The 103,358-nt window shown below is 52.5% G+C and overlaps 4 protein-coding genes across 12 annotated transcripts; 2 read left to right on the top strand and 2 right to left on the bottom strand.

Annotated features, from left to right (window-relative positions):
• Positions 1 to 8,403: 8,403 nt before the first annotated feature.
• Positions 8,404 to 16,797, top strand: CABP7 (calcium binding protein 7). The gene is made up of 5 exons (XM_028124706.2): positions 8,404 to 8,512; positions 14,852 to 14,995; positions 15,857 to 15,969; positions 16,284 to 16,437; positions 16,667 to 16,797. The coding sequence occupies exons 1-5, from the start codon at positions 8,404 to 8,406 to the stop codon at positions 16,792 to 16,794; spliced, it is 648 nt and encodes a 215-aa protein (XP_027980507.1). The 3' UTR covers positions 16,795 to 16,797.
• Positions 16,798 to 18,143: 1,346 nt separating this feature from the next.
• ZMAT5 (zinc finger matrin-type 5) lies at positions 18,144 to 46,373 on the bottom strand. 2 transcript variants are annotated; one of them, XM_028124708.2, is made up of 6 exons: positions 46,274 to 46,373; positions 32,782 to 32,936; positions 28,109 to 28,171; positions 26,650 to 26,730; positions 24,158 to 24,269; positions 18,144 to 18,562 (listed from the first exon to the last, which is right to left on the bottom strand). In XM_028124708.2, exons 2-6 carry the CDS (start codon positions 32,906 to 32,908, stop codon positions 18,433 to 18,435), a joined length of 513 nt encoding a protein of 170 aa, XP_027980509.1. In that variant the 5' UTR covers positions 32,909 to 32,936; positions 46,274 to 46,373; the 3' UTR covers positions 18,144 to 18,432. The 2 variants fall into 2 exon arrangements, with proteins under 2 accessions (XP_027980509.1, XP_087875498.1); XM_088019372.1 differs by lacking the exon at positions 46,274 to 46,373 and adding an exon at positions 45,590 to 45,675.
• Positions 46,374 to 46,557: 184 nt separating this feature from the next.
• On the top strand, positions 46,558 to 61,705 carry UQCR10 (ubiquinol-cytochrome c reductase, complex III subunit X). 2 transcript variants are annotated; one of them, XM_028124791.2, is made up of 3 exons: positions 46,558 to 46,867; positions 56,672 to 56,939; positions 61,329 to 61,705. In XM_028124791.2, the coding sequence occupies exons 1-3, from the start codon at positions 46,718 to 46,720 to the stop codon at positions 61,397 to 61,399; spliced, it is 489 nt and encodes a 162-aa protein (XP_027980592.1). In that variant the 5' UTR covers positions 46,558 to 46,717; the 3' UTR covers positions 61,400 to 61,705. The 2 variants fall into 2 exon arrangements, with proteins under 2 accessions (XP_027980592.1, XP_027980593.1); XM_028124792.2 differs by lacking the exons at positions 56,672 to 56,939; positions 61,329 to 61,705 and adding an exon at positions 48,455 to 48,894 and having other exon boundaries at positions 46,678 to 46,867.
• Positions 61,706 to 64,513: 2,808 nt separating this feature from the next.
• On the bottom strand, positions 64,514 to 103,073 carry ASCC2 (activating signal cointegrator 1 complex subunit 2). Of its 7 annotated transcripts, none has more exons than XM_028124641.2 (20): positions 102,984 to 103,073; positions 98,762 to 98,859; positions 93,436 to 93,594; positions 92,896 to 93,066; positions 91,221 to 91,350; positions 87,040 to 87,107; positions 85,866 to 85,976; positions 84,717 to 84,829; positions 79,750 to 79,824; positions 79,008 to 79,115; positions 78,704 to 78,772; positions 78,468 to 78,545; positions 76,946 to 77,126; positions 75,114 to 75,328; positions 74,112 to 74,231; positions 68,055 to 68,148; positions 67,836 to 67,966; positions 67,163 to 67,265; positions 65,569 to 65,648; positions 64,514 to 65,092 (listed from the first exon to the last, which is right to left on the bottom strand). In XM_028124641.2, the coding sequence occupies exons 2-20, from the start codon at positions 98,840 to 98,842 to the stop codon at positions 64,921 to 64,923; spliced, it is 2,259 nt and encodes a 752-aa protein (XP_027980442.1). In that variant the 5' UTR covers positions 98,843 to 98,859; positions 102,984 to 103,073; the 3' UTR covers positions 64,514 to 64,920. The 7 variants fall into 7 exon arrangements, with proteins under 7 accessions (XP_027980442.1, XP_027980443.1, XP_027980444.1 ...); XM_028124642.2 differs by having other exon boundaries at positions 78,468 to 78,542; XM_028124643.2 differs by lacking the exon at positions 93,436 to 93,594.
• Positions 103,074 to 103,358: the final 285 nt, after the last annotated feature.

Below are 103,358 nucleotides of genomic sequence, written 5' to 3'. Positions count from 1 at the left end.
GCAGGGCTGTGAGGGGACCATGTCTGAGTTTAGAAGGACAACCACTGGTAGGTTAGGGACCAAGGAGAGGGGCATGTGACAGAGGCCCTTGGCCCATGATCTCCCTGTCCTCCCTCCATCCCTCCCTCTCTTTTCTGTCTTTCTTTCTTTTCTTTATTAATTAACACAGCAAATATTTGTGGAGTGCCAGGCATGGTTCGAGCCTTTTGTGAATTCAATCCAAAGGATGCTCCACCCTGCCTCCCCTACACACTTCACCATGTCTGCCGCAGGTGCCTGGGGTGGGGGCTGGGCCCGCGTGTCAGCCCACGTGCCCCCTCACCCAGGTGCAGAACGGCAGCTGCACGTGTGCAGAAAACCTACAAAACACTGGTGTTCAGGGCTGGTAAGCCTCACACGAGCAGATGAGACTAGCACGGAACACACTCCCTGGGCCTCAGTTTCCCCATATGAGAAAAGAGCAGGGTGGGAGGACCTAAGACCTTTTCCTATTTTAAATGAGGACACTTTGTGTTTACCCAGAGCCCTGGGGACCAGACCTCGAGGACACAGGGCTGAGGCTCTACTTGTGCGGACAGGGACATCAGTGCATACAGTAAACACACGGGTAAGGCTGCCCCAGAGCTGTGGGAGCCCACATGAGCCCAGGGGACACGCATATGAGGATACGGGGAAGGACTGGGCTTGTGGGAACCCCTCCACCCTGTTCTATGGGGAGCTGAGTGTGAGTTTTTGGGTCTTTTTGTGGAGTGGTCTCCAAGGCCTCCTCCTCCTGACATGTTGGGACTCTAGGTCTGGGAGGGGCGCAAGTCCCCCACACTGGGACTGCACTCACTCAGTTGCCCCAGGGGCCCTGCTGGGAAGGAGCAGTAGATGAGTAGGAGGTCCCAGTGGGGACACAGCCCCAGCTTGGGGAGGGGCCCTGCCTGATGCTCCCTGCTCCTGGCCCCACATGGCCCCCCAGTTCACCCTGGCCCCCCACAGCTCCTCTAATTACACAGCCATAAAGCACAAATCTCTAACGATCCAATTAGTAACGCCATTACTGCTCTGTCCAGGATTAAAATTACCAATTAAACTGCTGTCGATTTTATCATCACTTAGGCTCGACACGACCAGGGCACTGTGGGCCGCAGAGGCCCATTAGCGGGCCTTTGGATTGGGGGCTGGCTGGGGCCGGGGCAGGAGGCTTAGTTCAGCCTTGGAGGACAGAGACTCAAGAAAGTCTTCCATCCACCACCCCTGGCATTCTGGGACCCTGCCCCACCCCATCTCTCAACATCAGGGACTCCAAAGGATCATAGCCTGGTTCCCTCTAGAACTAGTGATGGCCAGGGCAAAATGGGCTCCCACAAGGTGTTCATCTGAAAGCCTGGCCCCCACTCCCCTTGTCCCTTCTCTGCTACCATAGAGCCCTCTCCTTGGCCCACAGGCTTACTCCATGTCCCCACTGTGGGGGGGGGGCGCCACTCTGATAAGCTGCTCAGAGGTATTATCTCCCAGATGACATGCATGGGCCCCTTTTGGGGGCCCTGAGTGCCTTGTCTCAGAACAAGGGAGATCTTGGAGGACAAAGAGCCCAGGGAATAGGCAAGTGTTGGCTTTGCCCTAGAGAGCGGGGTGTGAGCTTCCCATCCTTGGAGGTGTGCAAACACATGGCAACAGGTGGAGACAGCAGCTCACACATGGGGAAGGGTAAGCCTTGGGCTAGATCACCGAAACCAGGTAAATAACTTGGTCCTTCTGAGAAAGAATTGGAGATGTCAGGGTCTGAGAATCCCCAGAGGGTTTAGTCCTCTGCTCTCCACATTTTGCCCTGGAGGTGCTTCCACAGAATGAGAAGGCCAGGGGCCAGGGGAGGGGGTAGGGGTGGGGTCCTGGCAACCAGAGAGAGAGGCAGGCACGGACCTGAAAACTCAGTCCAAGGGGGTGTGCCTAAGGCTGCCAGTCTGCAGCATCTCAAGGACCCCTCTGCAACACTGATGGGACAGTGATGCTGAGCCCGGGGCCCTGGGCTCAGCACCTTCCGTGCCTTCCTCTGTCCATGCTCATCCTCAGACACAAACACACCAAGACCAAGACTCCAAGTTCCAATGACTTGCCTGAGGTCACACAGTTCTTCACACAAAGGCCCAAAGGGGACGAGGGACAGGAATCTGTCATTTCCTGGATGGGACATCCCCAAGTTCCTCTCACCCCTGCTCAGGCTGTTTCCCCCTCCAGGCCTTCTTCCCCTGGAGCAGTGGCTCTAACCATGGCTATACCTTAGAAGCTCCCGGGGAGCATTTTCCAAATACCCTTGCCCAGAGGACATGCTCCGGCCCCCTGGAGGGGGCAGGGTATGCCAGGTGAGGCCGCAGAGCCCACCCACAGGGTCTGCACATCTCAGCACCTGTGTAGCTGCTTGTTCAAAGGGAAATTTACACACAGCTCTTTATGTCACACAGAGAGATGCAGAGAGGAGGGGGCAGGCCCGTGGGGGATTGCAGTGTCCCAGCCTCACCCTGCTCCGGAGGCGGCACGACCTTGCAAGGAGAGGTAATTTCCCCCACCCATCCCCATGATGCCAGGGCCAGCCGGAAACGGGGCCTCTTCTGGGCGAAGCAGCCGCCCTGGGCAGGTCAGTCGAGTGTCTCATCAGAGGCAACAGACTGAGGCAGGGATCTGGGAGCCCAGAGCAATTAGGAGCTGGCTCGCGCCTTGTCTCCTGCCGGCTGCCACGGCTGTCACTCAGGAAGTAGGGCTGGAGCAGGGGCTGGGCTAGAGGCGCCCACGATCCCACTCCCAGCCAGCAGCCTAGCCATACCCTGTGCATAGACTTCCACTTCCCAGAAGGGGAGACAAAGGCCCAAAGGGAACGAGGGACAGGAATCTCTGTCATTTCCTGGATGGGACATCCCCAAGTTCCTCTCACCCCTGCTCAGGCTGTTTCCCCCTCCAGGCCTTCTTCCCCTGGAGCAGTGGCTCTAACCATGGCTATACCTTAGAAGCTCCCGGGGAGCATTTTCCAAATACCCTTGCCCAGGCCCAAGCCCAGCCCAGTGGGAGCTGACTCTCTGGGGTAGGGGGCGCCTGGGTGAGTGCATGTGCGCGTCTCTCCTGGGCTAGGTTTTTGCACTTATAGACAGCAAACCCTGCCCTGAGGACTAGAAGCTTCTCTACTTGTGTGGCCATGCCTCTCTCTGCCTTCTAGACCACTCCTGGGCTCAGGAGAGTCTGGAGGCCAGAGAAAGAGGCTCTAAAGGTCCAGCCTTTCTGCAACAGGTCGCAGCACTGTGTGTGCCAGGGACAGAGGCACCAGGTACTGTTACCTTCTTCACTTCATCAGATCTCAGCAACCCTAGTTGTGTGGTGGCTGCATCAACCCCATTTCATGGGGGAGAAAACTGAGGCAGAACTGTCATACTCAGGACATAGAACTGGTAACAGCAGTTAGGATTCATCCCAGCCACACCGGACTCTTGAGTCCAGTGCTCTTTTTTTCCATCACCAAGTTTCTTCTCAAGGAGCAACAAATTCAAGGACCTGTCCCCTTTGCTCTGTGTCCTTCTGGTGGGCGCTGTCTCCTGCTCTGTCGTGTCTACCCCTGTCACCTACGGGAGCTGGACATCTGAAGGCTTAGACGGGGTGCCCATGGCAGGGCGGGATCAGAGCCGACAGGGGCCTCTAGATTCCGGCCCACACACCCTCCCAGCTGGGTCGGCCTCTGCAAGTCTATAAATTCCATTATTCATCAAGTGACTGTGTGAGTTTGCCTAGACGATGAATATTTTATTCACCTCCAGACACTGTCCCTAGAGGGTTCTTGGAACAATATTGTTCCCTAGCCAAGGAGCAGAGGCCAGAGCCTCTGCCCTCCCTGGACACCCCCTTTCCCTCAGCAGCCCCCTGCGTCCCCCAGCAGGCCCCCCAGCTTGGACAGGGCTGTGGTTAGCGGTTCTGGATTGACCTTGAGCTTGGCACTTGCCCTCCCTGCACTTTGATATCCTCTTCTGGACAGTGGGCTCATTTATTGCCTTGTCAGCCTCTCCATCCCTCCACAACTGCACCCTGTGTGGCTGGGCCCAGGGCTGTGCCAGGAGCTCTCCCTGGTGCTGAATGTGGGTGGCACGAGAATGCCGGCCTTGGAGGAGGGGTTTCCAGCCTGCAAGGGCGTGGCAAGCCTGCTAGTTTTGAGAGGAGAGGGCCCCAGTCTCTGGGAGGGAGGCACCCAGCCTCTGGACAGGGTGGTCTCCATTCCTCTCCCCTTCCTCCCTGCCACTTGGTGGATTCTCCCTGGGTCACAGGTGGCTCACCTCTCCCAGTGTCTCTAGCACCGAGTCTAAGACGAGTGGGCAAAGTCTGTGGAGACCCCTCTCCGGAGGGGCCCACGAGTTGAGTCTCCCGACGGCACCCCAGGGGGTGTAGTGTGATGGCAGCAGCACCTTCCCCAGATGGGGGAGCGACAGACATAATTCACACCCTGCAATCACGCCATCTGCTCCCCGGTGACGTACAGAAGAGAGGACTGGGCTGCAATGCCGAAGGGCTGGTGGGTTGGTGGGTGATCATTCATTCATTCATTCTCTCACTCATTCATCCAGCAGAAGTTCATCCAGCCCCTGCCAATTTCCCAAGCTCAGCCCAGCCCTGTGCCAGGCGGCAGATCTGGGGCATACAGATTCAGAGCCCGCCCTCCAGGGCTAAGGGTGGTCCTCTCACACTTCTGAGTTTTGCTTACCCTGGTTTTTCCTCCCAGAGTTCCCTTGACTCATAGTAAGAACTATCATGTCCAGCGCACTGAACACTTCACATGCAGGATCTAAGCATTCATTCTGGGAGCTAGATCTGTTCCTATTTAACAGGTGAGTAAGCCGAGGTTCAGAGAGGTGAGTGTAGCCACCCAAAGGCATATGCCCAGCTCTAGGTTCTCCCTGCAGAGCTCTTGGCACTGCCTCACCCACCCCACGTCCAAGACTTTTCAAGCTGGTTTCATGACCTTCCTCTATAAAAGCTGCCCGCACCCCCCGCCCTTCACCAGACAGTGAGCTGCCACCTCAACCGTGCTGCTCAGCCTTCTGATGCTTGTTCTGTGAGCCCCAGGTACAAGCAGCTCCCTCTCATCCTCTGACTCCTGGCCTGACTTGCTTGTAGGACCTAGCACCCAGGGGCTGCCCCATGACCTGAGGTGCACAGTGCTGGAGGGCTGAGGAGGTCTATGATGGTTCCCGGAGGAGGCAGCATTCCTCTGAGCCTGGAAGGATGAGATCAGAATGGCCCAGAGTCTGGCTCCTGAAGCCCCCGCCCCCCATCCCAACCCAGCTCCTGCCTTGGGCTCGAACCTCAGCCCTGCCTTACAGTGATACATGACCCAACCTAGTCCCTAAGCAGGGGTGCCCTCAACCACGAATGGAGGCAAGGACAAACTGCTTTCAGAAGTTCGGGGAATGCCGTTCGGTTACATGCACAGCCCAAGTAACCATGGGCAGATCAAGAAGGGGGAACAGGTGAGGCTGGTGACACGTGGAAGTCCCCTAGGCCCACAGTCAGCTCTGTGGGTCATGGCTTTGCATCAGGGGAGAGACAGGGACTGGCCTGAGTCTCCAGAGGCAGGGGTGTCAGGGATGGCCCAAGCAGTGGGGTGTACTGTGACCTTGGGGCTATAAACCCCAACAGGTCCTGTCCGTCTGGCCCGGTGGGAGCCTGTCCCAGGGAGCAGCCTGGTCACAAGATGTAGAATCTGACCCCTTGACCACAGACTGGAGGGAGGCCTGTGTCTCCACGGACACTCATGCCCTCCCTCAGCACAGACCCTCAGGGCCTGGCTGTGTGGAGTAGGCCCATTTACTTGATTTTAGCTTAAATTACCCATGGACTGTTTCTGCCTTGTCCTTTGAAAATTCTCCACTGCCCAGGCTGGGAGCTACAGAGGATATAGAAGGAGCTGCCCCTCTGTCAGGCGAGCGGCAACACACTCTGTAGCAGCCTCTCTAGACGCCACTGGGAGCCCGGTTTCCCATCAGACCCTTAGCAAGCTCCAGCCCAGCCTCCCTTGGCGAAGGGGTCCTGATTTAGAACTGGTTGGCCTGGGCTGGTGCAGCCTGGTCACTCAGTAGACAGCGAAAGAGAGCTGCTGTAGCTCAAGCTCTCAATCAATACACAGCAGCTATAATTATTATTAATTCATATTCCTTGGGGGAATTTTCATGCTAATAGGAAACTCCCAAGAGATACAGGGATACACTGCTGGGCACCTCTCCCACTTTACATCCCTCCATCCTCACCACTGCCTGGGATGTGGCATTGCCCTCACTTCACAAGGGGGAAACCAAGGCCCCAGGAGGTTAGGGGAGGCGACTAAAGTCCTATGGCAGCAAGGAGGTGGTAGATGTGGGAGCCCCAGGTCTGCCTGGCTCCAAGTTCTGGGTTCTTTCCTCCCCACTCCTCTGCTGCACCAGAAGACCCGAAGGAGCTCAAAACACTCCACTCTGATGGTATATCGTCAGACCAGGAGACAGGTGGATGAGGAGGGCTTTGGGGTAGGGCTTTTCGGGGGCCTCTCCCACCCCTGGCCCTTGGTTCTAATGGGCACCCAGCTGATCCCTAGAGGCTGGGGAGACAAATAGCTGGGGTCTTTCCTGGCTTCTCTGCAGGTTGTGGATGCTGCTGGGATGCCCCTCCCGAGCCATGCCTGAGAAGCACTGGGGCCCAGGCCTGGCCCAGCCGAGCTCGGCCAGGGCTGGAGTTCTCCCTGAGCCCCCTCTCCCCAGGCCCCAAGATCGGGCTGTGATTAATCAAAGACAAAGCAGAAACAAACAGAAAAACTGTAATCAGCTTGGGAAGGGCAGGGCCAGGCAGGGCCGTGGCAATCAGCTTTCCCGCTGGGGCTGTTGGCTAATTGAAGGTGGTTCGGGTAGGGCCTCCAGGGACAGGTCTAGCAGCTGGGGCCATGGAGAGGCCAGGGGGTCAACCCCTTCCCCCATATATATGCACACACATCTGTGCACCCATGCCCATGCCACTCCTAGCCCATGGGCCTGCACACCGTCCCCCGCCCACCCATGGGCTCCTGCCCAGAAGCTCCTGCCCTCCCCTCCCCTGCCAGCTCACAACCTTGGCACACACAGGTTCCCATACACACTCCCAACATGCATCCATCTGCGTGTGGACTCAAAAACACATGACACACCCTCCTGGGTAACAGATATATGCACACACATGCTGCTCCCACAAACACCAGCCCCCTCACTCTGATGTGCACACATGCCTTGGGGCCTGGGTGAGCCTCGCACACACATTAGGTCTAACCAGCCATGTGAACTGACAGGCTCTCACACCAGTCTCTACAGGCACCCAGCCACCTCTCTGTTCTTCAGTGCCCTGAGTTGGGGGTGGGGAGAGGCATGAGACGGACCCTTGGCAGCTCCCCAGGCAGAGTGGTGGGGGCTTGGAAAGGAGCCAGGACTGGGGCTCTACTGTGCGGGGCAAGGTCAGCTGCCAGGTCTCAGCCACGGGCAGGGGAGCCTGCCCCAGATTTGTCCCAAGCTCCTGCCTGCCGCCGGCGCCTTATGACCTTGGTCAACGCCCTTCTTTCTCAGCCTCAGTTTCCCCACCTTGGAGCCCCTCCTGGCACCAATACTGTATGATTCTCCTCCAGGACCCAGGCGCCTGGGGCCCATCTCACCTCGCTGCCAGGTCTCTGGTCCTCAGTTCCCTGCTCTGTTCGTGCGGGGGGTGGGGGCGGGCCAAGGGGCAGGAAGGAAGGGCCCCACCCCCACCTTGGTCCCGGTGGCTGCGGACTTGGGGCGAGAAATAAGTGATTCTCCGCTGGGGGAAAGGGGAACCTGGGGCGAAGGGGAGAAGGAGCCTGGGGCGGGCTAGGGGCGACCGCGCAGGGGCTGGCGGCGGGAAGGGACGGGCGGGGGGGGGGGAAGCGCAGAGGGGGCGGGCGGGCGGGCGGACGGGGGAGGCGGGGAGCGCAGCCAGCGCGGCACAGAGCGAACGAGCTAGCGAGCGAGCAGGGGAGGCGGCGAGAGCGGGAGCGGCGGGCCGGGCGGCCGCGCCTGCGAGCGAACTAGCGGGCGGCGAGCAGCGCCGAGCGCGCGGAGCACCGAGGAGCGGGCGCTGCGGGCGCAGCGCGCGGCGGCGGGAGCGGAGAGGCCCGAGCGGCGCCGCCCCCGCCGCCCCTGCGGGTCCCCGGCCGGCAGCCCGACGAGGGAGGGGGGGGCGGCATGGACCGGCGGCCCGGGGCGCGGGGGCGCTAGGGCCCCAGAGGGGCGCCCCCCGTCTCGCCACCGCTGCTGCCGCCGGGCCGCCCTCCGCAGCCGCGCGCCCTGCCCGCTCCAGCCGCCCCCGGGGCCGCCGCCGGCCCATGAGCCCCGACCTCAAAGTTTGCGGCGGGCGGGCGGGCGCGGAGCCTCCAAGATGCCGTTCCACCCGGTGACGGCGGCGTTGATGTACCGGGGCATCTACACCGTGCCCAACCTGCTGTCGGAGCAGCGCCCCGTGGACATCCCTGAGGACGAACTGGAGGGTGAGTGCCCCGCCGGGACCCCTGCCGCCGGCCCTCCTACCTGTGCGCCCAGGTGAAGCGCGGACTAGGGGCGCAGGGGGCGGGGGGGGGCCGTCCGCAGGTGCCGGCTGCCAGGTGGGCGCTCCAGAAAGCAGCTACGCGGGGAGTCAGGACTAACTCGCACCTCTGGGTGCCGCGGTGGGGGTAGCCAAGGCGGAGGGGCGGCCCAGCCCCTGCCCGCATGGTCCCCCGCGCTGCGGAAACTTGCCGAGCCCCGCAGCGGGGTCACGGGGCCGCTCAGTCCGCGGTGACGGTGCGGCAAGGCGACGGTCTGGGTGGGGGTCCGAGCTGCGCCCCCCGCGCGGGCCCGGCCGGAGCACCCGCATCCTGATCCCCTCCGCGGCGCCCGCCCGCGGCTCTGCGCTCGAATTGACATTCCGCTCGTGTTGCTTTTTTAAAATCCAATCTGCTCGGGCAGCCGGAGAAGGGGAGAGGGCGACTGCCCTGCTCTTGCCGCCTGCAGGGCTGTCCCCAGTCCCTCCTGCGGCCTTAGCCCCTTCCCCACAGCCTTGCGGGGACCCCCAGCTCAGAGCGCTGGGAGGGCCGCCCAGGAGGTAGTGGCGACAACAAGTGGCCAGATTGGGCGGTTTGGTCGCGATAACCAAGCCTGGAAGGGAAAGGCAGAGGCTGGGACCCAAATCTGTTTCCCCTGGAGTCCCTCTGCCGCTCAGCATGAATGGGGACCTTAGGCAAGGGGCTAGACGAGATCAGAGCAGAGGTCAGGGTCTGGGGTCCCTGGACGGAAGATTCTGCGGAGCAGTGAGACCCCTGGGGCCTACAAGCTCTTTTCCTCCTGGGCTGGGGTCAGGTTCTCGGGCCTTCCATCCCCCAGACCTCCTAGGGCCCCATTTGGAGTGGAGTGGGGGTTCTGGGCTGATAGGAGTCTTGGACCCCTGGGATCTACTTATCTGCTGTTGGGTGAGCAGCTGAGATTGCCCAGAGGCTGGGCCTCTCTTCAATTATCTTGGGTCCGAGGGTCTCTGAGATCTGGGGCTCATTAGGCTTAGGGGGCTGCAGCTGAGACACCAGTGCAATCAGGGATGATGATGATGGGAGTACAGGGGAAGGCATGGTGAGAGGTCTTCCCTCATCCCCAAGCCCTGGAGAAGGTAGATCTTGGTGAAGTCAGACTGGGTGAGGGGAAGATCAAGAGGGAGAAAGTAGCTACCCCGCCCCCTCAACACACACCCTGCACCATAGACTATGAACCACCTGCTCCTCTCAAGTCCCCTGAAAGCCCCCAGAGGCTGGCAGAGCCAAGAAGACAGGGTCTGGTGTCTGATGCAGGCAGAACAGAGAGATGAGTGCTGCTACTGGATCTCTGGCCTTGAACCTCAAAGCCCAAGTGTCTGCCCTGTCTGTCCAGGGCCTGGGAAAAGGAGGAGGTACGCGAAGACCAAGAGGGCAGGGGATGGGGCATGGGCCATCTCTTCCCCACAATTTTCTCCTCCTGCCCTGGGCCACCCTGAACTGAACCTCCTGCCAGTATCTCCCTCCATGGGCCCCCCTCTTTCCCTTCCTTCTGGCCACTTGGACAGGGGACAGCATTGTCCCCCCAAAACCCATGCAGCTTCCACCTCATTCCCTACCCTTGCTTCCAGCACCCCACCATGACGCTGGCAGCCCTGCTATGGGCCTGGCTGGGTCTCTCCTCTCTTGAAAACCCAGCCCTGGGGTGCAGACCCTGAGAAGCTGAGAAGAGGCTGGGACGCAGGGGTGAGCGGGCACAGGGAGGGCAGTGCAGGGGTGAGGAGGCCACAGGCTCCCCTCGGGCCGCCTGGCGGACACACTGGCAGGAACCCAGCAGCGTTAGTCACCAGCCACACCAAACGCATTCCCTGCTTCTCTCCTGTCCCCTTCTCCTGGGCCCTGAGGAGCAGAGGGACCCTGGCACAGGGGGCATCTGAAGGGTAGAGCCCTCCTTGGGGTGACCAGGTGGGGGTCGTGGAGCAAGCAGTTGCCTGGGTGACCCCAGCCTATCTTCTAGCCTGTGGGCAGCTGTAGATGAGGGCAAGAATTCATCCACAGCTGACCCCCTTCTTGCCTGTAGGCACTCTAAAGCCTTCCTGGGGGACCAAGTCTCTGCAGGCCCTGGTGGTCCTTGAGTGCCGGGGCTGGATGGAGAAGGTGATGCCCCCTGCCCACTGCTCTGCATTCATGCTCCTGCCCCAGGGCAGTCTGGGTAAGATCCAGGCCCTTTGCTGAGAGGACACCCACTGGTGGGGGATCCACATGTGCAGAGAAGAGGAAGCCCGGCAGCTTGGGATGAGATGCTGCAGACATTATGTGCCTGCCACAGAAATGGGTTAGGTTAATCTAGGGTCAGGTTAATCTGAGGGGGAAAGGGACCAGTAAGGGAGGTGGGGAGAGCACAGGGTGTTGAGGGCTTCCCAGCCAGGCAGCACTGGGTTCCAATCTCTACATCCTCCTCTCACAGAGTGACCTTGGACAATCACTTGCCTTTCTTGCCTCGGGTGTCTCCATCTGTAGAAGGGGCTTGGCATTGCCCCTCCCCAGGGCTGCTGGTGACAGAGGACGCAATGGAGGCGCTCATCGAGGGGACTGGCACGCAGAGGGAGCTTGCGGACCCAGATGCTGCAGCAGGGGAGGCTCAGGAGGGGGGTCTTGCAGGAGTCAGAGCCTGGAGTGTGGGGAGATTGGTGAAGCTCTGGAGTTAGGGACCCAGGATGTGCAGGGGCGGGGGCGGGCCAGGAGGGCAGCCTCCGCGAAAGGCTGGGTAGAAGAGTCCTTGAAGGTCTGGCAAAGGCACCTGGGGACCTGTGGCCCCGGGGAGCCGTGGGTGGCAGTTGGCAGGGTAGATGTGGCCAGGCAAAGCTAGCCTGGAGCCTGTCTGACTCCGGAGGAGAAGCACAAACAGGCTTTCCAGCTTCTCCCTGTATCCTCCCTCACCCCTGCCACGACACACACACCCAGCAAAGCCCCCCAGGGTCTGCAGGAGCACAAAGTCTGGCCCCAAGGTCATCAACAGGCTGGGAGCACCTGAGGGTAGGAGTGCGGTGGCTGCAAGCCCTAGCCCAGCCCTTTTTGGCCAGAGAGAAGAGGAAGGAGACAGACAGACGGACCGGCAGACAGCCACCAGGGCAGGGTTCTGGGGTTGGCACTTGGCCTGCTCAGTCAGACAGTGGAGCCCGCACTGAGAGTGACCAAATAGGGCATTCAGAGTACGGGGGGGTTGAAGAGTCCCCTGTCCTGCCCCTTTCCCTGCAAGCAGCCGCCTCTGCGCAGACCAGAAACTCAGGGCCGCCAAATTGGTGGGGCGTGGGGCCAATGCCGCGGAGAATGGCAACTGCTGCAGAGGACAGACGCTGCCCCCTCCTTCACAAGTGACCTCCAGCATGTGCACCCCGTCTCTGGACTCCAGCTTCCTGACGGAGTGTTGATGCCCCTCGAGGCCTGTTGGGCTGCCTCAGGGTCTGTCACCTGCCCACATAATCCAAGATTCACCTGCCCTCCACTGTCTCCTGTCCAGCCTGGTGCGTCCAGCTCAAGGCTTCCAGAAGAGGATGAGGGGCTCCAGCTGAAGCAGCCATGGGCTCTGGGGGCCACACCCGGCCCCTGCCAGGGTGGGAGGGACAGCCTGGACCCCAGCTCCTTGCAAGGGAGGGGGCCGGCATCCACTGCAGTCCCACTGTGGGTCGAGGGTTTTGCCATCCCAACTCCAGATTTCCCAGTGGGCCTCTACAGAGGAGGAAACTGAGGGACCCAGAAAGATGGGGTGTTGACCCTGTGTTACTCCTTCCAAAACCAGCCCCTCACCCAGAAATCTGGGGATGGTTACTCTCAACCCTGCCCTCAGCTTGATTCCCCTCTTCTGTGGGTGGCCCATAGGGTGGGTTAGGGTGGGGTCCTTGGGGGGTTGGAGAGGGGTCAAGTAGCATCCTCAACCTCCCCTCATGCTTCTCGCCTACTTGGGGAGTGGAAAGCAAACGCTTTCTCTTACTAGGATTGTTTGTAAACTAGAAGTAAATAGACTCAGAATGGTGGCCTCACACCAAGTGGTACATGAACTTCTGCTCAGCTCTTTCCTCTGTGTGCTCCAGAAGGGTAGGCTCCCCAAATCAGTCATTCATTCATTTAATCACTAGTTCGGCAGATGTTTATGCTTGACAGACAGCACTGTTCCAGGTCACGGGGCCCCAGCAGTGGCCCCTGGCCTCATGGCACTCATAGTTCATTCACAGTCCAGTGTGGTCAGTGCAAGGGCAGAGCAGGGCGTGTGGGGCCCAGAAGAAGACCAGAGTCAGCTGGGGGGCAGGGAGGACTCCAGGGAGGTGATGCTGTCTATGCTGAGAACCTGAGAGGCATCAGAGTTTGCCATGGTGAGTGGAAGAACTTCCAGGCGAAAGGAGCCCTGTGTTCAAAGGCCTGGACATGGAGCACTCCTGGTGCTCACCAGGGCTAACAGGGCCCCTCGGGCTGGAGTTCAGGACACCTGAGGTGGGCAGAGCTTGGGGCTGGGTCAGGAGGGCAACAGTGCTGGCCAGAAACCTAAGTGTGTGTGGTGGCGAGAGTGGCAGACGGCGTGCCTGGTTGCATGGTTGGTGCCTTAATCTCTACCTAGAGACTCCATAGCCACAGGACCCCGTTAGCCGCCTCCATGACTGCCAGGCCCCCACTCATATACCTCTGGTGGTGGGGAGCTTACCACCTTGTCAGTGGTCCGGGAGAATGCTAGGTGGGAGTTGGCCTGGAGTTCCAAGTCTAAGGTTTATAGAAACCCCTGGGCCTGGTCCAGGTCTCCCATTCCAGCTGCTTTCTGGCCTCGGGGACCCTGGTTAGACCAGATTCTCAGGCCCAACCTAGCATGGGTAGAGAAAGTCCAGAGTCAGAGGGTCTGGGGGCCCAAGCCACTCGGCTGCAGCCCACTGTCTCTGTTTTGACCTATGTGTCATCTGGTCTAACATCTGGGCCTTGGGTGCAGACACCAGCTAGGAAGAGCCTGATGAAATTTGGGCCCTTGACCCAAGCTACCTTGCCATGGCCCCTAGTCTGTGATGGGGCCAGTGGGATCAGGGAATAACCCCGTGGCACAGGATTCCACAGTTTTAGGGGTTCACAGCCCCTTAAGGCCAGGCCTGGGCCAGCCAGGTTCCTGCTCTCACCAGAAATAGCCTTGACCCCAAACTGACCCTGGGCTGGCTGTTTTGCCTCTCCATGCCTCAGTTTCCAGTCATGCAGTCTGGAGCATTTTCATCTGTCTCGGCTTCCAAATACACCCACACTCACACTCAGGGGGAGGATTCTGCCTGCTGAAGTCCCAGCCAGGGGGACAGCTTAGGCAAAGGCCGAGAGGCTGGCAGGTGAATAAGGATGCTGGAGCAGAGAGGGTGTGAGTGGAGTGAGGCTCCTGTCTCCGCCAAAGGAAAATGCTCTTCAGGGCTCTTCCTGGGCTGAGTGAGCATACAGGGACAACAGGTAGAGCGAAGTTGAGTGGGGAGAGGTTAGGACCTCTCAACAGCTCCTGGACATGTTTGGTAAAACCCTTGTCGTACCCGCAGCACTACTGGGCATTCTTCTGTGGGTGGGACTGAGTCTGGCCCGAGGTCACTCGCTGCTCCCAGCCCAGTCAGTGCCTTGCTCTCCACCTGTCACCCAGGTCCTCAGGCCTCCGTCTCCCCTTCTGTAAAATGCAGGGGACAATCTCCACATCTGAGCAGGCCTGGGCTTGCTGGGGCCCCTCCATCCAGCCTTCTGCCTTCCCCCAAACTTGGACTGGGGAGGCAGTCTCTGCACGGAGCTGTGGGCCCGTTAGCCCTGAGCCGGAGCTGGCGGCTGCCTCATGGGGTCCCGTTAAGGAGTGCTGGCTGGAGTTTCCAAGCCGAGCCCAGGCGAGGAAGCATGTGATGGGGATGGGGGTGCAGGGGATGGCAGGAGTAAGGGGTGGACAGGGAAGCCTTCGGCAGCTCAGAGGCCGCCGCTGCCAGGCCCCGGGAGCCGACACAGTGGGACTCACGCTTACCCACCACACGGGGTCGTCGTGAGCACGCCCTGAGAGGCTGTGGGAGCCTGGCTCAGAGGAGACCCCCGAGGGTGATCTGGGCCATGCTTCAGGCGTGGGTGTACCTTTGCTGCCTGGCTTGGCCGGCCCTGAGCTCCCGGAAGGCAGCGCTAGGGTGGACACTTGGGCCACCTGCCACGTGTCTCTGACCAGACCTGCAGGCTCCATAGTGGATTCTCAATGCTGGGCTCAAGCTGCAGGTTTGGGGATCCTGGGAGCCTAGGGAGGGGGGTGCTGGGGACAGAGGCGAGGTCCCAACCTGCTCTGCTGCCCCCCCACAGAGATCCGTGAGGCCTTCAAAGTCTTTGACCGCGATGGCAATGGCTTCATTTCCAAGCAGGAGCTGGGTGCGGCCATGCGCTCCCTGGGCTACATGCCCAATGAGGTGGAGCTAGAAGTTATCATCCAGCGGCTGGACATGGATGGTGAGCACCAACCCCTGCCTCAGTTTCCTCACCCCTCACCTGGGCCTCTGAGGTTGAGCCCACCCTCCAGGCACCCCCAAGCCCATGGCAGTAGGCAGTCGGGTCTGGCCCCATTTCTCAGCCTGGAGAATAGAGGCTAGAGTGTGACGGCCCCAGCCACACCCACACATGGAGGTTAGAGGCTCTGCCTCTCTCGCTCTGCATCATTCTGAGCAACAGTTTTTTAAAGATTTTATTTTTAAGTCATCTCTTCCCCCAACGTGGAGCTCAAACTTACAACCTCGAGATCAGGAGTTGCCTGTTCTACCGACTGAGCCAGCCAGGTGCCTCTCGAGCAATTTTTAAAGCACAGAAAAGTAGGAAGGATGTACTAAATACCCCAGGTCCCCTCACCCCCAAATAAAAAATCATTTAGTTGTATTTGCCACCTGGTAACTTATTAAGGAAAACTTAGTAAAAAAGACCCATAATGTCCAGTCAGTCCCCTCTTCCCATCACCCCACCCCCCACCCCGGGGCCTCCAACCCTGCCTCCTTCTCACCCAGAGAGCAGGTAGCCGTCTGGGCAGATTGTGTCCTGAACTTCATTTCCTGTGTGGTGAGGATGTCGGGCCCCACACCTGCTGGGAAGCCACGTTTCTTGGTAAAATGTGAGGCTCTCCCACGTGCTCGGGCTCACCTGCTGCACTCCATCTCCACTTTGCCAGGTGGGGCCTCATTATATTTGGTGGTTTTCGTCCCTGAACCTAACGCAAGGCTCGGAGAAGGTGGGACCTGCCCAAGGTACCACAGTGGCCCAAGGTGGCCCGGGACTCAGCCCAGTTGTAGGCTGGCCCACTGATTGGACCTGTGCCTACCCTAGGCGATGGCCAAGTGGACTTTGAGGAGTTTGTGACCCTCCTGGGACCCAAGCTTTCCACCTCGGGGATCCCAGAGAAGTTCCACGGCACTGACTTTGACACTGTCTTCTGGAAGGTATGTACTGGCAGGTTGGGACTTAGGGTTGTGTGCCCCGTGGAGGGCTGCGTGGGGCCTGTGAATGGCCAGGGCCACACTGTAAAGGGGGATGACTATCCCAGGTGTCTGTTCCCTGGATGTCTTATCTCCCAGAGGGCCAGGGGCCCCCTGGGGGAGGCTGGTATGGTCAAGGACTCAAGGAATGGAGCCAGTGGTTTCCAGTCCTCCAGAATCTGAAGGCGTGTCCCTGGGCACGTGTGGCTGCGGGGTGCTGGGTGGTAGCCGTGGGGGTGGCAAGTGGCCAGAGCACTGTGTCTCCTCCCCTCCCCAAGTGTGACATGCAGAAGCTGACTGTGGACGAGCTGAAGCGGCTGCTGTATGACACCTTCTGTGAGCACCTGTCCATGAAGGACATCGAGAACATCATCATGACAGAGGAGGAAAGCCACCTGGGCACCGCCGAGGAGTGCCCCGTGGACGTGGAGAGTGAGTGACCGGCCCCCGCTCCCCCCATGGGCAGGCCAACGGCTGGGGCAGGGGGAGGAGGAACGAGGGTCTGCAGGGGACGGCTGGGGGCCTCCTTGCCCGCCCCACGCCTTGTGTCCCCGCGTGTCCCGAGGGACGAGCCCACGTGCGGAAGTGCAGGCGGCTCTTGATTCCATGCTTCGCTGTCCCCGTCTGTCTCTCTCTGGTGCTCCCTGGCGGGCGGCCACAGCCTGCTCCAACCAGCAGATCCGCCAGACGTGCGTGCGCAAGAGCCTGATCTGCGCCTTCGCCATCGCCTTCATCATCAGCGTCATGCTCATCGCAGCCAACCAGGTGCTGCGCAGCGGCATGAAGTAGGCACACACGGTGTGTGGGGCCCTCTCCACGTCCCCCACCACCCGCAGTCCTCTCCCACACTCGGCTCCCGGGGCCACTGCCGCGTGTCCTTCGATGCCAGGACGTCTGGCAACCCCACCCTACCTGCCCCTGCGGGCCCTTGCATGGGGCCGAGGCCCGGCTGCGGAGGGCCTGACGGGGGCTCTGAGGACAGCCCCCGGCCCCGCCTGCACCCTGCCCACCCTGGCCTGTATGTAGCACTAACTCTTCCCTCCCACTGTCCAGAGGCTCCTGGGAAATTTAGGAAGCATTTGTACAGGGTCCAGTAGCGGATGTGGTCACTTAGGCGGGAAGGAGGCACCCTGTGCCCAGGGCCACACAGCCAACCTGACCCTGGTCCCTGAGATTTGCCCAGGGCTGTGTGCAGGGTGGAGATGGGGGCAGGAGGCTTCCTCCTGGAGAGGGGGTGAGGCTGGGGTCTCCCGGGCGCTATTCGCTGGCCAAGCCTGAGGAGGCCCCTGGCCCTCTGTGGGTCCCTTTCTCTGACCCTCCTTAGACTCAAGCCCAGCCTTCCTCTATGCACCCACTGGGGCCGGAGAATTTGCCCATTTCACAATTGAGGAGCCTGAGGCTCAGAGGGCCTCTGGATTCAGTACCCCCTTCAACAGGGATTTTTAGGAAGGGCAAAAGCTCACAGCAGATGGGGCATCTGAGGTGGCCCTGCAGTCTCTGTGCCCTTTGAGCCCCCCGGTCGAGGACCGCACTGGCCACCACCCAGCACAGAATCTAGAACTGGAGTGCAGTGAGGAGGGAAGCAGACCAGGGGCCTGGAGCCTCCACATCGCCTGAGCAGCCTGTGTGATCTCCCCATCAGTCCGGGGCGCTCCTCCCGGGCACAAGCCTTGGGAGGGGCCCTGTGTCATGCTGGGCCGAGGGGCTGGTGTAGCCCCGCACTGCCGGTGCCAGGAAGCTCAGTCAGGCCGCTCCCCCAAGTCCAGGGCCTGTCTTCCCGGGGCCCCCAACTTCCCTATACTGTCCAGGCCAGAGACACAGCTCCCACCGTGCCCCCGTTGTGCCATCTCTCGTTCGGGCACCAGCTCGGCTTGGGCAGATGCGGGGACTGGGACAGCAGACTGAGTCCTCGAGCTCCTCTCCCAGGTCTGGAGCCCCCTTTCACCGGGGTGACCATCCCAGCCACACTGGTGCACCCTCTGCCCAGCCGTGCTGAGCCTCTGCCGGCCCTACTGGGAGAAGGGCAACAGCACTCCTCACCCAGCAGAGGGCCTCATCTCAACGCCAGTCCCGCCCGTCCTCTGACCAGGGGCGGAGGTGTGAAGCTGAGGGCGCCGGGCGAGCAGGAAGCCAGACCATCACGGTGACAGACTTTCTTTATGAACATCCAGAAGGAAGTTTTCTCACCCGTCTTCTCAGGATGTCCCATGAGAGTGGGAGGGAGGAGCTGCCTAGAGTAGAGCTCAGATCGGGGCTGTACCTGGTAGGGCGACTCTGGGGCCTCTGTCCAGCCAGTCTGAGCCGATGGCTTCAGAAGCTCTACGGGAGGCAGCAGGCGAGGGCCTCAGCATCCCCAGTAGGAGCCCTTATCTTTATTGTGACTGACACGAAGGCTGCCCAGATGGGGGTCAGGTGGGGATGAGGGGCTCAGCCCCACTGGACACTGGGCTGCAGGGGCCACCCCCCGGGTGGGGGTGCCCGCAGGGATGGAGGCAGCTCCTGGACTGGTGGCCAGCCTATGGGGTACTGGAAGATGGTGGTTCTCATGGGTTCAGCCCTGGAGAGAAGGAGAAAGAGAATTAGAATGGGGCCCAGCACAGGCCCAGGCTGGGGCACCTCCCCCCCAGCTCCCCCTCTCCCCACCGCCCCAGCTACGGGAAAGGTCAGCTGCTCGCATGACCTTTCTGGAAGGCAGAGCCTCAAAAACATGCAGACCCTTTGAGCCAGCAACCTCACCTCTAGGAAGGAGCCCAAGTGAAATAGCAGGGTTGTGGGCAGAGACTGAGCTACAAGAAGCAGAAATAACCTGTGTCCACCTGTGGGGGGCTGATTAAATACATATGCACGTCCACAGCAGAGAATGCTATGCAGCCTGCATAAAAGTAAAGGCAGACTTGTATGCACTGATAAGGAAAGGTGTCATGATGTACTGTGTGAGTAGAGAGAAAAAGCAGCTTATAAAATAATGTATATAGCATGATACTATTTTTGTTTAAAGATATATAACATATATAAATGCATAAAAAAAAACCCTGGAAGACACAGCAAAATGTTAACAGTGGTTCTATCTGCGTGGTGTAGTTATGGGTGATTTTTTTACTTCTTTATACTTTTCAAGAAAAGTTTTACAGGCATGCAAGCCTTGGAAATCAGAAAAAAAATATTGTCTAAAATTTTTTTAAAAGCCTCATTTCTCATGCTACTCACTCTCCTTCCCCTGGAGGTCCAACCCCCCTGGAGCTGCCACCCTGGGAACCCAGGGCCTATTTGGAGCATCCACCCTGGGTGCCCAGCCAGGGGCCACCCTGTCCTCAGGGAGCCAACTGAGGTGCAGAGGCAGTGCTCCCCGCCCCCCTGCCCCCCAGCTGCTCCATATTCCAATGCTTCTGGACTTAATCCCCACTCAGTCCCCTGCTGCAGGGCTGCGTTGCCCCTCACAGGCTATGGAGCACTTTGAACTCACCCGAGAGCTCGCATCTCCCCTGTGGGACTGGAGCTCTCACATGGAAGAGACCAGGGGGTAGGGGTGATGTCCATCTGTCCCCCAGGAGCCAGAGCCAGGCCTGGCGCAGGGAGGCCACTCAGTGAATGTCTGCTGGCGACAAGTAGCAACACTGAGTACTCTTACTGACTAGGCACTGCTCTGGGCCAGGCATCAAGGTCCAGAGAAACGTCAAGCATCTTCATGTGAACCCCATTTTATAGATGAGGCAACTGAGGTGCACAGAGTCAGTCATATGCCCAAGTGACAGAGTCTGGGACTGGGGATTAGGGGCTAACAGGCAATGTATACGTGGGCTCCAGACATTGCCCCCCAATCCACAGGCCTAGCTTTTAGTGGAGGTGATACCCTGGCAGCTCCAGGCAGGCTGGGATCCAGTGGCCAGCCCTCTGCCGAGAGGTAAAGTCCTGGGCCCTCTGAAAGGTTTGGAGAGGCCTCAGGCCTCCGAGGTGGAGGTGGTGGCTGGGGTCAGGAGCCCTGGGAGTTTGCCTCACTGCCGCCCCCCAGCCTCCTCCTCCTGGGGCCTGACCTGCTGGGGACAGCCCACTCGAGGGCTTCAGGCGGCCTCCTGTTACAAGAGGCCAGGGCAACCCCCTGCCTAGCTGCTTGCCATCTGCTGGAGAGTGCACAAAGTAAGCTCCCAACGTGATCTATGGCACTGGGGAGACTTCATCAACTCCACCAGCCGCAGAGAAGGGTGGGAGTGGGGGAGGCCCCACAGTTGCTGGAAGGGAGAGCCCCAGATGCCAGCCAGCCCCGGGCTTCCCGCAGGGTTAAGGTGACCACAATTCTCTGCAGAGAGAGGGTGTGATCCTGGTGAGACCCTTCCCGTGAGCCTCAGACCCTTCTCTAGAAGATGGAGCAGATTCCTCGGCAGCTGAGGCCTCCCCCCAGGATAAGCGTACCCCCTCCATGGGCTCAGACACGGACATATTCCCCAGGCCCCTGAGCTCATGAAGCACATCCCTCCCGCCTGCGCAGAGCACACGGGGACACTGAGGTGCACAAGACCGCTCCATGGCCTCCCCTGTGGCCTGTTGCCCACCGCCCCTGGTGCAAGGACGGGAGCTGCTCTCTTTTGCATTTCCCCAGCCGTGGTTCTGATCCGAAGAAAAGAGTCCTAGGGAAGCGCCTGGGCTGGAACAGTAGCGCCAGTCCAGAGAGGGGTGCAAAAGGGGAGATTAAGGGGGATAAAGTCACAATCTGAAGAGCCAACAATGGAAAACAGGGACAAGCACTGGCCTTGCCGGGGGATTAGTCTGTGTGTCTGAGCTCTTGCCCCTGTCTGCTCTGGGCAGATCCCTCAGGGTCAGTCGGCCGAGGAGGATGGCACAGTGTGCCAGGCTGGGGCCTCACAGGGCCTCCATTTCCCCCCTCTATAAGGAGGGTTGGCCTGGTTCACCTCGAAGGCGCGGCTCAGCCCTTGGGGTTGGAGCCCTCGGGTCTGGGTGGCCCCAGGTGGACTGGGCAGCCATCTGCCCCCTGTACCTCAGGGGAGGAAACAGACACCCACAGAAGAGCAGCCACCACACTGGTCCCCACAACGGGTCCACAGCACCAACACCTAGGGAATAGTCTTCCAGGCCAGGGACCCTGCTCCCCCAAGTGCTCCCATGCAGTCAACATGGCCCGAGCCCGCGCCAAGCCCGAGTGACAACAATGTGAGCTCAGCGCCGTGAGGGGGGGCGTCCGAGCTAAAGCTTGAAGAATGAGTCTGCCTTTGCCAGGCAGAGGTGGGGAGGCGGTTCCCGGCAGACAAAGTAGTATATACGTGGTGCACAGAAATCACAAATGGCACCACATCCAAGAAGCCGCCAGAGTCCAGTGGGACTAACAGAAGCCAGATGGGAGAGGTGAGAAGGGGACTGCACGGGCTGGGGAGGTGGCAGGGCAGTTCCCTGGGGTCTGTCGAGCTGGGCTGCAGGGCCCAGAGTCCCTGGGGTAGAGGAAGCCCAGAAGGGTTGATGCAGGGGTCGGGGCCGGACCAAGGCCAGGGAGTATTTTAGAAGCTGGCTGGGGCTGTTCTGTGGGGGAGGGCCAGGAGGAGCAGAGGGGAAGTGGGAGGCCAGGAGGGGCTGCTGTGGCCGTGGGGGAAACCGGGTGGGTAAAGGGCACAGAGGGAACGGTCTCTGCAGGGCTGCCTCCAGGGTAAGAGACTCAGGGAATTGGACAAAGGAGCCCGGGGGCTTGAATGCACCTCCCCTGACCCAGCAGTGGTGCGGCCACAGGTGGAGGGGCGGAGCCCATCACCCATGGGCTGCAGGATAAAGGGGTTATTTTTCATGAGACCAGCCTATAGGAGAGCGCTGAGGAAGACCGAAGCAGTGATGGTGAAAGTAATAATAAATGGTCACCTGCCTTCCAACAGCCTTTTTCTCAAGGCCGGACAGGCCTGCTCTGCCCCAAGAGCAATCCGTTCTGGCTCTGAGCCCTCAGGAGGTGGGTGGAAAGGTACACAGGTGCAGGGGACAAGTGGTCATCCAGAAGGGGTCAGCCTGGGTGACCAGGAGGTGAGGAGCACAAGGGTAGGGTTGAGACTCCCCAGAGCCTCAGGTGGTCCCCAGGTGCAGGCTGTAGCCCTGAAACAGCTACTCCATCCCAGCAGCTTGCTGCTGCCTCGACCACTCCAGACCTTCAGGTGGATGGGGCCCTTGGAGACAGAGTGGCCTAGGGTCTAGACCAAGCAGGGGTGTAAGCTCTCTCTCAAGCGACAGCTCAGGGCTGCTGAAGATAGCAGGTGTGTGACCAGGACAGTCACAATCTCCTGGAGGGGTTGAGATTCCTCAGCCACAAACCAGGGGCACCAATCCCCTTAAATGCCCAGGGCCAAGGGCCAGGCGCACCACAGCACCAAACACACCCGATTACCAGGGGCTCACCACCGTCTACCTGAGATCTGGGCCTGTCATCCAGCCTCAGTTTCTCCACCTCATCCCCCAGTCCTCTGAGTCTCATGGTCACAAGCGTCATGCACTGGATGGCACTGGGACACATCTGTCCCTAGGTGGGGACTTCTGGTCACCCATCTCTACCCACTCCTGCACTCAAGCCAGTCCAGGCACTGGGTCTCCCTGAGCCCTTGTGAAAAGCTCAGGAGGTGCCCAGGATTTTGGTGCTCAGTCCCAACAGAGGAACCACCAAGTCAGAGCAGGGAGGCGAGCGGGGAGCACAGCCAAGACTCATGGGTGCCCAGGTCCAAGCAGTGGGAGAGTGGGGAAGACCCTAGAGCTCTCTGGGCGCCTCCAACCAGCCCCAGCCCTCTGACACACCAGCTGATGGGGTCTGGGACATGGATCCTGGGACAAGTCCCAAAGGGGCACTCCCCTGACCAAAATCACAACCAGCTCAGACAGGACCAGAAGGGACAGACATCACACTCCAACATCTATGTCTGTACTGTATTGTTTTAAGGTGAGGGGACAAAAACAACACAGATTTTTTTAAAAAGCTAAAAAACAACCAAAAGTTGAGGTGCCTGGGTAGCTCAGTCGGTTAAGTGTCTGTCTCTTGATTTTGGCTCAGGTCGTGATCTCAGGGTTGTGAGATCGAGCCCCACATCGGGCTCCATGGTGGGCGCGGACCCTGCTTAAGATTCTCTCTTCCTCTCCCTCTGTCCCACCCCACCACACTCGCAACTCATGCTCTCTCTCCCTCTCTCTCTCAAACAAAAAAACCAAACCCAACAACAACTAAAAGTTAATTTTAAAATAGTTTAACAAAAAGCTCTCTTCATGGGGGCACAGAGAAGGCAAGTTTAGCTCCCACCTCCTGGCAGAGCTCAGAGGCAAGGCCTCACCCCCAACTGTCCAACCAGGCTCCCTCGGGCCAGGCCAGCCTGTTGTCACATGAGACTGCACCACAGAGATAATCGGGTCTGAAGCCCCATTGCAAGACAGGCAAAGTGAGGCAGCCCAGTGCAGGCAGCTTTACAAAGTCACAGGATGCTCATAAGCACATCCGGTAGCTCCTTTCCTCCCCTCTCCCTCCTTCAACACCTGGCAGAAGAGCACAGGAGCCCTGGGACAGCATGCAGTACACACCTGAGGGTCCCTGACCCAGGGTGCTCCACCCACTTCTGAGCATATTGAGCGCCAGGCCCCGGCAGCAGCTGGGGCGACCTGCTGGGGAGTGAGCTTGTCACATCTCTGAGCAATCCCAGCTCTGCCTCTTAGCTGTGTGCCCTTGGGCAAGTCACACCCTCCTGTGAGCCTTACCCCCCCTTCTGCAGGGTCGGGGTAACCATGCCTATCTGGCAGGGCCTGAGAGGAGACAGTGCAGTGACTGGCACACTGGGGCCTCAGGAACCACAATCAGGCCCCTCCCTCTGGCAATGGACTTGGTGATGTCCAGTCGAGTTGGCTTGGCCACCTGCCTCCCCTTCAGCCAGCACAGATGCCAATTAAGGGAGGAGCCACTAAGGCAGGAGGATGAGGCTCAGGAATAAGAACTTTTAAATGAGTGCCCCTTAGCCTCTGGCCAGGGCCTGGGGACCCAAGAGTCCCAATGTGGCTCCTCGCTCGAGGAGCTCTGTGGGGGCGTCCATGTCGGGTCCCTGGGCCGGGGCAGTTCATGGAGACTACTTGGTGAGGGCAGGCTGGCTAGGGTACTGTCCTAGAGGGCACAGGAGATGGGGACTCATGGGGCCTGTACCTGCTGCTTGGAGCTGAGCTCAGCCGCTTGGCTCTCTTTTCCAACCAGTCTTCCAGATGGCCCTCAGGGAGCTCGACGACATCTAGTGGCCACTCCCTGGCCCGCCTCTCCTCTGTGGAGACAGGGAAACAGAGGCAAGTGAGGGATACATTCACCCCTGCCTGGACCCCACCCTCCCACAAAGCTGCCAGAACCTTCCTGGGCATGAGGGCACAAGCTGGGAGGCCAGGAGCAGAGCCTCTGAGCAGTCCCTACCACATTGCTACCTTCCTAGGCCTGACCCTCTGGGCCTCACTTTGCTTCCTCATTAAGTGGAGATAAAACACTGGCTGCCTCCCAAGCTTTTTGCAGTTGGACACAGGATAAGGCATGTAGAGAGGGTGGTCCTCAGCAGGGGCCCAAACCTGGGAGCAGAGAGGCAATGTGGGCTGCAGAGCAGGGTTTGGATCTTCACTTGGCCACTTGCCAGGTCTCTCTGACCCTGGGCAGGGGAAGGAGCCAGGCCCCGGCAGCAGCTGGGCTGACCTGCTGGGGGTCGGCTTTCCTGGTTTTCCTTCCCTTCCCTTCCCTTCCCTTCCCTTCCCTTCCCTTCCCTTCCTCTCTCCCTCCCTCCCTCCCTCCCTTTCTTCCTTCCTCCCTCCCTCCCTCCCTCCCTTCCTTTTTAAATTTTATTTATTTGCCAGAGAGAGAGAGAGAGCACAAGCGGGGGAGCGGCAGGGAGAGGGAGAAGCAGGCTCCCTGCTGAGCAGAGAGACCAGCACGGGGCTGAATCCCAGGACGCCGAGATCACAACCCGAGATGAAGGCAGACACCCAATCAACGGAGCCACTCAGGCGCCGCATCCTGGTTTTTCATTTCATAAACTGTCCTGTAAGAACCTTTGCTCACTTAAAAGTGAGCCAACAGTTCAAACAAGCTGGGTGTGAGAGGGGTCAGAGTCTCCGGGAGGACTTGGGATAGGGCCTGGAGCTAGAGGAAAACAATCATACTTGGGAACCAACGAGGGGGCCAGGGCTTGGGCTTAGCACTGCATACATTTCATCCCACTTCACCTTTACAAGCAGTAAGGTTCAACGCATCAGGACACTGCCTCCAAGAGGTTTTGCCATGTGCCAAGGTCACAGGGGATGTGGCAGAGTCAGGACTATCAGAGCTGCCACCGGGGCGGGGGGGGGGGGCACATCTCTGCTTCCAGCCCCCTCAGGCTTCTCCCATCCCTGTCTCCACCAGGCACCGTCTCCAGCTGTAGGCCCACTGGCCTAGGCTCTCCCTGCCATGGGCCAACTGTTCCCCGAGAGCCCACAGCCAGTGAAGAGCTGGAGAAGCCACCACTGCCAGGATTCGCTGGTGAGGCCTGTGGGGCCTCACTTCTGCCCTGGGAGAGCTCCTGGAAACCCTGTGTCTGTGCCAGGGCTGCGGCCGCACTGCCATTGGCTCCCCAGAGCAGGGCATGGCCTGAGGTTATGATGGGTCAGAGGGGGGTGAGGCCCACTGGGGGACGAGGGCAAAGGCCAAGCTGCCCCGGACACTCACTGGCGGCCCCGAGGCCACCCGGACAGAGTGAAGAGTGGGCAACAGCCCCCTGGGAGGCCAGAATCGGCCTCTCACCTGCTGGGGGGTTCATGTGAGGCCCTTCCCCCCTAGGCTAGCTGGAGTTTCTCCATCTGTTCCATGAGGGGTTTCATGAGAAGACTAAGACCATCAAAGTGGAAATGTCCTGTTCTCTAACTGGAGAAATGGGAAGTGAACTTCCCACAAGCAGACATGGCAGTTTCCAGGGGAAGCTAGCCTGGTTCTTCCTTGGAGTTACTAGGCCTGAGAGTTCTGAGGGCAGGGAAGGTTCATCCCGTTGCCCAAAGAATGCAGCAGGGGGTCTGCCTGGTGCCGAGTAAGGGCTCGAGACGGATGTTGCCTGATGGATGGAAGGAGGAAGGCTAGGCCTGAATGAGCACCCAGCAGGGCACAGATGAGGCTGAGGCACACCCTTAAGGGCTCCTGGACAGAAAAGCCCCACATGTCACTTTAAACCCCACAGAGAGCACAGATGGGGGCTCCCCTGTTCATTCTCCGCTCATGCCTGCAGTGGTTTGGAGGCATTCCTGACACCGCCCCCCCCATCACCTGGGGCAGCCCTCAGCTTATCTCCACAAGGTGGCCACAAAAGAGGAGGAGGGGGACACCTGGGTGGCTCAGTCGGTTAAATGTCTGTCTTTGGCTCAGGTCATGATCCCAGGGTCCTGGGATCGAGCCCCGCATCGGGCTCCTTGTTCAGCGGGGAACCTGCTTCTCCCTCTGCCTGCCGCTCCCCCTGCTCATGCTTGCCCCCGCCCCCGGCAAATAAATAAAATCTTTGAAAAAAAAAAAAGAATCTATTAAAAAAAAAAAAAAGAGGAGGAGGTGGAGAGGCACAGGGCAGCTTTGCAGTCCTCATATCTGGCATCCCCCCAGCAGCCCGCTTCACGCCCCAACCCAGGGTCCCCGCCAAAACACACCCTCCACCTGGATGCTTAGCTCCTGGAGGTCTCTCTCTGACATGTGGGAAAATCTGCAGTTGGAGCCGAAGTCACACTGGCCTGCAATAGAAGGCAGAGAAGACAGAGTCACTCACCGCTTGGAAGAGCTCCCACCATGCGCTGAGGGGCGCCCTGATGGGGGTGCAAGGCTTTAGAGTCCACAGAGTAACAACCCCACCCCCAAAGAAAAACTTGGAATCTCTCTGGCCCCATCCACACAAGTAGCCAGAGCAACCTGTCTGGTCCATTCTGCCCCGTTCACGACCCTGGGTAGCAAATCCTGAAGACTTCCGTGATTGGGGTGCACAGGTCTCCTGTAGGCTTGTCTATTGTCACCATTCCCCTGGCCCCAGCCCCTGTTCCCCAGCCTCAACAAACCACAGGGGCGTCCCTGAAAGGGTCATGCTTCCTTTCTCCAATCCAGGCCGTTGCACCTGCTGTGCCCTCTGCCTGGTGCCCACCTGCCCATTTGGCTTGCATGAGCCGCTGGACTGCTCCCCAGAAAGGTTTCAATGGTAGCTTCCTCAAGAAGGCACCAAAGCCTGGGGTAGCTTTCTGAATCTCAACCGGGGAGACCAAACTGTGTCTCAAAATAGCGGGAGACTGAAGGTATCCAAAGCCAGCAGAACCTACCAGTGGTGTTTTCACATCTAAGTGAAGTCTGTCGGGGAAGCCCCTGACCTGCAGGCCTGGTGACTATTCTAGGGGCAGCACCGTCTCCTGAGGGGAGTGTGGCCATTCATATGGCTTCCTTAGGCCAACAGCATTACCTCTCCCCAGAGCCAAGCTCTTTTACATACCATGGTAATCACCACGGTTCTCCTCTTTGCCTTGGCCACTAGGAAGCTCAGGGCCAAACTCCTAGAGAGTATACAGGAACTCAAAGCAAGCATGGAGGAAACGAATCATTCTCCTGGCTTTGTCTTATTTTTCCTACCCTTATTTTCATCTGCTCTTAGTTCCTTCACTTACTGAGGTTTTTATCTGTTTGAACCTATATGCACCTTTATTTGGCGGGTATTGAGTAGTCAAATCAACACTTAGCATCCTTGGTTCTAATTCTGAAGTTTCTCATCAAGCCTGTTACTGTCTCCAGCCCTGCCTGCTGGGATGGGCTCCCACGCTAACCTAATCAGCCAGTCGATCACACCCATCAGTGTCTCCCAGATTTACTTGCAATCTCCTAGTACTTGCTTGTTCTGGGTGGGCCAATAAAATCACATTCTAGATCGGGAGAGCTGAGGAACCAGGCCCTGGATGTCAGTCCCTTGGCACAACCTTTGGGAAGGCCCCAACTGACCACTTGGCTGATGCACCAAGACCACAAAGTGGGCTTCGGATGGTGGCTGGGGTAGGGGAGAGGCTCTGCAGAGGTCTGAGCAGGCCAGATGGGGCATGGTGGTCCCTGGGGGGAACTAAACTGAGCAGAACACATTACCTGTCAGTAGAAACTTCCTGCACGGCCTCTTGTTCTGTTCATCTAGCAAGATGGCAGCTGCATCTGCAAGAAGAGCGAGGGTCCAGGTTCAGACTTTGGCTGCATACAGGCACCTCCTACCCCCGAGATCAGGAAAGGAAAGAGTTCCCATCCAGGAACGTAGGAGGGGATGACCACAGGTGGGGACGCTCGGCAGAAGCATCTGAGCTTCAGGTGACCTCAACCCTTTCCTCCCCACCTGGACCTGGCCAAAGGCAAGAACCAAGTTTTAGGTCTGAGGTTCTTGGCTCTGACCACACAATGGAACCACCTGGGCAGTTTTTTGTTTTTTTTTTTAAATCCTGGTATGGTAGACTTCTCCATACTGTCTTTGCAACTTCTGTGAATCTGTAATTACTGCAAAATGAAAGCTAAAAAAAAAACCTCCTGGTGCCCGGGAAGCCCCCTGTTAAGTCTCAGGGCTCGGGCGTCACTCCACAGCCAAGGCTGCAACGTGCTCTCACTCCCTCCTTCCCCCTGCCAGCCGCCGGCCTCCGCAGGGCTTCCCAGCTATCTTTCCGGACGCAAACCTTAACCCTGGCTTCCTCCGATTTTTCCGACCTTTATTTTCATGATATACTTATGGTTTAAGTTTGTGTGTTTCTTGGTAGGTAAGGAATCAATCAGCCAAAATCTATTAAGACGGGAAGGTGCCCCGACTCAGAGGCCCTGATGTCACCCTGGGGGCCTGGGCTGGTGGTCACTCTCCCCATTGGTCCACTGCCTTTTCTAGAGGCTGCTGGAGTAGAGGAAAGACCACAGGTTTCAAAGTCCAGGTACACTTGACCCCAGGCAAGCTGCTTCATCTCTCCAAGTCTCTGTTGCCCCATATGTAAAATGGGAGGAAAATTCTCCTCTGATAGGGCTGCTGTGCAAACTGAATAAGGTAATGGATGCAAGGCACTTGGCAGAGGTGCCCAGTGATCCCCAACCCTGAGGGCACATTAGAATTGCCAGCAAAGTGGGGCTGGGAGTGCTTTAGCATCACACTAACGTGAGGCCAGGGCTCCGAACCCCTGTCGTGGATGCTCAGCAGTGGCAGTTCTTACTTTGTGTCCTCACAAGCCCACCACACAGCGCTAACATCCCCATTTTGCAGAGGGGAAAACTGAAGTTCAAACAGGGGAAAGGGCACATAGTCAGGAAGTGGTAGCGCCAGGCTTGAACCCTCGTGTGTGAGTCTAAAGCCCCTGCCCTTCCCCGTGTGGCTGCGGATTTCCTGGTGGCGGGGTAGGTGGCTGGCTCGGTGGCCGGCTCTGATGGGAGCTTCTCCCTTCCTCCCTTCCCCAGGACCAGGCAGCCGGTGGGAGTGGGCAGCTGCGGGCAGGAGTTGGTTATCAGAGGACTCACTCCAGGGGGTGACCTGGTGGATTGTGGGTGGGGCCGGCAGGGTAGGGGGTGTCCATCCATCAGCACTGCGCCTGTCAGACTCAGCCTGTCCAGCCAGTTCCACAGACCTTCCCAGGGGAGGTGGGCTGGTGGGGGCATGTGAACATTGCCCAGCCCCATCTCCACGTCCCAGAGGTAGGACTGCTGAGACTGGGTGGGGGTCTGAGCCTGAGTCCTAGCCAAGGCACCCTGGCTGGGGCACTCAGTGTGGCAGAAAAGTTCCAGGCTGTCCAGCATCTGGCCGGTGGTTCTCAACCCCAGCCACATGGCAGAATCGCCAGGCAGCCTTTAAAATACAGGGATCCCCGGTCCCATCCTTCTCAGGTTCTGCTTTAATTCATCTGAGGGGGAGAGCATGAGAATTGTTAAAATGTCTCCAGTGACTCTGAAGGGCACCCAGGACTGAGAACCCAAGCCCAGGGCCTGCACAAAGAAGGCATGCTCCTCCACCCGGCATTCAAGGCTCCTTGTGATCTGACCCCATTGGTCCTTCTTGCTTCATCTTGGAAAATTAACAGCTGCCCTGGTGCCTGGTGTTTGTTTGCTTGCTCATGTAGATATTCATCTAACAAACATTTACTGAGCACGTCCTGTGTGCCAGGCACCATGCCAGGATGAGGATTTAGTGGAGAATAAGTCAGACCTGCTTCTCCCTTCCAGTCCAACAGTCACACTAAGCCATGTGGACATAAACAGGGGAACAACTAGCATGCAGCCAAATGACCTCGCCCAGGGACTGGGGAGGGCAACCCTGAGGACACTTTGCCTGAGTTGAATTCTGAGATGGAAGAGCTAGGCTGAGGGCATGGAGGACAGCAGGAAAGGCGTGCCCACAGAGGGGACAGTATCTGTAATGGCCAGAGGGGTTGGAGCTTGGAGGGCGAGGTGGGCAGGGCATGGAGACCTGTACAAGACAGGGGTTCTGCCAAGAACACACTGTTACAACTGGGAGTGAGGTTGCCTAGGAGAGGGGCTCTGTTTTATTCATCTGTAAGTCTTCAGAGCCTGCCTGGGAGCCAAGGACATGCTAAGTGCTCACTGAGATAAAGGGCCTGAGGCCAATCCTTTTGTGGACCCATATAGTTCCTACTGAGTGAACCCTTACTGCCACACAGTCGTCATGAAAATACTGAGGCCCTGTTGCATCCGGGGGAAGTGGATATTGTTGTTATGGCTGTTCTACACAAGGCAGGATTAGGACCACACTGTTCATGAGTGACACCTTGGGACTGACAGCCACTCAGCCTAGCTCCAGACCTCACACTTGTCCCAGTCATGGCAGAAGCATGGTCAGCCCCTCTGGGGGTGAGGGGACTTGTCTGAGGCCATGAAGCTGGGAGCAAAGTGGTTATTGAGTCCTAGCCCAGGCTGGGGTGCCACATGCCTCCCCAAAGTCTATGCTGTACAGTTTGCTCAGGTAAGCTGGAGCCCCGAGGAAGCCTCTTAAAGTGGAAAGAGCTCATATGCCAGCTGTGGACCCCGGGTGAGTATCATCTACCACTCTGGATTTGGAAGTCACCACCTTTAAGTGGGGATGCCCGCCCAGCCACCCTCCCTTGCAGAGCTGTTCTAAGGACTGAATGTGCCTGGGGATGTGAGGATACTAGGAACCTGCATTCCCTTATGTTACCCACTCTTTCATCTTTCTTTAAGTAATACAATAGCCTCTGCCAACCAGCCCTCGACCCAAAGACCCACCTGTTCTCAGCTGAGACTCGGCTGGGAGGAAACACCAAGGTAATCTTGAGGCCTGGCTCCTGCCAGATCACAGTCCCCACTGGATTTGGGAGGCAGGGAGCCTTTGCCTGACACCAGAGTCAGAGGCCTCCCTGGCACCCAGGAGAGCCCTCTGCCACTGAATACCCCTCGGTCCCCACTCCCAGCCCCTTGCAACCTCAGCCATGCCTGGCCTGCTGCGCAGCCTGGCCACCCTCCCTCTCCCAAGCCTCTGAGCCTCAGCTTCCTCCTCAGAAATGAGTCTGGGAGAGCTCTGAAAATACTGAGTCAAGGCCCCACCCCAAACCTGCCTCTGGGGTGGGGTCGAGTGACCAGCGTTTTTTATTTCAAGGTCTCTGGGTGATCCTAACTTGAAGGGTGGAGCTCTGCCTTAGAGAATTGCTGATGAAGCAAATGACAAACCACAAAAGGCTCCTGGCATGCAGCAGACACTCCATAAATGCCCACTCCCTTCTTGTGAATTCTGACTCTCAGACCAGGGAACTCTGTCTCCCCTTCTCCTCCCTTCTTGGCTGCTGAGACTCAGCTCCTTCCTTTTGCTCTGGGAATCCTGCTCCCCAACTCATGAAGCATTGGCCCTGCCCCAGCCGGTGGGGGAAGCTGGAAGTTTTGGGCCCACCCCACCCCACCACCAAGCTCCCTCTCCGTTTCATCGGCTCCTGGCTGGCCACCCCAACATCTCCCTCGCTGTTCTTCAGTGTCCATATCTGATGGACAGCAGCAGCAGCTCCCCTGTAGTGAGCACCTCGAAGGTGCCAGGTTCAGTGCTACGTGCTTATGGCCGGAGCTCATTTGCTTTGGAGGCACCTGCTCGGAGAAGCCTTTCCCTGGAAAAGCCCTCTCTCTGGGAGCTCGATCATTCATCCGGCCAGCCAGTCATTCAACAGCCATTTACTGCACCCCACACCCACGCAGCAGGCAAGCATCACTGTCAAATGTAGCTCTTGGCCACTGCCTTCAAAGGCTGCCCTTGGCCCTCACCCTGGGGCAAGCTGCCCTCTTTACTGTGGCCTCCGCAGACTTACACAATCTGGCCCCAGCCCTGCCACCGCCTTCAGCCCTTACCAACCTCCTCTCCTACTGGGTCCAGCCACACCTTCTCTCCTCTGCTCGGACGGCACCTGATGCTTTATTCACGGCCGCCTGCTTCTGCATACCCTCTGCCCAAAATGCTGCGGCTGGCTTCTCCCTATCTTTCCCACTGTTGGCTCAAACATGATCTCCTTCGAAAAGCCTTCTTCCTGGCCACAGTATCCCCAGAGGCTGGCAAAATGGAGCCCTCCTCTCGGTCAAGATTACTGGGGGATGGAGCTCACATTCCAGCCTGCCCCTTGGACGGCCCATCTGCCCTTAAGGATGCCCCGGTGGCCCCAGCCTTCCTCTCTTTGGCTCCTCCAAGAGCCCAGGCCAAGCCTGTCGCTGGCCCATGGGTACTTCCTTGTCTGCCAATAAGAAAGATCGGCAAGCTGGCCTCCAGTAGCCCAGCTGCCTAGCCAGCCAGCACGCACCTCGAAACATGTCATACCAGACCTTCTTGGCCTTGAGGTGCTGCAGCCCATTCAAGTGCTTCTTGCGGTTGTGGAGGTTGTCCTGGAAGGAGCGGTTGCAGTAGTCACAGAAGTAGTGCTTCCCCATGGCCGTCTAGCCGGGTTGCTGCTGCTGCCTGGGAAGCCCAAAGCGCTCAGTCAAGAGTAGGGAGGACTCACCACCCGCTGAAGCCCGCAGTGATGAGAGAACAGGAGGCAAGCTGAGGACAAAGCACAAGCGACACCCCGCACCCCCTGGGTGGGACCTGTGTGACATTCCTTGGGCACTCCCGGCTGCCCTAAAACTAAGGGAAGGGAGGAACAAATGGTTAACTGACAGAGATCACAGTCCTGGGGGACAGGAGTCTCCCTTAGTGTACAAATATCTTAGTGATTTACAAGGAAAAGGCATTCTTACCAGTAGCCTAAATTTCAGAGACCCATAGACTCAATTTCCTGGGAGTCTGAACATCATCCTCCCCTCCATAGTGATGTGGGAAACAAAGGCAGAAGGGAATGTAAATAAAATTAAACTTCTTTATAACCTGCAACCCATTGACAAATACTTGGGATAGGCAGAGTATAATATTCCTTCTGGAAACTCCCAACTATCTTAACATTAATGCCTTACTAGAGGGAAAAACAACCTTAGTTGGACAATAGCCAGGCCTCCAATATCTTCTTTAGCATATGAAAGTCCTTTAGGACACCCCTTTTTCCTACGTCCCCCACCTCCCAAGTATATAATCAGCCCTTCCTCACAACCCCAGTGTAGCAGCTCTTTCTGCCCACGGGGCCTGTTGCCATGCTTTAATAAGATCACCTCTTTTGCACCAAAGACATCTCAAGAATTCTTTCTTGTCCTTCAGCTCCGGACCTCACCTACATTCTGAAACGACATCAGGCAGCACAGCACCCCAAATGAACACTCCCTGAAGGCCAGTGTAAGGAAAGCTCTGGTTACACACGCCTCATTTAAACCCCAGAACAGCCCGGAGGACCTACGTGGGCCAATGAATATGGCCTGAGAGGTCTCATTCCAGGGGGATCTTTTAACAATCCTGATGCCCAGCCTCCACCCCAGGGCCAGTGGACCACAGAACTTCCAAGGGTGAGACCCAGGCACCAGCATTTTTGTAAAGCTCCCCAGGAAATTCTCCTATGCAGCCAGGGTGGAGAGCTACCCCCTTACACCCTCTGGCCACGTCCCCACTCCCCCCAGCCCCATGCCACCTCTGACCTCCCTCTCTCCCATCTGGCCATATCAGCCCCATCTTTGCTCCTCACACCTGCCAGGCACTCGCCAGGCACCTGGCCACCTCTTGCATTTGCATGTGCTGGCCCCTCTGCCTGGATGCTGTTCCTTGCCACCCCTGCTCACATGATTCCTTCATCTTCACTCAAATACTATCTTCTCAGTAATCTCCTGTGACAGCTTTATTTAAAATTGCAGAACACTCTACTTAGCTTTCCCCATTCCCTGCTTCATTTTTATCACCTTTGAAATAATAAGTTACTTGTTACGTTTATTACCTTTTTCTCCCAACAGGAATATAAATCCATGCGGGTAGGAATATTTTTGTTTTGTTGACTGCTGAAGCCCCACTACCCAAAGTGGCACATGGTACAGAGTAGGCAACCAATATTTGTTGAGTAAATGGATTAATTCCCATTTTCCTTATGGGACAACTGAGGTTCAGAGAAAGGAAGTGATTTGCCCAAGGTCACACAGCTGGAGAGCAGAACACAAAACCCAGATGCCCTAAAAATCCCACTGCTGGGTGTCCTCTCTTCCAGAGCCAGCTCAAAGCGTACAGAAGCCAGAGGGCTCAGGCAGAAACGCAAACAGTTTCGCCAGGAGATTAGCTAAACTCTTAGATGGCAGGTCCTCATCAATCAGAGAGGGAAATGAGAATGTTTCAGGGTCTTAAGACCCTTAAGACCCCTCAGCCATGGTGACCCACAGCTGCCACACCTGACCCAGGAGATCTCCAGCCACAGGTAGGGGGTAATTCTGAGTGTCAGGGCCAGCCCTTGGGTCCCCCAGTTTGCTGACACAAGACCAGAGGATGAATGGGTCCACTCTGGGTTGTCAAGTGGGATCTGCAAAGGCTGAGCCCAGACTAGCCCCTCACCCTTCAGGTCCTATAGTCTGATCCCTCATTTCCCACTGCAGGTTCCTGGGGCCCAGAAGAGGAAGGAAAGTGACTTCCGTAAGCAACCCAGGCTAACAGCAAAAGCGTGACTCCCAGGACTTGGCAAATTAAAGATACGGCCAGGACCTGACCACAGGGCAGACGGATGGGGGACTGCATCTTGGGAAGAAGAGAAGGGGGAGAGAGACAGAGAAAAACAAGCCCCCTGGACAGTCCAGGCAGCCAGGTGGGTCGATAGAGAAGGCTGTTCCCGTGGCAGACAGAGACAGTGGCCACTAAGTCAAGGGCAGTAATGGGATCAGGAACAGACAGTCATTCAAAATGAAAACGTATAAAACCTCTCTTCTCCTATTACTGCTGAGAAACCGCATCCCAGACACATGGACTTGATATATTAAATTTGGCAGCTCTAATACACCCCGTCTTGCCAATAAACTTATAGGAATTGGAATGAAATTGTAAGAGATGAACGTTTAACGGCCGAGTGCTTAACCAAGCCATTCACGAAGCCTCAAGCTCTGAAGAGCTGCTGGTTCTGGAGCGTCGTGGGGAGGGGAGGGGAGGGGAGGGTGTCAGAGGAGGGAAGCAGAGATGGAGTGGTGGCTCTGCGGCAGGCTTAGCTGGATAACACCACACAGGGCACTGGGCAGCTGGCCGTGTGACCTTGGACCTCTCTAGGCCTCTCCTTTCAGGAAGGTGAGACAGTGGGTCTGACAGGTTAGCTGACTGCCTGCGGAGCAGTGAACAGAAGTTTGCTAATCCAAATGAATTGCTAATGAAAGAGTAATGGAAATACAAATGACACTAATAATGTCCAGCATTTAGCAAGTGCTCAATAAATGTTACCTACTGTTTGATTTACTGAGCACCTACTGTGTGCTGGCACTAGGCTAAAAGCTTTAAAATGCATCATCTCATTTAATCCTCAGGACAACCTGTGAGGTAGGACCTACTCCACTTTTTCAGATGAGGGCACTGAGGCTCCAAGAAGCAAAGTGCCTTAGCCAAGGTCATGGTGCTGGAAAGCAGCCAAGCTGGGTTCAGAATCCAGGCAGGGTGGCTCTAGAGCCCACACTCCTAATCACTTAGAAAAGTCTCCTCCCAACAAATCATACTGCTGACAGCTCTCCTTCTTAATCACTCACTACACCCTGGGGACCACGTGGCCCATTCAAAACCCAAGAGGTATGTATTATAATCCCATTTGCGAAGGAGAAGACTGAGGCTCACAGAGGTGCTGTGGGGTGCCCCGGGTCACACTCCCAGGAAAGGCAGAGCAGGTCTCACGGTGCCTGCACTTGCATCTGCTGGGAAAGCCTCCATGAAGTCAAATGATGAGCCCCTCGGCAGTGGACTCCCTGTGTGTGTGTTTCCTCTTCTCTCTCACATGCACAAACCGCAGAGGACAAACCAGCCTCAGCGGAGAGGCGCCCACCCACGCCTTCCTTCCTCTGCCCACCCTGCATCTGGCACAGGGGCGGAGCTCAGCTGTCCAGGGAGGGCCAATGCACCCCACACTCTAGTCCCAGCTCTGTTAGGTGAGGCTGTGGCTCTGTCACTTGCCCACTCGAGGCCTCAGTCTCCCCATGTGTGAAGGGGGAGGCAGGCAGCTAGACCAGGTGATCTCTAAGGGCCTCTGCAGACAGCCAGGTTTAAATCCAGGTACCACTGCTTTCTTTTTCTTTTTAAAGATTTTATTTATTTGAGAGAGAGAGAATGAGAGATAGAGAGCACGAGAGGGAAGAGGGTCAGAGGGGGAAGCAGACTCCCTGCTGAGCTGGGAGCCCGATGTGGGACTCGATCCCGGGACTCCAGGATCATGACCTGAGCCAAAGGCAGTCGCTTAACCAACTGAGCCACCCAGGCACCCCCAGGTGCCACTGCTTTCTAATTCTGTGATGGTGGGCAATTAATTAACTTCTGGCCTTAGTTTCCTCCTATGAAGACTGGGATAGTAACAGTGCCCACCTCAGGGATTGTTCTGAGAATCAGATCATCCACACACACACTTAACTTAGCAGAGCCTGGCCCCCAGGAGCCCCTCAAGAAACAACAGGCAGCATCACCATCATTATTATTGGTCTCCAAAAGGCCCATATTTCAGAAAACTGAGGCTCAGAACAAGGAACAGGATATCAGTGTCCAAGTGACAACTGGGGGCAGCTGGTCCGTATGACAGACGAGGAAAGGTGAGGCCAGGAGAGGGGAAGTGGGTTGACCAAAGTACACAGCACAAAGCAGAGGTGGGAGTGGAACTTTAGCCTTCACAGTGGGCCCAGATGCCTGCCCTGAACAGCAGCTCTGCAGAGCCCATATGGCCCGGGGATGATGTCAAGGGGAGCAGACGAGCTCCAGGGCAGCCTGGGCGTCCCACTGCCCAGCAGGCCTGTCCCCAGGGAGGCAGAGGTCCTGGGCAGGAGCTGGGCTTCAGCAAGGTGACCTCACCCAGGCAGCTGTGAACTTCTAGCGCTCCTGACTCAACTGCCTCCGGCTCTAGTGCCTTAGCACACATTAGGAAAAGGTGTGGGTGCAGAATCTTCCAGACAGATACAGTGCCCTGCCAGAGCATGTTTGGCAATCTGGCAAGCAGAGCGTATTTCACTCCGACTCACCCCTCAGTCAGGTGTCCTTGCACAAGGCATAGCCTGCACCACCGCACCTGGCAGCCCTGAGTGGGAGGTCAGGGAAGGGGGGTGGAGACAGCTGGACATCTCCGAGGGCGCCCAGACACCAGCATGGGGTGCTGACTAAGCTGGCCCGTGATTCATCCGCATCCTCTGAGGCTGGTGCGCTCAGCAGCATGCGAACAAGGCCCAATGTGCAATACAAAACCATCCAGCCCCACTCCCTTGCTGGGAACGCAGACAGCGCCACCCACCCACTCTCAGGGACCAGGTCCACGTTTGCAACAGCAGCTGCTGGCTCCCTGGGGTTTCACCAGGTGACAAGGGGGCTCCTCGTGGCCAAAGGGCAGCAGGGGAGGTTAGTGGGACAACCCTCTGGGATCACACAGGTGTGGGTTTGAATCCCAGCTCTGCCACTTATCAGCTAGGTGACCTCTAGAAAGTTAGTTCATCTTCCTGCGTATGTCCTTAGCTATAAACTAGGGACCCCCACTGCTACTGTGGATTGACCAAGGCAGTAGTATATTAGGATGCTTGCCACATAGTTAGTGCTCCGAGAATGGAGGCTGTAAGTGCTGGTACTGTGCCCATCCAGGCGGCTCACTCCCCTGCCCTCCCGGTGAGCCTGCCCTGACCACTGGATTTAAGAGTGGCAGCCACAGGCACTTCTGCCCCCCTTACAACCTGCTGCTTTACTGTCATGTGTGTCCGCCTCCCCACTAGAATGCAGGCTCCACGAGGGCGGAAAAGTTCTGTCCGTCCTGCTGCACCCCAGCACCAGGAACAGGGCCTCGCACGCACAGGTGCCTGCGGAAGGAGCTGCCCGCAGAACCCAAGGCCTCTCGCCCTCTGCTCACCTACAGCTCCCAGACCCTCTGCTCCGCAAGTTTGGATCTAGGGGCCAGGACGAGGATGGACAGAGAAGAAAGACACACAAGGCCCTAAAGACGGGTCTCTTGCTGCCACCACCGCCCTCCCCACAGGACTCCGGTCTCCAGCAGAGCCCTGCTCTACTGACTTAACCCACACCCGGCCATCCCGTGGCACCTGACCTCAGTCTTCCAGGCTCAAGGAAAAACTTACCTACTAGTTGAGACACTGTGGGGTGGAGGAGGGAAGAAAAGAGAATGGGGGTGGGATGGGGTAAGGGAAGATAGCATTGCTACGCACCTGGCTTCCATTCTCTTATTTAATCCTCACAGAGACCCTCTGAGTAGGTGTCAAGGTGTCCGTTTCACAGAGGAGGATACGGGTTCAGAAATACTCCTAATTTGCTCAAAGCCAAGACTGAGAGAGACACTGATGATAGTAATATCTCATCAGCCTGAGTGCTGCTGGTGGGCCAGTGGCGTGGAGGACCCCCACGCACCCTCTTGGAGAGACCTCATCATGACACCAAGGCGCAGAGAGCCAGCACTGCCCCCGGGGTCTGGGTGAACCTGAACCCTTCCTCTTCCCATCCCACTGTTCTGCTGTGATGCTGTCATGGGGCAGATATTTGTGCTTCATTGACATTCTTCGCTCCTTTCATCGTGTGTGTCTCAGGTACAGAGCTGTCTTTGGCACAAGGCTAAAATAAGCCAACAGCTCGGCCGTGGGTAAGGGCTGGGATGTGCACTGTAATAATTATCCAGGCCTTGTGCTCACCACATGCTGCCCTCAAGCTCACATGTCATTTCTTCTAATTATGGCACCGCCAGACCCCAGGTAAACAGTAAACGGCAGCCAGAGGACGGCTTTATTGCACACCCATTAGGAGCTCAGCAATGTCCCAGTGCCACATATGCCTGCCATCTGGAGTTGATGGCATCGGAACTGCCTGGGGGCGTGGCCTGCAGGCTACCCACTCAGAGCCCAACTCCGACAGAAGTGCCAGGAAGATCCAGATGTCTTCCCTGATAGGAGCCCCATTATGTTAGGGGTCTCCCTCAGACACCTGAGTGCTTGGTAGTGACCACACACCTCTCTCATCCTGACCTTGTTTATGTGTTCCACCCCCTGGGGTAAGGCACATATATCATCATACTCCTGGCACTGTAAGGCAGTGGGGGGGCCCCACCCACAGCAATTCCTAACTCGGCAGGGCTGGGCCAGGGCCAGGATCTAAGGAAAATGAGGCACAGTCCACAAACCACACTCAGCAAAATGTTGGTCTAACGTAGATGAGGGACTGAAGAACAGAGAGGGTGAGAGCTTACCCAAAGTCACACAGACTACCCAAGCGAATCCTTACTCTAATCATTCAACCCAGGTCTGACTCTCATCCCTGCCATTTCTAGGTTGTGAAACTCTCAGCAAACCACTCACCCTCTGGGGGTGCCTGGGTGGCTCACTCGTTAAGTGTTTGCCTTCGGCTCAGGTCGTGATCCCAGGGTCCTGGGATCGAGCCCCGCATCAGGCTCCCTGCTCTGCTGGAGGCCTGCTTCTCCCTCTCCCACTCCCCCTGCTTGTGTTCCCTCTCTCGCTGTGTTTCTCTCTCTCAAATAAATAAATAAAATCTTTAAAAAAAAACAACACAAACTACTCACCCTCTGGGCCTCATCTGGGACATGGGAGTAATAATTCTTTTTTTTTTTTGACAGAGAGAGACACAGCAAGAGAGGGAACACAGGCAGGGGGAGTGGGAGAGGGAGAAGCAGGCTTCCCGCGGAGCAGGGAGCCTGATGCAGGGCTCGATCCCAGGACCCTGGGACCATGACCTGAGCCGAAGGCAGATGCTTAATGACTGAGCCACCCAGGTGCCCTGGGAGTTAATAATTCTTATGGAATTATGGAATAAAACTATTCCATAAGATTACTATGAGGATTAAATCATGGATACTAGGGTGTTTAGCGGAGTGCCTGGCATGCCAATGGTGCTCAATACACATCTGTGGATGTGGCAGCCAGCCTCTGTGGCCCCCACCTTCTGGGGTTTGTGTTTTGTGTTGTCTGCTCCTCAACCATATCAGGACTGGTCCGTATGACTAAGAGACATGATGGTATGTCACTTCCAAAATCAGGTGATAAGACAATATGCCTTCCGTCCTGGTGCCTCTTTCTCTGATCACTTACTCTGGGGGAAGCCAGCTGCCATACCATAAGCAGCCCTGTGGGGAGGCCCATGTGGCAAAGGACTAAGACCTCCTGCTAACAGCCGTGTGAGCAAGCTTAGAAGTGGACCCTCCCACCCAGTACAGCCTTTAGATGAGTGCAGCCCCAGCAGATAGCTCGACTGCCACTTTGTGAGAGCTCTGGGCCGGGACTACCTAGCTAAGCCACTCCCAAATTCTTTTTTTAAAACATATGATTCTTTTTTGTTTTTTTAAGTAAGCTATACACCCAACATGGGCTTGAATTCATGACTCTGAGGTCAAAAGTCATATGCTCCACTGACTGAGTCAGCCAGCTGCACCCCCGCTCCCAAATTCTTGACCCTCAGATGTATGAGATATTTGCTGTGTTAAGTTGCTAAGTTTTCGGGGTAGTCTGTTATGCAGCAATAGGTAATGAATACAGTGAAATAAACAAATGAAAAAACTAAATCACTTTAAAATATGTGATGGCTCCAGGTACAAAGTGCCCCATATCCCAAAATACTCCAGAGTTGAGTCAAAGAAGCCAATCCCCTGACACAGGCATAATCTTCCAGTTCTATGGTTCCCTTCAGCCATTTATTTACTAGCCACACATTTGCTGACACTTCCTCTCTGCCAGAATGGGGTTCACACCTCATGACACAAAGGCCCTGCTCTCACAGGAAGGTGCACTGAATATATGCTGGGATGGCTGGCTGATGTGCCCCCAGTAACAATCCTAGGTGACAAGCTGTGTGCCAGAGAGCACCAAGGAGGAGCAGCTACATCCAATAGGAATTCCTCCAAGCAAATGATCAGAGATGATCTCAAAGATCTAGGTACCAAAATGGTCACTGCACCATAACTTGTCCTAAAACTGAAATCTAAATGTCCGACAGTAAGAACGGCTGACAGTTATACATTGCTCACTACATGCAGGTAGGCTGCTCAGTTTCCCCGACAGGGTAGGAGTGGGGGGCTCAATGACATGACTCAAAAAGCCCGTTATCCTCATCTTTACCCAAAAAGAAAACTGGACAGAGGGAGCCCACAGCTGGCAAGGATCAAGAGTAGGGCATGAGCCACATCTGTTCAATACACTACCAGACAGACATTAAAAATCAAGCCAAAGGAGGGGCGCATGGGTGGTTCAGTCGGTTGAGTATCCAACTCTTGGTTTCAGCTCAGGTCCTGATCTCAGGGTCATAGGATCCACCCTGTGTCGGGCTCCGCACTCAGCAGCGAGTCTGCTTGAGACTCTCTCTCCCCCTCTGCACCTCCCTCCCTCCCTCTCTCTCTCAAATAATTAAATCTTTGAAAAAAAAAAAAGAAAAAAAATCAAGTCAAAGGAGACTATTCCCTTTTTGCTAAATAAAAAAGATGGCTTATCACAACATTTTGTACAACAAGATACCACTTTTTTAAGGAGAAAGAACGTTCTGCCCCAACACACCCACAGAACCAAACACCCACAAGCAGACACAAAATATTTACTGTGACCATGTCTTGATAATAGAATTATGTCCAGAATTTTTTTCTCACTTTGTATTTTTCTAAGTTTCTACATTTAGTGTGTATTGTTTTAAATTTTCTCAAAAAATTCCCTTCAAAAAAGTGGGAAATTTGTCAAGCAAGGATAAATACTATATTCCTTCTCCCTCAGGAGGCTGCTGTGGATTGTTCCAATGACCTGGTCCACCTGGATGGACCCAGTCAGGGCTACTGTTGAAAGAGATCTACGGCAGACATTACCCCAGTCCCTGGCTGAAGGCCGATAGGGCACACCATGATTCTAAGCAGACCTGGCTCAGCACGGGTTGGCGAAACCCGAATCTGGGCTCCGGTGAGCTGCAGACTGGAGACACAGTTTCTCATCAGATAGTTACAGGTCCCAGGAGGCCAGAGCTTCCAAACAGGAAAAGTAAAAATAGTTTGATGGAGGCTTCTGAACCAGAAACCTGGACTCAGATCCGCCTCTATCTCCCCCCTTCTTCTCCCCAAGTCAGGTCTCATTTCCCAACACCCGAACCAGCCTCTTCAGTCACCCCACCCTGGGCAGCATCAGATCGATCCTCTTAGAACGACTCCTGCTCAAGATTTTCCATGGCTCCTGGTGGGGATCTTAATACAAATGAAGTCTCCTGGGTCAGATCTCCAGGAATTCAGACTCAGCGGTTCTGGAGCGGGGCCCAGAAATCTGCATTTTAATCAGTGAGTCTAGTACCCTCTAGTAGATACCCCTTAAAATACAAAGGCTGGGGGAACAAGCTTCTCCTGCTCCTTGACCTCTCTAGTCCCTGCATCCCAAAAGCAGCCTCTACTGGGGACAGTAACTCTGGGGAGACACAACCCCTGGATTCTTGCCTCAGTCAGAAACGGGTCTGATCATAAATAACCTCAGCTCACTGAAATGGTAAACCCAACTTGATTGGAATGCTAAACACAATTCATTACAATGTATAAAGCTGTTTTCTTACTAAGTATCCTGTCACGCTCCAGGTAAGTTTTAGAATTGAAAATAAAGGTAGTAAAATAAATCAAAATTACTGATGTTCCTGACCTAAGTTTAGTAATAGTCAGCATATACTTGCTATTTAAAAGTATCTATAACATTGACGGGGCGCCTGGGTGGCTCAGTTGTTAAGCGTCTGCCTTCGGCTTAGGTCATGATCCCAGGGTCCTGGGATCAAGCCCCACAACGGGCTCCCTGCTCAGCGGGAAGCCTGCTTCTCCCTCTCCCATTCCCCCTGCTTGTGTTCCCTCTCTCACTTGTCTCTGTCAAATAAACAAAATCTTTAAAAAAAAAAAAAAGTATAACACTGAAAAGATTTTAACATGTTGAGTATGACAGATAAGTATTGTGATTCCAATTTAAAATACAGAAATTAGGAATTGAGAAATATATTGGGGGCACCTGGTTGGCTCAGTTGGTAGAGCGTGCAACTGTAGAGATTACTGCATGGAGCACTGGGTGTTATACGAAAACAATGAATCGTGGATCACTACATCAAAAACTAATGATGTATTGTATGGTGACTAACATAACATAATAAAATAAAATTTAAAAAAATAGAGATTACGTAATACAGAAGTTAGGGGTGCCTGGCTGGCTCAGTCCGTAGAGCATGAGACTCTTGATCTGGGGGTTGTGAGTTCATACCCCACACTGGGCATAACATAGAGCTTACTTTAAAAAAAAGATACAGAAGTTCTAATATAGGTAGGGAGACACCTGGGTGGCTCAGTTGGTTAAGTGTCTGACTTCCGCTCAGGTCATGATATCAGGATCCTGGGATTGAGCCGCCACGGGCTCTGCACTCAGCGGGGAGTCTGTTTGTCCCTTTCCCTCCCCCTTTGCCCCCTCCCTGCTTGTGCTCTCTGTCTCTCTCTCAAATAAATATATGAAATCTTAAAAAAAAAGATGTTTAATATATATATAGTTAGGTAATTGATAAAACATATGTCACTAATTGATACTAGAATTATCATTTCAAGTTGAAAGGTCAGCAATGATTAGGAACACTGGCTGCATGTTAGAATCATCTGGAGTGCTGTGAAAGCTACTAATGGTGCCCTCCATATCCTAATTTCATGTCAGAGATGGCATCTGTATTTTTTTTTAGCTTTCCAGACTGAGAACCAGTGACATAAAAGAATTTAACTAAGTCTCTTAAAAGTATTGAACTGTTTACGAGAACTTGAAATTCATTATGTTTGTAAGTTTAATTTATTAGATTTTCTAGTAATGTTTAAATATTCTTGGGAGAATATACTTGTTAGGTTATGTATCTGAAGTACTCAAAGAGAAAATCAAATATATGAAATTTATAAGCGAAATAAATGTGTAAGGGAATGTAATTAAGCTGTAAATGGGGCTGACTGTTTAAAGGAATCTAAGGTTAGTTCAACTTGAGGTCTAACATCAAAGGAAAAGTGAAGGTCATTTTTCTTATTTTTCTAGATTTATATGTATAATTTCTAAGTTGAAGTAAGCAGCTTAAAGAAAATTCAGTATTTCCAAATTGTTCCTCCAAAATTAAAATTAGCTAAAAAAACAAAATAAAATAAAACAAGCCACACCTTAACTCCCTGTGGTCTTTCTTAAACCATCTTACTTAACTAATTCCTCCCTCCTCTGAACTTCCCATCAGCCAGATTTGTTGTTAGCAAGACAAAAGTATTCTATCCTAGAAGCTTCACAACTTTGTGTCCCAAGGAGCTATCAGGATTCTTTGCAAATAGAAAATAACTGCAGTTATGGTTAACTCATCATGGTTTTAGAGCTTAGAGCTTTTCACACTTTTCTTCCCCATCCCCAATCAGGAATTCCTTTTGCTTTTCCAAGTCAGATCCAGGCCTCTAATCCCAGGTTTTCAGTACCTATGCCAATGACTTATCTCTGGCCCAGACCTCTCCTCTAAACTCCAGATCCAAATCCCCACTGGCCTCCGGGCATCTCTGCTTGATGTCTAAGGGGCAGCTCAAACCTAACATGACCAAACAGAGCTTAAGGTCATCCCTGTGGATTTCAAGTAATTAAGGTAAAAACTTAAGAGATGTCATCCTCCATTCTTTTTTCTGGCACCCTCTACACGCATCTGTCACCTTGTTCTGTCTGTCCTACCTCCCAAAATCGCAAATCTGATCACTACTCTAATCCATACCCTAATCTAAATTATCATCCTGTCTCAACTGACCCAACACAATAACTTCCCTTCTTCCATCTGTTCTCTGGAGAGCAGCCAGAATGATGACATTAAAATATGCATTGGATCATGTCACATCCCAGCTTATAACCCTTCAGTGGCTTCCTAGAGCAATTAAAAAGAAGATTCCTTACTATGGGTTACAAGACCACATATGAGCTGACCCAAGCCCACCTCTTCACAGTCCACCCCATCGCTTTCCCTCAAGCACTCCAGGACTGCTGCAGCCTCAAGTCTGTCGCACCAACCTTATCCTGTTTGACCGACTTCCATTCGTTCGGGTCTCTGGTTAAAGTGTCACCCTAGACACCGTGGTTAAAATAGCACCGCCAGACTCTCCTCAATCAACCTGTCTTTTGCTTTTTAGAGTATTACTTGTTTGTGGTTACCACACCTCCCCGATCTGCCCACACATTGAATGAGCGTTCCATGACAGCAGGGACTTGTTCACCACTAGGTCCCCAGGGCATGGCCCAGAGGCGGCACTAAGAAACTATCAGTTGAATGGCACTAATACACCAAAGCCCCTATTTCTATCCCCAAGAAGGGATGAGTGGTCCCCAGATCTACCCCTCCTAGGTCAGGGTTCCAGGGGGCGAAGCCCAGGGATGAGGGGAACAGGAAGCATGTGCAGAACCGCCCCTTCCCCCGGACACTGGGTAAAGGGGTTCAAGCCTCAGGGCCCAGCCCTAGGGCCCAACTTTGCCACAGGCTCCAACTCTAGGCCTGGACTTGGGGCTAAAAGAGGAGACAGGCAGAGATGAGCCAGGGACCTGGGCGCCCAGGCCCTCTCACCCTTTTATTCACTCCCCGTTCCGTTAAGTTGGTGCGGCCCACAGAGCCGGTAAGGGACTTAGAAAGGTAAGCCCACATCTTCCCCTTGGGAAAAGACGACTAAGACTAGCCCCTCGACGTCCTGCCAAAGAGGGTACCTGGTTCCGCAGGGCCCGACGGCTCCGAGCTCCTCCTCCTTCTGCGCCCTCGTGTCGCGAACTGCTTGCTGGGATTCGTAGTCCTTCCTTGAATATCAGTCTGTCCTTCCCAGAAACCTTTGGGAATCATAGCTGAGACCGCGCGGGGGTTGGGGGGAGGTAAAGGGAGCGCGAGGGCTTCTGGGTGTTGTAGTTCAGGATATTCACTCAGCGAGAAATTATTGAGAAACGTTGGGTAACAAATCTTACCACACTATTTGGGCCGTCCTGATCTAAATCCTACGAGACTGTTCCTCCCCGCAAATCCATCACTTAACCTCTGTCGTTCAAAACGATAAGTGCTGAGATTCAGAAAAACTACAAATCCCATAAAGTATAGCACGTCGAGGGCTTTTGGAGCGCATATCGGCCGCGGCGCAGGCGCGGGCTTGATAGCGGAGAAACATGGCTGCCCCAACGTTTACTGCGAGGTTGTATTCGCTGCTGTTCCGCAGGACCTCCACCTTCGCCCTCACCATCGCCGTGGGAGCCTTGTTCTTCGAGCGCGCCTTCGATCAAGGCGCGGACGCAATCTACGAACACATCAACCAGGGGGTGAGGGACTGGGCCATCCCTGACCTTGGGCCGGCCTGAGGGGTGACAGTGGGAGTGGAGGTGGGGTGGGACTCAGTCTGCCTTTACTAAGATAGAGGGGAAAACCCTGAGGGTCTTCTGTCGGTCGACTGCCGTATGTCCTCTTCGCTGAATGTGAATCCCAAAACATTAAATGATCCCACTTTGTGGGGCTTATAAGTATTGCTGTCTCACACCCCACATACCCACTTGTCCATTTGCAGGAGCAAAACCTAAAGCCTAGTGAGAGCAAAGGACTTACTGGGGCTACACCATCAAGAAGTCAGTGGCGAGTCTGAGTTGCAACCCGGAACCACAGTCTCCTCTCTGAGGGTTTCAAGGGCAGATTTGAGCGGGCGAGGGTCGTGAAAAGGACATCTCCTTAGATACTGTGGTTGGTCTTTTCAGATAGCACTCTTCACTTTCCCAGGCTTCCCACGTAGGCATTGTGGTAGTAATAATAGGAGATGGGAATATAAAATCAGAGAGCCCTGGATGGGGATACTGGACCTTGTCACTTAATAACTGTGGCGTTCAGTTGGGCGAGTTTCTTAACCTCTCTGAGCTTCACTTTTATCTGTGATGTAGAGCTGATAGTAACTACAGTAGGCAATTACTGTGAGGATTATATGAGATACAGGCAGGTGCCACAGTACCTGGTAGATGGTGCACTCAAAAAATAACATTTGTTACATTCCTCAGGAGAAAGTGAAAGCAGAAGGTAGGGAATAACCACACCTTTTAGACTCATTGTGTGCCAACACTGTGCTAGTTGCTGTACACGCTTTTCATCATTACGCTGTGGCTCATGCTAGGGAAGGTCTCCCGCAGATAGGCCTGTTACACCATTCACTTGTGTTTTTAATTTGAAGCTGCCTGTCCCTATGAGAGTGTTGCCCCTGTTCCATCTCCTGCACGCAGTTCTGCAGGCCATTCCCAATGTGTGGAAAAAGCATTTAAGTATGCTGTCATAATTTACCAATCTGTGCTTTCAGGAATGAGAATCAAGGGCATCTGGCTGGCTCAGTTGGTAGAGTGCACAGCACCCAATCTCGGAGTTGTAATTTCAAGCCCCATGTTGGGTGTAGAGATTACTTAAAAAAATAAAATCTTAAAAAAAAAAAAAAAAAAGGAATGAGAATCCAACTAGTTCCTAACCCAAGGATCATAGGTTTAATGAGATTAAAAAATGATTCAACGTGAAGTATTTGGGGCTATGCATTTAGGACCTCTTGAGTAATACCTGGGAGTTGAAGATATAAGACCTCTTCGAGGCTCTGTTCCTTAATAATTGTGTACGTTTGTGTAATTATCTCAGTCTGTCTACCTCAGTTTCCTGTAAAAGAAAGATCATCCATCCATTTCCACTTACCTTTACATGGCAATTGATAACATCAAAGCAGTTTACAAGTGTTAGGAATGTGCGGCAAACCTAGTGTTGCTTCCAGTTTGCCCACCCAGCTGGTAGATGTTTCTCTCAAGCTTGTTTTAGAGACCAGGACAGTGGAGGTAGCTGCAAAATACGAGATACAAAGCTAAAAGTTTGTGGTTCTTGTCTTTAAAATGCAGAAGCTGTGGAAACACATCAAGCACAAGTATGAGAATAAGGAGTAGTTCCTTAGAGACCCCTACCCATGTGGAAAGGACCAGGTCCACCCACCAGCTGTTTGCCCAAAACCAGGGCCTCAGCCCGAAGATGATGCTCAGATTACTCTTCATCGACCACCTTTAGCTGTTGGCAAGAAGCGGCTTCACCTGACAGACTCTTTAACTTCAGCTGTGTTTGAACTATGTTTAGTCAGAGTCATCAGCAAATAAATGTAAATTGTCCTTGAGACACGGCTTCTGCATATAGTGCTTTGTTAACTCTACCTAATCTTCACTTGTTGGTTGAGACCACTTCAGAGACTTCTGCAAAACTCTGAAGGGCAGAGTCCATTATTTTGGGTTCCCCTTTAACTTCCAGAGAACTTGGGTTTACAAAACATGAGCTATAATTGGAGGTGTTACTTTGACTTTTGCTTCTAAATCAGTAATTCCTGTCTTTTTTTTTTTTTTTCCCAGCGTAACCTCTACATCCAATGTGGGGCTTAAACTCAGGGTCCTGAGATATCAAGAATTACATGCAGGGATGCCTGGGTGGTTCAGTCAGTTTCGTGTCTGCCTTCGGCTCCGGTCGTGGTCCCAGGGTCCTGGGATCAAGTCTTGCATTGGGCTCCTTGCTCAGCAGGGAGCCTGCTTCTTCCTCTGCCTGCAGCTCCCCCTGCTTGTGCTCATGCGCTCGCTCTCTCTGGCTCTCTGACAAATAAATAGTATCTTAAGAAAAAGAGTTGCATGCATAGGGTGCCTGGCTGGTTCAGTCAGTAGAACATGCAATTTTTTTTTTTTAAGATTTTATTTATTTGACAGCAAGAGAGGGAACACAAGCAGGGGGAGTGGGAGAGGGAGAAGCAGGCTTCCCACTGAGCAGAGAGTCCAATGCAGGGCTCGATCCCAGGACCCTGGGATCATGACCCAAGCCAAAGGCAGACGCTTAACAACTGAGCCACCCAGGTGCCCCTGAACGTACAGTTCTTGATCTCAGGGTTGAGTTTGAGCCCCACATTGGGTGTAGAGATTACTTAAATAAAAATAAAACTTACGGGGTGCCTGGGTGGGTCAGTCTTTAAGTGTCTGCCTTCGGTTTGGGTCATGGTCCCGGGGTCCTGGGATCAAGCCCTGCATTGGGCTCCCTGCTCAGTGGGAAGCCTGCTTCTCCTCCCACTCCCCCTGCTTGTGTTCCCTCTCTCGCTGTGTCTCTCTCTGTCAAATAAATAAAATCTTCAAAAATAATTATAAAATTAAAGATTAAAAAAGTCACATGCTCTACTGACTGAGTCAGCCAGGGGCCCCAATAATTCCATTTTTCCATACAGAGGAGAGCTAACTGGCTTAACCATAGGGAAGTCCTGGATTCAGCTGGGGGAAAAAACCCTGCCCCAGGGTCCCATCTCCATTCTGCCTTTAATTTGCTGAGTGTCTGGACCAGTTGGCATACCTCTCTGGGCCACAGCCCATCTTCTGATGATGAAGTTGGACCAGAATTCTGACCATCCTGCCAGAGTTCCTCTCTCTAATAAGTTTGGTTTATCATTGTGCTTACTTGGTGGGTTTGAATCCTCCCTCTACCAGTTCTAGCTGTGTGAACCAAGAGCAAGGCACTTGACCTCTCTGAGCTTCAGTTTCCTGGTCTGTTACATGGGGATAATGAGAGCACCTTCTGTGTGGGTTCTTTGTGAGTATTAAAGGAGTTGTGAAATGCAGTTAACAGTCATAGACCCTGGCACAGGGACATAACTGCTGGCAGAAACACGGGGGGATGCTTAAGGACCTGGAGAACCAGAAGATTCTGCCGCAGGCTATGGAGCAGCAGGAATGTGAGGAAGAGGGGTTCAAGGAACATAGTCCAGTCATTCATTCAACAAACATTTGGGTGGCCACTGTGTGTGAGGCACGTGCTAGGTGCTAGTAGGCATGTGGTAGAAAACATGAGGCCTGAACTCCTACAGGAGATATTGTAAATACCATTCTATATCAAAGATACATGGACATTAAGGAGGGCATGTGATGTAATGAGCCCTGGGTATTCTATGAGACTGATGAATCACAGACGTGTACCTCTGAAACCAATAATACATTATATGTTAATTAATTGAATTAAAATAATTTAAATTAAAAATAAAAAGATATATGGGACCCGTGCACTATAGGAAAGCATGTGTGAACCATTTTCCTGAAGGATACTTTGCACCTATGTATTAAAATCTTTAATGTGCAGGGCGCCTGGGTGGCTCAGTTGGTTGAGCGACTGCCTTCAGCTCAGGTCATGATCCTGGAGTCCCAGGATCGAGTCCCACATTGGGCTCCCTGCTCAGCGGGGAGTCTGCTTCTCCCTCTGACCCTCCCCCCTCTCATGTGCTCTCTCTCTCTCACTCTCTCTCATAAATAAAATCTTTAAAAAAAAAATAATGTGCCTTTGACCCAAGAAATCCCACTTCTGGCAAATTTTCCTTGTCCACAAGAGATGTTCATCGTGTTTTTTATAATGGGAAAAATGAAAATAAGATATCCAAAATAGGAATTAATATTGTGAAATATGCAGCCATTTAAAAACTTGTTTTGACTGGAAGAAAATACCCAACAAATATGGCAAAGTACCAGCCTCACGAATACGTGAAGCAATCTTCCAAATCAATAAGAAAAAGGTGAATAACTTGGAAGCTACGGCTAATGACAGAAATAGGCAGTTAGTACAAGAAATGCAAATGACTACAAATATGAAAAGATACCCAGTTTCATTAATAAACAAGATGGATACTATTTTGTCTACCAGATCAATGAAAATGAAAAAGATTAGCAAGGGAATTTCCTTATCTGTGTGTTCCCCCTATGTATGTATGCACACTATTAAATTTGGTTTTCTCTGGGCACCTGGCTGGCTCAGGTGAAAGAGTGTGGAACTCTCGATCTTGTGGTCGTGAGCTTGAGCCCCATGTTGGGTGTAGAGATTACTTAAATAAATCAAATTTGTAAATAAATAAATAATTTGGTTTTCTCATGTTTAAAAAAAAAGATTAGCAACATTAGATTTTTGTAAAGGAGCAAGTACCACACATGGCCATTGGAACAATGGTTTTACAGAATACTTTGGTATTATCTATTTTAAATGTTTATTCCTTTCAAAAATTCTTTGTGTGTGCATGTATTAAAATACACATAGGGGCGCCTGGGTGGCTCAGTCGGTTAAGCGACTGCCTTCCGCTCAGGACGTGATCCCAGGGTCCTGGGATTGGGTCCCACATTGGGCTCCTGCTTGGTGGGGAGCCTGCTTCTCCTGCTCCGCCTCCTTGTGTGCACTTTCTCCCTCTCTCTCTCTGTCAAATAAATAAATAAAATCTTTAAAAAAAATACACATAGGGCACCTGGGTGGCTCAGTTGGTTAAGCGACTGCCTTTGGCTCAGGTCATGATCCTGGAGTCCCGGGATCGAGTCCCACATCGGGCTCCCTGCTCAGCGGGGAGTCTGCTTCTCCCTCTGACCCTCTTCCCTCTCATGCTCTCTCTCATTCTTTCTCTCTCAAATAAATAAATAAAATAAATAAGCAAAATAAAAATTAAAAAATACACATAACAGGGGTGCCTGGGTGGCTCAGTCAGTTAAGCGTCCGACACTTGATTTTGGCTTGGGTCATGATCTCAGGGTTGTGGGACTGAGCCCCAAAACTGGCTCTGTGCTCAGCATGGAACCTGCTTGGGGTTCTCTCTCCCTCTCTGCTCCTCCCCTGCCCCTCCTCGTGCCTGTGCTCTCTCAAACAAAAACAAGCAAACAAAAAACACACCAAAAAACCACATAACTAAATTTACCATCTTAACCATTTTTAGGTGTACACTTCAGTGGTATTAAATATAATCATATCGGGTGCAGCCATCACCACTATCCATCCCCATCTTGTAAAACAAACTCTGTACCTATTAAATAGCTCTCCAGTCTCCCCTTCCCCAGCCCCTGGCAACCGCCATTATACTTTCAGGGTCCTGGGATCAAGCCCCCACATCAGGCTCCCTGCTCAGCGGGGAGTCTGATACTCCCTCTGCCCCCTCCCCCCTGTTCATGCTCTCTCTCTCTCTCAAATAAAAAATAAAAATAAAAGAAGAAGAAGAAAATGACCTCCAATAGGGAAGTGACTAACTAAAGAGGTAGATTCCTAGCACAGACATCTATGTGGACATTAAGAAGACTGTGGTGACTCAGTGTTAGGGGTAAAGAAAGATGAAATGGAAAAAAAGCAAGCTGCAAAATTTGTGTGTTTAATCTTATCCCATTTATGTAAATTGATACACGTCGATTTGTGTACACACAGAATACTGAGGGATGTGCACTAAACATTTCATGGCCACTATCTCTGAGGGGTGGGATTTCAAAGAACTTCCACTTTGTGCAACAGATATTGCCTTTTTCTCTTACAACAAGCAGATATTGATATTCTAATAAAAAATTTTCTAAAAGAGGGCGCCTGGGTGGCTCAGTTGGTTAAGCAACTGCCTTCGGCTCAGGTCATGATCCTGGAGTCCGGGGATCGAGTCCCGCATCGGGCTCCCTGCTCAGCGCGAAGTCTGCTTCTCCCTCTGACCCTCTTCCCTCTCGTGCTCTCTCTCATGCTCTCTCTCTCAAATAAATAAATAAAATCTTTAAAAAAAAATTTCTAAAAGAGAAAGCAAGTAAGGGGCGCCTGCGTGGCTTAGTTGGTGAAGCAGCCAACTCCGGATTTCTGCTCAGGTCATGATCTCAGGGTGGTGAGATGGAGTCCTGCAGCAGGCTCGGCACTCAGCGGGGAGTCGGAGCCTGTTTGAGATTCTCTCCCTCTCCTTCTAACCCCTCCCTCTGCTCGCGTGCACACTCATTCTCTCTCTCTAAAATAAATAAATCTTTTATTTTGTTAAAGATTTTATTTATGTATTTGAAGAGAGAGAGCATGCGCACAAGCAGGGGGAGCGGGAGAGGGGGAAGCAGGCTCCCCGCCTGAGTTGAAGGCAGACACTCAACTGATTGAGCCACCCAGGTGCTCCATAAATAAATCTTTTAAAGGAAAAAAAAAAAAGAACGTAAAAAATGGTTAGGAAGAATGCTCATATACAACAGTCAAAATATAAAGCTAAGTGAAAAAAACAAGCCATAAATTAATATAAAACACGATGCATTTTTTTGGTAAACATGTATAAGACAAAAATTGGAAATGCTCATAACAAATTGTTAATAGTGTTAACTCTGGGAGAGTTATTTTCTGTTGTATTTCTCTCTGATGTCTAAATTTTCTGCATCAAGAATGTATTATTCTTACAATGGGGGAGGAATAAATTAAAAGGGGGCTGCCCAGAGAGGGTGTGAACACAGAGAAATGCAAGATGTGAGCCCCCAGCTCTGGCTCCAGGCCTAGAGCCCAGCAGCTTGGAGGCCCAGGGTTCCCCTTCCTGAGCTCCCAATGAGGATTTGTCCTTGCGTGGCACTGGCAACTGGGAGCTGGGCCTCCCCAGAGCTCTGGGTGGGTGTGCCTCACAGGTGGGGGAAATGAGGATTAGCACCCTCCTCAGACTGGCACCAAGAAGCTGTTTATTACTGGAAAAAGTTTCCTTCCCAAGCTCAGCCTGAGGTATTTCCTGGAGTCAAGAGCTGGGACAGTCTTTACGGTTAGAAAGCCCCAAGGACTCCCGACCTGCTCCTCTTGCACAAGTGTCAGGAAAAGCTAAATGCTTGGAAACCTCACCAAGCAAGTTACTGAAGGCCTCTGAAATCCTCTTCTGAGAAGTTGGCATCCAGTATAGCTCTGCTCTGACCAAGCAGGACCACTCTCTTGGCTACGTGTATTTGAGAGAATGTCCTATTCTCCCAGCTTCTCTCTTATTTTCCAAAATCTCTCCAAACTGGTAGAAACTATTCAGTCAGTCAGTCCGTCAGTCAACCAAAACATCTTTATTGAGTGCCTACTCTGCCTGGCCCTGTTCTAGACCCTGGACACATAGTGGAGACCAAGGAAGATCCCTACCCTCTTGCAGCTTGCATTCTAGTAGGGGAGGCAGATGGTAAACAAGAAATTAAATAAAAACTTCAGCTCACGTTAAGGCAATGAATAAAATAAAACTGGGTAACATACAGGCGGTGATTCAGGTTTAAAGAGCAGTGTGAGATGCTCAGGTAGGTAGTCAAGGAACATTTCTCTATGGAGATGGCATTTGAGCTGAGATTTGAATGGAAATCTCAGCCAGGTAAAGATCAAGAGGAAAGGTATTTCAAGAAACAAGAACAGCGAGAGCAAACGCCCTGAGGTGGGTGTGGGTTTGGTTTATTCATGGAACTGTAGGAAGTGAGGCAGTAATAGATAGGGTCAGATACTGTGTGGTCTTGTAGGTCATGCTGAAAGAGTTTGGATTCTGTTCTAAAAAGAAAGGTAAGCCTCTGGAGGGTTCCTGATGAATAGCTTACATTTATCAACCAGTTACCATGAGCCAGGCATTGTACTAAGTGCTTTGCAGTTTATGTGTCATTTTATTTGAACAATGATCCAAGAGGTCGTTTTATTATTCCCACTGAATAGCTCTAGTGAGGTGTAAAGAGCACTGATTTTAGAATGGACAGTCCTGGGTTAGAATTCCAGCCCCACCACTCACTGGCTGTGTGAATTTAGACAAGTTACTTACTGTCCCTGAGCCAGTGTCCTCATCTGTAAAATACTCACCATGATATTGCACAATGGCAGCTATGATTCTTGTTATTTCTGGAGATGTCATCTTGGAGGGGTGTCAAGGAGAGTAAGGGTTACCGTGCAGTAAATCCTCACCCAGATGACTGCTTAATTAACCCAGCCAGGGGCTATCCAGGCTGGCACTCTAGGGCTGCCTGCCAAGGTTCAAAACTTTTCAGCTCTGGGTGGAGTCCAAGTTGGCCTGGCAGCTCAAAGAAGAAAGGCCCAGCCCTTGGAACATTCTAGGCTTTTCCCCAGTAGACACAAGGATACTGCCTATCACAGGCTGGGTTCCCCAGGAAGCAGACTCCGGGCTGGGGGTTAGTGTGCAGGAAGTTTATTTCTCAGGTCCATTTAACTTTTTAAAAAAATACTTATTTATTTGACAGAGAGAGGGAGGGCACAAGCAGGGGGAGTAGGAGAGGGAGAAGCAGGCTTCCCACTGAGCAGGGAGCCCGATGCAGGGCTCGATCCCAGGACCCCGGGATCATGACCTGAGCCGAAGGCAGATGCCTAACCAACTGAGCCACCCAGGTGCCCCCATTTAATTTTTTTAAATTATTTTTTTTTATTTGTAGCTGACATGCAGCGTTACATTAGTTTCACGTATACAACACAGTGATTTGACAAGTTTATATCTTACGCTCTGCTCCCCACAAGTGTAGCTACCATCTGTCACCATACAATGCTATTATAATACCATTGACTCTATTCCTTACGCTGTGCCTTTTATTCCCATGACTTAACTCATTTCATAACTGGAAGCCTGTATCTCCCACTCCTCTTCCCCCATTTTGCCCATCTCCCCACCCTCTCATCTATTTTATACCTGCATCTACTCCTTGAGGTTCTGCAAGAACAGATTTGCAAAATAAAAATAGCTAGAGTGTTACCGCTTTTATAATAGCAGGGGGGAAGCGATGTAAGTTATTAAACAGAAATAGATTCCATCCCGTAACTCAGGCTGCTCTTCCAATAACAAGGAACAAGGACTGTCCTACATGTGAATTTGAAGTCTTGGGAGGAAAGGACAAAAATCAATGAATTTAAAATGAGCAAAGTGCAAAGTTGGAGGGAATACAAATTCGGCAGGCAAAATGGAGGTTAGGGTAATTGCTTCAGTGTGAATGAAGGACAAACATTGTAAAAGGGGCAGGGACTAGCCCACGAAGAGGATCACACCCACACCCACACACACATGCACACACGCACACACACGCACACACACACACACACACACGCACACCCAGGGCCAGGACCATATCCTATGTCACTAGATCCTCAACCTGCGGTGGGCCCACTCTCTACCCCATTTTACAGGTGGAAAATGAGGTTCAGAGAGGTTAAGTATCTTGCCCAGGGTAACACAGCTAGAGAAAGTAGAGCAGAAGTTCAAATACAGGACAGTTGGCTCCAGAGGCTGTGCTTATAACCACAGCTCTGTGCTGTGTAAAAATCATTTCTCTCTCTTCACTGGGGCCTTGGCCTGATATGCTTGGATTTATACACAGATTGAATGCCAAGGGCAGACTCCAGCCGGCATCAAGGACAAGGCAGTGATGGAATGTAGAGAAAGTGTCAGCTGGGAGCCACTTAGCCGACAGTCTAAGTACAGGGGTACTGACTGCCTTCATATGCTGCTCCCGACCTACTCTCCCTTCAAAACTCCTGCACAGAAAACTTCCTCGGCTGCTCTGGACACTTCTTCTCCACTGCACGCTCATAAGACTGCCAGATCAACTCCCTTGCTCAAACACCTTCAATGGCTCCCCACTACTGGTAAGATCAAGTTCAAACTCCTTAACCTGCCATTTAAGATCCAAGCTACCTCAAATCTCACTTTACAAACCTCCCAAATACGGTCCTTGCTGTGGGTCCCTTTGCTCTCCCGTCTTGTGTCTTGGCATGGATTATGGAAATAGCATATGCCTGGGTTTGAATTCTAGTTCTGCTACTCTCTGGCCAGGTGACCTTGGGCAGGTTGCATCCTCTCCTTGAGCCTCAGTTTCCTCCTGTGGAAAATGGGATAATGATAGCAATACCTCACAGGGTGGTTGGGAAGCTATGTGAAATAATGCTTATAGCCTACTAGTGGTGGTTTTGTTATGTTGCTACCATGAGTACATTAAGGCGGGGGTGGGGTGGGGCTCCCTGCACAGTCTTCAGGGAACAGTGCCTAATTAGCATATTTGATCCACAAAATGTGGGCTGAGAGCTTTGGGGATGACTGTACAGCTGAATCCTCCAAGTGCCCCACCCCTTGTCCCAGCTGTTTTTGAAAACGTGTTCCTGATATCCTTTCTTTCCAAGGCCTGATCACTTTCTCGTGCTCCCCTGTGTGTCCCGTGATAATCTCGTTTTCAGTGTCTCTAACACTGGTTTGAACTCCAGCCGACTCGTGCATTCCTCCGGTGGTCCTTATCTCTTCCCTACACCTTTAACCATGTAACGGACTCCACTCCGCTTTCGTCTATCTTCCTCCTTTCCAGATGTCTGAGCACACTTCTGTTTCCCTCCTGTACAGGCCTCCAACAGAGAGGCTACTTGCCGCCCTGAGGCTGCAAGTCTGTGTGATGTCTTATCTCCTCGGTTCACTAACCTTTCCTAATGAAACACCTCCTTCAAACTGGACCTTCTAAGGGGTAGCCCTTCCTTCCATTAGCAGACAGGGAAAACTACGGCAAAGTGGAGATCTGGGAAAATAGATCCTGCCCAACTTCTCACTCTCATCTCTGTCAATGGAATGACTGGATTATAAGTTGTATTAATGGAAGCATGGTGTTTAAAACAAAGGAGGTGATAGGTCCTCTTTTCCATGCTGAGCCAACCACGCATGGAATAAGCGTCAAGCTATAGGGAGACAGGAAATTCAAGAGGCTGAAAGTACGGACTTTGGAGGCTGGTAAACCTGGGTTTGAACCTTGACGCAGCCACTGCTCAACCATGAGCAAGGGGCCGAACCTCTGAATGAGGCTTATATAATCACACCTACCACCTGGCTTTGTTTCAAGGATTCAGTGAGGTAATTTGCTGTCCCACAAAGCTAAGCAGGCTACCTCCTCTGTGCTCCCAGGGCACCCATCACACACTTACCAGGCTGGATTGTGCCAATCTTCTTCTCTTGCCAGCTCTTGTGTGTCCGGATCATCCTGAGCCCAGAGGTTTCGGGGAGGCCTGCTGTACGGGAGTCACGGCAGCCATGCTGAGAGGCTGAGAAGTGGGGTGCACAGAAATCTGCCTGGGGCATTGGTGGGAGGCACCCGCCACCCTTCTCCTGGGTCCCACTGAGCAGGGCCCTGTGAGTTCACTAGCCTGCCTTACAGTGGGCCAGCACCAGCACTGCACACCTTATCCCAGCCATCCTGCCAACATCTCAATGGAGAGACAACTGTGGCTCAGAGAACCTCGCTCAGAGTCACAGAGCCAGAGAGTGGCTGAGGCCAGCTTGGTTCTAACGCCAGAGCTCAGCCCCTGCTCTAAATGGCAAAAGCCAAATAAGCTGCTGGCCCTTCAGAGGACCCTGATCCCCAAGGAAAAAGCCTGGCATGGCCATTGCATGTTATTCTGTGTTAATAGTCTGGGGGAGGGGCCAATGCCTTTCTGTGTAGACGTCTCCTGAATGGGGGGGGGGGTCTGATTTTCAAGCTGTGACAGGCCACACACACTGCTCTGGAGGGTCACGGAGTGGGTCTGTTGCCCCTCTGACATGATACAGTCCAGCTGGACCCGGGGCTGCGATCTGCCCATTGGATCTGTCATGTGGCATCTGGTCGGCCTGTCATAGGAAAGGGGCAACCGTCTCACCAGCCAGAGGGGTCCCAGTGTGACAGGTCCCAGGCTCCCCTCGAGGCAGGGGCCTCGAGGGGAGGCTGCTTCATGACAGAACTTGCTCGCGGAGCCAAAAGCTTAGGAGTTCAGGCCATTGCCTGATTCTGTCCTTCTGGAGAGAACTGTCAGCAAAAATCCAGACAGAGGCAGCTCTCAAACTTTTCCTGGCCCTGGGACCCCAGCATTCCACTGGAAATGTGCCTGTTGGAAACGGGTGATTTGTGCAGAGAAGTTTCTGGCAGGGTGATTAACAGAGAGAAGTGGAAACTGCCCCAAATGCCGAGTGGCCAGAAAACTCCCCTTAGTTTTCTTCTCTCCCCTTTGAACAAGATTCACCAATTTCAGAGTGCCCTTGGTCCCCACCCAGCATGATCTCAGCTGACCCTCACAATTACCCATGCCCGTGAGGCAAGAGAGGTGAGGGAATGATCATCCCCATCTCCTAGAAGAAATTGCGGCCCAGAGAGGCCAAGGAACTTACCCTAGGTCACACAGCTTGTTGAAATCTAAGAGCCTAGACCCTAGGCTCCTGACCGTCAGTCCAGTGCTCGTCTCACCACCCTTTATGAACAGAATAACAATAAAAACGAAGGGATCTTGAGGCCTGCAAATGTGCACGTGAAAGAACATAGAGTAAGCAGGCTAGACCACAGGATGGGAGATGGGGGCTGGAGCCTGCGTGTAAGCTCTGCATGTAAAATCCTAAATGGACAGGCATGGTTGGCCCTCATCCCACTGAAGGGCCCCCTTTCAGCCTGGCTCTTTTGTGAAAACCACTTTAAGAAAAGGAAAACCATAATTACCCCCTTGGGATGGCAGAGCACTTAAGGGATCCGTCAGAGTGCTGAGGGTGGGCTCGTGCAGCCAGAAAAAGCATATTTAGTGTCATAATTTCATAGTTGGGAAACTAAAATTAAGTGCCTGTTGTTCTTGTAATTCAGACCACAGCGAGTAAAGCTCGATGATATAACCTCCCTGGCTGGGAGAGCGCCATGGAAGCCCAGCGAATTCTTAGGCAGGGCAAACCTCCCCCACTCCCAGGGGAGGTGGAGTTCGCTGAAATCCCAGGGTCTGAGATTAGGGGGAGGGTTGGGGGTTTAAATAGGTTGAGAAACTCTGGACAAAATGACCTTTAAGGCTCTCCGAGGTCTGCCAGCTACGTAAAATTCTCTTGGTGATTATCGATTGTTGGGAGAGAATTTCCAGTGTGAAGTCAGAATTTGATTCTCATTTTAAGACACACATACCACCCCAACCCAACCCCACCCCCCGGGGCATTGGTTACCTTGCTTCAGGCTGCAGAATTGCAACACCAGCCTCTGGCCATAGTCAAGTTCCCTTCCTCCTGCCCCAGCACAGAGATCTAGCTAGGACTGCACATCAGGCTGACCTGGGGAGCTCCTCCTGGGGACTAGTCTTCCCCCAAATGGATCTTCTAGAGCCCTGGTGCCTCCCCTGCTCCTTCTAGGCATCCCATCAACATGGTCTGGATTCCAAGGCTCCCTCCTCACCTCTCAGCTCCCTCTTCCTCCTCTCTGATGACAACTTCCTCAGAAGGGGGCCCACTCTCCTACCTTCTCTCCCTCACCTTCCATTCTTTCCACATCTCCCCATCACTTCTTGGCAAGGTGGGGCAGAGCCCCAGGGAGCCGCACTGACTTAGCCAGGTTAACCTCCCAGCTGCTGCCTGACACTGCAACCACTACCCTCTGCTTCTTCTTTTTTTTAAGATGTTATTTATTTATTTAATTGAGAGAGACAGAGAGCGAGAGGTAGTGGGGGGGGTGCAGAGGGAGAGGGAGAAGCAGTCTCCCCGCTGAGCAGGGAGCCCGATGCGGGGCTCGATCCCAGGACCCTGGGATCATGACCTGAGCCGAAGGCAGACGCATAACCAACTGAGCCGCCCAGGCGCCCCACTACCCTCTGCTTCTGGAAAGTCTCTTTGCTCTTGGCTTCTTTCTGTTTACTTTACCTGCTCATTTCTCCATTCATTTATTAGGGCTTAGTACAACCGTGACTAGATCACTTTCCCAAAATATCTTAATATCCACATCCCACCTTGGATTGTGAACTCCATGAGGGCGGAGGGGGGACAATCTTTCTCACACATGCCTGACGCAGTGCCTGGCACCTAGTAGATCTTGGTAAATGTGCGCTGAGTGCACGCATTTAGCCTCTCCTGCCTTGGTCCTCCTGACCAGGCTGACTGTCCATGCCCCAAGCCCTGAGGGCTGGCAGTGAATACTGGGAGCTGCTGCTTGGGACAAACGTCTGGGCCATGGCCTGGCCTGTGGTCCTAAATCTGGGACTCCCATTCTCTCTCCCACCCTTCTTCCATAGTCTCCCTGGACCCTTTGGCCCCCTCCCAGGCCTCCGTGCTCCTCAGGCTCTGCTGCCCCCATCTCAGCTGAGAGCTCTACCGCCAGCCTTTTCTCTGCTTCCCCTGGACCGGAACTGGACGTAAAAATGAAGAATCATTCAGTGGGCTTCATGGCAGACTGGACACACAGAGGAAAGGACAAATGAATCTGAAAAAAAGGTGAAATAAAACAGGGCATCTGTGGGGCGCCTGGGTGGCTCCGTCGTTAGGCCCCTGCCTTCGGCTCAGGTCAGGATCCCAGGGTCCTGGGATCGAGCCCCGCGTCGGGCCCCCTGCTCCGCGGGAAGCCTGCTTCTCCCTCTCCCGCTCCCCCTGCTTGTGCTCCCTCTCTCGCTGTGTCTCTGTCAAATCAATAAATAAAATCTTTAAAACAAAGAAAAAGCAACACAGGGCATCTGAGATCTGTGGGACGATACCCCACTGGTGCAACACATACAAGTGGGGTCCCATCAACCGGGTCTGATGAACTGGGATTTCCCATCCTCCTGTCCTATAGCTATTGGGCTTATATTTTCCTCTTTCTTTGTTAAGAACAGTAGTGACAAGGATGCGGATGTGGGGGGAAAAAGGAATGGCATGTGGTGTAGGGGCTCAGAGCGTGGGCTTTAGGAGACAATCCTGGGACTGAAGCCCTCCTTGGTCATGTGGTATATGTGTGACCTTAAACAGGTCACCTACCCTCTCTGACCTTGGTTTTCTCATCTGTACCTACCTGGTCAGAGTTAGACAAGATAACCCAAGAACCCAGCAGAAACTCTGGCCATGGTAAGTACTCGGTAAGCGCTTTTATTCTCATTACAAATATCACGGTCTTACTGTCATTTTCGTTTTTGCACATTTCTTTCCAGACTTGGTCTGTACGCAAATTTTTCAAAAATATTTTCACAATCATGGAGCATTACCATCCAATTTATTCTCTTAAAAAACTACAAGAACAACAAACCGATTCTTCAATATTTCATTTCTCACATTGCTACCAAGTGTTCATTGACATCATTTTAAAGAAGGGGGCTCCACAACCACCCCCTGCATTTTTGGTGGGTTGACTTTTGTTTGTGGTTTTGTTGGTCTCCCTCCCTGTATTATTTAGCCCAAGCTCCCGGTGTGCCAGGGACAGGCAGTTTCCTGCCAATCGCTACTTTTCCAGAGTGCACCTGGAGCTAAGAAAGGACCTGCGTCCAGGCTCTGCTGCTAACTTGCCTCCCTGGGCTCCCGGGTTCCTTTTTATCCAGGACAGGCTCTGCTCTGCCCTCCCTACCTCACAGAGGCACAGTTAGCACTCTTCAGACAGACCCGTCTGCCATCATTGCCACTCGTGAGCTAGAAACAATGACACTCAAAGTCCTAAGTCCTCTTGGAGGCACTGGGTCCTAAAAGCTTCCCGGGAAATGCCTGTGATAGTCGTGTTCTCTAATAGGGTGCAGAGAAGGCACTTAGAAATTCCTGCTTAGGAGCAGTGGTGGGGTGGTAGGGCCCAGTGATCAAGTGAGCAGGGTTCAGGGCTCCCACCCCACTTCACTTGCAACATTTCTGCCATTGCCCATCTTAAACCTTGGGGCCTCCTTGGAGGATTTAATTGGCACCAGGTGGAAACCATTCACCTGGCCCAACGTACCCACTCTGCAGATGGGAAAACTGAGGCCCTGAGAGGTGAAGGTTAAGCACTGCTCTGGATGACTCCTGAGTGAGGTGTTTGCAAACATCCCTGAAGGGGTGCCCTCAAGATCTGAAATGAGGAAGAACATAGTTCCTCAAGGGAGATCAAGTTTGACCTGGCAGTACATTCTGGAAAGTTTGAAAAATCGCTTGTCTTCTCCAATCCTTTTAAACTGGAATGCCAAGGTGAGGCCTGAACACTGCTCCCAGTGGTCAGGAGGTACGTATGACAGAATGAAGGTGAGAGGGGCTGTGTGAACAGTAACAGGTAAGGTAGGTAAAGGCCAGAGCTCCCCTAACTCACCTCACCTTGCTCCAGGGCCAAGAGCTGGGTCTGAGGAGCTCAGGGAGAGAGAAAAGAAATGACCCTCGCCTGTCCGGTTCCTGGCAAATGCCTCGAGGAGGAAACAGAGTCTTCCTGCTGCCTGTCAGAGTGGCTGACCCCGAGCCTGATCTCAGCTAATTCAGCAGCTCGAGGAGAAGACACCACTCTCCTATCTGCTCTGCATCTCAAAGGTACCAAGAGAACTGGCGTGACTCAGAGGAATTGCTATTGATTTTCACTTGTGTGGCTGACCTAACAAAACGAATTTGTCAAGGGCCTGTCTGCCTCGCTGCTCCAGACACTCATCCTAACCACATGCAAATAAATTACACAAGCATCTAGGGTGATTTGTCAAGGTCCAGCTGGGCAGGGGCCCTGGCTCCCGCGGATGGCCTCCAGGCCAGGCTTGGGCAGGATCAGGCCAGCAAATACCCTACAGTCGATCCTCTGTTGATCAGCAACATTCTCGGGGGCCCAGGAATCAGGCTGCCTGGCAGCTGCTGCCACACCGTGAACCAACCAGCCATGCCCAGAAAGGGGTTTTGAGGAACTAGGCCCAAGACCTTCAACGGGGCTTGGCAGGGACATCCTCACTGGTGTCTTCTGGTCTCCGACTCCTTGACTCTGGAGGATTTGATGGAGCGTACACACAAACCAGGAGGCACCGAGCTCTGGTACTGGCTCTGCTACGGGACAAGTGTCTTCAGGTCAGCTAGGAGATGGCAATGACACCACCGTCTAGGATGCTATAAAGGCCAGGGTCAGACTGAGGGTCAAATCCTTGTTCTCCCACTTCCTGCCTGGTGCCTGGGCAGGCACCTCCAGCTCTCAGTGACTCACCTACACCACAAGGCCCAAAATACTCCCTACCTCCTAGGGTGGAGGTTGGAGGGACTGAACGAAAACACGGAAAGGACCGGAGGGCCTCACAACCTCATCTCTTCCTTCTACAAGCAGGGACTAGAGGTTCAGAGGAGGGAGTAATGTGCTCAGGGCCACACAGCAAAGCAGGGCAACATCAGAAGGGGTTAGAACGAGGGGCAAACACGCAAGGCTGATGAGCACAGCAGGTGATCATCCTGCTCTCTCGCTCTCCCGATGGTGGCTGTCACTGAAGAATGGGGTACAGGGGGAGCAGGCCAGGGGCACATCATGGATCATTGCTTGAAAGGGTCAAAAACTTTATTTGCAGGCCTTTTCTGTTTTTGTTTTGGAATTTACAGGTTTCCTGCCGTCCAGGAAGGAAACCACCAAGAGAAGTGGTGTCTTGCTGCATGAGGTTTGTGGGGCTTGCCTTGGGGCTCCGTCCCCCATCCCTTTTGCCTGATCGCTGGCCCCAGGGGTTCCTCCACTGTGGGTTAAGGCACTGTGTGTTCGCAAGAAGGCGCTCACGGCTGGCTGGTGGACGACGAGGCGGCCTTCTCAGGGGCTGCGAAGCTGAGGCTGTTGAGGGGTGGAGTCGAACTTGGGGCCCTGGCAGGAGGCCAAGTGGGGAGGAGACCCAAGGCTATGGTAACTCAGCCTGGCAGTTCTGGTGCCGCTGCCTCCCGGCTGGCCCTGACAAGGTGGCCTCAGGATGGAATCATGCCTTTGCTTCTTTTGCGGTCAGCCATGGTTCTCCGGTTGTGGTTGGCTCGCGTCGCCTTGTTGGCTTCCTTCTTCCTGCGTTCCTGGGCTGTCTCACGGCTCTGCCCATGGCCCCGGGGGCTGCCGGCCACTGCTGTCGAGCTGTCATGCCGGTACCTGAGGGAGGAACAAGCCACCCCAGGGGATGGGAAGAGCACTGCCTTTCTCAGAGGTCCTGGGGAGAGGACACATGGCTCGGGCCCAGGACACCCCTGTCCCCACTTCCGGTGGGAGAAGAAATGGAGCCCAGCAAGGGCAGGGCTCTGGGGGCTCTGGCCGGTCCTGTGTCTGGTGAACTCTCTTCTCTGAGCCCTGCCTCCAGATGGGTCCGTGGCCTAGCTGCGGGAAGAACCAGCTGTGGGCTGACCACAGCCCACAAGGAGAGGAGAGCCTGGGGACAGGAATGGGCCTATTTCTTCCTCTGTAAAATGAGGATGATGATAAAGTGGCTACTTCATAGCGCTGTCGTGAGGATTAAATTACATGTAACGCATGTAATTCACTTGGGGTTTATGTGTGGCTTCCTACGTGGTTGGCTGAGCCTTCCCCAGATGGGTCCCCTCCCACCAGACACAGCTCTTTAAAATGCTCACCCCTTCCTGGTGAGGAAGGCCATCCGCCTGGCTTCTGCCTTCTCCCGCAGCACTGCAGGGTCCTGCACAAAATGGTCGGGCTGTGGAGGGGAGGGGAGGAAAAAAAAAAATCTAGAGTCACGAGCAGGCCCATTTGCCCAAGCTGTGGTGAGGCTGCGCCTGACTGAGTCTTGTTGATGCCTCCAGGCCAGGAGTGGGGGAAAGCCACAGTGTGGCAGGGTGATGCCTTAGAATGGAGCCGCCCTTGCTTGGGTCCAAGGTTTCCATTAGAAGCCTCTCTTCTCCTTTAGAAGCAGCTAAAGGGACTAAGGCTTCCTGCACAGGCATGGTGGGGCAGGTGGACCATGGTTGGAGCACTGGTGACAAATGGGGGACAGGTCAGAATGGCCACCATGAGAGGCCACACAGGGCCTTGAAGGCCAAGAGAGCTGCCCTGGGAGCTGCCTCGTCCACACTCTAGTGCCACCACCGATGTGCTCTGGGAGTAGCCACTCTTGAAGACCGTTTTTTGGCCAATAAGCAAAGGAGACTGGACTAGCAGTGGGGAGAACTGTGCCTTAAGGATCACACACAGGCTTTAGTGGCCTGCACTGTTTAAAAAAACACAAAACAAGTGTAACCGGTAACTTTTCTGAAATTTGAAAACTGGAAGATGTTATAGAAAAATCTGGGCTGATCCCTTGCCTGGGTAGAAGAGAAAGCCCTGGAAGCTCTGGGCCTACGTTTCTGCTGAGAAGCCCCTCAGGCAGGGTGTATGTGTGCTTCTACCCCACTAGCCATGGTCTCCATCAGTCTCTGCTACCCCTCTACATCGGGAGCCTGGCCTGGACACACTCCACTTGTGACCTTGGTGGGAGGGCACGAGGGGCTCCAGGAGTCGCAGGATGCCACTCCATTCAACCTGAGCAACAGCGCCCTTATCCGTTTTATATGTTGAGGTTCTAGTTGAGGTTTCATTTGAAGAAAAAGTTCAGCTGCCAAAAAAATAGAATTTTCAAACCCACCAGCCCAGATGACCTCCAAGGGCCCTTGGGCTCTAACATCTCCGTGAGTTGCAGAATTGCCGTCCTGGAACGCCTGAGTAGCTCAGTGGCAACTGCTTAAGTGTCTGCCTTTGGCTCAGGTCATGGGTCCCGGGATCGAGTCCCGCATCGGGCTCCTTGCTCAGCAGGGAGCTCTGCCTGCCACTCCTCCTGCTTGTGCTTGCTCTTTCTCTGTCTTGCTCTCTCACTCTGACAAATCAAATAAATAAAATCTTAAAAAAAAAAAGAAAAGAAAAAAAGAATTGCCATCCTGAGCATGGTGGCCGAGAGCTGCCCTTCGCTCAGTCCCCAGGCTCCTGGGCCTAATGGACCCAGCAGCTCAAAGGCTTGGCCTCTAATCCGTCCCCTAAGCCCTCACTGGCTAGTGGAGGTGAGTTCTAAGCTAGCAACTCTCCAAGCAGGCACCCTAGGCTCAAAGGAACCCCTCTTTTCCCGGGCAGGGAGGCTAGGGCTGCCTCAGAGCTAACTGCAGGAAAGCAGGGGTGCGGTGGTCCCAATGCGCCCTTCCGAACTGCACCCTCCCCTTCGTGTGCCACCTGCCGAGGAGGTACCTTGGGAGGCTCTTCCTCAGCCTCGTCTTCCTCCTCTTCCTCATCCTCTTCCCGCCCTTCCCTGGGCACTTTGGTTCTCAGCACCTGAGGGGTGGTGAAGGGCCTAAGGGTTTAGAGAAAAAGTGAGATCAGAGACTGGATTAAATCCGGAGAGGGAGCCTCAGGGAGGAGGGGACTGGGCTGGGAGAGGAGGGGGGCATCAAGATGGGGATGGGCTCAGGGAGCTGGAACAAACCGAAGTGCTTTTCAAGCCAGCTGTGCATGCAGCCCCCAGACTCTCCGAGGGTACCAGAGTCCGGTGCAGGGGCTTAGCGGAGGCTGAGCTGGCTGGGGCAGCTCTGCCTTCAGCTGCACTGGGAAATCTCTCTAAGATGCCACGGCGGAGAGTTCTCTCCAGTCAAGGAGAACAATCTAAAAGGACTGCATGAAACCAAATAAATGCTGCCCCACTCAGGATGGGTTGGACCAACTGGCCGAGGGGGTGGCTGAGGGTAGAGGGAGCACTGGACTAGGAGTCAAAAGGGCTCAGTTTGGGCCCCGGCTCTACCACTGACTTGTTCACGTGATCAGGGCCTCGGCCTCCCCATCTGTATAAACAAGAGGCTTTGGGAGCCCCGCTGTGCCCCACCCCCGCCCCCCAGGACTCCACCCACTTAGGGCCCTGCAGCCTCACCTGCGGCTGATGAGCTCGTCGTCCGAGTCGGCATCGTTGGCGCCCACCTGGTTGCCATCGTATGTGTCATCATACTCGTCCTCATAGTCGTCACCTCGGTAGGACAGGCCCTCGCCAGGCTGCAGGGGCACCTGCAACAGCAGGAGTGTGGGGCCGAGGGGCCCGGGGCTGGCCGGTCCTCCCCCGCCCCCCCGCACCCCGGCGGCCTGGGGCCCCTACCTCCTCCACCACCATGCTGTACCGCTCGTAGCGCGGCCGCTGCGCCCCCACCTCCCGCTTGTCGTTCAGCAGGCTCCGTGTGTCCTCCTCCTTCCTGGCGGCGGGCGGGCGGGGACAGCAGAGAGAGGGGAAACCATCAGGCTCTGAAGGCCGTGAGCACGAGCGTCCAAGGCGCCATGAGCTCGGGCTGGCGCAAACTGCCCCGGGGAGAGGGGGCAGGGGTGTGGGCAGGTGCCCGTGTGCCTGGGTCCAGCCGCTCTCCAGAGAGCTGCCGCCATGGAAAACGTGCCCACCTTTCCGCCGGGAAATTCCGCTCAGAGGCGCCCACCCTAGGGAAACGCTGGCCAGGTGCATAGAGAAGTCTGATGCGGAATTTTCTTTTCAACGTTGTTTGCGACAGTGAAAAATGGAAAACAGCTAGTGTCCCATCGTGGGTGAACTGGCCAAATGATGTGCCACATCTATATTACAGAACGCTGGGCGTCCTGTTACCAAGAATGACATTCATATATTTGTGCTGATGCAGAAAGAATTCTAGGATACTCCTGAGGAAAAAAGCGAGCTACAGAAAAATGTGTACAGTGATTCCAACTGTATAAAATGCAGAAAGCAAACCAAACTATCTGTTCCTATGAGCACAGCGATTATAATTTACATATGTCAATGCACAGACAGAGCTAGTAAGTCCCCCCCCCAAATGACAATGGTCACTCCTCAGTAGGGCCTGGGATTATTTGAACCTTTTAAAAAAAACAAAAATTTATGGGTGCCTGGGTGGCGCAGTCAGTTAAGCCTCTGACTCTTGGTTTCAGTTCAGGTCATGATCTCAGGGTCCTGGCATTGAGCCCCTCATCGGGCTCCATGCTCAGCATGAAGTCTGCTTGAGATTCTCTCTCTCCCTCTCCCTCTGCCCCTCCCTCTCATGCTGTCTCTTTCTCTCTCTAAATTAAATAAAATCTTGGGGCGCCTGGGTGGCTCAGTTGGTTAAGCGACTGCCTTCGGCTCAGGTCATGATCCTGGAGTCCCGGGATCGAGTCCCGCATCGGGCTCCCTGCTCAGCGGGGAGTCTGCTTCTCCCTCTGACCCTCTTCCTTCTCGTGCTATCTCCCATTCTCTCTCTCTCTCTCTCAAATAAATAAATAAATAAAATCTTAAAAAAAAATAAATAAAATCTTTAAAAAATAAAAAACAATAATTTAAGAAAGAGCAAGGCCACATGTGGCCCTCTTACTGAGCTCAGGGGACAGGGGGCTGAGGGGTGAGCAGGAGTAGCTGCCTTCTTTTTCCCACCCCTGTTTCATCACGGTGGCTTTCTATCTGTTCTATAGTTCAATCGTCCATGTCAGATTGCACTGGAAGAAAAAAGTCCAAAAGTTCAACTCCTGTTATATATCACAGGTGAGGAAATTCGGGTGCGGTGGAAGGAAGGAGAGGGACGTGCTTGGGATCAGTGAACTGTAGCACAACTTCAGTGGGGACTCAGGCCTCTTGACTGTGGCTTTGCAAACCTGGAGAAAAACTTGGCTTGTCAGACACATAGACAGGCCTGTGGAATGTAGTTTCTGGCCCTGCAGGGGAAAATCAATATGAGATGCCAGGCAAGAAAATCCAGCTTAGCTGTGAAATCAGTTTTCTGGAATGTATCAAGGGTAGGGGGGAAAAAAGGGAGGAAGTAGAAAGAAGAAGGAAGAAGGAAGAAGGAAGAAGGAAGAAGGAAGAAGGAAGAAGGAAGAAGAAGAAGAAGAAAAGGAGAAGAAAAAGAGATACAAAGTCATACATAGCTTCCATAAAAATCTTCTATTAACTGGTTTTGATGCAGGGAGGGAAAGGGGCCTGAGTCTCTCAGGCTGTCTGCCTGGGAGGCTGGGGCAGGTCAGGATTTGGCTTCCTTCAACAGTTTGTACTAAGGGCCTACTATGTGCCAGGCAGGGCTGTGGGAGAGATTCAAAAAAGAGTAAGATCTGGATCTGGCCTCGTGGAACTGCCAGTCTTGAGAGAGTCATGGGCAAATGGCAGCTAACGTGAAATGTGCTAAATGGAGGTAAGCATGCCCTGGGAACACAGAGAAAGGAAACATGACCTCTGGATTAGGGGGTCTAGTGGTGGGGGAGAGGAAATGGAGCCTCTGTGGGGGGGGCTGGGGGGCATTGGATCTAGACCACAGAAAATTCTTGGTCCACAGGAAAATTTTATGTCATGCCAGGAAAGGGGGCCAGTGACTGCGGCCCCAACCCTTACCTGGTTCTCTTCCCCAGGCTGGGGGCTAAAGAGGAAAGAGGTGGGGAGCAAGGGAAAGGGGACTGAGCCCGTCCAGGTGTTTGGGGCCACTAGAAGGAGCACAGCCCCTCTTTCCACACACATTTCCAGAGAGCATACTAGGTGCTAGGATCTGTGCTGAGTCAGGCGTCCAAGGATGAATAAGAGGTGTCACTGTCCTTTCTGCCACACCCCACAGCTCCTGGTCCATCTGGTCCCCGGTTTTCATGCATAAGGTCCTGCTGTGGGCCTCTGGTTATGTCGCTTCCCTGGCAGGGCTGGAGAAGCCTTGCCAACTTTACCTACCCAGGGTCCTGGAGAGGACACAGGCAGGGACATTGGAACCTGGTGCCCTGGGCATCCCATCCAGGGAGGTGCAGCTTTGGGCCCATGACCCCATTCAGAACCAAGAAGGAAAAGAAAAGTCAGGGGCAAAGCCAGCCAGGAGAAGATCCACGTGAGGGCCAGAAGTCCAGTCAAGTCTGGAAACACAGGCAACAGGGGTTTTGGAGACTTTGGAGCAGGTGCTTCCTCGGCCTCCTACAAGATGACAGGGAGCCCAGGGAACATGTGGGTTCCCCTGAAGCCCAGCCACTTTTTCCCCTCCTCACTTCTTCTGGCCTATCCTTCAAAGCCCAACTCAAACTGGCCCTTGAGGGGGTGATTCCCATCTCTGAACTCCTAAAGGACCTGAGGAGGCAAAAAACCCCTCCTTTTCGAGGTGAGGAAACGGAGGTCCCAAGAGCTAGAGCGCCTTTCCCAAGGTCATCCAGCTTCTACCAGCCGAGCTAGGGCCAGAACACAGGTCCACTGACTCCGGTCTGCTCAGGTACTTCCTGAGCTGTGCGATCCATCACAAGCAAGCCTCTTATCCTTGCCAAGTCTTAATTCTGCATCCCAGGGATGAAATAAGATGATGACTAAAAGTGAACCTGGCACCTGCTGAGCTCAACAAAGTGAATCCTGTCTCTTTTTTCTGCCGGACTTGTCAGAGCCTTTAATGTGCTAATGCGCTCTGTGTCTCTCCAAGAAGCCAAGTGCACAGATATTTTTTTTTGGCCATAGACACTTTTCTGAGGGAGAGCACTCATAATCTACCAGGGCGCCTCTGTTCAGTCCAAAGGAGTTATGGGACCCCACCTTATACACACTGCCTCCTTTCCTTGGCTAGCAATTACCTGCAGCACATGTGCCTGGCATCTACCCAACAGCCACCGTCCACCTCATCCCACTCCTAACAGGCCCTCGTTTGGTTCAGGTCTTTCCACCTTTCCCTCTTCTGGAGCCCTGGACCTCGGCCCTGTGACCCAGTTCCCCACTGAGATGTGAGCAGAGTCTGGAGACTTCTGGGAAGGGCTTCCTGGTCTCTAAGAGAGATACAGGAAGGTCTGGTCCAGACTTCCTCTTGGCACTGTCACTTCTGGAGGTCACGGCTGAAACAGCTGCAGCCACCCAGTGGCTTTGAAGGAACTAGCTCCAAGAGTTGGCAAAGATGTGTCCTTGACGATGAGGCTGTACCACAGGTTAACCAAGCCTAGATTGCCCTACCTTGCAACTCCCTGTCATGCAAGGAACAGATTTGCCTATTACTCGAAACACTGAGAGCCTCTTATTTGACTTAACCACACACATATATTTTAATTCCAGTGTGACCTGCCTTGTACTACTTTTCTCATGTGTCTGCTGAGTGCCCTGCCCAGATTAGGACAGGTGTCCTCACTGCGGTCCCTGTATGCCCCACCCCAGCACCTCTCCCACTCTGCTGCTACTTGTTTAATGGTCTGAGTCTTTCCCACGGTCTCTGTGCCATTTGAGAGCATGACCCGGGTGCCCTGCTCACCTTGTCTCCCTGGTGTCTAGCATAGGATCTGGAGCTAGTAAATCACTTAAATAAATATTTGCTGAATGAATAAATAAATAATGAACACATAAATGGAGGCTTTGCCTCTTTGCAATCCCCAGCTCCCAGGCTACCCAACACAACGAGTTCAGTAAACATCTGCCGCCCAGTCTCTCTGCCTGGCAGCTTGGAGTGCCCTAGGAGCAGGGCACAGCCCTTCTCATCTTCCCCTTTCTCCATAGCAGGAGCTGCAGAGGGTCATTCTGGTCTGGAACAGCGGCCACGGATACAGGATAACATCTCCAGCCCGGGATCTGGGGATATTGCAATGTGTGTGACTAAGCAGTTTACAATTGCTTCCTGTCCAGCCAGCCAGATGGCTTTATAGCTGCCCTGCGCCCGCTCCCCCCAAGCCCTCAGCCAGCCAAGCTTCCAGCAGCCGATGGCCCTGGGGAGAGGAAGCAGCATGGGGCCCTCTCTGAAGCAGCAGCTTACGATTCTGCCACTGGGGCTCCTATCACAAGAACGGGGCAGGCCTCCCACCACTGCGCTCTGAACCTCACTGTGTCCATAGGGGTGTGTGTGTGTGTGTGTGTGTGTGTGTGTGTGTGTGTGTGTGTGTCAGAGAGAGAGGGCAGCCTGTACTTGTGTGTGTGTGTGTGTGTGTGTGTGTGTGTGTGTGTGGCAGAGAGAGAGGGCAGCCTGTACTTGTGTGTGTGTGTGTGTGTGTGTGTGTGTGTGTGTGTGTGTGTGGCAGAGAGAGAGGGCAGCCTGTACGTGTGTGTGTGTGTGTGTGTGTGTGGCAGAGAGAGAGGGCAGCCTGTACTTGTCCAGCAATTCCCAGATTTAGAGATTTCATGAACCAATACCATTTAGGGAAACCCTGGGGGAAAGCACAGTGTTGTCAATGTCTTAATTTGCCTTTTATATTTTTTGTATATATTTATATATTTTGCCTCTATCATCACTACTGACTCGTGGTCCCTCCAATGGGCCTCTACTCCAAAGCCAGGTCCTCTTTCCAAAGCATAAAATGTGTCAGCTCATGGGACCCTCACCATGCTCCCCATGACCTCGGGGTCACTGCCCCTGTTGTTTGCTCTGCCTGGAAAGTCTCTCCCCCCTCCCCCCCCACTTTGCAGAATTGGCCCTTTGACCCTTCCTCACCCTTCCACTGTTGATCCCATGTCAGTTCCTCAGAGGAGCCTTCCTGCCCAGATCAAAGCCCTTACTAGAAGCTCGGAAGTCTGCACACCTTCACCTTATAGTGCCTGTTAGATCTGCAATGTTACTTGGCTTGTTTGACTAACTGATTCATGCAAACTCCAGGGGCCATGTCTGTTTTACTGCCCACTACATCTCCAGCACCTAATAAATCCAGGACCTAGTATGCCATGAGCACCAGGTAAATATTTGTTGAATGAATGAATAAATCATAAATGGACTTTTCAATGCCAAAAAAGTAGAAAGGACATAAACTAAAAATAAGTAGAAAGACCTTAAAATAGAGTATGTTCACCCTCTGAAAAGCTTACTTAGTACAGGTCCTTAATTTTCTCATTTTGTCACAGAATGGAGAAAATCACGTGTAAGAGGGGCTTCTGGGAAGTACAGCTCAGCTCTATCGCCCAGAGATTTGATGGTTGACACATCCGAAGATATAAGAAGGGAAGAAGGGGACAGCTTAGGTCCCGCTGGTCTTTTGCTATCAACAAGGGGATTCATTAAAAAACCACCCTGTGCAGAGTCAGAGCCTAACGTATAACCATTAGAGAACCTGGCCCTGCCTGCTGGGAGCACACAGGTCCTGGACTGCTGGGGGTGGCGGGGGGCCCTGGACTGCTAGGGACCCTAAGCTGAAACTCAGGTCACTTCCATAAAGGCGGAACCCTTTTTTTCCAATTTTCTCACTGCACTTACAGAGGTGGGGTGCCTGGCACCCCACAGCCTACTGTACTCACCTCCTGCCCTTGTGCACCCGGCTCAGGTCCACTGAATCTCTGCTAAACACATCAAACTCATCATTCTGGAAGATGTTGTGACGAGATGTCAGCAGGGGTGTCGGGTCTGGCTTCACCTGCCTGGGAGGTGACACAGAAATCAGTTTAAGGGGGATTGGTTAGCTGATGCCTACTTGTGCCCTACTGGCCCCTACCATGTGACATCCATCAGATTCTCCACTCCCCTTCAACAGCCACACGAGACACGATCTAGAACCCTGCCCGGTCTGGCCCCTCCCTGGGTACATAGCCATCCCTCACGCAAAGCTCCCCCTCGGTCCCATGTGTTGTTCACACAGATTTTCTTAAAAGTTTCCTCCCTCACCGAACACTCCCAACAGTCTGATGAGATGGGTCGCTAAGATCACTCAACCTTTCTGTGCCTCAGTGCCCTCCTCTGTAAAATGGGCACAAAGTGGCTAAGGAACTTGTCCAAAGACAGAGCTAAGTTCATTCATTCAATAAACATAATTTGTTTATGCACATTTGTGCATCCATTCCTGCGGGCCCATGGGCCTTCAGAGAAGCAGTGGGCCAAACTCCGAAAGGTAGGTGTGAGGAAAGTGAGAAGCTCTGGCCGTCCTCCCTCAGGAATCTACTGGAAGGATGACAATGACAGGGGCAGGCCAGAAACTTCGGAGCTCTGAGAGGCTCAGCAACCCCTCTGTCACATGCCACGTTTCTAATCGGTCCTCCAGGGAAGTGCAGCAGAGCCATCCAGCTACCACACTCTCCGCCCTGCAGGGGGCATGTGAGGACCTCCTGGGGGCCTAAAGTTCTGATGTTTTCCCAAGGCGGCTATTCATTTATATGGTTGGTGGACGCTACCGTGGGCTGAATTCTGGCACAGGAGTGGGAAGCAGAGGAGCTAAGAAGGGGCCTGGGACAAGGCCCCCAGAGTGCCTCCGGCCAGGGCCGACACAGCATGGGCGTCGTGAGCCACCTCCCACCTGTCTTTCCCACCTGTCTAGGCTGCGGTCCAGCTGGCTGAGGGCCGGGGCCAGCCGCTCCTCCAGGATGTTGTTGATCACCTGCTCCGGGTTATAGGCGTAGTGCTCCAGGCAGGCCAGGATGAAGCCCTCACCGAGGTCTGGCAGCAGGTCCTTCACTTGGGAGATGAGCGAGTCCAGCTCCACGCCACACACGGGGGGACCCAGGGCGGCCGCAGCCCCCATGCACTGCAGAGAGAGCTGGAGTGAAGGCAGGGAAGACCGGGCCAGGGGGGTGAGAGGGCCACAGGCCCCGACATGCACAGGACCGGGAATCAGGGGACTTGGTATGAGTCCTGGCCTGCCACTCCTGGGCCGAGCATCTCAGCCAAGTGACTCAGGCCTCTTGAGTATTCATTTCCTCCCCTGGGAAAAGGGGGGTTCTGTGACTTACTGGGAGAGTTACTTCTGGCTGTGTGACTTTGGGCAGGGCACTTTCCCTCTCTGAACCCTAGCTTCTTCCATACAAAACAGGCATACTACCATCCACTTCATGGGGTTGTTTCAGATGGCTCAGAGAGAATCATGCACCCGAAGCACCGAGCACAGTGCCCGGGGAAGAACAGGCACTCCATAAATGGCCGTGGCTTCTACTCATTTTTATCCAGCTCTAACAAGTTGATGGCTGACATTGGAGAAGAACAGCAATCACCAGCCTTGGACTGTGGGGAGCTCTCCCCTCTGATTATATTCTTTTTAAGAAGGGGGATTCAGTTCAGATCCTGCTCGATGTGACTGAATTGTTAGGTTTTTCATTTAAGAAAATTCGCAAAGAGGGGCGCGTGGGTGGCTCAGTCGTTAAGCATCTGCCTTCGGCTCAGGTCATGATCCCAGGGTCCTGGGATCGAGCCCCGCATCGGGCTCCCTGCTCCACGGGAAGCCTGCTTCTCCCTCTCCCACTCCCCCTGCTTGTGTTCCCTCTCTCGCTGTCTCTCTCTCTCTGTCAAATAAATAAGTAAAATCTTAAAAAAAAAAAAAGAAAATTCGCAAATGAAACAACAATTAAAATCATCCATGTCTCAGCTAAGAAGCCAAATGGGAAAGAGAGTGGGAAAGGTGGAGAGGACTGTCATTTTCCAAGGCCTTGTGGCAGTCATGGGCCTGAGTGTAACAGGAAGGAAAGTAGCATCTGTCAACAGAGCACAGAGGGCCAGCTGGGCTCGGGGCCCTCCACACAACCGCTCTGGGAATCCCAACAAACTTATGGAGGCAGGGATGGTGACTGTCCCCACTTATAAATGGGGAACAAAGGCTAGAGGGGAGTGATGGCCACATAGCTGGGGAGTGGCAGAAGCTGGGTACACCCCTGAGCTGTCTGACCCCAGAGACTGGGTGGCCTCAATCCCTACGTCACACTGCCTCCCAACATGCAAGGAAGAGTCCTGGGCTCAGGGGCCAGTCGGTACAGCTGTAGACTTGGCGAGTTCTGGAAAAGCCTGGAGAGAAAGTACTAGATCAGGGGCTTCCAAACTCGCTCAGTGGAGCCCTGCAGTCCCATGACGGGGCATCCAGGCTGGCCAGGCAGTGAGACCAGGCGCTGCTCTCCGAAGCGGCCAAAGTAGCGCCACGGTGATCTGCTTAGAGGAGAGCTCCAGGAAAGATTTCATGTGGAAAAAGCTCCAGCGCTTCATTTTATAGGAGAGAAGCTGGGGTCTGGCAGCTGAAGCGACTTGCAGGACTCTCTAAAGGCAGCTCGACGCTGTCCATTCCAAAAGAAACCTTTTTCTCTGAGAGCAGAAACCAAAAAGGGAGAGGTTTCCCGCAAGGGCAGGGGAAGCAGGGGAAAACGCTGCTCCAAACACATACCTCCTCTTCCTCTGAGTTTTCTGGATGTGAGGACGGTCCACCGACTGGCTCCGCCAACACAATGACCCCATTAGGATCCTCGGCCACCGCTGGGTCTTTAGCATCTGTGGCTTTCCGTCGGTCCACCCCTTCCCACGCACTCTCGACCGCCTGGAGGATGTAGGCAGTCCGTGTCTCGTCCCTGTGACATGTGTTAAGGAGTCTCTCTCTTGGGTGCCAGGACCTTTTCTGCCTCCCTCGCTCTGAGGCAGCATCATTTCTCAAACCCTCCCTGGCATCTGACCCTATGGCTTGTGTTAGGGGCTGTCTGGGTTGTACCCAGTGGGCATGATGGGCACGCGGGCTGCGTGGGGAAATAGGCCAGACCACGACCACACTGGCCTTGAAACCTAGTACCTGCCACTCAGCAGAAAGCAGCTCTGGATGAAGACAGGGCCAGGGGCATCCTGGGACATGATATTTGGATAAGCCAGCAGCTCCTCCTCTGTACTGACCCCCAGGAGGAGGGCTTGATGGGGTACTGCCACCAGGCTTCCTGTCCAACTAGCTGAGGGCTTCCTGCAAAGGCTGAGGGCCCCGAGGGTATCCTTGAGGCGAGACTGAGCAACCTAGCCCAGCCTCCAAAATGGCCCACAGGCCTTCCTCCCTGTCCTTCCTCCCTCTCTACCACCCTGGGCACTGCCAAGCCGGACATCTGGGAGTTGCCCTAGACGCCGTCCCTCCCCTTCTAATCCACACCCCCATTGGCCATGCCTGGATGCCAGCCACAGCATCCTCACCAGCCCCTGGGCCTCAAAGAGGTCCCAGGCCAGCCTGTTCTCCACCCTGTGCCAGACAGAGCTTTTCCAAAGTATAAAACTGACGCTGTTACTCCCTGTTTCATACCTTTCCATGACACCCCAGTGCTAGTAGGACAGAGTCCAAACTCAGCGAGTATCATCCCAGGGCCGTGCAGGTCTGCTCAGCCCCAGCTTATTTGCCATGCCTTGGCTTTCTCCCACTAGACCCCGGCCCCCCAGTCCCCCAACCCCTGCCCCCCCGATCTACACAAAATGTCTGTGGGCTCCCCAGATGGGCCTCTCTGCCCTCCATCCACTGAGAACACTTAGCTCTGGGCTTGGTCTCCTCCACTTTCTTCTGCTGTTCTCAGCTCGGGTATCGCTTCTGTCTCATAGCCTTACCCTGAGCTTGCTTGTTTACTTGTCTGTTTCCCCTCTTGCAATGAGGTCTGTGAGAGCAGGGCTGAGTCCATGTTGGTCACACAGGCCCAGACACTCAGGAAACACCTAACAGAACGCAGGACTCCTACCCCACCCAGCTCTGAGGATCAGAGTAGTCAGTCATCTCCTTCAGAAACAGGGACTGGGGCTTTGGCAGGCGCTGGGGGCGGGGGGGGGGGGGGGGGGGGAAGCTGGCTGACCCATGGGTTCTGGAGCTAAACCTCCCTCTGCTCCTCTGGGTCCTAGCAGTCATCTCCAACCTGGTCAGGGCAGGTCCTGTCCCGGTGGCTGTGGAAGGATACAAGACTGCGGAGGCCTGCTGTAGCAAGCTGACATCATCGGCCACAGGGAAGAGTGTGTCGTAGTCCCGGAGGAACCTGCTGGGCAGAGAGCAGACGGAAGGGACAAGGCTGGTGCAAAGGGGCGCTGGTCTGCTGCCCAACCACAAATCCCAGAACCTCAGACCATGGTGAGCATATGGGAGAGGCTCTAGTGTGTAAGGCCTCGTGCAGACTGGTCCCAGCTCAGCCACACTCACCTCTTCTCCTGCAGTAGGGAGCTGAAGATCTGAAGGAACTCTTCAATGAAGCCCTGAATATTGTCACAGCTGGAACAGGACACCAGGGAAGATGAGCTCACTCGATGCAAATGATCTGTGGCTCCCCTCCCTGCCTCCCGGGCCGCTCCTCTACAAGGCCTCAGGCCAGTTACAGGAAAGAGGCATGTGTCTCTTTTTCCCATCTCTGCTCAGCAGGGAAGGGGGCAGATGAAGTGAGGGGAACGCCTCTGCTGGGCTTGGGGAGGGGGTTCTTCCACCCAGGCAGCTGCTCCCAAGGGCTCACCTGCTTTCCAGGACAGGGAGAAGGCAGATCTGGTTTATGAGGATGTGAAAAATCTCCAGTACCTTCTTCCTGGAATGGGACAGCCTCTGCCACAGGGCACCTAGCAGCCTTTGAAGGCCAGAGAGAGAGAGAGAGAAAAAAAACAAGATTTAGGAGATAAAAAGGCCCAGAGGGAGCTTATTCTCAACAGTTGCAGGTGCCCCTCCCCAGGGCTGAGAAAGTTTCACGATTCACTGTGGATAGCAGTTGGCAAAAAGGCTACAGGCCCTGAGAAGCTAGCTGATTCCAGGGCCGCTTCTTGTTTAAACAGTGGGTGTGAGGGGCGCCTGGGTGGATCAGTCATTGGGCGTCTGCCTTCGGCTTGGGTCATGATCCCAGGGTCCTGGGACTGAGCCCCACGTCGGGCTCCCTGCTCAGCGGGAAGCCCGCTTCTCCCTCTCCCACTCCCCCTGCTTGTGTTCCCTCTCTCGCTGTGTCTCTCTCTGTCAAATAAATAAATAATAATACAATCTTCAAAAAACCCAAAAAACAGAACAGTGGGTGGGAAACCGGCGAGCAGATTAACAACAGCTTGGAGCAACAGCTGAGGGGTAAAGGCTAGGGTGCAGGGGCCGGGAGGCTGCTAGGCAGGGTGACTCCATGGGGCCACCGCCTTGTTCTTAGAGATGGGGACGCTGAAGCCGGGGAAGGCAGGGCCTCTCCCTCCCCCATGACAAGGCACTTAGTTTTGTCCCCTGCTCACTTGCTATCTTCAAGTCTCCTCTTCTTCATTGCAGACTCCAGTTCAGGAATTGCTATTTCATAAAAGGAAGCTAGTCTGTGGAGGCGCACATGGGGAGAAGGTGGGATTAGTTCATAAAGACCACACTTCATCAGAAAATCAACAGCAACTCATGGGAAGGGGAAAGGCCCATTTCTTGCTCCCAAGTTGTCACCACAGCAATTTGCTCCCAGAACCACCCCAGCTCTTCCCCAAGTTCACCCCAGACTGGGTCCGCTGTGGCTGGAAGAGCCTCATGAAAAGTGACTTGTCGCTACATCCCCCTTTCACTTGGGAAACCAAGGCCCAGACAGGCTCCTTCTCACAGAGCAATGAGAGGGCTACTCAGAACTCACTGAGGTTTGAGAAACAAAGAAGGTCGCTCTTTTTGTTTGCTCAAACCCGCCAGCAGTTCCCTACCTCCTGTGACATCAAACTGTAACTCCTCTCTCTGGTTCATCCATAGCTGGCACGGAGTAGCCGACCCTGCTTCTCACCTCGGCAACCTCACAGCCACCCCCCTTCCCAACTCAGATTCCAACTCTCCGTCCCAGCCACACGCTTCCTGGTAATGCTCACCCACGTGATGACTTCTTCCTGGAACTAGGTGTGCAGCACTCAGACTATGTTACCCTTACAACTTAAAATGTAGCTGCCTCTCTTCTGTGGTCAGATTCTTCCTCTGAATGTCTTACGCTTCCCAAAGCCGAAACTGCAGCCTCAGGGCCTAGGACTGCTGCTGAATTTGTAGCAGATACTCTGTGAACACTTCACTATGGACTGGCTGGATTCTGGCAACTTCTACACTAGTGTAGTCCCACACACAGCAGAGGGTAACTAGGCCCAAAGAGGCAGGCTTTCTAGGCCCACAGCATGACACCCAGAAAAAGACAGAGGGGGCAGTTTGGCCCAAACTGACTCAGGTGTTGCCAGGATACACTGCTGGTGGGAGGGTAAACTGGAACTACCCCTATGGAGGGTGATTTGGCGAGATCTATGACAATTTAAAATGCACAAACCATCTGTTCTTGTGATTCTACTTCTAGGAATCTATTTCTCAGATGTCCTTGCAAAGGTACAAAATGATGTTTGTACAGTTATTCTTTGTAACATTTTTCTGTAATAGCAAACAACTGAAAAAAATCTAAAGGTCGATCTATGGGGTCTGGTATTCTAACACAGTACAATGGAATTCCATCTAGTCGTACCAAAGATTGAGGTTGCTTTGTGTACTGATACACTTTAAATTTAAAAATAAAATGCACCCAGCCTCTGGAACTATGAGATATAAATTTCTGTTGTTTAACAAATAAATTATTTAATTAAATAAAATACAAACAATACATATAGTATTCATGTCAGAAGTTAATTTAAAAGGCAGGGGGTGGGGGTGGATGCCTGGGTGGCTCAGTCAGTTAAGCATCTGACTCTTGGTTTCAGCTCAGGTCACGTTCGCAGGAACATGGGGTTGAGCCCCACATCGGACTCTGCGCCCAGCAGGGAGTCTCCTTGAGACTCTCTCTCCCTCTGCCCCTCCCACTGCTTGTGCTCTCCCTCTCTAAAAATAAATAAAATCTCGGGGTGCCTGGTGGCTCAGTCGTTAAGCATCTGCCTTCGGCTCAGGTCATGATCCCGGGGTCCTGGGATCGAGCCCTACATCGGGCTCCCTGCTCCATGGGAAGCCGGCTTCTCCCTCTCCCATTCCCCCTGCTTGTGTTCCCTCTCTCTCTGTGTCTCTCTCTGTCAAATAAATAAATAAAATCTTTAAAAAATAAAAATAAGTAAAATCTTAAAAAAATAAAAATAAAAGGCAGAGGGGGTAATATGTAATGAGCACATTTGCTTATATTTATATGCATGTCTCTGGAAAGCTCCACAAAAAAACCCTAACAACAATGGTGGTGTGTGAGAATGGGACTGGGGAAGGGGAAGAGGTAGAGACTGCATTTTATATATACATACCTATTTATTATTATTATTATTTGTTTTATTTAAGTAAGCTCTATGCCAAATGTGGGGCTTGAACTCATGACCCAGAGATCAAGAGCTGCATGCTCTACCAACTGAGACAGCCAGGTGCCCCTCATTATATATTTTACACCTTTTGAGTTTTGAACCATGTGAATGTATTATTCTTTCATAAAATTAAGTGATAGAGATACTCAGATACACTCGAGGATGTCTGGGAGGAAGGAGGTTGTTCTGAGAGGACTAGCCACAGAGCTGTTTGGTGGCTGTAGCCCCTTCCAGAAAGTTGCAGGCACTGAGGTGGCTGCATTTACTCAGCGGGTGTTCCTGGCCTCCCACACAGTGTGAAGAGGCTGGGCCAGCCCTGGACTGTTTGTGGGTCAAAGGCAGTGTCCTTGGTAGTCAACCCTGTTTTCCTTTCTTCCTCCCTCCTCACCCTGAGACGGGTGGAGCTGCTCTCCTGCCTTCACTGTCCCTTGCAGGAAAGTCAGTTCTTCCAAAAATTACCCTCTGTTTCCAAAGACCCTTTCAAAAGCAACCTGCCACATTTGGGAAGATGCTTTAACAAAATGGGAAAATGCCCATGGGGGCGCCTGGCTGGCTCAGTTGGTAGAGCATGTGACTCTTGATTGCGGGGTTGTGAGTTTGAACCCCACATTGGGGGTAGTTTACTTAAAAAAAAAAAAAGAAAGAAAAGAAAATGCCTATGGTAAGTGAAGCTAAGCAGGATACAAAAATCCTAAAAATAGCATGCTCTCTCGTAGTGATTTTAATTTTCTACCTTTGGGGATTCTACCCATGAGCATTTGCCACTTTAACCAGGAAAAGATACCTTTTCAAAAAGGGGACAGTTACAGCTGCAGGCCCAACCTAACCCCTTTCTTCCAGGCAGAGTGCTGATTGGCACTTTATTCTAACATCCTCTGGGAGGCTGATCAGTCCTCACATGCAATGTTCTCGAGCTGAGGAGACCCAGGAGGGGTCAGAGCGCCAGCTGCCACCTCTGAGAGAGGTCAGTGCTAGATACATGTTTTGGTGAATCGGCGAGTAAATGAATGGACTGGTGGCTGAGTGCACAGAGTTGGGCAGCTCCCAGGAGCTCCTGCAAATAGTGGGGAGAGATGTCTGGCAAGAGCGACAGCCAGAGGCCACTGAGAACGGGCCACCCCCCCCCCCCAGGCAACATGCAGGTTACCAGCCCAGGCCTGAGCACCCCTTTCTCCCTGCACAAGGAATAGACAGATACTCATGATACTAAGTGGGCAAGGAGGGTCTCCCTCCCTACATCTTTCTTTACTCATAACCTTCTCTACGTCTTTCCTCATCCTGGCAGGATCCTTCTATAACTCCTTTGGATAAAAGCTCCCAGTGGCTCTCTACTGCCTACAGAATAAAGGCCCCACTCCCTGCCAGCGAGGTCAGGGCTCCTCACAATCTGGCTCTTAACCAACCTCTCCAGAGCGTCTCTTGTTGTTAGCTGCTCCTTTTCCTGCTGCTCTGGGCCCTGCCTCATCCCACTCCACTCCCTGGCTCTCCTTGACACCCTCTGGGCCTTCCCACCTTCACTCTGCCTGCCCGGAATGCCCTTCCTGCCACTGTAATCCTTTTGTCTGGAAGGCTCCTGTCCATTCTCACTTAAGGGCCATCATGAAACCTCTTACTTCACCAGACAGAATTTTGCCTCCCTCCTCTGTGTTCCTGGAGTGCTTCATAACATGGCCACAGCAGCCGACCCCACATGTGAGCATATCTGCTTGTTTCCTTGAGTGTGCTCTGCCCTAGACCAGATGCTGAAGTCCTCAGACCACTTCTTATGATCCGTTACTCCTTTGTGCCTGCCCATGAGAGGGACTTTGAGACAACGGAACTGAACTAAAACTGCCCTATTCTTGGTTGGTGGGTTTTTTCCCTCCCTTACCTAGTTCTTAACCAAAAATGGGAACGCTTCTAAAATGCAGGTCCCAGGGCGCCTGGGTGGCTCAGTCGTTAAGCATCTGCCTTCGGCTCAGGTCATGACCCCAGGGTCCTGGGATTGAGCCCTGCATCGGGCTCCCTGCTCTATGGGAAGCCTGCTTCTCCCTCTCCCACTCCCCCTGCTTGTGTTCCCTCTCTCGCTGTGTCTCTGTCAAATAAATAAATAAATCTTAAAAAAAAAAAAAAGGAAATGCTTCTAAAATGCAGCTTCCAGGGCACCTGGGTGGCTCAGTCGTTAAGCATCTGCCTTCGGCTCAGATCATGATCCCAGGGTGCTGGGATCGAGTTCCACATGGGGCTCCTTGCTCAGCAGGGAGTCTGCTTCTCCCTCTCCCTCTGCTCCTTCCCCCCTGCTCATGCTTGCTCTTGCTCTCTCTCTCGAATGAATTTTTTTTTATTTTTATTTTTTTTTTAAAGATTTTATTTATTTATTTGAGAGAGAGAATGAGAGAGAGAGAGCACATCAGAGGGGATAGGGTCAGAGGGAGAAGCAGACTCCCTGACGAGCAGGGAGCCCGATGCGGGACTCGATCCCGGGACTCCAGGATCATGACCTGAGCCGAAGGCAGTCGCTTAACCAACTGAGCCACCCAGGCGCCCCTGAATTTTTTTTTTTAAAGATTTTATTTATTTGACAGAGAAAGACACAGCGAGAGAGGGAACACAAGCAGGGGGAGAGGGAGAGGAAGAAGCAGGCTTCCCGCTGAGCAGGGAGCCCGATGTGGGGCTCGATCCCAGGACCCTGGAATCATGACCTGGGCCGAAGGCAGACGCTTAACGACTGAGCCACCCAGGCACCCACTCTCAAATAAATTTAGAAAAAATCTTAAAAAGAAAAAAAAAAGATAAAATGCAGGTTCCACACAAGCAGGAGCCTTACCTGTCCTCCTCACTACTGTATCCCCAGGCTGAAAGAGCGCCCGGCACATTCTAAGTACCCATCAATATCTGCTGAATGAGGATGTCAACTAGAACCTCTACTTTAGCAGTCGGAATTACTGCTGTACCTGTAACAGAAGTCGTGTTTCTGGAAGGTTTGGCAAGCCAAGGGGAAGATATCCAGAAAGGCCCAGAGCGTAGTGCAGGTATCACAAAGGTAGAGAACAATGTCTTTTAATTCCTGTTGCCAAAAGAAAACACTGCATTATTCTCCTCCGCCCCCATACACAGCCCTGTGGAGGGTATGAGACAAGGTTGACAAAACCAGTGGGAGCCAACAGGCAGATGCCTTGTTGGGGGAAGAGATCACTGGAGGTCTGTGTGAAGCCTGGCTGGTCCATCTCTAGGAGCATGATCTGGACCAGTTACTCAATCTCCCTACCTCAGGTCTTGCTGCCATAGCTCTAATGGGCACTCACCCAATGATCTCTAGGGTTACTTCTAGTTCTAGGGTAATACAGTTCTCGCTCAAAGCTGAAGGAGAACCAACCCCTGAACCTAAAGACCATGACTATGGTCCTACACAGAAGGAATATCCCATTGAGGACAAGAATATCAAGTCCATACAGAATACGGAGTGCTTTCTTACACACGTTCTGGAGTCTCTTGACAACTCTAAAAAGTAGGCTGAGCAGCTGTTCAGATCTCTGTGGTACAGATTAGGAAACTGAGGTTCAGGCAGGTAAAACGACTTGTTCCCACAGAACTTGGTGTGCCTCTTTCTGAAACACCTGCTTAATGCCCGCTTTCCCGCAAGATTGCAAGTTCCAAGAGGGCAGCTGACGGCTGCCTCTTTCCTGCTCTGTCTCCAGTGCTCAGCATAAGGCCTGACACACATCTATGGTCCTTATTTACCTCTCTCACCGACTGTAAGTCCCATGTCTGCTTTTGCCCTGCTGCTTTACCCTGAAGGCTCAGCACACACTGGAGCCTCCTCAGTACAAATTTGCCGACCGAACACAGGGCTCAGTGAATAACACGAATGAGCTCATTGTGCTGAGCTACATGAAGACTGAACCCCCATCGTCTGAACTCTAGTGCCCTGTTCTTTCCACTGCCCCATAAAGGAAGCTCCCAGACAAAAATAAAAAGTCTGCTCTAAGCCTATGTGATGGGAATAGCTGCTTCTGGGGTTGGGGAAAACGGCCACGAGCAGGGGAAGAAGCTGTCGGGTCCTCTGCTAGCCAAGAAGAGGCTGGGCTGAAGGGCAACCTCACCAAGAGAGGCATGTCGCTGGGGGTCAACCGGCCCCTCTCCTCGAGTTTCTGGGGTGTGGCACTGGCCCCGTCCCCTTGCAAACCACAGTGCTGGAGGATATTGCTGAAAACCTGTGAAACACAAGAAGGGGTTCTCCCACATCCTGTCGAAACAGCAGCTAGGACCCCTGACCTGCAATCGGGGATGGGTGATCTGAAAGCTGCCTTGGAATCTTTCGAATATGTGCCTGTGTTCCCAAGAAACCAGCTGAGACGACAACAGGGCACGGGGTCAGAGTGGAAACTGTAAAATGGGGATGATGGGGGTTATTCTTCTTCTAGGATTGTGGTGAGGATTAAAAAGACAAAATGTAAAGGGGCACCTGGCTGGCTCAGTCGGAAGAGCGTGTGGCTCTTGATCTCGGGGTCGTTGAGTTTGAGCCCCATGATGGGTGTGGAGGTTACTTAAATAAAACTTAAAAAAAAAAAAAGACAAAATGTATGAAAAGCCCCCAGAAGCCTGTAGAAATTATCTGAATGAATATGCTGGGCAAGTGTATAGTAATGAATATTTAAGATATACATTCAACAACATATGTTTTGGATTCTATGGAGACGGCGATTTATGGAAATACATTGAAATCAAAGACAAATCAATAGTGAGAAGAAAACAGAGCCCATCGTAAAATCATGTAAGTCCTGAACTCATTGCACCATCTTTAAGTATGCTAGCACGAAATTACCCTAAATGTTATCGTGAATAGTAGAATCTCTTGGAGGTAGGATGATGTGTTAATTTTCCTCTTTCCATTTTTTATTTTTTGTTTATGTTTTCCAAATTTTCTGCAATGAACGTTATTATATTCTAAAACAGTTTCATAGAATTTTAAAGCTCTTATTTGAGAAACACCGGTCTCTTAAGAGGGGTGTCCTTAGAGGCTTATGGCTGTTGGCAAACAGCACACAATTTAGGCTCTTTTTGTATGAGTGCTAGACAGCCCTTAGATTTCAGTTCTGTTCAAGTGGGGAAAAGGGCGAATTTGAAAGGGTGTACTGAGGGGCAGGACACAGAGACTGTCTGGAGATGGGGCTGGCGAGGGGTGGGGAGTAAACATTTCTCGGGGCTCTTCCAAGAAAGTCCAGGGACATACTATCAGGTTGGGGAGGGGATCTGGGCAGGCCTGAGAGCTGGTACCTGAAGGATGGTGGGCATGGTTTCATCCAGGTCATTATAGTAACTTGGCTGCTGGGTAAAGATGTTTCCTGAAAAGAGAAGAGAAAGGTAGGAATTGGGAAAAGAGGGTGGGGGAGGGAAGGACACATTACAAATGGTTGCCAGCATGTTCTGTGACCTTTCTCCCCTTTCCGAAGCCTGTCTGCACCAGAGCAGTCCTGGCCCCAGGCCCTGCTGGCACAGACTTTGGCCCAGCCTAGAAACTTCCCCAGCATGAGGGAGGACTTTACTCAGTACAATTTAACCTTTTAAGCACCTCTGCCTAGAGAATTACATAAAAGGCCTGCCCTGGAAGCATCTGGGTGGCTCAGTCGGTTAAGTGTCTGTCTTCGGCTCAGGTCATGATCCCAGGGTCCTTGGATCAAGCCCCATATTGGGCTCCCTGCTCAGTAGAGAGTCTGCTTCTCCCTCTGCTTCTGCCCCTACTCGTGTTCGCTCTCTTTCTCAAATTAAAAAAAAAAAAAAAAAAAAAAAGGCCTGCCTGGTCAAACCAGCTCACCCTGATGTCCCCAAGGAGTGATCATACTTGGGCACTGTGCCTTGTATGACAGCATTGGCTTTGGAAGTGGGAGTTAGTCATCCAGGAAAATCAGGAGATACGATCTCTTTGCTCAAGAAACCTGGATGCTACAATCCAGGATTCTTGCCAGGCCACGCCTCTAATAATGTAAGGAGACTCTAGGGAGAAATTTGTCTGGAAATTCTCTTATCCTCTGCTTTGAATATGCTAGCCATATTAATCCATCCTCCTCCAAGGGGAGAGGCCTGGGAGGGACCCAGAGACAGGTTTACCACACATTTGCAGTTGTTCCTATAAAACAAAGCTCCTTTCCGAATGTTTACTACCTCCAAGCAATGCTGCTGCTATGAGTCAGTAGGTTAGAGCATATGTTAACTGGAACAGAAACCAAGTGTTCCAGCTGCCCAAATGGTGAAGGAGGAAGGGAAAATCATAGTTAGCCAGGAGACATGATGATGTGAAATACCAACACCCTTAAGAAGAGGCCAGGGTTCTTCAGCCCACTACGATCCTAACGTCTAAGGGTGGCTGACTGTCAGACTCTGCTGAATTGCAGGTGTCCTTTGCCTTTGGGCAGGTCTGTCCTTGGTTTCCTTAATGAAAACCAAGGGGAGCCCTTGTCCCATCCCAGAAGATTTGAAAATCAATGAAATCAAAGACCAAATGGGACAGAAAGCAAGTGAGAAAGCAAGTCACTATGTAGCTGGACTTTCCGTAAACACTTTCTTGGATGCCACTTTGTTCCCTGACTCCAGAAAGTGGAGTTTTCCCAGCACGAGCTTGCTCAGTGCATCCCACCTCCAGATGGGTGCTGATCCCTCAACCTGTGAAGGTACTCCCTGGCCATCTGTGCCCGCCTCCTACTCTTGACAGCAAGGAGGGACTGAGCTGTCTCCCAACCAACCTCTGTTCCTTCTCACAAAACTCCCAACTGATGGTTATCCTCAAGGTCAAGTCTGAACTCCTGACCACAGCACAGAGGGCCATGTGAGATCTGGCCCGGATAGCATCTCCAGCCACCCTCTCCCCATTTCCTGGGCTGCATTCCTCTCCTGTACCTCTTCAACCTCAGAGAACAAACCCTGCCCCTCCCTCTGCCTGGAGTGACCTCCCAGAGCTAAGTCCACCATAAGGCAGGTGTCACCTTCTCCAGGCAGTGCCTCCTGACTCAGGCATCAGGAGCCGGTCTCCCCCCAGTACCATACAGCAGACCCCACTGTGCCATAACCACCTGGCCCTGGGGTAGGGCACTCTTTCATAATCCTTCTAGTGCTTATGCCTGAGTAACAGGGATGTTTTACAAGCATCAGAACAGATAACATTTCACAACTGACCCTTTCCTCTCCTTTATCTGATCCAGTGAAGGTGAAGATCTGACTTTCGATCTCTTAAAGAAACAATTAAGAAGGAAGGCACAACAGCAGCATCCTTCTCAGACTAAAGCAGTCAGAGACCCAGGGGGAAGGGAAGGGATTGCCAAAGAGATCAGTGCAGTCCTCGATGGGGCCAAGGCCTGACGTACTCCTGCTTTCACAAAGCGGCTCTAAGAGTCTAACTGAAAGGCCCTGCTTTCAAAATTACACTTACTGATTCGGAATACCAATCTTGAGGTTAAAAAAACAGTAAGGTGTGTTTGTGCAGGAAGGTTGAGGCGGGTGGGAGGGTGCCAGGTAAGGACTAGGCTTCTGCCCGAAGGACAATCGGCCAGTCCCCTTGTTCCCTCCCTCTCTCCCTTGTCAACACTCTTACTACAGCTGATCTGCTTTGCTCAAGAGCTTCTGTGGTAGAGACAGAGGAGGCTGCCCCCGCCCTGCCCAAAAGGCCCCTTTCCTGCACCCGACACAAGTCTTCTCTAGAATTGTTGACTTCTCCCTCGAGCTGACCTCCCTAAGCCTTGCTTTATTCTGCCTCTAGGATGTCCTCTTCAGCTCAATCAGGTTCTTACCTTCAAACCCACACTGAAGCACTGGCCTCCTTGTCAGTCTCCTGTCACCACCCTTCCCACCAGCACGCTGCCAAATTAACTTTGACACCCCAGACAGCTCCTCCTTGCAGCTCCCATGGCCTCATGTAAGAGCTCACAATCACCAGGCGCTTGTAATGAGCCAGACACCGTGTTAAGCCTCACAGCCATCCTATAAGGTAGGTATAGCATTAGTCTTCCCATTCTACAGATATGAAAACTGAGGCTAGAGCGGCTGACTTGGACAAAGTGACACAGCCAGGAATAGGGCTGCGGTGTGAATTGAGCAAAGCCTGCCTTCTGAGCCACCAAGTGATACTGCTCCCCAAGTGCTAATGGTTGGCACGGAGCCCTCCCTGATCTGGCCCCAGCATCCCTTTCCCCATCTCCTGCTGCTGCCCTCCTAGAATGCTCCACTCTAAGCAAACTGGCCTAATAACTGTTTCTCTAACTGATCGTGCTTGGTTTTGCTCACTCACCCCATGCCCTCGGTCTACAGTAATACTATGAAGAGTCTTTCTCTGGGAAAGAAAAAGAAATGAACTGATGATCAGGGAATAATTAGATTTGAATGAGAAACCAGATGCCGTTCCAATGAAAAGGCTGGATGTGAAATTTCATATACGTTATGCTCTGACATGTTTTTCAAAAACACACAGAGAAAAGACTGGAAGGAAATAATGACCAAATGGTTGCCTCTGGGTGCAGGAATTTGGTAATTGCTCTCCTGCTTCTTTACACTTCATATTCTCTCCAAACTTTCTAAATTAACTTATATTACCTTTTTTATTAGGAGGAAGGAAGGAAACCATTTCAAGGGACAACTTAGCTTTGTAATTGGCCATTTGGGAAGACTATGTCCTATAATCTCAGGGTGAGGAGGGCTGACAGTGGTGTCCTGTCTCTGTGTCCGGCCCAATGCTGGGGCGTTGTTCCCTCTGCAGCATCCCAACCAAGCTTCAGTCTCTGATCCAACCCTCCAGCCCACTGCCTCCTGATGGGATTCAACTGCTGAAGTCATTCCTTTCTTGATGCAAAACAGTCCTCACTGAACTCGGTCTCCAACTGTTCTCAGCAACAATGCAAACCATGAGACTTCTGAGGCAGCCCCATTATCCCTGAAGCAGGGAGTGACAAAGAGGAAGAGCTCGAGAGTCAGGCCTATGTGACATCAATCCCAGCTTGTCCACTTATTAGTCATGGGCTCTCAGGCAAGTCCCTTACATTTTAACCTTAGTTTCCTTGTCTGTAAATAGGGATGATTACAGAGTCACATTCCAGGGCTGCCGTGAGGATCAATTTAAGATCACATACAAGGAGCTCGGCAGAGTGCTGGGCCCCCAGTGAGCGCTCACCTAAAGGTTAGCAATCACTGTTGTTCCTACTCTCACTGCCAAAGCAAACCTCCCCACTCCTTCAACTGTTTGACATGTGGCCTAATACTAAGATCCTTGAGGGACGGTGGGGTAAAGTGTTGTCTCTACTCCCCCAGGGCCACCTAGTTGCGTCTTTCGGAGTTGACAGGCATATATCTGCGAAGTCACGTCCAAGCCCCATCCGCCACTGCAGTTCTGAATCCCCCTGCACTCATCTAGGTGCTCTAGTTTGGCATATGGGGGCCAGCTCTGTGCAGCCCTCCAGGCCCTGTGCCCTACGTACCTATCATCTTCTGGAGCAAAGGCGAGTTGCCTTTTCCAAACAGCACGCAGAGGTCCAGGATCTTTGGGATGTCAAACAGGAAGTTATTGTAGAGGATTTCTCCAAATGCAGAGGGGGAAATGAAGTGATCCTAAGGAACGGTGCAGAGAAAGAGGATGAGAGACTTTCCGAAAGCATACTCTTGGTAAAGTAATAGCAAACTCACAAGGAACAACGGGGGACTGGCTAATAAGTGGAGGTCCATCCACACTGTGGACATGTCTGAGCCTCATATATTGACCTGGAGCAATAGCTATTCTTCATTTTAATGTAAAAAGAAGCAAACATATGCTATTGAATAGTCGGTTGGGCATTCATTCTAAAATACTTGTCGGTTAGGGTGCCTGGCTGGCTCAGGCAGCAGAGCATGAAACTCTTGATCCTGGGGTCTTGAGTTCAAGCCCCACATTGGGCATGGAGCCTACTTAAAAAAAATAAAATAAAAATATTTATGGGTAAATTACTGTGATGTTTGGAATTGCTTTAAAATACTCCAGGAAAGGGGTGCCTGGGTGGCTCAGTCGTTAAGCGTCTGCCTATCCCAGGGTCCTGGGATCGAGCCCCACATCAGGCTCCCTGCTCCGTGGGAAGCCTGCTTCTCCTTCTCCCACTCCCTCTGCTTCTCTTCCCTCTCTCGCTGTCTCTCTCTCTGTCAAATAAATAAATACAATCCTTAAAATAAAATAAAGTAAAATAAAATAAAATAAAATAAAAGGGATACCTGGGTGGCTCAGTCAGTTAAGTGTCCAACTTTTGATTTTGGCTCAGGTCATGATCTCAGGGTTGTGAGATTGAGCCCCGTGTTGGGCTCTGTACTGGGTGTGGCGCCTGCTTAAGATTCTCGCTTTCCCTCTCCCTCTGCCCTCCCCCCTGCCGCCCATGTACTCGCTCACACGCTCGCGCTGGCTCTCTTTCCCTCAAAAAAAAAAAAAAAGATACTCTGGGGGAAAAAAATACTCTAGGGGAAAAAAACTCGGGAAGAAAGAAAATAAGATTGGCAAAATATTGATAATTGTTGAAGCTGGGTGATAGGTACATGGGATTCATTATGCTTTTGCATATATTTGAAAATTTCCATACTACAAAAGTTAAAAAAAAAAAGCAAGATCCTATTGTAAAAATAAATATGCACTCACACACACAAATATACTGAAAGGAAAAGAACTCCCTGAAGGAACATGCACCATAATGGTGGTTATTTTTGGGGAAAGGGATTTTGTGGTGACTTTCACTATCTACAAAATATTTCTGTAATGTTTGAGTTGTTTAGAGATAGCCTTATTTTTAAAACCAGAGGGAGAAAAGTAAAGGTTTTTAAAAAGCACATAAAAGTTCCTTTAACAAATCAGAATCAATGTTTTCACCCTCTGACGCATGAAAAAAGGCACAGTCACGCGTCAACTGGCAAAGGGCCCTCAGCTCCCACTGATGAAAACACTGGATGTAATGCAGACCCATTGAATTCACAGATAAGGGGGGGTGGCCACAGATTTCTTCCCCAAAGGTGGGAATGAAGGCAGAGGGGAGACAAAGAGGAAACGCAGTACTTCCAGAGTCTTCCTTCCCAGGGGCGGGAGACTCTGGCACAGAGGTGCTGGGTGTCGGGTCATGCCCTGTTGTGGGATCAGGGGCTTACTTTGGATTCCTTGTGAGTGGACATGCGGAGGAATGTGAGGAAAACACTTCGATGGAGGCGCTTCTGCATGTCAACAACCTCAGGGGCCGGGGCCACCCACTCATCGAACTTTCGGGGTACATAGCGCAGATAGGAGTCCAGGCACTTCTGCAGGGTTTCATCGAAGATAACCTATGCCAGACAACAGATCAGAGCGAGTATTTGTCACTGAGGCCCAAGGGCTTGTGGGTGGACTGCGCAGGGGTTCACGGCCTACCAGCCCTGGCCTGAGGCAAACACTCCAACCCCAAGGGACTAAAGAGGTATGAATGAGCTGAGGGCTAAACACAAGTTTCTAAAAATGACACGTTGGAAGGCGTTGTGTAAACATCATTAAGATTGTGATAAAAGACAGAGCAATCCAAACCACAATTTGCTGTTAAGGATCCAGTGTAAGAAGTAGGAAAAAAAGCATCTCCTAGGGGGAGAAAAACAACAACAGCAACCAACCAACGGCATGTCATGTGCTTTGTCTTAGTGTTAATTTTGATAGAATGTTACCTGGCACCAGAATTTATCGTGAGGCAAGGCCAGGAGCCAGTCGAGGTCATTGGCTACGAAGGTGGCGCGTTCCAGGTACTCCTCCACTAGGGCGGGAATGTTGTCTTTAGGGGGCGGTTTGTATAACACAAAATACCGGTCTGCCTTCTGCTCGGGGTGCTACGGATCCAAAAACCACGTGTTAACGTGGCAGAGGTTAGTCAGCGAGGGCCCATTTGCCAACCCACAGCAATGACAACACTTGGCTGTTCCAACCGGTGACCCTCCAAGGAATTTTTAAGCATAAAGAACCAAGTGTCTCTAACAAAGGGGGCTTGGTTGCATCCAGGGAACACTAGGCAGGCATTAAAAAATATGTGTTTTGGAGGATATTTAATGACATGGGGAAAGGTCAAGGGAAGAGAAAGCAGGACACAAACCTATTTAATATATAATCAGTTTGGGGATCTTTAAAGAAGTATATATTTTTAACCCAGGTTAAAAAAAAAAAAAAAAAAAAAAAACAACGGCCGGGGCTGGGGCGTGGGGAATGCAGTAATGCAGTTAACATACCAAAGCTAATAGTGGTTATCTTTGGAGGGGGGAATTATGACTCGAATGTATTCTCCAATTTAAAAAACATATACATGTATTACTTTTTAAGTTATTTTGTAATTATACAAGGGAGACATGCACATCTTTTCTTTCAAAACTTACAACCCTGCAGAGAAGGTGAGTCTTCTGGGACCACACTCCCAGTCCCCACATCCTTCCAGGAGTGACCACTCACCATTAGGTGAGTGTCCTTGCAGACCTTCTCTAGGCTTTTACGGGCAAATATACCCATAGAAGGTATTTTAGATCTCTTTTCATCTTTCTTATATAAATAGTACCATACTGTATGTATCATGCTATATCCTTAGAATCAGGGGAAAAAACCTTGGTAACTTTTTGCTTTTAAAGAAAAGATGCTAATCAAGTAATTGCAGGTCTCAGCTTAGAATCACAAGTTCTCTCTCCCAACCCTTACCTTGCCATGAACAAACCTTACTTTGTTCACCATAAAGACGAGATGATGAGCTCAGTTTTCTCCTCTGACTACATAAGGGCTGCTTTCTCCGGGGGAAGTGGTAATAGGAGGAAGGCCGGGCAACGTATCAGCAGTTATCAACCATAATCCACCCACTTCCAGGTCTGTCAGTCCAGCGGGACAGGAAAATCATGACTGATTGGTTGGTTTCCTCAAGAACCCGCTAGGCCTCCCTACTGCCTGATGCAAGTTTTCAAACTGTGGAGTCTTTGGGTCCCACAAGGATTCCTCGGGGGCCCCTATCAGGTGGGTCTTCAGGACCCCTCCCATTGAAATCAGAATTTATACAGTGGGCTTCCAGGGACAAACTTTTTGAAAAAGGGAATCCTGCTGACTGAAACAAGTTCAAAACTACTCTCTAGGACCTAATTTCGTCTCCCTGGTTTCCACGCTGCTCCCCTTGTCTTTCCGTTGACACCTCATCTCTTAGGTCACTTCTTAGGCAGGGCTACTCATCGCCTCCTACTCCTCTGACAGAGAGACAGACAGACAGACAGACAGACACACACACACACACACACACACACACATCCTGAGATTGGCCATCCTTGCATTCCTACAAACATTTACTGGCGCACTGTTGTGTGGTGAGGCACATGGAGAAAACATCTGCATGCTCACAGAGCCTATGCTCCGGAGGGGGAGATGCACATCTAAGCCAGTAAGTGAGCACAAAACAGAGAAAGTGACAGCGTAAACCTGGCAGAGGGACTGTGGGAGGGCCAAAGGTGATTATCTGCACCTGGAGGACAAGGGACAACTTCCTGGGGCAAGCAGCATCTAAGCTGGGCCTTGGAAATGAGATGGATTTTTTGATGGAAGAAATGGTATATTATGGAGGCATAAAAATGCGCCATGAAAAAAAAGGGCCCAGATTGCATGGGTGGTGGGAAATAGATATGGAGGGAGAGAACACTGGAATGGTGATAATAAAGGCCACCACTTAACTAGACCTGCCCTATGCCGGCTGCTGAGTAGGTATGTCCCACAGCCTATTTTTCATCTATAACTATTTAAAAGGGAGATACTATTCTCCCCATTTTACAGAGGAGGAAACAAAGAATCAGTAAGGTTCAGGAATTTTGCTAAGGTCACAGGGCTAAGGAGGCAACTGAGGCAGGACTTGAACCAAAGCTTACACTGCAGACTGCTGAATGACCTCCAGTACCCACGTGCTATCCTGGTCTCGCTGCTTAGCCTTCTGATCCCAGCTCTGACCTCACCTACTCCAGGAAGTCTCCCCAACTCCCACCCCTGACCATGGTAGGTGTTCACCTGGGCTCCCCCAATACCTGCACTCTGTGCTTCCCCAACCACAGCACCTGTTGAACTGCATCAAAAGTACTTTCCAGATCAGTGGCTGCTGCACATGGGGAGAGAAGAAAGGATGGGTCACAGAAGGGCACAAGGGAAACTTTCTGGGAGTGGTAGAAATGTTCATTATCTTGATTATGATGAGTTTCCTAGGTGTATACTAATGTCAACACCAACCAAGTTGTATACTTTCAATATGTGCAGTTTATTGTCTTTCAATCATGCCCCAATAAAGTTATATGAAAAGGAAGGGCATGCCTTCTTTGTTTCCCCTACTAGCCTGTAGGTCTCTGGAAGCAGTCTGGGGCTTGCTCACCACAGCATTCCCAGTCCCTAGAACATGTCTGGCATCGAGCAGACTCTCCGTATACATTTGCTGGCTGGACAAAGCATGAATGCGGGTCATGAAGGACCAGATCCCACTAAGTTCTTTGAAGGACCTTGAATGCCAAACTCAAGAGTGGGGACTTTATTCTGTAGGTGACAGGAGCCGTGGGAGATTTCAGGGCAGAGACTAGCAGGCCCCAGCTGTATCTTCCACCCTTCGAGCTTGGCTCAGGTCCCACTTGCTCTGTGAAGCTTTCTGGACATTCTCTGCCCATCAAACTTCTGTTCTGCTGATCTCACTAAAAACCCATTTTGCCCTGTTCCCTACATGTTCCACTTACATGAGTCTTGTCTTCCTCAACAGCCCATTCACTCACTGTGGCTCAAGACTTTATTTCTTTTGGATTTTCAATAGCACCAAGTGTGTGCTGTGTGCACAGTAGCTACTCGATAAACATTAGCTCCACCTATCACCCTGCAAAGGTAGCGTGGTGGCTGTCCCTTGGCTAGAGATCTCCTTGCCCTAAGTTGGGACTAAAGAGACAAATATACAGTGGGTACAAGTCTCTTCAACAAGACCACTCCTTCATCAGGCAGCTGTCTCCCTCAGCTCCTCCCTCTTCCCACCCTATTCCCCATTTGAACCTTCTGCCACTGTCACTGTTGTCATCATCATCACCATCACTGAGTGCTTACAATGTTCTAGTTACGTGGCTAAGTATGTGTGAGATTTAACCCAAAGCTTGTGCTCCTTAACTCAATGATACTGCTTCTACCCCAAGTGACTGGTGGTTGGTGTAGGAGTCGGGCTCTCCAGACTCCAGGACGGTATACTTGGGTCCTCCTGCCAGGTTCATCCTTCTCCCATTGCTCTGCATGGCTAGTGTTTATTCCCCCTTCAATACCCAGTTCAGGACCCCCCTCCTTCTTAGGAAGCCTTCCCTAGCTGCACATGCCCTCCCACCAGCCCCAAGACCTCCCTGCCCCACCCACTCCTTCAGTCTGATCAGTGGCCTGGGTTCTGCATTCATGTAGCCGTTTCTAAGACAACCCTGATCACACTGTGGAGGAGCTACTGGTCTGCTTTTCTCTTAGTCCATAGACCCCACAAGGGCAGGAACCCTGTCTTTTTTCTCTGTAGCTCCAGGGTCTGGCACAAGGCCTGGCTGGAGTCCTTGACTCATTTACTGAATGTTTCCTGAAAGAAATGCACCTGGCACTGGGAAACCATAATGAAGGGAAGGGACAGGTTCCCGTTCTCATGGAGCCCACAGCCTAGCAACCCAGGTATTAAGTACATGGGGAAGGACTGAGGTGGAAAATCAGAGTCAACTACTTAAGGATCCGTCTCCCCCAGCCCAACAGAACCTTCTGTGTTAATGGAACTGTTCTATATCTGTGCTGGCAAAATACTGTAGGCACTCACCGCATGGGCTGTTTTAATTTAAATTAACTAAAATTAAATTTAAAAATGCAGTTCCTCAAACTATCCACATTTCAAGTGTGCCAAATCCCTATTTGTGGTGAATGACTACTGCACTGGGTGGCTACCATGTTGAGCAGAACAGATCCAGATTTTCTGATAAATATCTTTCTCACATAAAAAGGTTATAAAAAAGAAATGGCAGGCTTTATAGCAGAAAGGTTAAGGGTATGAGATCCAGGGTCAGTCTACCTGGCTTCCTATCCTGGCTCCCTTAATTTCCTAGTTCTGTGACCTTGAACTTTCAGTTTCCTCATCTGTAAAATGGGAACAATCAAATACCTACTCACGGGGCTTAAACAAGATAATCCAGGTAAAGTGTTTAGAAAGATTTGGCCCAGAGCAAGTGCCCTATAAATGTTAGTCCTATTATCAGAGAGGAGTTAGGAAGTAATAAGAAGCCATCCAGAAAGCAGGAAATCCAACACCAAGCTCTTGTTTCCCACGACTTTACTCAAGCCCCCCTAGAAAATATTTCCTCCCACCTTGCTCAAGTAAGCTCATATTCTTGGGAAAATGGTAAGTGGGTGTGGGGACTGCAGTCCCCACCTCTGTCTCCTTCAGCCTGGCACCTCTCCGCAGCCCTAATCTCACTCTGCAGCCGGTAATCGGCACGCTCACAGCCTCCTTATCTTTCAGTCTCCCAAGCCCTGCAGAGCTGGTATGTGGCAGGTGGCGCTTCTTAGCCCATTGTGATAAAAGGCAGCCTGACCGCTGAAACTGGTGTTCCTCCTGAAGTGTGGATAGCAGGGGAGATGGCTCCGAAAAAAGGCCTACCTGAAACCTGAACGCTTTCTGCAGGGTCAAATCCCCAAACCTGCCTTTGGGCCGGATCTTTTTCTAGGCCAGCTCAGGTTGAGTCCCAACCGCCATCAGACTCTGATTCAAAATGAAATGCTTTGGAGGCAAGGTACGGGGTGGCAACATGGAAAATACTACTCAAATTCAAGCTGCTGCTCAGAAAGGAAACTTCTGCACTGGGCCTGGAAGGACCTAGTAGTGTCCCAGCTACTGAATTACTGACTGTGGCCCTCGGGTCATTCTCGGAACAGATAAAGGAGGAATTTGCTTTTTGCTTCTGAAATTGCAAGAATGATAATATCAGGCTGAACGGCCTCAAGGTACCGGCTCACCAGCGCTGGTGAAGTCCTCAGTTTTCCTGTCTTCAGGTCCGTGTGGGTGATCTGGAGTTGGTCCAAGGGCAGAGCTGGCATTGTGCTGCGTGACCCTCCTGAAAGGAATATGGATGGGAAGAAGAGAGCAGACACATAGGCTCCTGGTGGCAGGGGCCGGCCCTGGAACTGATTCCAGAGCCAGGAGAGAAGCTTCACCCTCTGGCCTCAGGAGGCTCCTGACTTGAGCGTCAAAGGCCTGGTGCCTGCACCTACTAATCCAGACAGAGGTGACTTTTCTGCCTAAAGCAAGAGCTCTCAACTGAGGAAGACACTCGCCAGGTGACTCCTGAAACATTCCCACTCTTTTTGTGAAGTACTGGCTAAAAGGACTTAGATGATCTTTATCAGGGCTCCAGCTCTATGCCCTCCTCGGCGTGGGAACTCTCTGAAGACAGTGCCTGGGCTCTCCTCTTGCTATCTTTTCTGTGACCAGCACAGGCCTGGTACAGAGATGGCCTCATCAACACTTTTATAATTCTAAGCAGATCTGCAGTCTTTTCAGGGATGGAGGAATGGGCCTTTCCTCACTTGTAGAGGGTTTTAAGATTTTACAACCTTCCTAGGCTCCAGGGAAGAAGGATGTGGATGAACAGAAGGACCAGAGAGGATGAGAGAATTCACAGAAACCCGCCAGTGTGAGCTCTTTTCTGCAGAGGCCCAAGCCTGCCTCTGAGTCAGTGAGTGGCAGACGCCATATCTCTTGTCTTCCCATCCAATGTTCTTTCCATGATTCTACTTGGCCTGCCCCACAGAGGGGACACGCATATTGGCTGGATCACAGAATGGAAGTGAAGTAGGACCCTTAGAAGACATGCCATACAAGCCCAGCATGGTCTCAATGACAACACAAAGACATATTGAGGCTGGGATGAGGAAACCATCCGTCACCTTCTGAGAACCTCACAGATAAGCTGAGGGGCACGGTCAGCCATGAGTTATGGGATGTCCCATATCTCAGATATCAGGCCAGGCCCTGGAGTTATTAAGACAAGAGTGATAATGCAGGGTCTCTGCCCCACAGGAGCTTACGGCCCAATAATTACAACGATAATGGCAGCAGCAGGAACATGCTTATCATGTGCTGATGCTTTCCCTAGGGCTTTTCTCAGCATTAACTAGCTTTGCATATATTAATGCTCAGGACAACTCTAAAGTTAGGTCATTTTTATCTCCATTTTATCAGTGAGGAAGTAGAGACTCAGAGAAGATAAGAAACTTGCCCTAGGACTCAGTTAGTAGTTGGTGAAGCTGGCCGGCTCTTAACCATTGGCTGTACTGAGTCTAGTGTACTTGAGCTTGCAGGGGGTATTGCTGTCAAGAAAGCATTTCTGGGGAGCCTAAATGATCAGGAGAGCCTGAATAGAGTCCTGATAGTGGAGATTAGCCAGGAAGGAGGGTGCTCCAGGCAGAGGAAAGGTAAGAGTAGGAGCAAAGGTAGGGAGATAGGAAGCAGCTTGGTACACAAGGAACCTTAGTTCATGGGCTGTTTTTTTTTTTTTTTTTTTTAAGATTTATTTATTTGACAGAGAGAGAGTAGGCAGAGCACAAGTAGGCAGAGTGGCAGGCAGAGGGAAAGGGAGAAGCAGGCTCTCTGCTGAGCAGGGAGCTGGATGTGGGGCTTGATCCCAGGACCCCAGGATCATGACCTGAGCCAAAGGCAACTGCTTAACCGACTGCTTAACCACCCAGGTGCCCCAGTTCATGGGCTGTTTTAAAGACTGTGAAGATATCCATTCTAGAGGATGTAAAAGAGACAGGACCACTCTCTCTAGTCCTCAAGGCCTGTTCCAGGTCTGGGATCTCCATGGGTCAGACATGTGGTCCTGCACACATGAGGTGGCCTCAAAAAAAATCGTAAGGTGTGAAGTAATGAAAGGCGCTTGGCTGAGTTTTCACCTTTCAGCTTTCCAAAACTTAGATAATATACACATGTTGCACAGACGTTACTTCTGTTACTTTTGTACTAGCCTCTCACAAGGGCTATTACGCTCAGATGTCCAAAGAGGGGCTCTGATTTGCTCAAAGCAGATACATTAGTAACCAAGTTGAAACTGAAGCCCAGCCCTTCTGCCTTGGCACCTGGATCTTTTGTGCTGAACAGACTAAAAATACTTCTTTCCTAACCCCCCAGGGATGCTGGGAGGGCAGCTGAAAACACCAGGGGTCTGCTCGCCAGTCCAGAAGTCTAAATGACTCACAGGCCCAGTTCTTTCCATGTTTATCTGCCAAAGATGGTTTGTGGGATTGTCCAATGTAGGGAGCTAGGTTGGGGAAAGAGCCATAGTAGGTAGTGGCTCTTCATCCTTTAACTTCTAGGCCCTGGAGGCCAGGCCTAAACAGGTAGAGACAGCACCTGATTTCAGAAGAAATCCACTCCTACAAGCCAGTGCCTGTAAAGGCAGTTCAGACTCAGGCTGGTGTGGTGGTTAAAAGCTTTATTGTTCTGTAGCCTAGATTCATATCCCGGCTCCAACTTTTCCTACCCATGTTTGAGACCTGGAGACCATTCCTTAAACTCTCTAAGCCTTGATTTCCTCATCTGTAAAACTGAGATGTGAGAAGTAATCAATGCTAAGTGTTCAACACAGTAGTTGGCACGTAATAAACACTCAATAAAGTTTACTTGTGATTACAAGTCCCAACCATAGGCACAACACTTTGGACTTCCTCATTTACTCAGAAAAGGCTGACTGAATACGTTCTGGGTCCTGGGCATGTAAATGACTATCATTCAGGGTGATCAGAGCCGTAACAGGAAATTTTCAAAACAAGCACAAGAGAGAAAGGGAGGATGTCTCCAAGAAGGTGACCCATAACCTGGTTGTTGAAGGATAGGGGGAAAGGATGGGGAGGAAGGGCATTCCAAGCAAAGAGCAAGTGTGAACACAGGCTCAGAACCAGTGGCTTTGAAAGAAGAGGGAGACATTTGGTATGGCTGAAAACACAAGGTCAGGTAGGGGATGATGGAAGTTGAGAGAGGAGGTTAGATAGGAAAGGTGAAGACATTTTAAAAAGAGCCTCCAACGTGACGCTGAAGATTTTGGCCTTTCATCTAAAGGCAGTGAGGAGTCATTTAAGTAGAAAAGAGATATAATCGGAAAGAAAAGACAATAACCCGGTGGCAGAGAGACTGCCTATGAACCACTGGAGAGCAAAGACCATGTTAGTAATTTCATTCAGCCATTCAAAAAGCTTTTGAGCACGTACTATGTGCCAGGCACTGAAGCCTGAAGAATACCAAAGTGGGCAAATAACAGATTTGGTCCTGCCCTTCACAGAGCTTACAATCTTTATGCAAAAGACAGATATGAACCAAATAGCCATACAAACTAATAAAATACCACGATGTATGCTATGTAAATCAGGCACATGGGGCTGTGACAGCATTTAACAGAGAACAGACATGAGGGAGGGAGCATGTCAAGGAAGATCCGAGTTTTCATCTAAAGTATGGGTAGAAATTAACTAGGCGAAGATGAGACTCTAAGTTCGAAAAGGAAAAGGACATTGATTGTGATGAAATCTGTGCCCACCACTGCATCCTTCATGCCAAGCAGGGCAGGAGAAGTCCAAACTTAAAAAAGGGCTTTCTTTAGAAGGTGAGCTTGGTGCAAGCACTAATTACAGTAAGACCTGGGAGCGTCCCCAGGGCAAATGCTGCCTCAGTTTCTCTGTCATCACCCTTCTGGCCTCAATTCAATATTACTTTCCTCAAAGGCCTTCCCAGACTGCCCAACCTAAAGTATTCACTCCGCAGTTACTGCCGTATCTTTAATTATCTTGTGCCTTTATTTGTCGTTGACTGTCTCCTCCCACTGGACTGTATGCTCCATGAGGAAGGATGCTTATCTGTCCTGCTGTTTGTATCCCCAGTGCCTGGATCTGTGGCTGACACGTAGGAAGCGATGGACATACATTTGTTGAACGAATGAATGAACTCCAAGGAAACTGAAATCCGGAGTGAGGGCAGGAGGACTGTGACTCATCACTCTGGGGCTGAGCCTCGAACCCGAGACTCCCGGCTCTAGCGGCCTGGCCTCAGGGGCGACCCACGGCCCCTCCGGCAGCATCAGTCTCGGCCCCGCCAGGCAGATGGGGAGGCTCGTGGCCGCCTGAGGCATGGCCGCGGCTCGTCCCAGGCCCGATGCCCCCATTCGGCAGGGCCCAGCCACGCACTCACCTCGGCGGCTCCACTACCGGCGCTGTGCCGCCGCCACGGCCACCGCTGCCGCCGCCGGTCCACGGTGACAGCTCCCAATGAGCCGGCACTTCCGGGGTCAAACGGCGATTCCGCAGGCGCAGACAGGAAGCCTCGGCGGGCCCCGCCCCCAGTGCCAACTGCCGCCGGGAAAACGGGCCAGTGGCCACGCCCCCAGGCTTAAGACTCCGCCCCCAAATGGAACAGGCCGGACTATAACCACGCCCCCTTCCCCCCTCCTGTCTTCCAGAGATTCCACCTCTTGGAAAATCCAAGTATTGTTCCTGGTCTTTCAGGATCTCAGGCTTCCATCTCCTTCCTAACTTTCTCAGTCATCGTTTTACACATTTAATCCAA

The sequence above is a fragment of the Eumetopias jubatus genome, unplaced genomic scaffold, assembly GCF_037043125.1.
Source record: "Eumetopias jubatus isolate StellerSeaLion01/CBP00866 unplaced genomic scaffold, mEumJub1_p1.0 scaffold_16, whole genome shotgun sequence".
Lineage (NCBI taxonomy): Eukaryota > Metazoa > Chordata > Mammalia > Carnivora > Otariidae > Eumetopias > Eumetopias jubatus.
This window is presented reverse-complemented; position numbering and strand designations above follow the sequence as displayed.

Coding starts and splice junctions, on each gene's coding strand:
- UQCR10 (XM_028124791.2), top strand. CDS start 46,718: ATGGCTGCCCCAACGTTTACTGCGAGGTTGTATTCGCTGCTGTTCCGC. Junction 46,868..56,671: donor ACGAACACATCAACCAGGGG/GTGAGGGACTGG, acceptor ATTTATACACAG/ATTGAATGCCAAGGGCAGAC. Junction 56,940..61,328: donor TCAATGGCTCCCCACTACTG/GTAAGATCAAGT, acceptor CTTCTTCCATAG/TCTCCCTGGACCCTTTGGCC.
- CABP7 (XM_028124706.2), top strand. CDS start 8,404: ATGCCGTTCCACCCGGTGACGGCGGCGTTGATGTACCGGGGCATCTAC. Junction 8,513..14,851: donor CCCTGAGGACGAACTGGAGG/GTGAGTGCCCCG, acceptor GCCCCCCCACAG/AGATCCGTGAGGCCTTCAAA. Junction 15,970..16,283: donor TTGACACTGTCTTCTGGAAG/GTATGTACTGGC, acceptor CCCCTCCCCAAG/TGTGACATGCAGAAGCTGAC.
- ZMAT5 (XM_028124708.2), bottom strand. CDS start 32,908: ATGGGGAAGCACTACTTCTGTGACTACTGCAACCGCTCCTTCCAGGAC. Junction 26,731..28,108: donor CAGGAAGTTTCTACTGACAG/GTAATGTGTTCT, acceptor CTTCTATTGCAG/GCCAGTGTGACTTCGGCTCC. Junction 24,270..26,649: donor GCTAAGCATCCAGGTGGAGG/GTGTGTTTTGGC, acceptor CTGTCTCCACAG/AGGAGAGGCGGGCCAGGGAG.
- ASCC2 (XM_028124641.2), bottom strand. CDS start 98,842: ATGCCAGCTCTGCCCTTGGACCAACTCCAGATCACCCACACGGACCTG. Junction 87,108..91,220: donor TTTGCTCCAGAAGATGATAG/GTACGTAGGGCA, acceptor TTCTCTTTTCAG/GAAACATCTTTACCCAGCAG. Junction 85,977..87,039: donor CCATGCCCACCATCCTTCAG/GTACCAGCTCTC, acceptor TGTGTTTCACAG/GTTTTCAGCAATATCCTCCA.